The following is a 143,679-nucleotide window of genomic DNA, read 5'->3' as shown; positions in this document are numbered from 1 at the left end:
GAGGGGGGGTGTAAAGGGTCTGATGCAGGAGGTCCTTACAAAGGGCCGAAAAGATGACCATTACACGGGATTTCTAGACCCAGTCCTGCCTTTGCGCAAAGGTCAAGACCAACTTGGGGTTGTCAAGACATCGAACAGGGTCGCAGTGAATATCTGACAGGACTTGGCCTGGCAAATAAGCAGGCAACAACAGCAGGTGGGACCCCATAAAGCCCCGGAAAATCAGCTTGCGATAGCCTGGTCCGCGTGCATGGGTGTGCGCATGCGTGCGCCGGGGACGGGGAGAGCCGGCGTTCCTCGAAGAGACACTGTGGGTAAGTGGAGGGAGGGGAGGTGCAGGATGGAGGCTGCCAAGTTGGTGGGGCCAGCTCCTCACCCCATTCATTCACTCAACACATTGCAAGACCACTGAGCGCCAGGCCTTGCAAGTGGCGCCAAGAGAAGGTGAGCAAACAGAACAGATGTCGAGCCCCGTCTCTGTGGCATTTACCACCTCAGAAGCAGAGACGGACCATACATTCGGTAAATAAGAGGTACGTTAGCAGACGGCGGCCCGGGTCCTGGCCCCTGGCTGGCTGAAGGTGCCCAGGTCTACACCAAGTTACGTTTTAAAAAAAGCCGGGTTCCATTGTCATCGTGAGTTTTTGCCCCAAAGTGTGCACCTTTTTTTTTCCAAACTTCCCCTTAAAATATAAGCTATTATTTCATGTATTGTTCATAGAAATGAAGTGATGTTTTAATCCCCCTCCTTTTTTATTGTGGCAAAATATGCAGAACATAAAATCGACCATTTTAACCATTTTTATGTGTTCAGTTCAGTGGCAGTAAAAAAATACATCACACTGTTGGGCAACCATCACCTCCTTCCATCTCCAGTTTTTATCTTTCCACGCGGAAACCCTGTATCCATTCAGCAATTAAAGGCTAGCCATCCCCCTGCCCCAGGCACCCACCGCTCTGCTTCTCTGTGAATCCCACACTACCCTAGTCGAATTGCATGGTATTCATTCTTTTGTGTTGGGCTTATTTCTCTCAATATAAAGTCCTCAAGGCTCCATGGAGTGTCATGTGTCAGAATTCTGAAGTGTGTATTTTAAGGCTAAAATCTGAAGTCCTGGGGCAGTAGGGCCCTGAGTCAGACGCTCACAGGAAGGGTAAATGGCCGACATGTGACGGTATCGGGGAAGTGAGAGGGCTGTAGTGAAGAGCCGCTCTACAATCACAACCTGTCCCGGTCAGAGGGGCACTTGTCCCAGGCACTGCCTTTCAGGAAGTCTGTGGAGGATTTGTCCCCGGGCCCTTGAAAGCAGGACCCGGAGCCAGCCTGGGTGTGTCTTTGAGTCTCAAGGCCTATGAGCTGTCCTTCTGGAAGGGCTCGTGACCCAAGGGTTTCTTGAAGAACTTGAAGAGGCAAACACCATGGCCCGAAGCTTGCCCCAGAGAAGTCGGTGCTAAACCCAGAGAGATCTTGGCCCAGACAGCACTGAGCTCCAGGCGAAGCCATGCCAGCACCCAGTCCCGCCGGCAGACCCATGCACAGAGGCCCCCGAGTTAGCGTCAGCTTCCTCTCACTCTGTGTGAAGTGGGGTGAATGCACTCATGGTTGAGCCGGAGATAGTAGGTACCTTCGCCTCCAGACAGTGGAGAGGAACCAGGGGAGGGGAAAACGCACGGGGCTGTCCTCAGGAGGCCTGGGGAGAGTCCTGGCTCGGAGACAGTCGACCTCACCGGGCTCCAGGGGCGGGGCTGTACCTACTGGGTCCAGGTGTTGGACCACAGCCCTCTGATGCTTATGCTGTCAGATTTTAGAAAATCAGTAGGGGAGGCCACCACTTTCTTCCTCTGAGGTGGCCCCTGGCTTAGACCATTTAGAGGGTGGCAGTGATCGTGAACGCCATGCACTTAGCTGGCTTGAGTCCAGGTCCCTTTCCCAGGGACGAGAGGACTGTGGCGGTCATCATGAGGTGGGGAGCCCTTGCTGGTGTACTGTGCCCAGCCCCATCACCTTTACTCTTCCCAGCTACCCACGGAGGCACACGTGGCCGTTGTCCCCACGTGACAGGAAGGAGATTAGAGCTCAGGGAGGCTCAGTCACGTGACTGATGGCCAGCCGGCCCGGGACCGGAACCTGCTGTGTCTTGACTCCAGGGCTGAGCTCGCCGAGGCGTGGCTGGACGATGGATGAGCAGATTCGCGACCTGCGCGTCAGCTGCCACCAGGGCCATGGCCTGTGATCCGGAGGGACCTTAAAGTCCGGTCACGTGTCTCAACGGAGCTCTTCCCCAAATCCTCGGAGAGAGGCGGTCTGTCCAGAGAGCTCTGGGCCGATGGGCTGTCGGGTCTGAGCAGCAATCCCAGGGAGACTCAGGGGCCTTGGTTTCCTGTCCCAGCAGCCTTCCCACCAAGCTGCAGAGCTGGTGCCCGGGGGCTTCCGAGTCGCAGGAGAGGTGCTGCTCTCTTACTGCCCTTTCCCTTCTGAGCTGAAACTGTCCATAACCTACAGCTCCAGCAGGTGCTCCCTTCTCGGGGCAGTGCTGGGCTGTGGGGGCCCTTGCCAAGGGTGCCGGCTCATTCCCCAGAGCATTCTCTCCTCGACACCTGCACCCCGCGTGATGGCACCTAGCTTGTGCCTTCATTAAATGGTGAGAGAGAGGCAGGGAAGGAGGCTAAGATACCGTGTTCTTGGGGCCCCGGCATGGCCCACACTAGCCCAGCTCCACCCGCCCCGGGTAGTGGAGGGCTGGTTCCGAGATCAATAGCACTGCATTCCTGAAAGTATCAGCCTTTCTTCCTTTTTGCCTGATCTGTCCACTCCCGGAGACCGGCACCCGGTGGATTCTAATGACTAATCATTGGATTGAATCAACTCATCTGTCGTGGTGCCCCTCTCCCCTCCCACAACACCTCAGCATCCCTAAACTATCTCCTGGGACCACTCACACGGAGAGTCCCAAGAATTCCCACTTGAAAGCAAATGGTCCTCAGCAGGCTGGCGGGCACCTCCAGCAGAGGCAGGACACGGGGCCAGTGGTGCATTCAGTCTGGCTGAGACAGGGTGTGATTTGGACATCACTCTTGATTCATGGAAAAATAATCTACAAGAGCCCTTGGCTGGTCTCATACGGACTTTGCCTTGAGGGAATGACTTTGCGTTTCCAAAGGGACTTGGGAAAATTACCCCTGTAGTCCCCATTGGTGAAAAGTGACCCTTTAATGAAACAAGTTGTTTCAAAACAAGAGTGGTGGGTGTGTGTCTACATGTATGCGTGTTCTCAAAAGGAATCTGATCTCAACCCAGCCCTGACCTCAGCCACGTGTGGAAATTAACTGGCGTTGAGTATGGGCAGTAACCGCTGAAGGTGTGATTGGGAAACAACTACTAGAACTTGTTACCCACATTCCTCCTTTTTAATCCTACCAGAAAGCACTTTTGAAGGGCCTACATTGGCCACTATTGAAAGGGCAGTCTGTGGAGAGGAGGAATCCGAAGTCCCGGGTTCAAGTCCTCACTGAGCCTTTGTTTTTCATCTGTAAAATGGAGCCGATGACACCGGCCCTGTCTGGCCCACAAGAAGTTTGTGAGACCCAAGTGAGAAAATGTTATCTCGAAATCCTCTATAAGGCAACTCATTACCGTCAGTCACTTCATAAGTACGCTCTGTGCACCTGCCGTGTTGCTCGGCTCAGTGGCGGGCGGCAAGGGGGCTAGAACCAGTGTCTCATTATAACCTCTGGGGTCAACCTTCGCCCGGGCTGCCTCAGCGGCCCTCTGCTTCCACACCCCTCACCGGTCCAGAGAGAACCAAGCCCCATCTACCCCTGGCTGGTGAAACCACGACTCTCTTTGACATGACTTTCACTACCCCTCGCCAATTCTAGAAAGCAGTTTTATGCATCTCTTGTTCCTCTTTGCACCTCTGCTAAGCTTCCCCAAGAAGTGTTCCTTCCTGGATCAGGACACAGGACAGAGCTTGGTACCGCTCTTCCTTTGCCTGCGTCTGCACGGCATCATCAGAGGTAAGCCCCGCCCGAGGGACTGCCTCCTGGGAAGGCTGTTGGGGACCTGCCTCCCCCACCCCCACCCGCCCAGCAACTCCTGGGAAAGACCCAGTAGGCATTTTTAAAGGAATAGGCTGAGCGATGGCATTGTCACTTCCAAGTTGTGTGACTTTGGGAAAGTCACGTACCTGCCTGGTCTCAGTGTCCTTGTCTGTAAAGTGGGGTGTAGTCAGAGCTTCCGTGAAATACGGTAGTGGATGAAGGGCCCTGTGGATCCTGAAAGCCTGTGCAGCTGCCAAGGGCTGCTTGAGTGTCATCTAGCCATGGGCCCCGGCTCTTCGAGGAGCATCCCCTCCAGGTCAAGCGCTCGGCCGTTGGGGCGAAGCCTGTGTGGGTCTGTGCTCCAGACCTGGCTTCCTCAGCCTCGTGCGCTGGGCCTGGCAGAGGCCTTTGTGAGTTGGAAAGAGGAGAAAGCTACTGGGGAGTGTGTCTGGGGCTGCCCAGGTGGCCCCCCAGGGAGACCTTTGCAAATGAAAGGATATTGTCCAGATATAATGCGTAACTCTAAAACCCAGGGATAGTTGATGGACCCCAGGTAGTTTTGTCCAAGTTGCTTCTAGACATCCCAAAGACACCCACGATCAGACCCCAACCCACCCTTCTTGGGCCGGATTTCAGCCAGGGGGCTGTAAACACTTTGGGGGAAAGTGCTCGGTGCCGTCCCATTTGGGCTCCACGCACCTTATGATCCCTGGGGCCCTGGTTAGACCCTCCAATCCTCAACCCTCAGCTTCCTCCTTTTTCTCTCCATAAATTAGACTTCTGCCGGTCTGTGCTGAATACATCTATAAAAATGTTCTCTTTGTGTTTCTTCCAAGGCAAAAATCTGGAGGAGTTAAGGCACATTAATTTCTTCCCGGAGTCCTGGCTGATCCGGGTTACGGCCAACCATTACCACGCAGTGAGTGGCCAGCTCAGCAAGGAAACAATTACTGAAATTTATTGCTTTTCTGACTTGGCTTTTTCTGGAGATGTGTTTTGCATTTGAAACCTCTGGGCCTTTGAGGTTGGGAGGTTTCGGGGTCCTCCTCCAGGGCAGTGGGGAAAGCCAAGCCTGGCGGGCCAGAGGGGGAGGAGGCCAGGCTAGGAGGAACCCAGGTGCTGTGCGTATTGCACACTGTTGACCCGGAGCCTGAGATGGAGTCCGGGAGCACTGGCTGCACCGCCCTCCTGACCGAGCCCCCGAAACACATATGTGATGGGTGCTTGTTATTGGACATTTTTAAAATGCAGAGAAATTGAAAAAAAAGAAAAGACCTACCCTCAGACCCATCACCCAGAGACAACCACTGCTAAGACCTCATTGTGTTTTATTGGCTGCAAACTCCTCCACCAAGAGCATCTGCTATAAACAATGCTTCTTTGCCTTTCCTTTAGTGTAGACAATCTGTGGTGTTCCTAATTGGTAACGATTATAAATGACTGTATGATAAACATATTTGCATGTGACAGTTTATTTTACTATACTTAGAATTGTGTTCTTATAGGAGATTCTCAAGAATAGAAAATACTGGCCCAAAAAGGAACATTCATTTTTGTTCTTGATACATATTAAACATTTAGGACCAAATTACTCTTCCCCCAGTAATGAATGAGCTTGCTTCACTTTGTACATGCTCAGTGATGTAGGGCGTTTTTATTTCGGATCACTTTTGTTAATTGAGAAGTGAACAATGAAATCTCGTTTTTTAATATGCATTTCTTTTATCACTAGATTTACTATTTAATGAATATTTTTCCCATGTGGCATTTCTCCCTTTGTGAATTGTCTATGTGAACTGCAGTACTTCGTGTGTTTCTAATCGTGCATTTTTAGGGATGAAGTAGGGCAGTGTTTGAGTTCTGAGGATTTATGAGTCACTGGTTAAAATTCAATTCAGCCCAACAAATCCCTATTGTAATGTGCAAACCATAGTGCCCAGTGTCACTGCACAGCAGACAATGACTCCATGGAACCAAGCCTCTGTGGGACATAACTCACATCTATGCTCTAAGAGCAGAGTTGAGGCAGGAGACCGTCCTTGGGACTGGGGACACCTCAGGAAGTTCCCCCCCCTCCACCATTTCTGTTCTTCTGACCCAGCCCACCTCCTTCCTTTAGCCCCTTGCTGCCAGTGTCCTGAGCCTGCCATGTGGGATCATGCTTGTGACTTTATGGCCATCATCATTCTCTGCATTGTGATCAGGCTGTTTATGTACACATTTTATTTCCCCGGTGAGACTGCTCAGGCATGTTTCTCGTTCTCACCTTTGCATCCTCTCAAAGCACTGAGCATATAGTAGGCTTCAACAACTACTACAGCCTGGATTAGTGGCTGAGTGTGGGATCCAGAGACAGAACTCTTTTTCAAGCAGGTTTGGGGTTGTGGGATCAGCGAACCGATGTACAGATGGTGAGAGAGGTGTCCAGGTGAGCTTGTGTGCTTCTCTTTCAGCTGGAGAGCGGGGGCGACATGGCCCACGTGAAAGATTTTACCACCCAGGCTTTGAGATTCGGACTGCTCTTTAACCAGGTACAGGCCACTGGGCCCACGCAAGGGGAAGGACCGTCCCCTTCCACACTTGGTTAAGGACTTTTGTATAATTGCTTCTTACCTCTCTTAGCAAGGCCAGGGCAGACAAGGAAATTGTCGTGTCTCCTTCTGCATGTTCACCACATCCTAGGAAATGAAATTCACAAGACAGGGGCCTGGGACAGGCCATTCATTGACATGGTGTGCACATCCAAAATGTCTCCTTGAGGGGGACCAATTGTTCTAGTTTTCCAGGGATGGAGGAGTTTCCCTGGGACGCAGGGCTTTCTGTTCTAAAACCAAGAAAGGCTTGGGCAAACTGGGATGAACTGGTTGTTCTCGTCCCCACAAATGTCAAGACTTGCCAACTGCTCGATGAGAGATTCCACTCCAACCCTGTGTTTACCATTACAAGGGGGAACCTTTTATTTTTTTTTTTAAGATTTTATTTATTTATTTGACAGAGAGAGACACAGGAAGAGAGGGAGCACAAGCAGGGGGAGTGGGAGAGGGAGAAGCAGGCTTCCCGCCGAGCAGGGAGCCCCACGCGGGGCTCGATCCCGGGACCCTGGGATCATGACCTGAGCCGAAGGCAGACGCTTGACGACTGAGCCACCCAGGCGCCCGGCGAGGGGGAACCAGTTCTGGGTGGATGTTTTGATGGGTCCCCCAAATCCAAGCAGCAGGGGGTCAGGGAGCTTGGCTGCAAGGCTCAGTCACCAGGGGAGTATGCAGGGCCAGTGGCTGCATTCTTCTTGGGTTCCCTGAAAAGGCACAGTTCTCCAAGAAATTGCTGTTCTCCGACATATTTAAAAGCCACCCCAGTAGTGATCTCAAAAGAATTTGTGTTTCAGGGACGTGGGGCTCTGAATCTATCATCAGAGACTCCCCTCTGGGTCAGGCCTGGATGGGCTGGGTCTCCCCCCTTGCTCGCAGAGACCTGCCTAAGTAGACAGACCGCCGACCGCAGGGGTCAGGACACCTCACAATACCATGAGTATGGAGTGTCTTTTAGGCCCATCAAATTAGAGCAAATGCTTTGTTCCAAAGGTCCGCAGGCCCCCGAACATCTAAGAACATGCCTAACTCGTTCTTCTCCCCACTAGAGGATGCACAGAGCCGTTAATATGTCACTGAGTGCTAACCTGGGGGATTTGTGAAGTCACTACAATTTGGCTCTTCCTATTGCTGTTGTGTTTTAAATCAGCTGTCAAATTAGTCACTTTTGTTTTAGCTAGAATCTGTTTTACTGTGTCCTCTTGCCGTTGAACACTGAAGATTCTTTTCTCTGTCACTTTGTCGTTTATCCTTCCCAATTTAGGAGTATACAACTCATTCAGAAATGATTGCCATATATGGATTCTTCTTTGAGATAAAGGGGATCAAACATGATACTACCTCTTATAGTTTTTACATGCAGGTAAGGACAGAGCCCAGCAAAGCTGTGTCTCAGGTACAGAGTCAGTTCATACTAAATCAATAATAATTGATTAATCATTCGTTAATAATGAACATGGGACGTGTTGTAAGCCTGGTGCTAATCATGGTCATATAACGTGATGTCATTTGACTTGTACAACCTTGGGAGGTTGCTATCGTTGGCCTGTTTAACAGATGAAGATCTCCAAGTTGCATGTCTTCATGTTGGTATGGCCTCTATTGACAAAGCGGGGGTTAAATTCTAGACTCTGACTCTACACTTGGGGCTCAGTTCATCTTCAGTTTGTACGTGGTGGATGATCCTTTACCGATGGCCCCTCTTCAATGGAGGTAACACGTAGTGCCCACAAGGGAAGAGGGAATGGAATTGTTGAAAGAGGCAGAGTAGGGCCGTGGGCAGGACACTGGCGAAGTCAGGAGGGCAGATGGCTTCGCCTCGGTGCTCTTGCTAGACTTTTGGAAGAGCACTGTGTTTAAGAGCAGAGAGTTGAAGTCAGGCTGTGTGGTGAGCTGCGTGACCTTGGCAAGCCAATGAACCTCCTTCCCTACGTCCAGCGTCCTGAGCTTTAAGATGGAGAAGGTAATAGGACCTACCTCACTTGGCCGTGGGCAGTATTACCGGGGTAATTTGTGCAAAGGCCATAGAACGGGGCCTGACACAAAAAGCGCTCTGTGATGATGATGACGTTAACCATGACAACTATGACCAGGGACTGCTGTGTTCCACCTAGGATTTGCTTTATAAGTCTCTAAGACATTGAGCTCCTTGAGAAACCATATCCCATTCATCTTTTTCTTATCACCACTAATCGTAGTACCTGGCATGCAGGGGACGTATGTTTGTATCATGAGTGGATAAATGCATGAGTGAAGAAAATGAGAGTTTTAGCCCCAGCTTTGCCACCACCTCATTACGTGCCCTTGAGTGAGTCACATCTCTTCCTTGCGTCAGTTCTTGGTCTTCAGTGACTCAGGCACTTCCCTACATAATGGATTTTACTGGATGGAAGAGATGAATCCTATAACAACGCCCGTTGAAATGCTCATGCGAATACTATGTTGGTTTTTAAATTGGGGCCAAGCAATAATGAAGACCTTCCAGTTCAATGCAGCTTGACCTAAAACCATTTTTCTGGGTTCACCAAACACCAGTCTGTGAGCCAGTGGTTTTGTATGGTGAGGGCTCCGTAGCAAGCTGACTCAGCAGTAGCAGCTGTTAGGAAATTGGGCCCTGGGGGAATACCCTCTTGCTCTCTGCACACATCATACAGGAGAGTCAATGAACCAGGTGTTGCTATCTCTGGGTCACTCCGCTTTCAGTTCCACCTAAGGTGGATCACCCTCTTTGCAGAGAGTAAGGCACACTGACTCGGGGTTCCCGTCCTTGCTCGGTGAGCATGGCCCCGTTAGCCTGAGAGCGGAGCGCTTGGTGAAGTACGAGATCAGAGCCCAGACCCTGGTGGACGGCAAGTGGCAGGAGTTCAGGACCAACCGGATCACCCAGAAGTTTGGGTTCGTCAAGCCATCCTGCAAAAGCCATGTGAGTGTCTGTCTTTGACTTTTCTCCTTAATGTCCTTTGTGTTCTTTTTCTCCTCCACCCCTTGTTGGGGATCCTTGACCTTACATCTCCAGTGATCTCCAGGGGACCCTTGCTCACTTTTTAAAAGATAATCACAGCTCCACACCACGCTAGAGAGAGATCTTGAATGAAAAGCTGAGGACATTGAAAACTCTCACTATAACACCAGATCCATTTTATAAATGTCAAAGGGTACTGTACTGGAGGAGGGGAGATTTGGTGGAGTGTATCTGCCACTCCCACCCCCACTGTTGTCTGCACATCTCCTGGGATGCGCACCAAGATCCATGGCCTGGCCCACCTGCCTCAGTGGCCGCACCAGCATCCAGGTGGATCCCCTACCTGGCCTGGCTCCTGACAGGTGAAATCCAAAGATTGCCAGAGAGCCTGTTTGTAGTCCTAGAAGGAACCTGTGAGCTCCAGGACGTCCTGGGGCCTCCCTTGCTGCCGTGTAGGGAATGGGACTCAGCTTTAAGCCAGGGAGTCATTCCCAGGCCTGACTGCACATCAGAACACTTGGCCCTTTGCATGGTCTGCAGGCCTGAGCGCCACCCAGCTCCTGAGACCAGATACTCCGCGGTGGGGCCCAGGCGTCGGTGTTGTTTAAAGCTTCCCAAGCTATTCTCTGTGATGTCAGAAACCAGAATAGCAATTTCCCTTGTGGAGGTGGGCGCAGGGAGGCCAGGATATTGGCCGGGAGAGAATATGAAGAGGATTTCTGAGGTGCCTGAAACGTTCTTTATTATGGTCACCCAGGAAGACTCACTCAGGAAAATTCACCAAGCCGGACCCTTAAGAAGCGTGTACTTCATTGTATTTATGTTACATTTAAATTTTTTAGAGTTTGTTTTAAAGACCTTCCCTAGGTGGTTCCAATGTGCAGCCAGAGTTGGGAATGACCACCTTACACAACTGTGAAGGCCTCTCTCCCCTCCTCAAGAGGGCAAGTGTGTTTATCCTAAAAGCCCCATTTGCTTTGTTTTGTTTCATCTTTTAGGCCTTGAAAGTCCAAACTGTGGGCATCCCAATCTATGCAAGTTTTTCATTCATCTTCCCGATATCTTGACAATTTCCAGAAGAATCTACGGGACTTTTTTTCTTCCACCAATCTGCATAAAAGAAAATAAAATGACATTGAAGGGACTGCTCAAGCATTCAGCTGACTTTCCTAGTTGGCCATGGTCTTAGTAGAACTTTTGCTCACGGTCTCAGTCAGGTTGCTGTCACAGAGTACCACACACTGGGGGGCTTATAAGCAACAAATGTTTATCGCTCACAATTCTGGAGGCTGGGCGTCCAAGATCAAGATGCTGGCATATTCAGGGTAGGGTCTGGAGAGGACTCGCTTCCTGGTTCGTAGACGGCCATCTTCTCGCTCAGTCCTCACATGGTGGAAGGGACAAGGGGGCTCTCTGGGACCACTTTGTAAGGGTTAGAGTGGTGCCCTTGTGACCTAATCACCTCCCAAAGGCCCCACCTCCTAATACCATCACCTTTGGGGGTTAAGATTGAACACAGGAGCTCTGGGGAGACATTCAACCCAGAGCACCATATTTGTATCATTTGTGGATGGAAAATACCAGACCTGAGTTCCATTCGCCATCCTTGACCTCAGAGCACCCGTAGGCCAGCTCTAACTTGTTGCCTGTATAGGAGCATTGTAATGGGAGCATCAGCAATGACAACATACTCCAACTGGGAGCACCAAGTGCTCTCCTTTTCACGATGCATCTCTACCCGCTGCACAGGACACACCTGACCTCTGTCCCTCAGTTTTGGTGCAGCCAGAACAAGAAGCGGGAAGGGAAGGGAGCAGTTACAAGGTACAGAGTGACTTATTGATCATCCACCTTTTTAAATGGAGCTCAGTGGTTTGGAGGAAGTGAGTTAGAGAGGCTTTCTTCCCACTTTGTGCATGAGTTTTCTATTGCAGTGTAACAAAGTACCATAAATTCAGTGGCTTAAAACAACACACATTTATTAGTTCACAATTGTTATGGGTCAGGAGTCCAGGTAGCTTTGCTGGGTCCCCTGTTCAGGGTCTCCCAAGTTTACAGCCCAGGGGCAGCGGGGCTGTGTTCTCATCTGAAGGCATGACTGGGGAGAACCCACGTCCAAGCTCATGAGGTCGGCAGATTCATTTTCTTGCAGCTGCATAACTGAGGGCCTGGCTGCTTACTGGCTGTTGGGAGAAGGCCATCCAGGCCCCGGTGGCCCCCACAGTCCCCTGCCAGGCATCTCTCTCTATATAGACACTTTGAAGCATGGCTGTTTGTCCTTCAAGACCAGCAGGAGAGTCTCTCTTGTGCTAGTCTGCTAAGACAGAGTCTTGTATGATGTAAGGTAGCTTTGGGAGTGACATCCCATCACCTTAGCCATATTTTCTGGACTAGAAGTGAGTCACGTGTGCCACCCACACTCAAGGGAAGAGGATTATACAAGGGGTCATCTCAAGGTGTGTCCACCGCAGCGGGTTATCCAGTGTCTTTGGAAAAGTGATGGAGCATCCTTGATGCTGTGTATACGACAAGGTGGGTAAATTTAGTCTAGTGATCACCTTAGAATCAGACATGGGCCGAGGGAAACCCTTCCCAGCATAGGACCGATGCCCCGTGCAGGGTGACCTGGGAGGGAGAGAGGCTGGTGGGAAGATGGGAAGGCAGCCCAGTGGAAGATTTGGAAGAGAGGATCCAGTACATTCACTCCCACATGCATCCCCACTTCTCTTCTGCAAGTCCTATCCTGTCTCCCTCACCAGCTTGCTTCTGGCCAGGTCCAGCCCATGGGAAGAGGTAGCGGGGACTTGAAAGACAAGAGACTGGGAGAAGCCAGACATTTTCAGCAACAGCTGTGTCTCCTTCATGGCTTCTGCCTGGCAGCCTCATGCCATGGTCCCAATGCCACCAAAATGGCCCTGCTTCTGGGTCTGTGTCCCTTCACTCTGAGGGGCAGTGCAGGCTTCCTTCTGTTGCTGGTCTCGGGGTTTCCCCTTTCTCCTGTTTGCCTTCTTAGTTCTTCCTTCATCCCCATAATCAGTTCTCTGTATTGTGTTTATACTGTTTGAAATCCCTGGAGTCCCCCGTGCTTTCCAGACAAATCCTTGATATAAAGGGTTTTGATAACTTGGTCAGTGTGGCCCAGTGAGGGTAGAGTGTTGGAAAGCGCTGCCTCGATTATTCTTCCCATCCCTGCAGGGCTGGGGCAAGGGTGAGGCAAGGGAGGCACTCACCTTGCATCAAAATCCTCAGGAATTCAGATAAATAATATTTTTTACATATTTTATTTATTTATCTGAGAGAGAGAGAGAGAGCACAAGGAGGGGGAGCAGCTGAGGGAGAGGGAGAAGCAGGCTCCTAGCTGAGCAGGGGGCCCGATGTGGGGCTCGATCCCAGGACCCTGGGATCATGATCTGAGCTGAAGGAAGCCACCTAACTGAATGAGCCACCCAGGTGCCCCATGAGATAAATAATATTTTAATAAATAAAATAAAACCACTTAAAATCTATGATGCAGGTTGATGGATTACCATAAGGTGAACATGCACATATGACCAGCCCCCAGATCAAAAACGGAAAGAGCACGTTTCACACCCCAGCCACCCCCCCCCCGCCGGTCACCACCCCTCAAAAGTAAACACTATCCCAACTGTCACCATTAATTAGTTTGGCCATTTAGTTTGAATATTGAATAGACAGTATCCTACAGCTCTTGGTCTTCCATGCCTGCATCCTTATGTTCAACATCTTGTTTAAGAGATTCATTTATGTTTCCATAGGGAACTATGGTTTCTTTCCAAATACGCATGATAGTTTCATTTTTCATTTTTTAAAACACTAAATGTTGTTTCTAATAACGTTGGCTTGTCAAAGAAAAAAAATAAGACAACACAAAGAAGAAAAAAATGCCACTGGGACTCCCATCACTCAGAAGTCTGGCAGACAACCTCTTGGAATTCTTTTTAGGGGCACTTAGAGTTTTTTTGCCACTCAAAATGGGATGATGAGGCACATCTTCCTTAGAACCTGATTTTTTTTTTCCCCCTCAGGAATGAAACAGAATGGTTTCTTTAACAGAGGAGCATAGTATTTGGGGAAGAAGATGATGTTATTTGCCTCACCTCCAAACTAATTGTGCTAAGTCAGAAAAGTCACTTGTTGCTTACCCTCAGTGAACATTGCTTGTCTGAAAAAAGGACCTAAACCAGCGCCTCCGCCTCCCTCTCGGGACCGTGAGGCACCGGCCATGCGTGGGACAGGCCCTCTACGGGCCGCCGGCCGCCGTGCAGCCAGATGTGGGCATGATGTTACGGGCTCTAAACAAAGAGCAGCCTCGTGGCATTTTTCCACAGTCCTGTGGGATGGCGGAGAAGATAAGAACCAGAAACCTCCGAAAAGCAAGGCTGCAGTTGTCCAGGAGAGAAGAAGCTGTCTGGAGGCTCTGAGACAGGAATGATTGCCCACCTTCCAAGCGAAGCAACAGTTCTAGCTTAGCCCCGTGGAAGAGGCAAACTCATGATCCTGGGGTTGGCAGGAGTGGGAGAAACTTGCCACACAGCAGTGCCCAAAAAATGCCTCCCTGAGGTGAATAGTAAAGCTGTGAGGGGTCCAAAAGCCAAGGAAGTAGGAGGAAGGCAACCGCAAAGTGATCAGGTAAGGGTCTGAAGGGCAGGGCTGCATCTCCTGCCTCCAGAAGCAGCAACAGAAAAACAAGAGAGCAAGAGGAAGGAGCTCTTGAGGTGTTAGTGAGAGAGGCCCTTTGACGTCATTTCTACCTGCTCGTTGTACAGTGGGGGAAACTGAGGCCCGGCGAGCTGGAGTGACCGTTCTTGTTGGAAGACGCTTACTAAGCACCTCTGACCCATGAGGCACTTGACTCCCACCTTTTCAATGAATTCTTGTAGCCCTTCATGAATCAGGTGTATTTTCCACATCTGGTGGGAGTGGAAGCTGAGCCCCAGGGAGTAAGGCATTTATGGGTCCCCGGTTCCTCAGTGGGAGCTCAAACAGCTGGGAGCAGGCAGGTCTCCAGGTTCGCGGCTCTCGGATTGAATCCTCACCCGGATCCCCTGGGAGCTGGTGCAAGAGCAGGTGCCGGGGCCCCACCTGCGAGAGGCGGACGTTGTGGTCTAGGGCCCACCCCGCCCCCCCCCGCCCCCCCCCGCCCCCCCACCAGGGACCTGTGCTTTAACAGGCGTCCTGGAAGACCCTGATGTAGGACATCTGCCACTGCACCCGGAGACTCCAACCTGAAGATGTCGATCCCACCGCAGGGTCCCCCTCTGTACCACACCCACCCGACTGCCTTCTTTACCTGGCGGAAAAAAATCCAACACCACCACCAAAACTGTGAATCTATTTCACCGCACTGGCTGATTTTGTTTTTACAGCCACTTTTCCTGCAATAGGAAAGAGCAGAACCTTAGGGAGGCGCCCTCGCATGTGGGAACTGTTCGCCGTAAGCCAGAGCCCACCCCTTTCCACTAGGGGGCGAGGTCTGCCTCAAAAAAAACCAGGAACCAGACTTTTCGCGGCAGAAATTTGCAACCAAAAACTTTATCTTGCGGAGTCTTCCTCGCTTGGTAGTTGAAAGTGAACTTTCGTACATCCTGGGTGAGGCACTGGTCCTTTGAACGTCTGCAGTGCTCACATCATAACATCTCTGAACTTGGGAAGCGTGAGTCTTGAGACAAAAAAAATTCTTAAGATGATCTTACAAGCTCTTCTCTTTGTGAGAACTTCGTAGACTAGAGTTTTAAAACCTACAGTCACAATGGCCAAAGCAGGGACCATGAGTGCTGGTCAGCATAACCTGTTGTGTACCACACCCATGACCACCTCTCTTTGCATCTCTTAACGCCCGCCATCTGGCTCACCTCCCCAGACCCTCTCCTCCAGGAGGGGTGAACAGGACTCCCTCTGTGCACAGCAACTCCTTGAGGTCTTGAAATCAAACACAAGAGTTTGGGTACTAGCTCTGCCCTTTACTTGCTATGTAGTCTCAGGCAAGTCACCTGATCTCTCTGAGCCTCAGAGCCTAATCTAAATTTGGCAAGAAGTCTTGTGGTTTTGTTTGTTTGTTTGTTTGTTTAGGATTTTATTTATTTGTCAGAGAAAGAGCGCACAAGCAGGGGGAGCGGCAGGCAGAGGGAGAAGCAGGCTCCCCGCTGAGTGGAGAGCCCGATGTGGGGCTCCATCCCGGGACCTTGGGATCATGACCTGAGCCAAAGGCAGACCCTTAACTGGCTGAGCCACCCAGGTGTCCCAAGAAACCCTGTGGTTAAGTGTTAAATAAGTTGATGTGTGATTTATAAAGCACCTAACGCATAGCAGGAACTTAATACAATTTATTCCTGCTTTTCCCTCATGGCTTGGAGTCCTTTCATACTTGGTGAAGGTTAAGATGAACACTGTGTGGTCTTGGGCAAGTTTCTTTCCTTCTCCGGGCCCAATTTCCCTTATACAAAATGAAAGGTTAAACTAGGTGCTCTTGGTGGACCTTCCCAGCTGCAATCTTTGAGTCCTCTGATGCCATGAGTGGAGGAGAACGGAAATGGATGGCTGAGCCTGTGAAGCAGGAGAAGGAGCGTCTGGGGAAGAAATGAACTGTCTTACTTTTCCATAGGCTCATCGGAATGAGAAGGGATTAGAAAGAGTAAGCGGTGTTTTTTTCCTCTCTCCTCTTTAGACGGTTTTGCATCCTGGAGGCTGGTGTGTCTGTGAGACCAGAGAGGAGAGAGGAAGTTTTTGCTCTTGCAAGCCTAGGCTGGCAAGGGGAAGTGCTGGGGGCTGCTGGGGTTGGGGGGGGGGGGGGGGGGGGGGGGGGCAAGGCCCAAACTCCAACTGCCCACAGGCTGTTGGTGTAGGATGTGGTAGAGGCTGGTCCACAGACCCTGAGGCCTGAAGAGCTGGGGCAGGGAGGGCAGCCTCCCCTGAAGGAGGCAGAGAGGGAGAAACCTCTGTGCAGGAATCCTCGGGGGCAGCGCTGTCCACTGAACTTTCTGCAACGATGGAAATGTCCTGTATCCGCCCTGTCCAATATGGTAGCCACTCGCCATGTGTGGCCTCTGAGTACTTGAGTTGTGGCCAGTGGGACTGAGAAATTGAATTTTTACTTTTATTTCCTTTTAATGTATTTAAATTTAAATGGCTATAAGTGCAAGTAGGAGCGGAGTGACAGCAGGCCCAGCATGGAGCGAGGACCGGGTCCTTCCAGGTTCTGGAACCCCCTCCAGGTACGGAGGCTCTCAGTCTCTCCCCAGGGCCCCAAGAGTGTGGCATCCCTAGCCAGCTGTGCCTGAGGCTCAGCCCGAGGCCACCCCAAACATTGGCGGACTGCCGGGTGAAGGCCACCTCTCTGAGAGCAGAGAGAAGGCATGCTAGGAGAAAGAAGGTCCTAATGCCAGGACAGCAAACTCAGCTCTGTATGGTGGGATACATTGTTACCCCGCTTCTTCTACCAGCACTGATGGTTATTGAAATTTAAATACGTTAAAATGAAATAAAGTTAACAACTGAATTTCTTCATCGAATTTCAAGTGCTCAGTGGCCACACGTGGCTGGGAGCTAGCATATGGGGCTGAGTGGATAGAGGACAAAAGACATCCGTGGCCCTACTTCGTGACTTTGAATGAGTCATGTGCCCTTTGTACTTTCGTTCCCTGACTCATTCTTTCATTCCACAGACTTCTAGTGGCTGTTGCCTTGGGTTAGGGTTTCAAAGGTGAACAACACAGGCCCTACCCTTATGGAGCCTACAGAGTAGGAGAGACAGGTGTTGATGGATGCCTGAGAGCCCTGAGGAGAGGGAGCCCAGTTCTTTGAAAGAATAAAGCGGAGAAAGCTGACCGAGACCCCAGGCTGGGGAGTGGGGCCTAGGAAGGACCCTCCGCAGGGAGGTGACACAGGCTGAGAGCAGAAGTAGGAATGGAGTTAAAACAGTTTGGGCAGAGAAATCGGAGCAGAGACAGAGAGTAGATGAGTGGGTGCTGAGGGCTGGGGTGGAGGAGGAGACTGGGGGGTTGGGGCAACAGCTAAGGGGCACAGAATTTCTGTTCGGGACCATGAGAATGTTCTACTATGGACTGATGGTGTTGGTTGCACAGCTCTGAACATGCTAAAAATCACTAAACCCTGCACGTGACTGGGTGAATTGTGTGATACGTGATCTATCTCAATAAAGCCATGAAAAATGAAAAGAGGAGGAGTTGGGGGTTTGGGAAAAGCCTCCAGCCCCGATGACAACATGTGCAACCATGTCTAGAAGACACAGAAGAAGGCCAAGTGGCCAGAGCCAGCAGAATAAATAGAAGAAACGGCTGGAGCGGAGGGTGAGTCGGACCTCAGAGAGACCTGGAAGCCACAGGAGGGAGTTTGGTCTTTTTCCAGAGAGCAGCCAGGAGCACTGAAGAGTTCTTCAGCCAGGGCCTGACCCGATGAACTTGGCGTTGTGAAAAAAAAAAAAAAAATCTTTGGGTGATATATGGCAAAAGGAGTGGGGGGGGGGGGGGGGGGGCAGAGCAGGACGGAGCACACTTAAGAGGCTTTGGTGGTGACCCCAAGGGGAGGTGAGGGGGAGTGGGCAGGGGTGACAGCCGGGCAGAAAAGTGGAGCTCACCGCTGCTCTGTCCCAAGGGAACGACCATCCCTTCATTGCCCCGTATGAACGTCGACCGTGTGTCAGGCCCCTGGCACCACCCAGGGGTGTGACTATGGCCACTTGGGGGACAGAAAGCTCTGCTATCACATATTGTGCGCACGCGCACGCGCTTTTAGAAGGGGATCCGCAGGTGCATCAGTTTGTCTGAAAATAACTATCCCCAAAGGACCGCGGAGGGCGGCAGTATAAATTGGAACTGCCTTCCTGAAGACAATATGGCAATGTATTAGGAAAGGCCTAGGACGTAAACTGCTGTGGTAGATCATCACCATAGTGGCCCCAGGAAATCCCACCTCTCTGTCCGTGCCTCTTGGCCTTGCTGCTCTATCCATCGAGAGACAGTGTCTATTTCTCCACCCTCTTGGATCTGGGCTGGCCCCAGGGCTGGCTTTGGCCAATAGAATATGGCAGAAGGAACATTGTGTGTGTTCGGAAGTCTAGGCACAAGGGGCCTTGCAACTCCCACTCTTGCCCTGTGGTAGCCCTGAGACCAGGACATGTAGCAGTGCTGACCAGCCTGCTGGAGGCTCAGAGACCAAACGGAAGAGAACCGAGGGCCTTGGCCCACTGGCAGCACCAATTGCCAGACGTGTGGAACAAGGCCATCTAGAACCTTCCAGCCCAGGGACGCCTGGGTGGCTCAGTCGGTTAAGCGGCTGCCTTCGGCCGGGGTCATGATCCCAGGGTCCTGGGATCGAGCCCCGCATCGGGCTCCCTGCTCCGCGGGAAGCCTGCTTCTGCCTCTCTCTCCCTCTGCTTGTGCTCTCTCAGTCAAATAAATAAAATCTTAAAAACAAAACTAAACAAAAAACCTTCCAGCCCAGTGGGCTCTCCAATGAGTGACCCCAGAGGGGGATCACACTGCAAAGGATTTCTCCAGCCAATCCTCAGAATCACAAGAAATAATTGTTGTCTTAGCCACTAAGTTTTGGGGGCACTTTATCACCCCACAAAAGATACTGAACTACATACCCTTTTGATGAAACAAATCCACTTTAGGTATTTATACCAATAAAAACAAAATTAAAAAAAATAACCAACAATTTAGTTACAAAGGTTTTCCTTGAAGCATTGTTTATGATATAAAACATCAGCATGATCCTAGATTATCTGACAGCAGGGATTAGATAGAATATGGTACATATGTATCCTATACAATCATCAAAAAGCTACTCTCGAGGGGTGCATGGGTGGCTCAGTTGGTTAAGCATCCAACTCTTGATTTTGGCTCTCGTCATGATCTCGGTGTTGTGGGATCGAGCCCTACATCAGGCTCTGTGCTCAGCAGGGAGTCTGCTTAAGGATTCTCTCTCCCTCTTCCTCTGCCCCTCCCCGCTGCTCACGTGCTCTCTCTCAAATAAATAAATAAATCTTTTAAAAAAATTATTATTGAGGTATGCTAGTGGCAAGATTTCCAGAATCACTATTAATTAGAAAAACAAAACATTTTCTAAAAGTATCTATGATTCCATTAAAATATGCATATTTTACTTGTATTTTGAGATGAAATTGATGGATCCAAAGGCATGTGCAACTTCAATCTGATATTGTTAAAATGCTCTCTAAGGATGGATGTCACAATGTACTTCCCACCGGCAGGGATGAGCCTTTCTGCTTCTCTATGTCCCAGTCACATCCCCAGCCACCTGTTGACACATTTGAGAGGCCAGTCAGTCCACTCTCAGAGTCCATGTGAGTTAGAGCAAAGGTAGCTTTAACCTTGATTTCACTGAACAGGATTTCCTGGTTTCTTGGCCACCCAGAGACACCGTCCCTTGACCCATTTCTCACCCCAACAAAGGGGCCTGATTTACTCCTGAACTCCCATACAGAGAAGGAACGTTCAGGTGCATCATGAAAAGCCAGCAGGAAGCCAGGCGTCATGCCAGGGCAATGGGCCGGCGGCCGGCGGCCGGGGAGTCATGCGTCGACCCGGCACGCCAGAAAAGGCTCAGTGAGTCTCGAACACAGTGATTAACTTCTCTTTAATCTCTGCATCACTGAGCAGCACGGCCAGCTGCTTGGCTTCCCCAACAAGCCCTGCATGAGTCACTGATGTCTTACTGTGGACGTCCCACTGTGGCCTGCGCGCATTTCATTTCAGGCAGGTGTGACTGTTCCTTTATGTGCCCTTGAGATACCCAGGCAGTGAATAATGCTTGCTGTCCCCTCCGACACCAGCTCAATACTGAATCGACAATGCCTTATTTAAAACAAAATGATATTGCTCTAGAGTCTTTTTTCTGCTCCATTTCTTTTCTTTTTTCCTGGCTGTTGAATCAAGGCTGAAGGTCCCTAGGATGTGGGGCATCTCCTTAAATAATAGGAAGTTTATTGACTCATGGGTTAATTGAGAAAATCATTTACCAGACCATACGTGGGCATGCTGTGCTAGCACCCCTTGAACTGCCATCCAGGCTGGGACCCAGCTGTGGCCTGCTTAGCTCTTTCTTCTAATGTGGGTCACTCCTTGAACTAGGACAGTCTGCAGGTGTCCCTTTTGTGCTCAGACAGACACTCAACTCTTAGCCCTTGAAAGAAAGAAGTCGGAACAAAGGCCTGCTTTGTTGGGGCATGTTGGGGCATAGGAATTGGGGAGAGAAAAGCAGAACCTTTTTCATACTGTGGCTACCTTGTACTCCTCTGACTTTATTATATAATCTGTTACATTCAGTTAGAATCACGGAGACCTGGATTCCCCTCCCCTTCCCTACAGCTTTCTAGCTGTGTGATTTTCAGCAAATCACCTAACCTCTCTGAGCCTCTGTGTCTTGCCGCACAAAGCCACTGTGACCATGAAATGAGGTGAGGAATGGGGATGGGTGGGAGGCCGAATAATGATCCCTAGACACACCTATATCCCACGCCCCGGAAGCTGTGGATGTTCCCTTATGTGGCAAAAGGGTGTGAAGGCAGGTGTGATGAAGTTAAGGGTTTTGAGTTGGGGGGATTATCCTGGGTTCTCTGAGTGGGCCCAGGATAATCACAGGGGGCCTTACAAGAGGGAGGCAGTGGGTCAGAAAGGCAGACGGGTTGCGACTATACAGGCAGAGATTGGAGTCAAGTGACCACGTGCCACGGAATGCTAGTGGTCTCTGGAAGCTCCAGGAGGCAAGGGACAGATTGTCGTCCAGGGTCCCCGGAAGGAATTGGCCCCGCCAACAGCTTGACTCGAGCCCTGAGTGAGACTAGCCTCCTGGCTTCCAGAACTATAAGAGAAGAGACACGTGTTTTAGGCCACTTGGTTTGTGGTCATGTGTTAGAGCAGCCACGGGACACTAATACAGGGTGGCTTGTAAATCTAAAATCCTGCGCACGCGGACAGGGTCCTGCGCACGTGGACAGATTGGCTGTCAGGTAGCAGGAACCAGGTGAGGCCAAGCACAGAGGGTGTGCTTGATGAGCCAGCAAGGTGTCAGCCCGCAGGTGTCTCCTTGCAGGGAGGGGAAGTGCCTGCAGAGGCTCTGTGAGTAGCTGTGCGGCCCGAGTGATGTCTGCTGCTCAGCCTGCCGGGTCACCCAGATTTAAGCCCCAGTCCCGTGGCGGGGGGGACTCTGGACAGAGCCGAAGGAACTCTTTCCCAAGGGACTCTAACAGTGTCATGGGGGGAAACTGAGCTGCTTTGGGGTCCAGTGACAAGGCAGGACATGGAGGGAGTGGGGAGCACTTGAGCCCATTTCTACAGGCAGCACGGCATGGCTGTAGTCCAAGACGCCGCCTGGAATGTTCTGGCACCCAAGGCTGCATCTCAGGACCACGGGCCCACCTCAACCTTGACCTGGACGGTGGAGAAACACCACTCTTGGGACTTTGCAGGCAGCTGGTGTCACTAAGTGATTCAAGCCAAAGACCTCACTTTCCCCCTGAAACTCCCCCAAAGAAATAATACAGCGAGCCATTGTGGGGAATTGGGCGTTGGGAACCACTGGCATTGGGACTCATGTGTGAGGTGCCCACCCACCGATGAGGCCCTGGGACCCTCAGGCTCCTGGCAGGCCTGCCTGTGGGCACCCACCGAAGTTTCTCTCCAGGACAGCTGTTCCCCAGATAACCCGCTGACCTATTTCAGAGCGCCCCCTCCACTCCTTGCCCAGGTGTGACCACACCTCACAGTTGGGAACGTGGCGAATTCACTGGAACTCAAGCATGACTCTCCGGAAACTCCTCCTCTCTGTCATATGTATTCTGAGTCTACCTGGAGAGCCATCGGTGTGACAACCAGGCAGGATGCTGGCTGTCCCGGGGCTTCCCATGCTCTGGGTGTCTCGGAGTTTTGTTAGCCCAGCGGCACTGTCGTGGATGGCAAGGGCTCTGTGACTCGGTGGCTGGACCGACCAGTGGGATTCCTTCTGCCTGAGGATTCAGTCAACAGGTCCTGAGTGGATGGGCCTCGGGCCTCATCTATTGTGAGAGAACACTCACCTGCTTGGCTGTGCTCCTCGGCGGACCAGCCTGGGCACGCACCTCTACTCTCTCCTGACTTGCAATTCTACGTCTCCTCCCGCCCCACCATAGCCCACAATCTACACGGCAGGCCCAACAACCCCAAATAGAGTACAAATCAGACCAGATCATCCCGCCATTGCTTTAAAGCCCTCAATGCATCCCAAATAGGACTTGGAAATAGATTGAGCAACCAATATGCAAGGTGCCTGGTTAAATCTGAATTCCCGATAAACCATGCATAATTTTTTAAAATACAAGCCTGTCCCAAAACGAATCTGAAATTCACATTTAACTGGGCATGCCGTATTTTATGCGGCAACCCTAACTGAATATAACGAATTCAGTATATGTGCTGCCGAAGCGAGCACTGAATATAATGAATTCAATCTCGACTCTTCCCCTTGATGGACGGGATCCTGGGGACCCCACTTTTGCCTACTCGGGGACCTCATATTGTGCGCTCACTCTCTCCACATGCCCCATCACATTAGGCTTCCTGCCACTGCTTAAACACTTTCCCCACTCTGAGTCTTTGTACATTCTGTTCCTCTGCCTGGAACAGGGCTCCCCAGTTCCCCGCATAGATGGTCTCTGCTTATCACTCGAGTCTCAGCTCCCAGTTACCTCCTCGGGGGAGGGCTCCCCTGAACCCATCCAGGTGCTCTCTGCTGCCTGTTTTCTTCCTGCTGTACACCTAACTTCACTGCTCACTGGTCTGGAAAATCTCAGGAGCCAGCCAAGTAAAAAGGCACAGGAAGCCCATGAAGTGATTTTCCATCAGGATGGCCTGAGTGAGGGTCAGTGGAAAGCTCTGGAAGTGGACCTGGTTCTCCTGCCACCTTTCTGTTTACTCTCCTCTGAGGGTGCTGGAGAGACAGGGGTGGGAGAGTGAAGAAGAAGCAAGAACAGCTGCTCCTCTGGGGTCTTTCTCCTCCTACCTTCTCCCTCCTAGTTCATGGCATGACTAACCGATTGCATCTTTCTGCCCTCACCTCTGCACAGCCTGTGTTTCCTTCTTAAGCCTGGCTGCTCCTCTGGCCAAGTGTCAAGGAGCCTTTGGAAAGTTCTTCCTGGTCCCCCGGTGTTTAGGAAAATCTCCCAGAAGAGTCTTAGCCTTGTGATAAGCCTACCCCCCCACACACACACACCTTTTTCAGAGCAGGATGTCCTGAGTCATTCTAGAATTTCAAAATTTGTAGTACCGTGCGTGAGGGGGTTGGGGGGCTGGCCAGAGAAACTCTTTGTTTAAGCAGGGTCATCTCCTTCTGGAAGTCAACAGCCAGTCCTCAAAATCCTGAATGTTCTTGATCCCCGCATCTCTCCAAGGCCTTCAGAGGTAATGCTGGAACCAGGTGCATTTTTGTCCCCCATCCACCTCAGACTGACGCTTCTATAAAATACGATAAAAAAATGAATGACTAGAAAAACAAAGACTTACAAAACACAACCTCTGCCACTGTGCGTTTGTATGTTGCAACATCAAAATGCTATACACAACTTGTAAATGCTGACTCTCACTTTCTGCGCACATCCCAGGGAAGGTGGAGAATAAATGTGTGTGCGCTGTGCCAGGCCACGGAACACACTTGGAGTACGCAGTACAGATGAACCATCAGCTTGGCTAAGGTAAGAATGCTGAAAGTGTTCTTTATTCTTTTTTTTTTTTAAGATTTATGTATTTATTTATTTGTCAGAGCACAAGCCGCGGGGGGAGGGGCAGAGGGAGAGGGAGAAGCAGGCTCCCCGCCGAGCAGGGAGCCCGATGCGGGACTCGATCCCAGGACGCCGGGATCATGACCTGAGGCGAAGGCAGACGCTTCACCTACTGAGCAACCCAGGCGCCCCTTCTTTGTTCTTTAGTATATGAATCTACAGCCAGAGATTTTCTCAGTAGACAAAGGCAATAGGAAAGCAACCCTGATGGTTTATTATTCACTCAGGCCTGTTATAGGGGAAAAAGGACTTCCTCCAACAACTGGAGGATCCCCAAAGCCACCATCTCTCTGGCAGGAGACAGAGGTGGCTTCGTTTGGTTTGCTTGTCGAGGACTGACGAGAAAGGGGGGAAGCAGCCACTCACGCTTTGAGGGGAACTGGAGGTGGTTATGGTTCAGAGACTGTGAGGCTGGGCCCTGTCTGCTCTCCTGTCCTACAGGGAAACTGGCTCAAATCAAGGAGTCTTCAAGCCACATTTCCTCTACGATTCTGTTGGGATGAATGCTTCAAAGTCATGACCACTCTTATAAGAAGACCCAGTGGGTATAAACCTTAATTTACAAAATGGTTATTGGTCATTAGGATGGCTCAAGTGTTTACTCTGTGGTAGGCACAGTGTTAAGAGCTCTCAAGGGCTTATCCCCGTTACCCCACGAGGTTCTTTCCACTGTTATGATGGTCACTTTACAGATCAGGGATCAGGCTTGAAGGAGCCAGAGTGCCCTGCCCAGGAGGTACAGTTGGTGAATGACAGAGCTGACCGTCTGGTTTCAGGCACCTTTACCTGCTGCATCGTGTCACCTTCCAGATCCATTAAAGGGATTAATTATGACTTTTGGGGAAAAGACCCCCTGGCGCAGGGCTCCCCAGAGTCCAAGGTGACTTCTGTGCATGACACTGTGATGTTAGAACAAGGACGAAGTTACACAGATGACCTCATTTGGAGCCGTGGTTCTCAAGCTCTGGTGTGCCCATGCCAGATTCACCCAGAGGGCCGCTTGTAACACACTGCTGCGCTCCCACCCCAACAGTGGGACTCAAGGAATTAGAGATGAGAACGGAGAATTTACATCTCTAACAAGCGGCAGGTGATGCTGAGGCTCCTGGTTAGAGAGACATAGTCTCTGAATAGGGGATTTTCTCCCTGGGTCAGGGGGACTGGGGAGGTGGGAGGCCAATGACATCTCTGCTGTCCACTCCAGGGGCTTCCCACCACCCCTTTCTTCTTGAGGACTTGCAGTTTATTCCAAAGCACCAGATATTCTAATCAAGCCCAGTCCTAACTGAACTTGGGAGCATCGTGGCTCAAGAGCAGGTGGTCTTAGATGTTGGTGGGGATGGGGAGAAGGGGGAACCCTCCTACACTGTTGGCGGGAATGCGAGCTGGTGCAGCCACTGTGGAAAACAGTATGGAGGTTCCTCAAACAGTTGAAAATAGAGCTACCATATGATCCAGCAATTGCACTACTGGGTATTTACCCCAAAGATACAAATGTAGGGACCCGAAGGGGTACGTGCACCCCGATGTTTATAGCAGCAATGTGCACAATAGCCAAACTGTGGAAAGAGCCAAGATGTCCATCGACAGATGAATGGATAAAGAAGATGTGGTATATATACACAATGGAATATTATGCAGCCATCAAAAGGAATGAGATCTTGCCATTTGCAACGACGTGCATGGAACTGGAGGGTGTTATGCTGAGTGAAATAAGTCAATCAGAGAAAGACATGTATCCTATGACCTCACTGATATGAGGAATTCTTAATCTCAGGAAACAAACTGAGTGTTGCTGGAGTGATGAGGGGTGGGAGGGACGGGGTGGCTGGGTGATAGACATTGGGGAGGGTATGTGCTATGGTGAGCGCTGTGAATTGTGCAAGACTGTTGAATCACAGATCTGTACCTCTGAAACAAATAATGCAACATATGTTAAGAGAAAAGAAAAAGAAGAAGATAGCAGGAGGGGAAGAGTGAAGGGGAGTAAGTCGGAGGGGGAGACGAACCATGAGAGACGATGGACTCTGATAAACAAACTGAGGGTTCTGGAGGGGAGGGGGGTGGGGGGATGGGTTAGCCTGGTGATGGGTATTAAAGAGGGCACATTCTGCGTGGAGCACTGGGTGCTATGCACAAACAATGAATCATGGAACACTACATCAAGAACTAAGATGTAATGTATGGTGATTAACCATAACAATAAAAAATTTAAAAAAAAAGAGCACTTTCCAATAGAACTTTGAGTGATGATAGAAATGTTCATACAGACCACCCTGAATATGTGGCTACTGAGTACTTGAAATGAGGCTAGTGCAAATGGAGGAACTGAATTTTTAATTGTACATAGTTTTAATTAATTTAAGTTGAACCTGAAACAGTCACCCATGGCTACTAGCTAGCATGTCGAACAATGCAAATTTAAATATATTGCAAGTCTATTAAAGCATATTTAGATTACTGTAGTTCTTTTTGAAAAACATTGAGCCTTTAACTTTATATATGTTATTTCATAGGCCCAGGAACACCTCCTTATGGAAAAAATGATGATTCAGCCGGGCTTTACATAGTGTCATGTTTGAAGGTTGTTAAACAGTATTTAACTTGCATATTAGCTAACTACACACAACTGATACCAATTTAAGCATTTTACATTGACAACTATAATAAAGGATGTCTTTTTGGAACAATAAAAAAAAAAGAGCAGGTGGTCTTCTATCTTCTTAGACTATGGTGCCTAGCGCAGTGGCAGGTACACAGTAGGTGTTTGCTAAATGCCCGGGAAGATTCTTCCCAGTTGACAAATCCCGTGAATTCCAGTATGTTGCCTGGGTGGGAGGAAGAGTCCTCCCTCATCATCTTGCTTAAGTATCTTCAGGATAGGAGATGTACTGACCCAGCCCAGAAATGACAAGGGAAGGCCATCAGGAAATGAGATTCCAAATGGAAATGAAAGTTTTATGCCAGGAAATCGGGAAATCAACACCTCTTCAGCTCAGAGAGGCTATCAATGCACTGGAAGCAGTCAGTTCTGCATGGAGTGGGTGGGCACTGCGTTTTGTCCCACAACTAACTCGGGCTAGCCTGAAACGTGACCTGCTTTCGTGGGTTGGTACTAACTCGCGAGGCGGGTGGGCAGGACTATTATAAGATCATCTTGGGCTCAATCTCGCTTTCAGAGGTTCCACTCCCTGTCCCATCAAACATGAAAACTCAGCCCGTTCCACGTTAAAGAGAATTTTCCTATAAAATTCAAAAGGGCTCTTATAATTTTACCTTTGAAATTATTTGGCTATGCGAAGTATTTAATGTATAATACTTGCCTATAATTTCTTAGCAAATCATGTGTATCTGGAAACTTTTCGTGAAGTGAAAGAAATAGAGTCTGTTATTTTTCAATGTCATGAAATTCAAACTCTCAATTTCACAACTAAGTAAGTTGACAACACGTTACATTGTATGTGGACATTTGATTAAACATTTATTCATAACCATATTGCCGTTTTCTTATTTTAGAGCTAATAGATTTTTGCCCTGGTTTGAATCGTTTCCCAAGGCTCATAGGTCCAGATGCTGTCTTTTTAGCACCTGAAGTTTCAAATATGCCACCTCACCGGCTCTTGGAGGCTCTTCCCATCAGCAAACGAACCTGGGTGCCTCTCCCGCGATTATCTGCACAGCTCACTCATTCATTCACCTGCTCCAGGAGGCCAACCCTGACCACACCCTCCCCTCCTTGGCATCACTAATTCCTTTTACTTGGAGTGACTGTGTCATTTTCCATGTACCATATAATTTACTCATTCATTATGTCCATTGTTCATTTTCTGTCCCTCCCACACCACCCCTACCTACCCCACCTAGGTGGGACATAAACTTTGAAAGAATTAGAACTGGATCTTTGTTTTTGCACTGATAGATCCCCAGTACCTAGAAGAGTGACTGGCACTCAGTAAATACTTGTGGAATAAAAGTATGCAAGGGATGTCGCTGGAGGTCAAGATCCTAAGGAGGGGCTTTTTGTTTTAGGGCCTGAAGGCAGGTAGGGGACAGGACCTTCTTTTGCATAATAATGCCTAGGAGATCTGTTGGCCACAGCTTTACCTCCAGGGCTGGAAAGGTCTAAATGTTAGGTTTATCACCCCAAGTGTGGGTCTTTGTGAGGGCCCCTCTCCCCATCATGCCCTGCACCCCGGAATCCAATGGAGTGGAGAGTGACCCAAACCAGCTTTGGGGGCAGGACCAGGGAGAGGGAGGGAGGTTGAGAAGTCGAGACTTGGGAGAGGACTCAAGAGAACACAGGCGAGAGGACGGAGCCTCTGCTAGTCGGGGGTGGCGATCTGGACCCCAACCGAGGCCCTGTGCCTAGCGCAGAGGTCCAGAGGAGTTGCATGTGCTGGAAAATCCCTCACAAACCTGGCACCTGCGGATTTGATGGAACATGTCTTAGAACCCGAGGTCAAGGGCGGACTGAACACCTTCCAGGACCCCTTCTACGAGTTTGTGTGCCACAGTGACAGTCTGGCTGTGGACTGAATGGCTGTGGACTGACCCACCTGCCTCCTCCATCATGAGGTGCCCAGGGGCTGCCAGAACCGGTGACCCCAGACTGTGACAGGAGCTCTCCCATCCCCAGAGACTGCCGGGGGTTGCTGGTGGAGGCTGGTTCGGCCTGCAGAGAGTGAGGGATGGATGGACCTCCCCCGCAGGACAAGGCATTTCTTTTTCTTTTTCTTTTTTTTTAAAGATTTTATTTATTTATTCATGAGAGACAGAGGAGGAGAGAGGAGGGGGGGAGAGAGAGAGAGAGAGAAGCAGAGGGAGAAGCAGGCTCCCCGCCTAGCGGGGAGCCCGATGCGGGACTCGATCCCAAGACGCTGGGATCATGACCTGAGCCGAAGGCAGACGCTTAACCATCTGAGCCACCCAGGTGCCCCAGGACAAGGCATTTCTATGCATGCTCCTTGCTTGACTATTTCTATTACCAAGACCTATAAAAATGTCCAAAAGTAGGCGCCTGGGTGGCTCAGTCAGTGAAACGTCTGCCTTCGGCTCAGGTCATGATCTCAGGGTCCTGGAATCAAGTCCCACATCAGGCTCCTTGCTCAGCGGGGAGCCTGCCACTCCCCCTGCTTGTGCACCGCCCCCCCCCGTCTCTCTCAAATAAATACAATCTTTAAAAAAAAGTCCAAGAGTATGTACAGCATCTCATTTGATCAAGGAGGGACCTTGATGCTCCAACGTGCACCTCTCAGACAAGACGCCAGCATCATTTTCCCCACATCCCTCGAGGATTACAGAACAGAGCTTTGTGTTCTGCCCTGGGGTTCCACCGCTCAAGGGTTCTGAGGAGCCGTGCAAAGGGGAGTAGGCACTCAAACCTGTGAGTCAAAGTTAAAGGGGTAAGGGATTTTCAATCTGGGGAAGGGGGCCAACTTGGGCGAGTGCTTGTCAATACCAGATGGTTTTAGCACGTGAAAGGTGTTAGTTTTGAGAATCAACTGTCTTCCATTTCTACTCAGGACCCAGCAGGCTTCATGGAGTTTAAAGGCCAGTAAGAGGTCTCTGAGTTAGAGGCAGGAATATGCTTCCTTCTGTTGCTGATCAGCAGAGAATGCTGACAAACACTGGAAGTCATAGCAAAATGAGAATTTTTTTTTAAGATTTTATTTATTTATTTGACAGAGAGAGAGAGAGAGCAAGAGCACAAGCAGGGGAAATGGCAGGCAAAGAGAGAAAGAAGCAGGCTCCCTGCTGGGCAAGGAGCCTGATGCTGGACTCTATCCCTGGGACCCTGGGACGAAGACCCAAGCTGAAGGCAGACGCTTAACTGACTGAGCCATCCAGGTGCCCCTTATTTATTTTTTTGAAGATTTTATTTTTAAGTAATCTCTACACCCACCGTGGGACTTGAACTTGGAACCCCGAGGTTGAGAGTTGCATGCTCTACCAACTGAGGCAGCCAGGCGCTCCTGTTTTTTTTTTGTTTGTTTGTTTGTTTGTTTGTTTGTTTTTGCCTCACATAGTGTAGTCTGTGTACCAGAGATGCTGGCAACTCAGAAACCCCAATGGGTACAGACCAAAAAAGGCCCAAGAGAAGCCTGTGCTGTCTAGCCAAAGAGCCAGGTGAGGGGGCCAGCCTAGCAAAACAGAAACCTCTTGAAGAATGACCACCCACTTTAGCCGAACATCACAGAGAAAACTGCAGCCCCATCTCCACTTGAGCCCGCAAAGGCTAAGTGGAGAGCTCGACTTTCTCCACCACCTGACTGTAATGAGATGCTCTAACCCCTCACTCCCAGGGTTATCAGAACAGGCCAAGTGAGGGGCAGGCAGTCTGGGTGGCTCAGTCGTTAAGCATCTGCCTTTGGCTCAGGTCATGATCCCAGGGTCCTGGGATTGAGCCCCGCACCGGGCTCCCTGCTCTGTGGGAAACCTGCTTCTCCCTCTCCCACTCCCCCTGCTTGTGTTCCCTCTCTCACTGTCTCTCTCTATCAAATAAATAAATGAAATCTTAAAAACAAAACAAAAACAAAAAACAGGCCAAGTGGAAAGATGGGACCTGTAGTAACAAGCCTGTCTTCCCAATGTTGGTGCAGAACACCCAGGGAGCCTGGACTTGTCGGCCATCCAGAGATTACAAGACACCTCTAGCCCTGTCCTTGCTGGGGTGGTGTCAGAGGAGACAGAGTGGGGAGCTAAGACTTTTACTGCTGCTCACTCACCCCCTACTTCAGTGTCAGTAGAGGTAATGTGGGGAGCAAAACGAGCCTCTTTGCCCCTCACAGCCAGAGTGGTGTCAGCCGAGGCCTAGTGGAGAGCTAGAACTTCCAGGCCTGCCCGGCCATAACAGGAACACCTCCCGCTCTGGTGTCAGTGAGCCTGAGTTGAGAGCCTGGAATGGCGTCCCTACCCGGAAGTAACAAGGTGGCCTCTTGCCACCTGCCGGGGTGGTGCCGCAGATGACCTGCTAAAACACCAGATGGAAATGTGCTCCAGAATATCATAGTACACCCGAATGCCCAGGTTTTAAAAATCACTCGTCAACCTGAGAACCAGAAAATCTCACTTTGAGTGAATGAAGACAACCAACAGACACCAACGCTGAGATGACACAGATCTAGAATGATCTGACAAAGATTTTAGAGCGGCCACCATGCAAGGGCTACCATAGGCAATTATGAACATGCTTGAAACAAAGGAAAAATGGAAATGGTCAGTGAGAACATAGGAGGCTCAGCAAACACATTGAAGATTACAGAAGAGTCCAAGGGGAGTTTTAGACCTGAAAAATACAACAACCAAAGTTAAAGCTCAGTGGATGCTGGGACTGGACACATATATTGTATTGATGTTAGTTGGTCTTGATATTGTACTTGATCATGTGAGATGTACCCATTGGGGTAAACTGGGTGAAGGGTATCAGGGGCCTCCTTGAACTACCCTTGCAGCTCTCTAAGAACCTATAAGTATGTCAAAATAAGCATTTTGGGAAAAAAAGGTATGTAGAGCAACATATCATTTTACAAAAGTGTTTAGCTTTATCAATAGGAGAAGTATCTATGTAGGAAGGTGTCTGGAAGGATGTTCACCAAATTTTTGAGTGACTATTACTTGAAAGGTAGCATTTGGGAGTGATTTTCACTTTCTTCTTTATGTTCTATATATATATAGTGTGAGTTATTTTTAAAGTCTAAAAGAAATAAAAGGGTTCTGAAAAGACACATCCATTTGGCTTTGGCAATGGGTGATGGTGGTAGTGTGTATAGTGGCTCGCTGGATGGATGTGTGGTTCAGGACTTTAGCCCCAGAAAGAATACTTGCCCCCTTCCTTATGGTGACAGCCCCTCTGAAGAGCTCGATAGATAGCAGTTGCCTTTCTGATCACGTATCAGAGGCCTGGGCAATCACCCACCTCACTCACTCCTCTCCACCAAGCCCTTGAGAATGCTCTTAACTCAGTTCATTTCAAATTCCCACTTAAACCGGAAATTTCTAAATTTCATTTTAACTCCAAGTAGAAAACGAATCATAGAGATCATGTGTATTTATGGACTGGTGCATATTAAATATTCCAACCAGTAACAACAATGGTGATACAATAACATTTTTTTGAGTCTCTGGGTGCTAAAGAATGGTATCACCAACTCTTAACATACTCCTAGAAGGTCCCCTTTTATGTAAGTAATGCAGATAGCTGGAAACTAGATTCAATGACATTCTTTCCTAGCTTTGATGAGCAAGGGTTTATTTTGGTCTTTCCACTGGGGAGTTTGTGCACGCAGGATTATGATAGGAAAGAGAACTGGTGTGTGTGTTTCCATGAAGCTTAGTGCTCTCGTATGTCTATTAAAACAGACATGGTCGGTGTGCCTGGAAAGGCAAGGACTGGCTCTTCTACTTCCTAGGTGCATGAGCTCCAGTATCCTCAACTGTAGAATGGGAGAAACGCCAGACCGGGCTGTTGTCAGCTCTCAACGAGACAACATGCTTAGAACAGGGTCTACAACTGGATCTAAAACAGGGTCTGGCCCACATGATTGTTCCCTTTGGCCTGGGGATTGAGGGAGGTACAGGGAACTGAGCTCCCCCCACATACAGAAAAGGAGAGTAAGCCCAGAGGGACTGGGTGACCTGTCTAGAGACAGTCAACAAGTAGGAGACGGAGCTCGGCTCCCACCCCAGGTCTTCCAGTCTCTGCAGCCCCTAACTTTCCCAGCTTTTGTTTGACGTCACTGTTTACAGAGTGCTTTTACATTCCCTTCATAATTACCACAGGCCTGGGAGATGCATCACCTTGCCCCATTGTGCAAATGAGCAAAGTGTGTCTCAGAGAGGTTGAGTGCGATGCTGAAGACCGCAAGTGGGATTGAAAATCTATGGCTTTTTCATTGCCTTAAAGAAGTACTAAGAAGCCAGATGCCAAAAGGTCTTGAGTGGGTAATTAGGCAGTGGTAGGTAACCAGCCAGCTGGTTGACCTGACTGATTTTTGCAAGACGTTAAGGAGACTTTTAATTTAACTGCAAGTGGGTCTCGGCTTTGTACTGAGCCCTATAGAAAAGGGTGGGAAGTATTGAGAGACTTTGGGCTTTTTCATGCTCTGCTGTTTCACTCTCATACCCTGGGCAAGACTCTTTGCCTATCTGGGCCTCTTTATCTGTAAGTGGGTTGTCAGAGGCAAGCACCGCCTGGCTGCCTCCAAGCCTGGTTGTAAGAAAGAGGCCTGACTGTGAATGGTTCCTCAGTCAGGGGGCCTTCGCAGATGCATCTTTGTTCCTTGCCCCGCGGGTGATGCTGTGACTGACGGAGCTGTCTCCTCACCCACAGGCTCACGATCAGCAGGGTAGGGGCCATGCCCACACCTCTCTCCAAATCCCCTCTCTCTGGGATTCTAACCCACTCCTCTAGCTTGCCCATGCCAGTTGTATCTGCTCTAGTGAGGCAAACAGTGGTGCCTTTCCGAGGCAGGAGTTTGGGGAGTGCTGAGGATGCAGCCCCACACCAGGCTAGGAGAGCGCCTGGCCTGAGCTTTCACGCTGGCGGCTCAGAGTGGGGACTGTCCCTCATCCATGGAGTCCCAGATGCATTCATCCTTGTCACCAACGTAGTCCCAGATGTTCTTTCCGAGGAGCCAGCCGGATGCTGCTTCTCTCCAGGAACCTGGTTACCCTGGTTACGTGGCAGGGGCAACTGTTTGCTGCTAAGGGAGGGTCTTCAAAGTAACCAGTGCTTTACTCATACCCCCGAGGCCAGGGGGACAAGGTGGGCCTCTGGGCCAAAGGAGAACAGTCATTTACTACCATATCCCTTGTCATTCACTAGTGATTTGCTTACTCCACTCATTGTTCATTCACTCAGGCATTCATTTGATTTTATTTTTTTTATCAGTTTGGTCATTCACTCATTGATTCACTCATTTAATCAAACACTCATCTGTCCACCAAGGCACTCACCCACCCACCCACCCACCCACCCCTGTATTTGGTGGGTCAGGAATTAAATTAGCCAGGCAATCAACAGACACATATGTCCTCCCCCATCCAAACTACTGTCGTACTTTGGCAGGGCATTAGCACCCGGTGCCAGGCTACTATGTGCTGGGCACAGTGCCGATCTCTTAACATACTTGATCTTCACGTTAATCCCAGAGGCAGGAACTAAGCTCCCCACATACAGAAAAGGAGAGTAAGCCCAGAGGGACTGGGTGACCTGTCTAGAGACAGTCAACAAGTAGGAGACGGAGCTCGGCTCCCACCCCAGGTCTTCCAGTCTCTGCAGCCCCTAACTTTCCCAGCTTTTGTTTGACGTCACTGTTTACAGAGTGCTTTTACATTCCCTTCATAATTACCACAGGCCTGGGAGATGCATCACCTTGCCCCATTGTGCAAATGAGCAAAGTGTGTCTCAGAGAGGTTGAGTGCGATGCTGAAGACCGCAAGTGGCTAAGGACAGAATCTGAACTTGAGCTCAGGTTCTCTCACTGCAGAAGTTCTGTGCTTTCTACAGCATGTATGCTCTGAGAATTAGCCACACAGTGCAGCAAGTTCTGAGTGGCTCTGGCCACTGGGTATTTAGGAGAGAACCCTGGGTTCTGGGAAGGGAGCAAGAAACATGTGTTGGGGGGCAGAGAAGGAGTTCTGAAGGAGAAATAATCAAGCCAGGCCTTGAGAGATAAGGGAAAATGTCACCAGGTAGAGAGCACTTCAACGGGACAGAGGTACAGAAAGTCTGTCTAGGAGTTTGGCTAGAGAGTTTAGCTAGAGCGGAAAATTTGTGATAGGCAAAGGAAGGAGATGAGGCTGGAATATGGAAGGGGGGATGTCCTCCCTTCCAGAAAGTCCAGACTTTTCTAACCCACAACTCTGATTGTGCCCTCTCTTATTTGAAAGTCTTCAATGTCCCCTTTCCATTTCTCCCACGATCAAGCCTACACTTTGTGCCTGGCTTTCCAGCCCTTGCCCCCCATCACTCTGCCTGTGCCCCCACTCTAACCACCAACAGTCCTGCTCAGAGGGCATCCTACCTCTGACATGCCTGTGTGGGTGCTTGCTTGGATAGGCTAGCTTCTCCCAGCAATGACTCAGGGAGCAACTTTTGTTTTAAGGAACCGCATGGGCAGGCCCGCCACTCCCTGGCTGGCCTCCTGCATCCAAAACAAACAGTCTGGCGGGCAGCATGTGGGCACCAGAATGAAGTGGGGGAGGGCATTTCAGGATAACCAGGAGAGCTTCCAGAGAAAAGCCTGTTTGTTGTTAGAAAATAAAGATGATGAATCCTGGAATAGGGCTGGGGCGAGGGGGGCAGGTACCTTCTCCAATGGCCCAGTAAACACTATCATGAGAGCTACTATGGAGTACCTGCTGTGCACTGAGCCCCATCCTCACAATCTCTGAGCAGCAGAGGGATCACTTGGCCAATGAGGAAACTGAAGCTCAGGACACTTGAGTGGGTGGCATGAAGTTACCCAGCCAGCAAGCAGTAAATTTGAACTCAGATCTGTCTGGCACCAACAGCATCCCCTTGCTACAGCATCATGAGTCAAAAAGCTTAAATCACAGAGATGTGATCATATTGGTACTTGTGAAAGCAGCTTTTCTAACCAATGCTAATCATCTCTCTACAACAAAGAGCCCGAATTGATAAAGAGCTGTTGCTGCAGAGACTGAGCTTTCTGAGGAGTGCTATTGGTTTGCCCTATTGGATGCTGAACCATAGTGGTTGACACTTGGTTGGCTTATGTGAAAGACAAGAAAGAAATCAGAGAAAAGGAATCCTGCGGCAGGAAATACAATGAAAACTGCTGGCCTCCTCTGACCAGCTTCCTGGGCAGATCCAAGTACCCCACTGGAAAGGGGGCGGCAGCCAAGAGGGACCAGGGCCATGTGGCTGTGTTCAAGATGGTGCTCCAGGCCATGCCAGGACACGGCAGTCCCTAGTCTCTCATAGCTGGGCCCACCGATGCCCTGCCCAGGGGCTCCATTCTCCCAGGCGCCTGAGCCCATCTCCACAGGTGTTATGTGGGGCTCAGCATCTGGAGGTAAGCCTGGGGGCTTGGGATTAGGTCACCAGGAGTGAGTCCTGGGTAGCTGCACACCATGCTCATGCCCAGTCTGTTCCACTGACTTCCTGTCAGGCTGTCCTCCAGTCTCAAGGCCCTTTCTAGGGCTGGGAACTGCCTGCTTTCTGCTGCCCTCCCTTCCCAAAGCCCCCAGGCATACTTGCCCTTCCTGGAAGGGGACCCGCTTCCCAGAAAAAAGCCGCTGTTTCTTGACCCTCCTTTCTCTAGGGGCTGGGACTACAGAATTAATGAAGACATGGTCCCTGTCCTGAGGAAATCATGGTCTCCTGGTACAGGCACCCCTATAATTTAAAAATGGCAGTAGTGGGGTCAGAGAGGAGGGGAAGTCACTTCTCTCTGAAAGTCCAGAAAGATTTCAAGAGATGATGAGTTTTGACTGTGGTATTAAAGCTTGCCTCTCAGGGAAGGTGGGTTTTATTTGTGGGAAATTAGGGGGTGGGATAGGGTTAGAGGGAAAAGCCATTCTGGGCAGAGAAAGCAACATGAAAAAAGAAACAGAAGGGGAAATAATCAAAATGTCCATCAACAGGAGAATAAATTGTGCTTTATTCACAAGATGAAATATTACATAATGATAAAAAAAAGAACAGACCTATTACAGCACTCAAGGACATAGATAAATCTCACAGAGACAATGTTCAGCAAAAGAAGTCAGACGCCAAAGAGTACGTGTCATAGTGTGTAATTACAATTACATCAAGTTCAAGAAGGGGTCAAACTAATCTATGGTGATAGAAATCAGAATAGTGGTGATATCTGGCTGGCACAAGAAGACTTTTGGGGTGTTAGAAATGTATCTTGGGGCGCCTGGCTGGCTCAGTTTGTAAGGTGTACAACTCTTGATCTCGGGGTTGTGGGTTCAAGCCCCACATTGGATGTAGAGATTACTTAATAAAATCTTTTTAAAAAAATGAAATGTATCTTGATCTGAGTGGTGGTTACAGTTTATTGGGCTTTAAACTTAAGAGTTGTAGATTTTGCTATGTGTATTAGTCAGCTTGGGCTGCTATAACAAAGTACCACAGACTGAGTAGCTTAAATTAATTTTTTTATATTTAAAATTTTTAAGTATTTTTAATATTTTTAACTGTATTTCTCACAATTTTGGAGGCTGGGAAGTCCAGTTTTACTGACAAGGAAATGTGATTCAGTCCCTGGTGAGGGTTTTGCTGGATTGCAGATGGCTGCCTGCTCCCAGAGTCTTCACATTGCTGAGAGGAGTGGGGACAGTGAGCTCTGGTGTCTCTTCTTAAGGGGGCCATGAATCCTATTGGATCAGCCCCTCCCCCTCCTTATGACCTCCTTTAATTTTAATTACCTCCATAAAGGCCCTATCTCCAAATACAGTCACATTGAGGGTTGGGGCTTCAACCTATTAACTTGGTGGTGGTGGGGGGGCGGGGAACATAATTCGGTCCATAACACCGTATTTTAGTTATACCTCAAAACAAAACAAAAACAGAGAAAAAAATGATACCAATGTCAATTGCTCATTGCCAGAGATTCTAATTCAATTGGTCTGCCGGTGGGGTCTTGCCCCAAGAATTTTCTTAAAAGCATCCCAATGATCCTACTCTGCCCCAGGGCTTGAGACGGTAGACCCTCTATTATAAAGACCTCCTCTCTCCACCGTTCCAGGACTTGAACCTGGCAGGGGAAGCCAGCCTCCGGGCTTATGCTGGAATGCACAGACTGCAGTGCCGGATAAGGAAATCAGTGCAAAGCTCTCTTTTATCTGAAGGAAGTCGCGCATGAAGGACTGCTGCAGAGGTGGCTGTTGAGGTCTCCAGCCCCGGGGGCGGTCTGGCTCGTCCTGGGGCCACTGCGCAGGCTTCTCCGCGCCCCCCTCAGCGCGCACACCTGCACAGGCTGCTCTTGGCAGGGGCCCAGGCTTAGCATCTCTTTTCAGCCTCTCTGTAGCCCCGCTGAGGAGGCAGGAAAGCCGTGATTGGAATAAGCCGCGGTGGGACTAGGTGAATAATTGTGAATGGAATTCGTGCTGGAGACTGCTGCTTCTCACAGCTGCGGGTGGGGGGACCACCATGGGAATTCTGAGTATTGTTCAGAGCTGACTGCACCTTCCATTGTTGGGCTCTAATTACAGCTTTTGTTTCAGCATAAAGTACAGTTATTAAATGCTGGCCGGAACAAAGATGTGTTTACACGCCAGGGGGGGCGGTGAAGCCACGCTATTTTTAGAGCTGCCCCTGCTGTTAGTCTGTGATGGGGGAGGGGCTGGGGGGGGAACCTGCCAGCTTCTAGGTGAAAGCTAAATGTTTCTGAGGGAGGCGGACAGGATGGGAAATGATGAAGAAGCCATGGCCGTCCTGATCTAGTCTAAGTCAATTTATTTATATTTATTTACTTTTGTAGCGGGAAGGGGATGTGAGGTACACTTGGGAAAGCAAGCTGAAGTCCCCCTGTATTATTAGTCAAGGTTCTCCAGAGAAACAGACTAATTAGGACAAATAGAGATAGAGATAGAAAGATATAGATAGACAGAGAGCCGTAAAGATACAGATATATGAGAAAGGAGATTTATTATATGAATTGTCTCACGTGCCTATGGAGGCCGAGAAGTCCCATGATCTGGTCCCTGCAAGCTGGGGAGCCGGAACGGCTGGTGGTGTATTTCAGTTTGAGTCCAGCAGCACCGACGTCTGAGGGCAGAAGAAGATGGATGTCTCCTCAGCTCAGACAGCCATGAATTCACCTACCTCCGCCTTTTCTATTCAGGCCCTAAAAGGATTGGATGATGCCCACCCACACTGGGGAGGCAGATCTTCTTTACTCAGTCTACCGACTCAACTGTTAATCTCTACCAGAGACACTCTCACAGATACATGCAGAAATAATGTCTTAACCAGTTATCTAAGCATCAGTCAAGCTGCCACATATAATTAGCCATCACATCCCCCTTACACGGGCATCCTTGGTCCTTCTGAAGGAGCCCCTCATCCTTCCCCAGTACCATGTCCACACCATACTGCTCTCCAGCTGTACCAAACTCCCCAAGATCCTAGACCACGATGAGTACTTCCATCCCAGTCACCCTAGATATGTGTGAGGTTCACAGCAATCAAAGTAGTTCTAGAACCTACCCACTGCCCAGGTGAGAGATTCTAAATGTATCATCCATCTTGGTCAGGCAAGCTCGGGAACTGGACTAAACTGAGTAATACAGTCGTGGATATTGGTAGAGCCATTAATGTGTGCCAGACACCTCGCTAAGAGTACATATTTGCTAATATGTGTTATTTCATTTAAGACTCAGGATGAGCTGTAAAGTAGGAATTATTATCAACTACATTTTACAGATGAGGAAATGTTGAGGCTCGGAGAAATAAGGTAAGCTGGTCAGTGTAGATGGACTTCAGAGTCCTAGCTCCTTTCTAGCCTTTCCTGGGGTGGGACCCACAATGTCCATGAGGTTTATGGTGGAAGCTGTGACTTCTGCTTCTCTTCTTCTGGGGGTCAGAGCATGGCAGCCCTCCCAAACGCCTGAGGCATTGGTTCTTGCTGTTGAAGGCAAATATACTCTTCAGATAAACGACCAGATGGGTGAGAGAAACCAGTGGCCTTTAACTCAAGGAGGAGCTTGGCTAGAGTGTGACAGGTGAGTTGCAGGGGTCTGAGGAGGAATTCCCATAGGCTGAGGAGTAAAGTCCAAGAGGGACTCATTCCCAGATCCTCTCCCAGACCTGTCTGGAAGAAAGAGCCTTTTACCTTCTAGAATGTTCCTCTACTTAGCTACCCAGCTGTGGCCCTGGACAAGCACCTTGGCTTCAGAAAATCTTCCTTTTCATGTTTTCGTGCCACATTGGAGCAAGAGACCACATGTTTGGATGATAGCAGGCATTCTGTGCTCCACAACTTTAGGGTTTACCAGCATCCCAGACCTGCTACATGTGGTCAGGATAATTAAAGTATGAACTTACTGGGGTGTGTGATGGGGCTGGAACCTCATCAGACCCCAGAGATCACAGGGGGTGCTGAGGAATTTTAGGAGTCCTATGGAATAGGGGTCCTAAGGCAAGAATACCTGGTCCTGCTCCCTGAAAATCTTGGAGGCAATTATCTCCCCTGATCCCTTTTTTTTTCTTGTCAAGCCTGGAGTTGGGGTTGGTTGCTGACCTGTTCTGAAATCCTGTTCTCACACCGCTGTGAGCATGACTTGTGGACAAGTCTCTCATAGCTCCTCCCTGAAGGATTGCGCTCCAGCCTAGGGACACAAGAATGAGCTCCAGAAGGAGCATCCAGTCACCTGATCTGTATTCTGGGCAGGTCACTGAATCCCGCCCCACCCTGGGTAATTACTGAGACTCATCGTTCCTACCGCTTGGCTGAAGCCCAGTGCATGGGAAGGTCGGGAGGGCCAGCCTTCTGACTCCTTAACCGGAACAGCAACCCTATCAACTGCTGCGAGTTTCATTTTTTACACTAAAAAACAGGGAAGAGCTGTTTTTCACTCTCTGCCACCCAGTTTCTGGAAGGGACGCGACAGAAACAAAGCTGGGTTTGCAGAGTGTTTGGTTCAGGTTTAATTCTTGTTCTATCTTGGTTCTGATTTCTAGTGAGAACAGGGGTCTACTTCTGGAGTTACTTCTTCTGTTGACTTCTGATTCTGACTGTCCATGAAGCAGGCTGGTGGCCTTCATCATTGAACAAATATTTCTGTCCTAGGCACTGAAGATACAGCGATGAACAAAACAGATTAAAAAAACCTACAGGTTTCACTCTGGTGTGACAGGCAGAAAATAAACACAGAAGTAAGATATATAATGTGTAGGAAAGTGATCATTGTTAGGAGAAAAATATAAAGCAAGGAAGGAATGCCTGAAGTGTCCGTGAGGGGAGGTCAAAGATTTCAGAGGTGACACGTGTTCAGTAAATTTCTGTGTGATTTGGGGCCAGTCATGTGACTTGTCTACACTGCTCTACTTTGTGTTGTCAAAAGGGTTAATTCTATGTGGAGGATCCTGCATGTAAGCATATGGAAGGGACTCAATAAATATTTTCGAATGCAATATCAAAGTGCTTTACACACTCAAGGTGTGATGAGGAGGGGGAGAGTGATGTTTTAAAGGTAAATTGCAGATTCTTGAATTCAGATTCCTCCTTTTCTTCCGATGACAAGTAGCCATGGAATATTCCAGCATTCCTCAGTGCTGTCTGTGGGTCCTGAATGTTCTGGGTTTGTTCTCAGACTGTAATTTCAACAAGGGAATATTCCACATACTTCTTCTTTAAAAAAAAAAAACAAAAAAACAAAAACTAAGAGCACTGTTATGTAATAATTTTTCATCCAAAAAAAGGGTGGATGAAAAGGACAGAGAGCAGTATTATTATGGTTATTATTATTATCATCATTATTATTATTTTGGTCACTGCATTTATTGGCTGACCCTGAGCCTTCCATACAGAAGGGTGTTAACAGGTTCTGTTTATACTGCAACCTCAAAGGAGCCCTGGGATTACCTGGCTGTGTGTCTTTGGCCAATTTGAATCACTTTTCTGGCTCTCCTCATTATCTGTACATGTGGCTCTCAATATCAAACAACCTTTGGGGCTTGTTAGACCAAAAACACAAAGGAATAATTTAAAATCACTCAGTCAATAATGTCCTGCCCAGAGTGAATTAGAGGCTCTCTGCTTCAGAGGTCTGATCTCTGGGCTAGGGTTTCCAAATCAAATACATGCTAAATTGGAATTGGAATTTGAATTTCAGGTAAACAGGAGTTTTTGTTGGTTTAAGTATGTCCCAAATATCCCACTTAGAATCTTCTAGGATTCCAGAGCCGGAGACTCCTTCCAGACCCTCTAGTCAGGGAAGGCAAGCTCAAATGTCTAGAGGAATCAGAAAGGTGATATCTGGATTTTTATGTGAAATCTTACTATTCTTATTTATTTTAAAGATTTTATTTATTTATTTGAGAGAGAGAGAGAGAGAGAGAGAGCATGCTCAGGCAAACTCATGGCGGGGGGGGGGCGGGGAGGAAGGGAGAATCTGATTACTGCCCCTCCCCTCCCAGCTGAGAGGGGAGCACTACACAGGGCTCGATTCCAGGACCCTGAGATCATGACCGGAGGAGCTGAAGGCGGATGCTCAACTGACTGAGCCACCCAGTCACCCCGAAATCTTCCTATTTTTAAATGTTAGCCACACCGTTTAAAAAAAACCCTAAACCGACTGTTTGAACCAAAGGAAACAGTGCTCTGGCCAGTTTAGAAACTATCATCAGGCCAAACGCTTTCAACCATTATATGGATGAAGAAATGAAGCCTCAAGAAGATAAGTGTTAGCAAGGCTACACAGCAAGGTTTCCCAAAAGATAACAGAACCATCCTCCTGGAAATGTGGAAAATGAGCAGTCTGAAAGAGCCAGGACAGAAGCATTCCATGGAAGATGTATTCACCTCCAACGGCTTATGCGGACTCTGAGAACATTCTTTAAGTTCAGCACTTGAAATCACTGAGAGTCAAGAAAGGCAAAGTGTCACCCTCTGCCTGAGGTCACACAGGTATGTCTCCACAGGTAAGTGTAGGGCTGTTTTCCACTTCTCCTTTGATTCAGATGAGATCATATCTTTAGGATCCTAATAAAGACAAACTCCAAATCCAATTTTCTGCCTCATAACCAGAATGGAGTCAGGAGGCCAACCTGAGTGCCCAGACTTTGAGCCTAGTTCACAAATAAAGATAAGTAGTCAGGATTCTGCCATGTAACCGGGTCATGGCATTTACCTTGCGTTTTCTGTCTCAGCGGCTGTACAGCCTGTCCTACCACTGGACATTGACTTGTCTCCTCTACATCTTCACATAGGAAGGATGTTCTGAAAGGTGTTGATAAAGATTTTTCTTTTTTGAGAGAGAGAGAATGATAGGGAGCACGAGAGGGAGGAGGGTCAGAGGGAGAAGCAGACTCCCTGCTGAGCAGGGAGCCCGATGCGGGACTTGAACCCGGGACTCCAGGATCATGACCTGAGCTGAAGGCAGTCGCTTAACCAACTGAGCCACCCAGGAGCCCCATTGATAAAGATCCTGAAGGGTGAAGGGTGTGATCTAAAGCTGTCCGTGGGGAAGGGAAAGAAGGACACAGACGGAACAAATATTTATTGAGAGCCTAATGTGTGTCACGCACTGTGGAGGGTGTGGCATATAATTCTTTCCCAGCTCTTTGCATGTCTGAATAATTCTCATTTTTCAGGTTTCAGCTCAAATATCACTTCCTCAGAGAGCCTTCCCTGACCACCTTCTCTAGAGTACCCCTCCACCTCTTTAACTGGTGCCATTTCTCCATTGCATTAAAATCTAAAATTATCTTGCTTGCTTAAGGACTAGCTCTCCTCACAGATTGCAGGCTCCACGAAGGCAGGATGGTGTCTGTCTTGTTCTCAGATGTACACCTAGTGCCTATCACAGGCGCTGGCACATAGCAGGCGCTCAACAAATGTTAAATATTTATGAATGGTCATGAGAATACATATTTATGCTGCATATTTCCTGAAAGAATTTGAATTCATCCTTTTTTAAGATTCTCTAAGCCCCCTGTCCTATCAAGTAGGAGGCTGAGCTAATAGTTCTAGGGAGAAACGGTTATGAGCCAAGAGTTGGTGCGCAGAGCTGTAAAGCGTTTTCCTTCAGGTCACACAGCAGCCTGTGAATTTATGCTTCCTGGACCGATTATAGGACAGCCTGCAAACAAATTATCCGCAAGGGAAGGAAGCCTATTTTTAAAGATCCCTGGGCCGCGGAGCTCTAGGCGAAGACATCAGAGAACCCCGAGTTTCCCCCGCCAACTCCGAGCCAAGCCTCTCCGTCCTCGAAGACTACCAATCCCAGGAGGCACCGCAGCGCAGGGGCCCAGAGGTCCACGCGCAGCCCGCTCCGACGCGCCGAGGCCACCCCCTCTGGAACCAGGAAGACGCCCGAGGCCCGGCCCGCCACGCCGCCGGGACTCGCGCGGGTCCTGCCGGGACTTGTAGTCTCCGCGGGCTGGGAGTGCCGCTCCGGAATCTCGGCCGCCGTCTGGGGGCTGAGCCGGCGCGGGCACGCGTGCGCAGTGTGTGGACGGGCCGTCGTGGGCGCCGCTCCGGCAGTTCGGTGCCTGTGGGAGCCGGGGCCACGGCTGTGCGGGTGCTGCGGGCCGAGGGCCGACGTGAAGTGGGGCGTGAGGAGCGCGGTCGCACCGGGGCGGGGTGGGCGGGGCCGGGCTCCGGGAGCGCTGCTCCGGCTGAGGCGAACAGGGAGGCGACCGCGCGTCCGCCGAGGGGCCGGCGGGCGCTGGTGAGTGAGGGGCGGCGGGCGGCGCAGGGTCCCGGGCTCTCCCGCGGCTCCTCTCCGCGTGTGTCCGCCGCGCGCGGCTGCACCTGGGCGAGGCCGCGGCGCTGGCTCACCTGCGCGCGGGCTCCGGGGCGGCGGGAGGGGGCGGTGTCCTTTTCCCGCGACTCCTTTATTGTTTTCCTGACCTCAGCCCTCGGCGGCGTCCGGCGGGGGAGGGCAGGGAGGCCGGCGGCGGTCGCGGTCGCCGACGAGCGGGTCGGGGGCTCTGCTGGAAAGCACGGTCGCGCGCTGCTCCCGGGCGCCCTGCGCCGGCCAGCTGTCCGGGGATTCCCGGCGGGCGACGCCTGTCGGAGTGGCTAGCCTCCAGGGCTGTGCCCCCGGGGGCTCAGCTGCCTTGGGCATCGTTTTCTAATGGCTTAATGCGCTTTCACTTTAGGACTCGCCGAGTCAGTAATCGACTCCGCCCTGTGCCGTAGAATCATGCTTTATCTTCGCACCTTCATGGTGCAGATGACCAGGGCGAGAGTTGAAAGTGACTTGCCCAAGGTCACGCAGGTAGGACCAGGGCAGCGACCAGAAAGAATCCTGGTCCTTTGGCCTCGAGGCCAGCTGCCAGCCGCAGCGCCTTGGGGAGGTCCTGAGTGGTTTGTGGTTTATTTCAGATACTTTCTATTGACCCTCCTGGATAGATCATCAGAGGGGAAAGTGTTGTCAGAGTGAAAACGGTCTTGTTATTTATAGCGTTTATTGCCGTTGTTGAATTCTAGTCATGCTAAGCCCCGAAGCCGAGCATCTGCCCTGCGCCGGGCACTCGGTTGTTCAGTTTGGGGGCAGATCCAAGAGGAGGTTTAAGGAAGAAATATGCGCGCAGTTTGTGCCATTTTCCTCTCCCTTTTTCACCTTCCAGTCCTGTAATACTTGCTTTCTTATTTTACGATTGATTGTTGTCTGTTTCAGCAGGACTTTCTGAATGAAGGCAATGAAGTCATTGCCTTTGTGAATTAGTTTACTAACTAGAAAGTCTTATTTCCTGTGTGTTTAATGACTGGAACAAGTAGCGCGCTGTGAGGTTTATAACCATTGTCTTTTTATCTTAGAAATACTGATCAGTCTGCTTTATTACCCGCCCCCTCCCCCCGCAAGGACTCGGCTTACATACTTTCTGTGTGAGTTTAATGCCATTGAAACACTTTACAGGGAAATTTGGCTCAGCTTTCTATGAATCGGAGAACTTGCAGAAAATCATTTTGTAAAGCTCCATTTTTCTTCACAATGTGAAGGACTTGAAGAACTGTTATTTCAGAAATAATAAGATTCATTCTGACTAAAATGCCTGTTACTTTTCATATTTCTAATTTTCATATTAATACACTTGTGGCAAAAAAAATATTTCCCCAAATAGAGTTTGTTTAAATAGTCCTCATCTCGACCAAATCTTCCCAAGGAAAATTACATTTTAGAATATTTATATGTTTAAACAAGAATGAGCTTAGCAGAATTTGAGTTAATGGTTAATTTATTTTATAGTGCTATAAACCCTACGGAATATCCATTGATGGGTTTCTCTTGAAGAGAGAGCCATATCAAGGAATATCAAGGGATATAGCTTGAATTGGCTTTTTGTGGTAAGTAGTGGGTAACTTTTGTGACTTGAGAAGAAGTGATTTATATGAATTGAAACTGCTTCATATGGCACTTTATCTTGCTAATTAGTAGTTTTGTGGTTGCTTTGGGGAGGAGGGAAGTAGCAGGTTTGTATCTTTTTATTCTCCAGTTTTAGCAATGTAGCAAAATAGGAAAGAGAGGTGGTGTGTCAATTTGAGTTTGTCATAGACCAGGAGAGACAGTAAAACAGGATAAGTATACAATTGTTAGGAAACTGCTATGAGTTCATAAGCCGGAAGGACCTTTTTAGAAATGTTTAAGGACATTAAAATAGCATTGGGGTTTTTTCTTTAAAAAGCCGCTGTGGGCAGTCCCCCGTATTTGTTGTTAACGTATAGGATGAGACAATATTGAAGACTCCTGGGAAAATATTTAGGAAAGATGGAAACATTTTACATTTTTGTAGAGGCTTTTCCTCTAGAAATGTCTAATGCAGTTTGAAAAGAAAACAAAAAAGACTTAAGCCTCAAAGTTCGTATAGTCTTACTGCGAAACTTACTGTTATGTTGACTGTACGATAATTTGTAACCCTGAGTGAAATCTATGAAATAATTTATTAGCATAATTTAAGTTAGACTTTGATATTGAAATATTGCTGGATGTTAAATTGTTGTTCTTGTTTAAATAATTGTCATTTAAGAATGGAAGAGATCGTTTTCTGAATACAATATAGTAATTATTCAGATGTGACAACAGTTAACACTGTGCTTTTATGAGATCGAAAACTTCAAGTACTATAGTAGTAGTAACTGCCTCAGCTTTGAAGTGAAGTAATATACAAATACTACTTCTCCACATGCTTGAGCATTTTACTTTTGTTAATATTAAATTTTGATTTTACATTTTAAGATGATTTTCATATTTCTGACCTGCAATAATATAATAAAATGGTTTTGGTAGGAAAGAAATACTAAAACTGAGTTTGTTTTGACCGTTAGGTACACAGCATTTAGAAAGGTATTAACATGGTATCGAAAAGAGTTCTTAGGGCAGAAACTTCTGGTGGTTTTAGATGCTTGTCTGTAATGCTTAATTATTTTTAGAAACAAAAATATGGGATGTTTTTATTTAAAAATCAAAATTCCTGTTGATACTGTTATAGCAGTAGGACTCAGTTATGCTTAATGAGTAACATTAAACCATTGAACTCTGAGTAATATTTTTTCCTAGTAGCTGCTGTGTAATAAAGAATATGTGAGCTTGTAATTAATTCCTAGAAAATGTTTAAGCAAACATATTTGCTGTTTATTTTGATAAGACTTTTGATTAGCTGAATTGCTTTGATTCAGGGAAATAGTGTTTTGGGATTTTTTTTTTTTTAAGATTTTATTTATTTGCGAGAGAGAGAGAGCACAAGCAGGGGAAGTGGCAGGCAGAGGGAGAGGGAGAAGCAGGCTTCGCAATGAGCAGGGAGCCGGATGCGGGGCTCAACCCCAGGACCACCTGAAGGCAGACGCCTAACCGACTGAGCCACCCAGGTGCCCCGTGTTTTGGGGATTTTATATCAGAATTTGAATTGGAATGTCTTTTGACTGTAAAAGAAAATCAGTATCATTTGGGATATTTTTTTAGCATTTAAATAAGCCTTAGAGTCTTAAATATTTTTTCCTACATGAGAATCTTATTATTGTCAGTCTGATAGTTTTATTTTTCAAAAAGTTGTGGTTTTATGCTTTTACATAATCTAGCCTCTTATAGTTTAACCATTGAACTCTGTCTTCTGTGTTCAGTTTACCCTCTTCTTGAAGAAAAGACAATCTCAGGCACTTAGAACTAGAAGCAGTCTCAGAGGACTTCTAATGTAGCATCTTATCCAGTACAGTAAATCCCCCATGGGAATTTTCATGTCTGGTGTTTGCTCTCATTACTAAGGGCGGTGATGCTGTTCCATATACCATCAGGTTGTTGAGTAGTCTGAGCTTGGGGAATACAAACAGAAGACAGTTTTATTTTTCACCATTCACTGCTTTCAACTATGTTTTGTGGGGTCTTCCTTTTTCCCCTCTCTCCCCACCTCATCACATCATGGACAGATGATAGCTTTTCCATCATTTATAGCTATTAAAAGCGCCAGTCTGTCTCTTTCAGTTTAAACCTTCAATCTCCAATTTAAAGTTCTCCTCCCCTGCCCCAGTGTCAGGCCACTTATTACTTGAAATACTTGGAGTGGGGAGGAATTGTGGTATGCTCCCAGGATTCCTCTTTCTCTTTCCTCTTCTGGGATCTACTTCGTCAGGGACTTGTAAGAAGAAAAATGGAAAAAGACAAGTCTATCTTACCGGGTGCTGTTAAAGCCCTCTTTTGATTAGCAGTGGCAAACCATTGATGTCCACTGATAGGCGCCCACACTGGAATTTTTGGTGAGCTCTCAGAGACTTCTCACTGCACATAATTCCTGGATGTGAAATTTGCTGTGGGCCTACACGGCCACCTGCTTGTGCCTGACCTGTCAGTCGCACCGCCTGGTTCCTGGGGGTGAGGTGCTTGGGGGATCTTTTCTCTCTACAGCCAGATTTTCTGGTAACAGCAAGACAGCTCAAGTCTAGCTATCTCCTGCAGCTTCCATGTAACCCACTGGAAACTCACTTCCTTATGATGCCAAGTGGTATGCCAGCTGCATAAATCTGCCCCCTTTTTGTGCCCTTACATTTCTTAATTTTTTTTTGTCCCCCCCCCCCCCCTTGCTCAAATAAGTACAGACCAGCCACTCAGTCTGTTTCATGAGTAGGCATTGAACTAAAGACTGGAATGCTGGTCTCTCCTTATAGACACTTCTTGGTAAATGATTCTCTTAGAGGGCTCCTGCCACCGTTTTGGGGTGAATACCTCCTTCCTTCCCAAGTGTTCTCCCTGAAGACTTGGAAGACTTCGAATTTTTTCCCTCTCTTCTGTCAAATGCTTATATCAAATGATGGTAAAGTGTTGATTATGGTGCCAGAGCCCTGAGGGGGGTGTGTGTGAGGGAAGGGGTGTCAGTGCTGGGCTTCCCAAATGTTTGGTCCTTGAGGTCTGTAAATCCTCAACTTTGTGTTAGCAAATTTGGGACAACAAGGCTAGTTGGTTAACATATAATAGTGAAGCCCTGTGGGCCTAATGATGTCTAACTGTGCAGAATTTAATTTTTCCTTTTTTTGGTCTGTGATTTTTGTTTTGTGTTTGTTTTTTTGGCTTACTTCCTGGGTCCTCACTGATGAAGTATTAACTGTGACAATGTTAATTGGTGACTGTTTGTATGATCTAACTATACCTTAGACTGGAGGATACATTTGCGGGAAGGTTTTAATAATATAATTTTATCTATTCTTGCCTCATACTAGCTTTACTAAAAATAGAAATACAAATAGAAATATAGTGTTTGAACCTTTTTCCTTCCATTGGCTAAGCAAACCAGTCAGTTAAATCTGCTAAATGATTTCTTGTCTAACGAGGAAAAAGCAGCTTTCTATCTAGAAACTGAAATATTAATATTCATTGCAAAAACATGGATAGATCTAGAGGGTATAATGCTAAGTGAAATAAGTCAGTCTGGTAAAGACAAATACCGTATGATTTCACTCACATGGAATTGAAGATACAAAACAAATGAACGAAGAAAAAAGAGACAGAAAAAACCCCAGGCTCTTAACTACAGAGAACAAATTGGTGGTTGCTAGAGGGGAGGTGGATGAGGGATGGGTAAAGTAGGCAAAAGGCATCAAGAGTACATTTACTACAGTGAGCACTGAGTAATGTATAGAGCTGTTGAATCACCATATTGTACACCTGTAACTAATATAACACTATGTTAATTATAATTGAATAAAACAGTTGTGGAGGAAGAAAATATTTGTTACAATTATTATGGGCATCTTAATACTACATTCAACAAATAGTTATTGCGTGCCTTCCATGGATCAGGACTGTTTTAAGCATTGAAGAAACAATAGTAAATACAAAAAAAAAAAAAAATCACTGCTCTTGTGGAGCCTACACTCCAGTGTGGAGAAACAGACAAGAAATAGGTAAATACGTAAATGATACTGTTTGTTAGCAGCAAATGCTAAGGAGAATAAAGCAGGAAAGGCAGATAGGAAGTGGCAGTACAGTTCACATTTGCAATTTTAGATAGTGTCAAGTTGGGTGTCGTCGCTCTTTCTCTGAGAAAGTGATATTTGAGTTCAAAGGCCCTGAGTGGGGAGCTTGTCTGACATAGTACAGAGTCCAGTGGCCAGATGAGTGACCAAGGGGGGACTGGGATAGGGTGTGGGGTGTGTAGGTGAGGCCTTTATGTCTTTGTAAAGGCTTTAATTTTTACTTGAATGAGATGAGATCACATTGAAACAATGGTTCTTAACCTTGGCTGAACACTGGAATTATCTGGGGAGATTTAAAAATGTACTAATGTCTAGATCCCATCTTCAGAGTTTCTTTCTTCTTCTTTTTTTTTTAAGTTTTATTTATTTAAGTAATCTGTACATTCAATGTAGGGCTCAAACTTACAACCCTTGAGATCAGCAGTCACATGTGTTTCTGAGTGAGCCAGCCAGGCACCCCCCCCCCCATCTCCAGAGTTTCTGATTTAATTGGTCTGGGGGGGTGGTGTCCAGCCTTGGCATCAGGATTTTTAACAACTGCTAGGTAATTCTAATAAATAGCCAAAGTTGAAGAGTTTTGAGCAGAGTGACATTACCTGGTATTGAAGAGCCTGGGCTCCAGAGCTAGACTCCTCTGGTTTGAATCTGAATGTGCCACTTCCTAAACCTATGACCTTGGACAAGTTATTTTTAAAATTCCCTGTGCTTTGTTTTTTCATCTGTAAATTTGTTACAAGGATTAAATAAACTAATATTTAAATATTTGGAACAGTGCTTGGCCAGTAGTAGTATGTGTTTACTGAATAAACACTTGGATATATGTCTTAATGGGACCACTCTGCTCTGTTGAGAATAAAGTGAAGGGGGCAAGAGCAGAAGCAAGGAACAGTCGTCCAGCTGAGAGGTGATGGTGGCTTGGGCCAGAGTGGCTCCAAATGCGAGTGATGAGAAGTAGTGGGATTCTGGATGTATTTACAAGATGGAGCCAACAGGATTTGCTGAGAAAGAAGATTCATGCAAGTCTGACTCTTAAGATATTTTGCCTGACAGCTGGAAGAAGGGAGTGGTTATTTACTGAGAGGAGGAGGACTGAGACAGCAGGTTTCTAAGGGGAATATCTGATGCTGTTTTTTGAGTTTGAGATGTCTTCTGGATTAAGTAAGTAGATATGTAGATAGTTGTGTACATGAGTCTGCAGTTCAGCTGGATGTCCAGAGCTGGAGAGAGCTGTTGGAAACCATCTGTATGTAGACCTGTGTAGATAAGTGAGCTCACCAAGGAACTGCGTGTATACAGAGAAGAGGTCCATGGGCCACGTCCTGGGACACTAATAACGTTCAGAGGTCTGGGAGATGAAGTGTTTCTTAGAGTTTCTGGTGTGATCTAGAATGAAAAACAGTTGTAATTCTTTCCTTCTTTCTTTTTCTTTTTTTTTTTTTTAGAAAAACAGCTTTATTAAGATATAATTTGCTGATTTAAGGTGTACAATTGAGTGGTTTTTAGTATATTCACAGAATTGTGCAACTGTTACCACAATCAATTTTAGAATATTTTTATTACCCTAAAATGAAGTCTGCCCTCTCCCATCCCTAGGCAACTCCTTATTCCCTTCACCCCTTCTGTCCCTAGGCAAGTGTTAATCTACTTCTGTCTTTACGGATTTGCCCATATGGAGTTCATATCATTGGAATCATATAATATGTGATCTGTTTAGGAAGAGGTAGTATTCGTTAGTACCTAGCATCTAGAGTCATTAGATAATTAAGCATTTGGTAAAGGTGGGGGCTATAAGATCTCTCATTGTAAAGACACATTTTCCTCTTTGATATTAATAAGAAAATTGTGGGGTAGATATTTTGAGACTGTGAATATTCTGTTCTCTAACAACCTGTTATATATTGGTTTTAGTGTTCATTGAAGATCCTTACTTAAATCAGTGATAAGGTTGCAAAAGTGATGATTTTCTGTTACTATCATACTTTCAAAGAATGAGTTCATAATATCTCTAATTCAGATGTATTATGTAGAGTTTTGCCTTTTTTATTTATACATCTTTTCTGTTACCATGAAAATCTTGGTTCCTAATAACAAATAAATGTTGTATTACTTTATATTATATATGTTACATGGTATCACATTTTATATTCTATATTGTATATTCTATATATTAGTGTTACGGCAAGATAATCACAGCATTAATATGTTTACATTATCCTATAGTGCACATCAAATACTATCATATATATAAAGTATTTTCAGAATTATAATACCAAGTGAGGTTACTGGGTTATGGGATAAATGTATATGTGATTTTGTTAAATAGTGCCGTATTCACCTCAGTAGGGTTGCACCATTTTGCATTTTCATGAGCAGCGTAAAAGAGTCCCTGTTATCTAATAGCATCACCAATATAGAGTATTGGCAAGCTTTTGACTTTTTGCCAGTGAGATAGGTGAGACATGGTATCTCTCTGTAACGCAGCTTTTTTTCTGTTGTGAAGGGTTGTGAACGTCCACAAAAGCAGACAGAATTATATAACCATAGTACCCATCATGTAGCTCCAGCAACTGTCACTCCAGGCCATGCCTTCTTCATTCCCTCCCCCTAGATTATGCAGGTAATATTTTATGTCTGTATCAGTAAATACCTCTAACTGATAAGGATTCATTTTCTTGATGACATAACCACAATAACATTATCACACTGAAAATAAAGATCCATTTCCTTAATACCATTAGGCAGTATCCTAATATCTAGTTTTCTTAAATATGTTAGTGTTTTTTTAATTTAATTTATTTTAAAGATTTTATTTGAGAGAGAGTCGAGAAAGCACAAGCAGGGATGGGGAGCAACAGAGAGAGGAAAAGGGAGAAGCAGACTCCCCACAGAGCAGGGAGCCCGATGGGGGGGGCGGGGCTTGATCCCAGGACCCTGAGATCATGACCTGAGCCGAAGACAGATGCTCAACTGACTGAGCCACCCAAGTGCCCCTGTCAGGGTTTTTTTTTAAAAACAGGATTTATATAAGGTCCACATGTTGTGATTGTGTTTAAGTCTTTTATTATTTATTTTTTAAAGATTTATTTGAGAGAGAGAGAGAGCAAGTGCACCTGGGAGCAGGGAAAGGGGCAGAGGGAGAGAATTTCAGGCACACTCCCCCCCCCCCCCCCCCCCCCCCCCCCGAGGCTGACGTGGGGCTGGATATCAGGACCCTGAGATCACAACCTGAGCCAAAACCAAGAGTCGGTCACTCAACCGACTGAGTCATTCCAGGTGCCTCTTAGTTTTTTAATTTATAGGTTCTTCCTCCTGTTCCTTTCCCCCTGCTCCCTTGGAATTTATTTTTGAAGAAATCATGTTACTTGTCCTGAGAAATTTCTTATAGTTTGGATTTTGCTGTTTGAATCCCTGTGGTGTGGTTTAACATGTTTTCCCCCTGTTTTCTGTTTCCTATCAGTTGGTAGTTAGATCTAGAGGTTTGGTCAAATTCAAGCATTTTTTTTCAGAAGTGTTTCATGGATGCTGTCATGTTCTTAGGCACATGAAGTCTGGTTCTTTTTTATGGTGTCAGTGGCAATGCCTACTGTATCTCTTATTTTGAGATTTTTCTTATTATGAATGAAGTTGAGCATCTTTTTATATGTTTAAGGGCCATTTTTATATCTTTTTCTGCAGAATATCTGTTCATGCGTTTTCCCCATTTTTCTCTTGAACTTTCGATAATATTTCCCTTTTTTTTGCAAGCTCTTTAAATGTTATCATATTATAAGTTGTAAATATTTTCTACTGGTTTTGACTGCTTATCAGGTTTTTGCCATGCAAAAGCTTTTTAAAAAAAGTTCTGCATGGTCAATTTTATCAATGAATTTTTTATTGCTGCTGGATATTTTTTATTAACTTTTTAGAACTTTAAGTTACATACAATAAACTGTATCCATTTAAAGTTTACAGTTTGATGAGTTTTGACTATATTGTGGCATGTGGCTGTAGTTCCTTCACACAGTAGAATGGTATTTCATTGTATAGACAGATTACACTTTATTTATCCCTTTGTGTGTTGATGGACATTTGGGTTGTTTCTAGTTTGAGGCTATTAGAAATAAAACTATAAATATTTGTGAATTAGTCTTTGCATAAATATATGTTTTCATTTCGCTTGCATTAATACCTAGGATTGGAATGGGTGGGTCAGAGATTAGGTGTATTATTTTGGTTTTATTGCCAGAACTTTTCCCAGAGTGGTTGTATCATTTTACGTTCCCATCAACCGTACAGAAATTCTGGATGCACCACATCTTTGACAACATATCATATTGTCATTTTGCTTAATTTTAGCCATCTGGTGAGTGTGTATGGTATCTTTTTAAATTCAGGATTGTTGATGTATAATTTACATACAGTAAATTTTACTCATTTTAGGGCACAGTTCTGTAAGTTTTGACGTGCATATAATTGTGTAAGCTCCACCACAATCGAGATACACAACAGTTACACATCAAAAAACATTGTAGTCCTTTTCCTTATCCCAAGCCCTAGCAATTCCTTTTTTTTTTAAAGGTTTATTTATTAGAGAGAGAGTAGGGGGGAGGGGCAAAGGGAGAGAATTTCCAGCATACTCCCCACTGAGTGTGGAGGGAGCCCTGTGTGGGGCTCGATCTCACAACCCTGAGATTATGACCTGAGCCTAAACCAAGAGTTGGACATTTAACCGACTGAGCCACCCAGGTGCCCCTCAAGCCCTAGCAATTCTGATGGTTTTTTTTAAATCACTGTAGTTTGTTTTGTTTTGTTTTTTAACTGGCATGTAGTAAAGTTTACTCTGTGGTATACAGGCCTGAGTTTTGATGAATTCATTACGTAGTGGTGTATCCCACCACAATTAAGATGCAAAAGAGTTCATCACTACAAATATTACCCTTCAAAGCCAACCTCTGTCTTCACCTACTAATTTGTTCTCTGTCCCAATAGCCTTTTTGGTCTGGCTTTTTTCACTTAGCCAAATAGATTTGAGATTCATCCATGTTGTATGTATCAGTGGTTTGTTGCTTTATATTGCTAAGTAGTATTCCATTGTATTGGTTATACCACAGTTTATTCATTTATTGGTCAAAGGACATTTGGGTTGTTTCTGCTTTTTGCCAGTTAAAATAATGTTGCTGTAGACATGTACAGATTTTTGTGCAAACACATCTTTCAGTTCACAGTAGAATTGTTGGGTCATATTGTAATGGTATGTTTAACTTTATGAGAAACTGAAAACTGTTCTTCCAAGTTGCTGTACCATTTTGCATCCTACCAGCAGTGTATGAGAGGGAATTCACTTGTTTCACATTCTTGTCAGCATTTGATATTGTCAGGTTTTGTTGTTTTTTGGGTTGTTTTTGTTTTAGCCATTCTATTAGGTATGTTGTGGTATCTCATGGTTTTTATTTGCAATACTTTTCTGACTAATGATCATGAATGTCTTTTCATGTGCTCGTTTACTATTTGTATCTTCACTGACTTGTCTCTTCAGATTTTTTGGCCATTTTCCTGTTTGGTTGCCTCTCTTATTATTGAATTGTAATAATTTCTTGCCTGTTCTTGGGTATCAGTTATTTGATAGACATATATGTACTGAATATTTTTCTCATTCTGTGGCTTGTCTTTGGATTTCTTAACAGTGTCCTTCCAAAGAGCAGTTTTTAATTTTTTTAAGTCCAATATAACAACTACTATATGGCTCATGCTCTTTGTGTCTTAATTAAGAAATCTTTGTGTACTCCCAAGGTCATGAGCACTTTCTCCAATTTTTTTTAAGAAGCTTTATTTTTTTCTTTAAATTTTTTATTGTTATGTTAATCATCATACATTACATCATTAATTTTTGATGTAGTGTTCCATGATTCATTGTGCATAATACACAGTGCTCCATGCAGAACGTGCCCTCTTTAATACCCATCACCAGGCTAACCCATCCCCCCCAGTTGCTCATAATATATTCTTATAATTGTTTGTATGTCTTTGGTGTTGGTTGTGATCTCTCCTTTTTCATTCGTGGTTTTGTTGATTTGGGTCTTTTCTCTTTTCTTGATAAGTCTGGCCAGGGGTTTATCAATCTTGTTAATTCTTTCAAAGAACCAGCTCCTAGTTTCGTTGCTCTGTTCTACTGTTCTTTTGGTTTCTATTTCATTGATTTCTGCTCTGATCTTTATTATTTCTCTTCCCCTGCTGGGTTTAGGCTTTATTTGCTGTTTTTTTCTCTAGCTCCTTTAGGTGTAGGGTTAGGTTGTGTTTTTGAGACTTCCTTGTTTCTTGAGAAAGGCTTGTAATGCTATATACTTTCCTCTCAGGACTGCCTTTGCTGCATCCCAAAGATTTTGAACAGTTGTGTTTTCATTTTCATTGGTTTCCATGAATTTTTTAAATTCTTCTTTAATTTCCTGGTTGACCCATTCATTCTTTAGTAGGATGCTCTTGAGCCTCCATGTATTTGAGTTCTTTCCGACTTTCCTCTTGTGATTGAGTTCCAGTTTCAAAGCATTGTGGTCTGAAAATATGTAGGGAATAATTCCAGTCTTTTGGTACCGGTTGAGACCTGATTTGTGACCTAGGATGTGATCAATTCTGGAGAATGTTCCATGGGCACTAGAGAAGAATGTGTATTCCATTGCTTTGGGGTGGAATGTTCTGAATATGTCTGTGAAGTCCATTTGGTCCAGTGTGTCATTTAAAGTCTTTATTTCCTTGTTGATCTTTTGCTTAGATGATCTGTCCATTTCAGTGAGGGGGGTGTTAAAGTCCCCCACTATTATTGTATTGTCTGTGTTTCTTTGCTTTTGTTATTAATTGCCTTATATAATTGGCTGCTCCCATCTTAGGGGCATAGATATTTACAATTGTTAGATCTTCTTGTTGGCTAGACCCGTTAAGTAGGATATAGTGTCCCTCCTCATCTCTTATTACAGTCTTTAGTTTAAAATCTAATTTGTCTGTTATAAGGATAGCCACCCCAGCTTTCTTTTGGTGTCCATTAGCGTGGTAAATGGTTTTCCACCCCCTCACTTTCAATCTGGGGGTGTCTTTGGGTCTAAAATGAGTCTCTTGCAGACAGCATATTGATGGGTCTTGTTTTTTAATCCAATCTGATAGCCTGTGTCTTTTGATTGGGGCATTGAGCCCATTTACATTCAGGGTAACTATTGAACGATAGGAATTTAGTGCCATTGTATTGCCTGTAAGGTGACTGTTCCTGTATAGTCTGTGTTCCTTTCTGGTCTGTGCTGCTTTTAGGCTCTCTCTTTGCTTAGAGGACCCCTTTCAATATTTCTTGTAGGGCTGGTTTCATGTTTGCAAATTCCTTTAGTTTCTGTTTGTCCTGGAAGATTTTTATCTCTCCTTCTATTTTCAGTGACAGCTTATTAGCTGGGTATAGTATTCTTGGCTGCATATTTTTCTCGTTTAGTGCTCTGAATATATCATGCCAGTCTTTTCTGGCCTGCCAGGTCTCTGTGGAGAGGTCTGTTGCCATTCTAATGTTTCTACCATTATAGGTGACATATCTCTTCTCCCGAGCTGCTTTCAGGATTTTCTCTTTGTCTCTGAGACTCGTAAGTTTTACTATTAGATGTCGGGGTGTTGACCTATTTTTATTGATTTTGAGAGGGGTTCTCTGTGCCTCCTGGATTTTGATGCCTGTTTCCTTCCCCACATTAGGGAAGTTCCCTGCTGTAATTTGCTCCAATATACCTTCTGCCCCCCTCTCTCTTTCTTCTTCTTCTGGGATCCCAGTTATTCTAATGTTTCATCTTATCGTATCGCTTATCTCTCAAATTCTGCCCTTGTGATCCAGTAGTTGTGTATCTCTTTTTTTTCTCAGCTTCTTTATTTTCCATCATTTGGTCTTCTATATCGCTGATTCTCTCTTCTGCCTCATTTATCCTAGCAGTTAGTGCCCCCATTTTTTATTGCACCTCATTAATACCCTTTTTGATTTCAACTTGGTTAGATTTTAATTTTTATTTCTCCAGAAAGGGTGTCTCTAATAACTTCCATGCTTTTTTTAAGCCCAGCTAGTATCTTTAAAGTCATGATTCTGAACTCTAGGTCCGACATCGTACTAATGTCCGTATTGAGTAGGTCCCTGGCAGACGGTACTACCTCTTGTTCTTTTTGCTGAGGTGATTTGTTTCGTCTTGTCATTTTGTCCAGAGGAGAAGAGATGAATGAGAGAACAGAATGCTAACAGATTAACAACGTCCCCAGAAAATATACTCTAATCAAATCAGAAAAGACCTGAAACCAGGTAAAAGAAAGGGAAAGAAAGAAAAAAGAAAGAAAAAAAGAAAAAGATAAAAACAAAAACAGAACAGAACAAAAAAAACCAATATGATCAAATATGATCAGGCTTGTGCATAGATCAGTGCCACACAGTAGATTTTGGGTGTATTTTGGTCTGTTAGAAGAAAGTGCCTCCTAAAATTTTAAAGAAAGAAAGACTTATATATGTACAAAATAAGGGTTGATACAATGAAGGGATGGAATATGACTGTAAAGATGAAAATTATAAAAAATTTTAAAAAAGGAATTGACGTTTGAAAAAAGAAGAGGATTAAAATAAAGCAAAGAAAAAAAGGGAGAGAATGTGATCAGGCAGGAGACTAGAACAAAGCCATACACTAGAGATTTAGGGTATATTTTGATATGTTAGAAGAAACTGTATCTCAAAATTTTAAAGAGAGAACCAGGCATATATATATGCCCAAAATAAGGGTAACTACTATGAAGGGATAGAATATGACTCTAAAAATGAAAAATAAAAATGTTTTTTTTAAAAAGGATTGATAAGATGTTGGTTGAAAAAGGGAAAAAATTAGAAAAAAAACAGTTAAAAAAATTAACTTTGAAAGACTAATGAATCATGGTAAAAAAGCCATGAATTCTAGCTGGAGTTCTCCCGTTCTCATTGATTGGTAAACGTGGTCTTGGCTGGCTGTTCGTGCTGATCTTCTGGGGGAGGGGCCTGTTGCCGTGGTTCCCAAATGTCTTTGCTGGAATTGCCCCACCCTTGCCAGGTCAGGGCTAAGCAATCGGCTCGGGTTTCTCTCTGGAGCTTTTGTTTCCTGCAAGCTTTCCCTATAGCATTGGAGGAGGACGAGAGTGAAAATGGCAGCCTCCCAATCTCCACCCGGAGGAGCCGAGAACTTGGGGCCCCGCTCCTCAGTGCGCCCCCAGAGAAAAGCAGTCAGTCACTCCCGTGTCCCTGGTCTCTGGCCGCACTCCGTGCTTACCCGGCCTGTGACCGAGCGTTTCTGTCTCTGGCACCCGACCCTGTGTGGTCTCCAAACCCAGCAGATCCCTGCGGTGCGCTCCCGCGCCGCTCCTCCCGGGGGAGGAAGGTGAGTCTCCCCGGCTCTGCCGCTTGTTGGGTCCCTGCTGGAGGAGTAGTGGCGTGACTGTCACCGATCACAGTTTATGGCCACCCCGAGCTGAGGGCCCGCGCCTCGGCTCCGTCTCTGCAGCCGGCTTCCCCACTCCGATCCCTGGGAGCTCTGCCACACTCAGGCACCCCCGGTCTTTCTGTGACCCCGAGGGTCCTGAGACCACACTGTCCCGCGAGGGTCCCACCCCCCGCTTAGCCACTGCAGCGACGTCCCTCAGCGGAGCCGACTTCTAAAAGGTCCGATTTTGTGCTCCGCGGCTCTAGCACTTGCCAGAAGCGGCCGAGGGAGGCCCCCTCGCCCGCCGTCTATTCTCCCGAAGATCGCCTCGGATTCACTTCTCCGCACGTCCTGCCTTCCAGTAAGTGGTCGCTTCTCTGTTCAGAGAGTTGTTGCTACTCTCCTCTTCGATCTCCTGTTGAGTTCGTAGGTGTTCAGAATGGTTTGATCCCTATTCAGCTGAATTCCTGAGACCAGACGAAATCCAGGTCTCCTACTCCTCTGCCATCTTGCTCCGCCCTAAGAAGCTTTATTGTAACTTTTACATTAGGTCTGTGATTAATTTTGTTACATTTTTTCCCCCACATAAATACCTAATTGTTCTAGCACCATTTGTTGACTATCCTTTCCCTATGGAATTGCCTTGGCATCTTTGTTGAAAATCAATTGACAAATATGTAAGAATCTGTTCCTGGATGCTTCTGTGTTCCACTGATTATTGTATCTTTTTTTTTTTTTTTAAATCCTACACTGTATTTATTGCTGTAGCTTTTTTGTAAGTCTTAAATAGTGTAAGTCATCCTACTCTATTCTTTTGGGAAGTAGATGTGACTTTTCTTTCTTTCTTTTTTTAAATTTTATTTATTTATTTGACACAGAGAGAGAGAGCACAAATACGGGAAGCAGCAGCAGAGGGAGAGGGAGAAGCAGGCTCCCCGCTCAGCAGGGAGCCTGGTGTGGGGCTCGATCCCAGGACACTGGGATCATGACCTGGGCCTAAGGCAGCTACTTAGCGACTGGGCTACCTAGGCACCCCATTGATTTGGCTTTTCTAGGTCATGTGCATTTCAATATTTATTATAAAATACATACCATATTCTCAATTTTTATAAAATATTCTGCCAGACTTTTTATTGGGATTATTATATCAGTACTTTATTTTTTTCTGTATCTGCATAATATTCCATTGTGTTGGATAGATCATATGTTTAACTGTTCACCTGTTGACGAACATATGGGTTGTTTCCACTTCTTGGCTATTGTGAATAGTGCTGCTGTTAATATTTATGAGTATTTGTTTTCACTTCTTTTGGGTGTATATCTAGGACTGGAAATGCTGAGTTGTATGGTAATTTGTTCGGCTTTAGAAGAACTACTGAACTGTTTTACGTAGCTCTTGTACCGTTTTTTCTTTTTCTTTCTTTTTTTTTTTAAAGATTTTATTTATTTATTTGAGAGAGAGAATGAGAGATAGAAACCATGAGAGGGAAGAGGGTCAGAGGGAGAAGCAGACTCCCCGCTGAGCAGGGAGCCCGATGCGGGACTCGATCCCGGGACTCCAGGATCATGACCTGAGCCGAAGGCAGTCGCTTAACCAACTGAGCCACCCAGGCGCCCGCTCTTGTACCGTTTTACAATGGGAGGGGGTTCAGGTTTTCCACATCTTTGCTAACACTTGTTATTTTCCTTTCTTTTAATTATCACCATCCTAGTGGGTATAAAGTGGTATCTCACTGTGGTTTTGGTTTACATTTTCCCTAATTACCAATGATACTGAGCATCTTTTTGGGTTCTCTTTGGCCATTTGTGTATCTTCTTTGGGCAAAATGACTTTTCAAGTCCTTGCCTATTTTTTATTTGGATTGTTATTGAATTGTAAGAGCTATTTTTATATTCTGGATATTAGACCCTTGTCAGATTCGTAATTTGTGAATATTTACTCCCATTCTGTAGGTTCTCTCTTCATTTTCTTGATGTTCTTTGATGCAAAAAAGCTTTTAGTTTTGGGGCACCCTGGGTGGTGCAGTTGGTTAAGCATCTGACTGTTGGTTTCAGCTCGTGTTGTGATCTTGGGGTCCTGAGATTGAGCCCAACATTAGGCTCCAGCTCAGTGCAGAGTCTGCTTAAGTTTCTCTCTCCCCTTCCGTACCCTGCTTTGTACACTCTCTGTCTCTTAAAAAAAAAAAAAAAAAAAAACTTTTAGTTTTTATGAAGTCCAATTTAGCCTATTTTTTTGTTCATATTTTTATTGTCATATCTAACAATCCATTGCCAAATCCAAGGTCATGAATATCAGCCTCCATGTTTTCTTAAAGTATTATGGCTCTAGCTATCTTATATTCAGATTGTTAATCCATTTTGAGTTAATTTTCATATATAGTGTGAAGAAGGGTTCAGTTTCATTCTTTAGCATGTGGATATCCAGTTGTCCCAGCACCATAATTTGAAGAGGCCAAGTCTTCCCCATTGCATGATGTTTGGTACCTTTGTTGAAAATCAGTTGGCCATAGATGTATGGGTTTGTCTGGGGTCTCAGTATTATTCCTTTGGTGTGTGTCTATCCTCATGTCACCACTCAAGTGGGTAGTTTTTATTGTGGGATACAGGTATACCTGGAAGATATTGTGGGTTAGATTCCAGACTACCACAGTAAAGCAAGTATCACAATAAAGGAAGTCAAATGAATTTTTTGGTTTTTCAGTGCATATAAAAGTTACGTTCAAACTATACTGTAGTCAGTATTACATCTAAAGAAAAGAATGTACCTATCTTTTTTTTTAAAGATTTTATTAATTAATTAGTTAATTTATTTGACAGAGAGTGAGAGAGAGACAGTGAGAAAGGGAACACAAGCAGGAGGAGTGGGAGAGGGAGAAGCAGGCTTCCCGCTGAGCAGGGAGCCCAATGTGGAGCTCCATCCCAGGACCCTGGGACCATGACCTGAGCCAAAGGCAGACGCTTAACGACTGAGCCACCCAGGCGCCCCCAATGTACATATCTTAATTTAAAAACCCTTTCTTGCTAAGAAAATGCTAACCATCATTTGAGCTTTTAGCAAGTCATAGTCACTGATCACAGATCACCGTGACAAATATAATAATAATGAAAAGATTTGAAGTATTGTGAGACTTACCCCGACATGCCACACAGAGACACCAAGTGAACAGATGCTGTTGGAAAAATGGTGCCAGTAGACTTGGCTCCACGTAAGGTTTGCCACAAACCTTCAGTTTGTAAAAAACCACAGTATCTGTGAAGTGCAATAAAAGGAGATATGCCTATACATTATTATGGTATATTAATTTTTCAAGTTTTGATTACACTTAAGAAATTTTTAAAATGTTGGGTAAGTTCATTAAAGAAATTATCTCCTCTAAGTGCCAGATTTATAATAACACACATACATGACCTTAGTGGATAATTTTGTTTAAAAATTTTTGGCGTGTCTGATTTCTCTGGATGCATATAGAATAGTGATTTAAATATGCAGTATATCAGGATGTGTTCTAATTGAATTTCCACTGTGGGTGAAACAACCTTGAACCTTTAAATGAAGAAGTAGTTAATATATATATATTAACATATATAAATTCAGCCTGCCAAAAGATGTTGGAATAGGAACAGTCCGCAGATTTGCATCCATCAGGAAGGAGTCACATATCTACAGTTTCTAGAGAAAAAAATGGCTGGGAACTGCTTTTTACTCAAGTCATGGTTTTTAACTTTAATCAGTACAACAAAAATTTTAGCACTTTAAGAATCAGAATATGATATGCTTTTGAAGTCTCTTTTAATCTATAACTTCTCCCTTCCTCTTTTTTCCCCCATAATTATTTACTGAAGAAACTGGGCTGTTTGTCCTGCTGTTTCCCACAGTCTGGCTTTGGCTGATTGAACCCCTGTGGTGCAGTTTACTGTGTTCCTCTGCGTTCCTTATCGTCTGTAAAGTGGTGGTTTGACATAGGGAGATCTAGAGACTGGATCCGATTCAGATAAAAACTTTTTTGTTACATGCTTGCTTCATAGGTGATGTTTGTGTCTTCATCAGGAGGCACATAATACCTGCTTATCTCTCTTTCATGATGTTAATTAATTTTACTTTGATTCATTTTAGTTTTTGCGATTCGAAGAGTTTTAGAGAGAGAGTGTGGTGTAGATGTTAAGATACAAGGTCTAGAGCCCAAGAATCTGGGTTCATGTTTTGATTTATTTACTAGTTCTCTAATCTTAGAGAATCACTTTCCCTTATGAGCCTTAAGTCTCTTATCTGTGAAATGGGGATGGTGATTCCTATTCATGGCGGTCGTTTTGAGGGTTCAGTGAGAAAATGTGTGGAAAAGAACCTTGCACAGAGCCTAGCATATAGTTAGTGGCCAGTAAGTGTTAGCTACTGTTGTTCTGTGAATTTAAAAATATTCTGGAATAATCTGAAAGGTAGATTGTCTCAATTTATAAGTGAGGAAATTAAAGTTTGGATAGCTAATTTTTTGGCTCATCTGGGTGTGTTTAGGGAAAAAAGGAGGTCAGTTATTCAGCTGAGGTGAATGGCTCTCCTTTGTTCCAATCAGTGTGTATAGTTGTATTTAGTAACCACTCATAATCTTAATTTCAAAAATGGTTTTGCCCATGCTTTGTATGTATTCACATGTACATCACCACTTCATGTTGGGAAGTAGGCTCTTTGTTAAACAAATTGTATATGGCACATTTTATGTTTGAAGTCCACTGAGAAATACTTACTGTCAAATGTTTTTATTTTACAGTGTAATGTTCAGGCTTAGAAATGCCTTATGTGGATCGTCAGAATCGCATTTGTGGTTTTCTAGACATTGAGGAAAATGAAAACAGTGGGAAATTTCTTCGAAGGTACTTCATATTGGATACCAGAGAAGATAGTTTTGTATGGTACATGGATAATCCACAGGTTTGTAAAATCCAGCTGGTTAACCTTTTTTCAAAAGCACACAAGAATTTTAATTATTAAAATATTTAACATACTATATGGCTGTTAGGATTTGTTTTCCCAAAAAGTCTATGTTTAGATTTAATTCTACTGGCTGCATTCTTCCTGTCCTGCATGCTCAACTCCTGCTGTCTTACTTGAATTTCAGAAGATGAAACTAAGTTTATTCAATAAAAATTTGTGCATGTGTATATGTCCGTTCCCCCACCCCCACCCCCCAGGGGGAGAGAAATGCTGTCTCTGGTAAAAAATTCTGAAATCATTTAAATTTAAGATACTGTCTCTAGGATAGAGCTTGCTGTTTTTTTTTTTTTTTAAGATTTTATTTATTTATTAGAGAGAGAGAGAGAGAGAGCATGAGAGGGGGGAGGGTCAGAGGGAGAAGCAGACTCCCTGCCGAGCAGGGAGCCCGATGTGGGACTCGAGTCCGGGACTCCAGGATCATGACCTGAGCCGAAGGCAGTCGCTTAACCAACTGAGCCACCCAGGCGCCTGAGCTTGCTGTCTTTTGGTAAAGAAACTACTGAGCTAGTTGCCACGCTTGCACACACATGTAGTCCTTTCATCTTGTAGCAGCAGATTTGAGTGTCAGCTGTGTGATGCCATTCACGAATTGAAATGCACTTTGATTTTATTGTTGCCTTTCAAATCATTGGGGAAATGTCATAAATTAAAAATCAGAATCCCTGTTTTAAGATCTATGAAAAACCTTGGATTAGAGATCATTTGTCGAGTAGTTTTAAGTTTTCTCTCCCGGTGAATCTCTTCATTCACATTGGGATGGATGTTGCAAAGATGAGTCCCTACAAATGTCTAAGCTGATCCTGTCTAGTGGGTGAGGAACTTAGAGTCAAGGGAGGAGTGGGGACTGGTGGGAGGTTCATTCTGTTTCATGGAGAAGGAACTAGATCCCCTGACAACCGGTCTAGTATTCTTTACCACCCTGTACTTATTTCAGGTTAGACAAAATATTTATGTACTAATGCATTTATATTTGTTTATATGGAATTCAAGTTGTTAGGGACCTTAGTACAAATTCCACCTTCTCCTCAATGCAGGAAACCTGTCTGTCCCTGATCTTCACTTTAGCTGTTGCTTGAATTACACATTATGAAAAAGTACTTATGGTATTTGAGACGCTTTAATTATTATTTGCTCTGTGAGCCGAAATCTGTTTCCTTGTATCTGCTCCGCATTAATCCTACCCTGTCCTCTGATTCTCCATAAAGTAAGTTTAGTCCTTTATCCAGACACAGCCTTTGAAATTTTGGAGAATAATTTGTATTTTAATTGAGTGTAGTTATTTGAGTGCTGACTTTGAGACTTTTTCCCTAGAGACTGTCTTCTCTTTATCCTTACCCGTATAGAGCTTACTGACCCTTATCTCTGGGTGTAACCACCTTTCTTGGGTGGTAGTAGCCTGGCTGTGGACCTACAATGATTAATAACCTTAATTTACTTGGCCAGAGTCAGTGGGAGAAGGAACAGGTCAGCAGAAATCAAAAGTTCATGTTTATTTATTATTTTTTAATAGAAATCGGATTTCTCCTCTTTATGACCATTCTGGCCTGTGCTCTTCCTGGTTTCTCTCTCTTCACGAGACCTGGTGGACTGATACATATGGATTCTCCCGAATTGTATTTAAAGCTCCTTGGTCGTTTTTCTTCATAATAATAGATTCTCCCCTCAGAATTCCTTTTATCAGCACTTCCCACTTAGAGCTAGAAGAAGGTGAGCACAAAATGGACTCTCTTTATTACACTGAAGGAAACATGAATTTGGAATAGAGTTACGGTCTTCATGGAGGTAGTAGCATTGAAAATTGACCCAGAGGGTGGATACGATTTTGGCCAAGAGATGAAGTGGGTATTCCAGTGCTCAAAGAATAGCATGGACAAAGAAGTCCAAGCAAGGAAGGCTGTGGCCTGTGTGGAGACTAGGTCACTGTGGCTGTAGCAGGGAGGGTGGATATTAAAGTTTGTACTCAGCTAGATCTTTTTCTACATGAACTGTTTTTTTGTTGTTGTTTTAAGAGTTGCAATTTTTTTAAAAAAAGTTTATTATTTAAGTAGATTCAACACCCAGCGTGGGGCTTGAGCTCATGACCCTGAGATCAAGAGTCACTTGCTCTTCTGACTGAACCAGCCAGGTGCCCCAGCACAAACTCTTTAAAAGCCAGATTTCCATGGTGTAATTAGCACATTGGTTCTTCTGAATGTAGTACAGAATTTTAAATTTGTCTTTTTATTTGGTTCTTAATAATTTTAACTCTTCATTCTAACTGATAAGAACCTTTTACAATCTTGACTCTGCAGCCAGTGGATTAGCCATCAGTACACCAGCTTTGTGTTGTTTTTAAATCTATTAAGACTTATATTTCCTCATGAAAACTTTAGTAAAATGTCTTGCTAAGATTATTATGTTAGGTTGAACCACATGAAATTGCCAATATACCACCATTTTGATCGACTAAAAAATGGCAGTTTCATCTGCTTCAATCTAGTTGCTTATGTTACGGTGCTATAACACACTTATACTGATCATAATAACCCTGATAATGAAAAGAAAATCAGTTTGGCTCACCTGTCCTTAGGGAGCCATCTTCCTCCATTTTCCTTTCTTTACCACTAACCGTTGGTTTAAAAATCCATTCTAGTGTATTACTAGGCATCCATTTGGAGCTTTCTGTATTTTGTTGAGGATGTGGGTAGTGGTGGAGAATTAAATAATTGAATATCTGTACCAGGGAGTGACTTTGAAGAAACTTGAAAAAAATATTTTTGGCAAAAAGAGTGTAGGAACTCATAAAAACAAATGGCTCATTTTCTTTTTTATCTTAAAACGTCACTAGTTGATTATTTCTTGTTCACCGTCAGGGAACAGATTTTGAAACCTACTTTTTTGTAGTTGAACTTGGCAGTAATCATACTGATCCATAGGAACTAGGTATTTGGAATATTCTTTATCTCTTACCTACTTATATTTCCCTATACTGTGCCACTGTTTAATCTGTGACCCTTCATGTCATGTGGCCGTGACATAGTTCTCATTTCTCTTCCTCATACAAGGCTTAGAACTGTATTCAGTAGTTAAAATAATAAATTTTTGGAGGACTTAAGAGAACACTTTTGAATGGAATGGTAGCAGTGTTTGAAAAAAATCACTTTGATAGTAGTTAGGAGCTCTTGAAGACATTTTAACATTTCATTTCCTTATCCAAAACTAAAAACAGCAACAACAAAGCAACCTCTAAACGTAAAACATTTTATATAGGAACACAACCATTTAACAGTGTACCTTAAAAATTACAATTTTATTTTATATACAGTCATGGTTTATATTTAGAAGGTGGAACATAGTATATAGTTTAAAGCAAAACATAACGCAATTTATATGGGAGTGAAAATTTTGAAAAGACCTGTCCCTGTCAACAATAACCAGTTTATGTTTGGGAATCTTAAGTCTTTGAAATGTCTCGGCTTTCATATAATTAATTGTTTCCAGTAAGCTTATAGAGAGGTTCGAGAAACGTACCTCCTAATCATTCATAAAAACAAAGCCAAAGGTTTTCTTTTTAATGTACATTATTATAAAGTTAATTAAAAAGTTGATCTTGGTTAATCTACAGTGGAGGAAACTTTGAAAGTTAACATTGTTTTAATTTTACTTTTAAAATCTTCTACCAAAGTTTTCCTTATATTCTTTATTATTTTTTTCCAGACTCTTTTATCTGGTGTTCCTGCCTCTATCTTCCCCCTCTGTAACCCATCCAGTTTATTATATTACAGGATATATTAAAGTACAATTTTGATTGCCCACAATTTGAATGCTCACAAACCTTCGTTAGTGGTTCAAATTCTTAACAGTGTAAATTCCTTGCTACTTTTTAATTTAGGTTAGGTAAGTTAGGTTCTTAGTTCAAGTTCCCAAACAACCATTTTCTACTACAACCCTAAATGATCCTGTATCACAACCCTATGCTTATGGCTTTTAAAGAACAGTTTAGCCACAATGATAAAAATAGCCTTTTAGTTATAGAATGCATTATGGTGGAACACAATAGAGTTTGGTTTTGTTATCTACATTGTCAACTTGATTTGTAAATACTTGAACTGAAAAAGTTGATTTGTAAAATGTGATACTAAAAATCATTTCTTAACTTTTTCTAGTATGTTTAGAACATTATAAAATAAATTAATGTTGGATTTTAATTATATATTAATAATTTGTTTCTAGAACTTACCTTCTGGGTCATCACGTGTGGGAGCCATTAAACTTACCTACATTTCAAAGGTAGTTTTTCTATATTGTTTGACATTCATGCATGAATTAAAATTCCTTGGAATGAGAGTGTGAATAAAAGGAGCAGTTTCCTTTCTGTGTCATTTAGTGATGATGTTCAGGTTCATATCATGCTGAAAATAGTACCTGGTCACTACGTGTAGGAAGAAGTTCTTTGATAAAATTTAGGAAGAATATGGGGTTAACTTGTAAGATGTGGCAAATTGTAAAAGTTAACATTAACTTTTATGATTGGGACATCAGAAGGACTAAGATCGGAAAAGATTTTTTCTAAGTCTGTATTTATTTAAACTTTCTAACTTTTAATCCCATTACCTTTGACTTTTTGTTTCCTTATGTTTTATTTTGAAGAAAACCATCTTCATGATCAAACAATGGGTTTTCCCTCATTTCACCTTGTTTCTACTAATTTCTGTTTTCTTATTTGTTGATATTTCTGGAATTTTTGCAGTATTTTTCTTTTCAAAAATTTAGGTTCGGTATTTTCAGGTATTTTTCCCCCCTTTATTTTATTGGTGTTTTGGGAACTGAGATAGAGATGTTGAAGAGCCAGACCTGTGGGGTTTTTATACAAATGTTTGTAGAGGCTTAAGTTATGAGATATGAAAAGTAGCATTAAGTCATATGTGTGTGCATACTATTACGCATATATTGGAATTTGTTAGCAAAGGTCCTTAGGAGAAAACTGGTTTACAAGTGTATGCACCTCTGTTTAAAGGACAGTTTTGTAGATGAAGTACTTTGTTCTCAGTATTGTTCTCATTGACAACAACAAAAAGAATCAGCCCTTACACAACAAAGATTACATATTTAAAGGGCAACATTTTATTATTATTTATTTAATTAAAACCGTATTATTTAATTTGCAAAAGACAAATATTGTTTAAGTATACCTCAAATATTCCTGTAAATTAAGACATTTAATAAATGCTTTAGGGTAGCTTGCATCTTAAATTCTATAGCAATTATTATTAGGAAGCATAGAATTCCACTGTAAAACTGTAGACCCCTTGTCTTCTTGCTTGCTTACAGTAAATGTATACTGTAATGTAAATATGCTGCTAGACATTTTTGACTCTCAGTGCAATGATGAGGAATAGGCAGTTGAGGGAGAGGTTGCCCGTATGCTTATATCTTTTCAGTCATTTGTAACCTGGTCTTTTTAAAAATGGGAGCTCTTTTTAAAAATAAAGTATTAACTAAGCAAGTGGGCCTGACTGGCCATCTGCTTCCCAACTCCTATGCTCCTCTTTTAAAATATAACTTTCTCTGTGCACTTCTGCTGCCTTTCATCTCTGTCCCACAGCTTTCTGAAGTTTGAATTGTACAGTTTGTACTCTACTTTAGACATGCCACTTTTTTTCCAGAATTTATTCCTGGAACAAATTCCAGTGTGACTCAGAGCTGTGAATTTGTAGTTGGGATCAGTCAGGAACCCCAGACTTAGAATTCTTTTTGAAGGTACAAAACAGATGCTACAATGATATGTTCTAACACTGGGTAGCAGGGTGGTAATAGTCATGAATGGGCTTCCAAGAGCGCTACTTTATTTAAAGGGGTAACAGCAACCAGGTGCAGCTAGTTGTTTCAGAAGGTGAAACATTCTGAAACGTTGGCACATTTAGCAAAGTGACCCCATTATCCCAAGGTATTCTCATATATAAGAGGATCCAGTGCCATTTTGGTTTCCTCATTGAAGATCAATGCCTTCTGCATTTTTGGACTTGATTAAATACACAATCTCCCCTTTGCCCACATCATTTTCTCTTAAGGTTCACAGCTAATTTGGAAATACGCAATTTGGGAAGAATTCATAGTTTCTGTAGAGTATTCTGAAGGTATTTTGAAAATTATGTTAAACTAAAATTTCTTCTATGTGTTACATAAAAACTTAATGGTTTGCTTTCAATATCTTCACATTTCCTTTGAATAAATACAAGTTTATTCAAAAAGAACATGGAAGTATTATTTGTTTCAAACATCTTACAGTTGGGAGCCATATTCTGTGTTTAATTTGCAGTTCTTTTTCAGTAGTCTTTAAAGTTTAATTTTAGATCTGTGTGCTAAATGCATGTTATTGGGAAATCATACATGTGGATATTCATGCAGCATTTAAAATTGGTTATAGCAGCATATGAAGAAGTGAGTGACTCATTTCTTTTTTGTTAGGTTAGCGATGCAACTAAGCTAAGGCCAAAGGCTGAATTCTGTTTTGGTAAGTAGCCATATTTTATATGTTTGTTAATTTAAGTTTGGCTAATATAATTACATTATACTGTAAAAGAAAACAGTTCCTGAAAACTACACAACACAAACCTATGGATTAATGGATTATTCTAAGGGAAATTCCCTTGAAACCACCATCCAGGTGAAGAAATAAGACTCCCCTACCCCTGAAGCCTCTTTCCTGTGTCCATCCCACTCATAGCCACCTCCCTCTGCTCGGATGTAGACATTATCTACCATGTATAGTGATTACCACCAGTGAGATTTCCAGCAATTTTTAACTTTCTACCTTGTATTATTTTATAATAAATGTATAAATAATGGAAAGGATTTGGTTTTCAGCTTGTGGGTAGTGAGAAGTTTACAGTTTGGGGGTAGTTGAGGCCGTCTGACCCACTTGTTCAGCAAACACCTCGTGAATGTCTAGTATGTGCACACACTGCTTGGCCCTGGGGCTGCAAGAGTAATAAGAGGCAGTCGTTGCCCTTAAGCGCCTCACAGGCTGCTGTCTCACAGACATAGTAGCTGAAAACATCATTGCATTTATTATAGTCAATAGATAAAGGAGTGTACATTCTATTAAAGAAGCACAGAGGAAGAGCTTCAGACCCTCACTGGGGATTTGGGGAAGCCACACTGGGTGAGGAGACACTGGAGTCAGGGGCCAGCTACCCTTGATCATTGTCTGCCTTTGGGAAGAGGGGAGGGGGTGGGATCACAGGGGCAGAGGCGTCCCGGGGAGAAGAGCACCGTGTGCCCGGGCCGCTGAACACTCCTGGAAGCTGCTGCGAACGAACAGCGACAGACCAGAAAGGAAAAGGGCCGGTGGGAGTTCGGGTATGACATGTTGACAAGTGGGGTGTGTGTGTGTGTACAGGAGCTGAGAAATTAGCATCTAGAAAGCTGACATAAGGTGAAGGAAGTTTTTTGCGTGGATAGTTTTGATGCAGGTAGATTAGTTCAGTGGCTCCCGAACTATCCTTACCTAAAGGCTTGCATATGGGTGGTGGCAGTGGGGGAGAGAGGAAGGACAGACAACATTAGCAGGAAACGTGAAGGGACTCGGTGACTGAACATGTGGGAAGAGAGAGGTTTCCGGTAGGTTCGCTTCCAGTAAAGAAATGAGAAGTCAAGGAGAGCTGGATTGGGTAAAATGTTCAGTAAGGAGTTTGATGTGGTGGGGAAACATCCAAATGGAAGTGTTGTGGTGACAGTAATCGAGGACTACATGGAGTCTGAAGATCCGGAATGGAGAAATTTAGAACCTGTGAAGGTAGTGGGTGGTAGTTGAAGCTGGGAGAATTGATGTGCCCCCAGTATGTTAGTGGACCCTCGTCATGGAAAGGACAAAATTCAGAGTGGCCAACTGGCGTGCTTTACGTGAAAGTAAGAAACTTCTTGAGGTAGAATTGATGTTAAAGTTCCTTGTTCTCTTTTGCTTGTAAAGCGCAAGTTTCTTCTCTAGGCATTGTGTTAGGGATAACATCTGATGGCAGTCATGTACATCCAGTAAGAGAACAGGATATGAGCAGGATGTGAGGTAGTTGTTTAGAGAATCCTCTATAAGGCTTTTATCACCACTAAGAGACTAAAAAAATTTATGTATTTATTACAAATTTATAATTTTGGTGACTAAATAGGAAAATGCCTCAGAGCCTTGTGAATGAAAAGCTAGTGGGCGCAAGTCAAGTAACAGAGAACTTTGTGTTTTAGAATGTGTACGGCATGTACTCTTGACAGGTCTTTAATGTAAATCTCAAACCTATGGTTTGAAGGAATAGCACTATATAGTAATAGATGTGACATTCAGTTACTGGAGTATTTAGAATGGGTGATATTACTTGGAATCAAAGATTAAGAGTTTTGGTTTCCCAGTAGTTTATTAGTAGAAATTAGATAGAAAAGAGATTCGTGAAATGCTTGTGCCTTCAGAGAGGGAGGCAGAGGCTCCTAAAATGGAACCATAACTTCCATTCAGGATGGCAACATAAAGAACTGTTCTGCCATTATTTCATCTCAGATTGCTCAAAAACAAGTGTGAGAACAAGAAACACTCAAATCATCTTTGAGGACCCTGGCAGATACCTGTAACCCGCAGTGTATACAGATGGGAAGTGCACAGAGGAATGTAAAATGACTTAGCAGAGTCGCAGCAGAGGCCAATGAAGAGCTGGCCTGTCAGGGTCCTGCCTCCCACTCCAAGTCCAGATAGAGCTAGGTTCTGGGTACTGTTTGGGGATGCAACAAGAGGAGGGACTGAAAACAGGGACTACATTTGGATGTCTGTGTTGGGGACAGCCTCTGGTCCCTGCTTCCATCCGGCTTAGGCAGCTGCCTGTCCACAATCCCAGCAAGAAATGGCATGTGTAGTATCTTTAGAAATAGAATCAGTGAGGGGTGCCTGGCTGGCTCTGTTGGAGGAGCACGTGACTCTTGATCTTGGGGTCATGAGTTCGAGTCCCATGATGGGTATAGAGTTTACTTAAATAAAAGCTTAAAAAAAAAAAAAAGAAATAGAGTCAGTGAGGCTCGGTGCTTGGGGAGAAGGGGAGGGATGAGGCATGAAACTGAAAATAGGAGGACTAAATGAAAATCTGCACATTGAATGTACCCTTTTCCTGTGTCCAGTCCCGGAGCACTGGGCAGCCATGTGTAGTGGGATGAGAGTCTGCATACCCAAGAGAAGAGAGCCATAGGTGCTGCCGTCTGGGTGTTTCTACTGGAGGAGTTTGCTGTGTAGTGAGGTCCAGCAGTTAGCAGCCCTACAAATCTTCAGGAGAGCTTCCAATCAGTTTTTTAATACCTTGTTTTTAAATATGAATAGACAGCCCAAGATTACATGACATTTGAGGAGAGAGAACTGTCAAATAGGAAAAGGGACACAAGACAATGGAAAACTCAGAAGAAAAAAGTCAAAATCTAAAAGTAGAACAGAGAAAAAGATGAGAGGAGAGAAATGAGAAAATTAGAGGTTCTTCTAAGAAAGTCCACCATTTGACTAAAAAGAGAGGACAGGGAGACTGACAAAGAAGTCATGTGGAAAGGGTCGCATAACCATGTGGTCCGTAACCACATTCGAACCATAACCTAGGTTGCTCCTAGGTTGTGAGATACTTGTTTGCAGTCAGGCTCATGTTTGCGCTTGCCCTTTACCCATCCGATACGTTCACTCTGATGGTAAAGATTTAAAATGAAATAAAGAGGTACTCAAGTGAAAAGGTAGTAGGAACACAAGCCTCTGGGATGGAGTCATCATACACTGTGAAACCTCTGATTTAAAAGCATGGCAACTTACAGGTTTTGTATAGTTTTGTTTTATTCCAATGTTTTTTTCTTTCTCTGTCCCCGCCTCCCTCCCAACATTGTTAATATGCCACTTCTCAGTAATTTGCTTTACATTTTCCACAATGCTTTCTTACTTGGAAATCTCCAGATGATGATGAAGATGATGATCTCTGTTTTGTCCCAAGTACTGTCCTAGGTTCTTTACATCTCTCACCTCCACCCCTCAAGGAACAAATGGGTTGCATCCATTTCGTTGATGAAGAAAATGGGGCTCAGAGAGATTACATGGGTTTTGCAGGATGACATTGTTAGTTAAGTGCATGAGCTGGTCAGGTCTGAGTGACGCCAGGCTCTGATTTTTTTCCCTCCCATCATATCATTATGCTTCTTTCTGCCATGCACTGTATACAATAATATAGCACCTAAATTTTTATTTGGACTGCAGGGTGTGTTAAGAATCTTTTTGAGGGGCGCTTGGGTGGCTCAGTCATTAGGCGGCTGCCTTCGGCTCAGGTCATGATCCCAGGGTCCTGGGATCAAGCCCCGCATTGGGCTCCCTGCTCCTCGGGGAGCCTGCTTCTCCCTCTCCCACTCCCCCTGCTGTTGTTCCCTCTCTCGCTGTGTCTCTCTCTGTCAAATAAATAAATAAATCATTTAAAAAAAATCTTTTTGAGAGGCATATTTGCCTCCTTTCCCTTAAAAGAAGTCCTTATATGAATGTTATTCACTCAAAAATAGACATATTAAGCGCTTGCTTTGTAGCAGGTATAGTGTAGTACCAAGTGCTTAGATTTTCAGGCTCTTCGGATGATCCCGGCAGATACCCAGAACAGCATTGAGGGAAGAAGCCATTGGGGGGTGGGGGAAGCTCGGCCTCAGCCTGAGTTGGAACAAGATTGTGAAGGGGTGCTTTGCCAATTGTTAGAAATTAAAAATAAAAGCAGTGTGTTAACATATATCCTCCTGTGCTACTCATTTACCTTAATTTATGCAGTGGCATTTATAATTTCTCCAGTCTCTAGTAAGATATAAAATAACTGATTTACAGTGTTTTAAATTTCTTTAGTTTCCAGACTAGTTGTCATACAGCACTTCCCAAGGAACTACTTGACTTCCTTGCTCAGATCCTCATCTCAGTTCAAGGAAGCTCTGGTTTAGTGTCTTGGTCTCAGTTCCAATTTCAAAGTCCTGTGCATTTGAGAAAAAACTTTTTTTCCTTGAGGGTTTTCATTTCCCGCTTTCCTTAGTCATATTCAACTGAATGCAAGTATGTCATTTGATATTCTGTTGGAGACTTTGGAAGTTATTTTTATAGTTCAAAATTGCAACAGTGTAGCTATTCAGGTGCATTAGCTCCTAGAATGATATTTATGTTTTTAAAAGTAAATGCTCATGAAGTATAATTACTAAGCTTTGATTCAAGAGTTGACTGTGGTAGTTTGTACACAACTGTGTATGCTGGTATGCTTTGCTTTATACAAGTAGAAAGTCACTAAACAGGTATATATCAGTTAAATTGCACAAAAAGTTCCAAATATAATAAGATTTTAGATATAAAGACGTAAAGGACATAGTGCTGAAAATATCACGGTGTTGATTTTTATAATTTTGGTTGGGGAGATTTTCTAAATATGTGAAAGCTCAAGTCATTACAGGAAAAAGAGAAGATTGATAGAATATTTCTGTTTGATAAAAGATACCATGAGCAAAGTGAAAAGACAAATGACAGATGGGGAATAAAACAGAAGTGATTAATATAAAAGTTCTCCAAGTCAATACAAAATAAATGAACACTCAGGAGAAATATGAGTAAAGAAAATAAAGCTCACAAAACAAATTCTAAAGGCCAAGAAACATATAAAACTAATTTGTCTCAGTAATCAAAGAAATTCACATTTAAACAAGATATGATTATTCACCAATTAGGTAGTCAGAGATTGCTGTATCTGTTGGGGTCCAGTCAGGAAAACACTCTGCATTAGGTATTTCAAACCCTGGGGTATTTGTTACAGGGAATTGGTTACCCATTTGTGGGAAGGCTGAAAGAGCACAAAGGGAATGCTGAAGAAACCCAGAAATTAGAAACTGTATAAAGCTGCTATCACCCACATGGCTGGAGAGACGAAAGGGGAGAGGTGGTATCACCAGAACCTAGGACTTTGGAAGGGGGCCAGGATGAAGCTAGTGAGGGGTGTCTGAGGAGCCCGTAAGGCTTGGGTAGAGAGCGGCAGAAGCGCCTGGACCAGTAACTAGCTAGCGTGTGTTGCTACTGGTGGAGGGAGGGCAGCGGTAGCAGGAACCTACAAGGAGGTGTCCTCTCCCCCCACCTCTCTCACACCTAATCTCCCATCAGTACCTCCCATTAGCAGCTGGCAAGGGGTCCTAGGAAATGTTGTTTGCGGACCCCAGCTCCAATATCAGAGTCTCAGGGCTGAAGACAAGGTCCCTGACTAGCATCGGTGTTAATCAGGACTGGTGTGGGGTACTGTTTGCATACACTGTTGTTAAGAATGTAAATGGGTTCCACCTTTTGGGAAGACAAATTGCCAATATCTATAAAAGTTTTAAAGGTGAATTCCCTTTGTCCCAACACATCTGTATTAAGAAATTTATCCTATAGAACTGGTAACCCAAGTATGGAAAGATATATGTACATGATGTTTCATTGGGATAATTTATATGATTTCAAAAATTGGAAATCGCCTAAATGTCCATCATTAGGGGATTGGCTAAATATATTGTGGTATTTCCATTTCGTGAAAAACACGGCCATTAAAAATAAGAGTTTTACCTAAGTTATTGAGTGATAAAAGCATTATTACATATGATCTTTTCAAATCCGAGAGAGTGACAGTATTGAACCTAGCATGGTTTTTCAGAAGGTAGCTGCAAACATAAATTTAGATGTAACAAGTGCAAAATTTCATGTGTTGTAGTTTATGTTTTCTCTCAACAGTTATGAATGCAGGGATGAGGAAATATTTCCTACAAGCTAATGATCAGCAGGACCTAGTAGAATGGGTAAATGTGTTGAACAAAGCTATAAAAATTACAGTAAGTATTTGTATTTTTTTTTAAATTTTTAATGTCTGGAAATAATCTTTACATTTTGAAAATATACCTGCTGAGTGTCTCCAGTTTATCAGCGGGTTGCCTATTCCAAGTTTGTTTAAAAGGCAGATGTTTATGATGTGAATACATTTCCTTGTACAAGGTGACTATCAGCAACCCATGCATACATGCCTTTTGAAACCATTATGTACCTAATAAGATATATATTAGTGTAGATTTTAATCACTGCATACAGTAATGTTTCTAGGGTAAAAATGCATGTTGAGGATGTTTTTTCTTCCTGAGTAGGATAAGGGGCTTCCTGCCACTGACCCAGCTACTGGGCGTCGGCCTTCCTGTCTTCCAGGCCATGGCAGGGATTGCTGTGGGATAGGGTAGAGTTTGAAGAGAGGAGCAGGAAGGGGGGGTGAACCCGTGGGAATCGGCACAGGGATATGGAGTGGGTCTGTCGAGCTGTGGCGGCCAGAGGGTCCTGCCCACACATGGTCCCGGGAGTCTGTATCAGGCTCTAAAACCTGCCTGGCCCCCTCTTCCTCCTTGAACTCCAGGCTGGCTGGCCTTGCACGCCTTTTCTGTGCCCCAGCTTCCTGCTTGCCACCTGCATTTCTCCTTTTGGTTTTCTGATGAACAGAAATATGTATTGATTATCTGCAGTGTGCCAGGCCTTGCCCTGCAGGTTTTACCCAAATTATCTGGAAAAGTGAGCTTAGAAGGACTGAGTAACTTTTACTGGTTTCACAGCTGGTAAGAGGTGGAGCCGTGAGCCAAACCCAGCCCGTTTGACTCTGGAGCCCGACCCTGAAGCGCAGTGCCTTACTGCTTCCCGAAAAAAAGAGCCCTTTCCTCCTTTTTTATTCCTAAAGCAAAAACCAGACTTTTCTGAGCACATTTACTCGTGATGATAGGCAAGTTAGAGAGGATCTGTGCCGTGATCCTACTTCTTGCTCGTTTCCTCCTTACACACTTGTAGAGAAGAGGATCTGGAAGGAGTTCCTGTGTGAGGTTTGTGTAAATTGAAGTGTGTTTTTACTAAAGTGCAGTTATTTACTGACCCTAAACGACTCAGCCCTGGAAAGACATATGCTCTGAAAGTTAGCATATGTTAGTTACTTGATAGTTTCCATCTGAAATGAATGATTCCATATTTATATCACAACACAATAAAGAGTTAATATAACTAAAGCTGTTCTCAGAGTGAAGTCAGAGTTTTTGTCTTGCACCAGCACAGCTTGTTACCACATGACAGAAAACACCCACGCAGTGCCTCTGATCTGTACGTGAAGCAGAAGTTATTTTAGGTTTGTGCAGTTTCAGGAAAGCAATTTTTTGAGCTGATTCACAAGGACATATTTTTAAAAGGTCTTAAAATTGTTTTTAACTCAATCTATATATTTTTAATGTGAAATTTTCTTTAGAAAGCCAGTATCTAGTAACTTTACTGAATTGATTCATTTATTACAATTTAAAATAGTAAGTAGCACTGGTTTCTTAGTGCTTTAAGAGAAAAAGTAGTGAATAGTCTCAGGCTTTTTGCCATTTGGAGGCTTCTTGAATTGCTGTATATACTTTATTAATGGTGTGAAACCATCTTTTACAGATGAAACTGTTAAACTTATTCAAATGCAAGAGAAACTCAGGTTGGGTAATGTTCCAAAGTATAAAGACTTTTGAATATGCGCTTTTGTGGTTTTACAGCTTTATTTTACATGTTGAAGTTTTTATAGCTTTTAAGCTAAATCAGTTGATATTCATGCTCTTATAATTCATGTTTTTTGTAATTCACATTTAGAAGATAGGAATACATAAAAGATATAGAAATCCTTAGCTAGTCAACAAAGTGAATATAGTGATATTAAAGTGAATTAAAGTGAATATAGAATTGATAGCATTTGCTAAAGATCCATCTTAAATAAACAATTAACTTATAGGATAGCAGTGAGAGAATTTTGCATGCTTACATAAGGTACATTTAATTTTTTTCTCTAAAAAGTCTTGCCAGAGGGCGCCTGAGTGGCTCAGTCTGTCAAGCATCTGACTCTTGGTTTTGGCTCAGGTCTTGGTCTCAGGGTCCTGAGATCGAGCCCTGTGTCAGGCTCAGTGGGGAGTCGCCTGAGATTCTCTGCCTCTGCCCCTCCCTCTGCTCACACACACACTCTCAAATAAAGAAATAATCTTTATTTAAAGAGTCTTGCCAATTTTAATGTCATATGCATAAATACACATGTAAATGTATTAGGGTGTGGAATCTCTAATTTGTCTTGCTTTCCTATGGAAATTGCCAATGATTTACATGTAGATGTCTTTGGAAAATTAAAGTTTACATTTTAGTATATGTGTAGTTTATGTTTCTATGAAATCGCTCCAAATGACATTTTGGTCAACTATGTAGTTTAGTGGTCTGCTGAGTACAATGTGCTATATAAACTTAAAACTTTTAAAAATTCCTAATTAGGTTTTGGAAGAATGTGGTTTCAGAATAGGGGTGGTTAGGGGGTAGTGGCAAGGGAGTGGTGATTATTAAGCTACTTCCTAATTATAGTACCTGTCATCTTAATGGACTGTCCTTTGACACCCTGGTCTGTGGCTTTCCTTACTTTCCTAATATCTGTGTGAATGTTTATTGGTGGCTGCCATTTAAAAAACTTTTCCCCCTTATTTGAAAAGAGAGCGAGTCAGTAGTGGAGGAACCAGCCCTGAAGGGAGTATCAGTGACTAGAGTTGGGAAAATCACATTTTAATGTATACTTTCAACTAACTATTCATTTATAGTAATAACAGTATAAATAGGGTGGTCTTTGGTCCCTTATTGATTGAGGAATGTCCAAGATGTATATGGTGTATTCCTAAGCAGAAATCCACTATTTTAAAAAATAGTGCCTTATCCCCACTACAGATTTTAATTTAAAAATTAATATTAGATTTTAATCTAGAAATCAGTGTTTTTGAAATTGTGGCCAAAATTCTACAATTTTTTTTTTTTAATTGGCAGTGGGGACAAGTAGAGTCAGCTGAATATGGGACTTTGGTCCTAAGAAAATGGTAAATCTGCCACAGGTGCCAGGCCTTCTCCTTTATGGCTGTGTTCTTCAGCTGGCAGGTCATGGGTAGAGCCCTCAGAAGGCTCCTGGGAACTCAGTAGTTTATGCTTGAACATTTTAGGTTTTAGTGTGTGAGCCCCGTCCTTTTTCTCCGACCTGTTCATCTCGTCATTCTCTGACGACCTTTTCTTTTTCTACTGTTAGGATCACAAGCAAACACCTAAAAATACATGCAGATTTCTCACAGAAAGAGCTACAGTACAGACAGAAAGCCCGGGAGAGGGGCAAAGCCAGGGGCAGTGAGCGCAAGCATGTCCAGTGTCTTTGACACTTGCTGTCTGCCTGGCCAGGTCATTTTTCTGATTCTCATTCAATAGTTGGCTGGTTTTGTTGTTTTTTTGTCCTGAGATTATGTTTATTTTAATGGCTGAATTTAGACTAATATTCAGAATTTTTAAGAGTATTATTTGTAGGTAGTTTGCTTAGATTTTTCTTGTTTTGGGAGAATGTTTACAGTTTATTTTTTTAATTGATATGAAATGTTTAATATATTAGTTTCAGGTGTACAACATATTGATTCAAAAGTTGCACATATTACTCAGTGCTCACCACACAGTTAATTTTTATTGTAAAGTACAGTTCTAAGTTAATTATTGAGCTCTAGCATTGGAATTATGCCATACTTAGCATTTTATTTTATTATCAGGACAAATTAGTAGTGGGCTTAACAGCATAGAGAAGGATTTTTAACATACCATCATTTCTGGAAGAAAAATAGAAAAATCAGTATAAACTTCAATGTATTTTTAGGCTGGTATTTAAGGTTTTTCTTAGGAAATGTCCATATATATAACTAAACACTCAACTTCTTAAAAGAAGGACTAACTTCGTATGGTCACCTCCTAGCACATTTCACCTAATACAGTTGAAATGTGAGTTGAGCTCTCTGGTTTAAAATTCTTCTAATGCTGTGTTCTGTTCTTAATGGGATGACTTGGCCCCATTTTGTCTGTCATAATTGAAATACATGATGCTATTCATTCAGAACATTAGTAGGCTTCCTTAGATTGTTTCTGGGTGTGTAGTATCCTTTGTAGCCCCTTCACTGTCATGTCATTATGTGAATCTTGTCGAGTAAAATTCTAGCCATATCTGTTGCCTTTAAAAAGCTCCAAAATGTGCAGCCTCTTAGAAGACTCCTGGAGGCATTCCCTGGCAGGGTTCATTTCTCTTCCTGTTTCCCTCACTTTTGTTCCTGCCAGTGACCTACCTTGTGTAAGTATGGCCTTAGGCCTGGGGAGAAAGTCTTGTGGGGAAGCATCTCCAGGAGGGAGACGTAGGGGGGAGAGAGGAGTTGTGGAAGTCACCCAAGAGACAAGTTGTATATATCCATAAATTATGTGGATTAAGATCAGCTTAGACACATATAGAGCATGTTTGTCCAATATTTCGTAAAACCTTGTCTGCAGACACCACTGTCCACCTGCTTTTCCCCAGACCTGGTGGGAGAGCACAGGCCTGGCAGCAGTGTTTCTCAGGCTGGTTTATGAAGCACCCACCTCAGAAGCCTCTGGAGTTCCTGCTGAAAGTGCAGCCTTGTCCACACCACCGTGGCTTGACCGAGTCAGAATTTCTGGGTGTGCAGCCTGGGAATCAAGGTTTTAATAAATTTCCTAGCTGGTACTTCATGAATGTTAAAGCTTGAGAAACCACACTGCTTTGCCATCATATTAATAAATGGTTTGGGTCTTTGACTGCAATGTGAATAGTGTCCCCTGGAGCTGTGCCAGTGCCCTGTTACAGGGATTAACTGTAGGGCAGGCAGGTTATTTAATTTTAAATGTTTTTACATCACAACTATGGTGCTTATTGGCAGTAGTTGTCATAATGTTTCTGAAACACTGTAAGATCTTCAGATGCCCTTTAAATCAGTGGAGAGAGATTAACTATCATGCTCAACATCATATCAGTGCCGAGCATATTTTATTACATTTTATTCATAGCCAAAAAAATCTATAATTCAAAGATAGACAGTCTCTTGATAGAAATATTGCTTCGCCAAGTACCTTGTTTCCAGATTAGGCCACATAAGAAAAGCTAAAATGTATGTGAAACATTTATGATGCCTTTGATTCTTTGATTCCCCTTTAGTGAGGTACTTGTGATTTATCATTAATACAAGTATTGGAATTTCTTTTAAAAATTTCCAATAAGCTTTAAGTTATTTTGAACATTTTGACTCCCAGTTTATGTTTAGTATCTTATTCTTTTTTTCCTACTGATTTTGGATTCATCCACTGAGTCAGTCTTTCAACATTTATTGAATACTTACTATGTTTTCAGTAGTAGACTGTTCTGACACCAGTAAAGATGGATTTGCCATGATCCCTGTCCTCAGGGGTGCTGCAGAATCCTGGGCAGCAATGGAGGATGGGGAGAGATAACATCATAGTGCTATAATCCAGTGTCAAATTCTCTAATAAACAGGAAGTATAGTATAGTGGTTGAGTGTGGAAGAGAGTTACACGAACTTAAATAGAACACAGTACAGTCAGGATCTAAATCTACATTTCTTCATGCCCCTGAGCCTCTGTTTTCTCATTACAAGAGTGGAGATACCACCCTACGCATGGGGTTGATCAGAGGATTAAGTGGGAGAAGGTATGAAGTAGTACCTGCCCAAGTAAACACTTAGTAAATGGTGGCTGTATTGTAAAGTATCACTGAAACAGAAAGAGTGTGAGAACTTAAAGGGGTACACAGACATTATACGTAATTTTTGTGTCTGTCAGTTATATATAAGTAGACGATTAGGTGGATATTCTGTGATAAAAGAGGGTCTCCTAAATAATGCTGGTTGCAAAATGATTCATTTACGTATTATTTTAGGTACCAAAGCAGTCAGACTCACAGCCTCATTCTGATAACCTAAGTCGCCAGAGTGAATGTGGGAAGAAGCAAGTGTCTTACAGAACTGACATTGTTGGGGGCGTGCCCATCATTACCCCAACTCAGGTAATACATTGGTTATTCTACTGCGTGATGGTTTACCTACTGTGTAATGATTTCTGTGTTATAAAATAGAACATCTTTACTGAATTAATACAGTAGTTAATTAATTTTAAAAACTTCCTATTAGTTTCTTATTTCAAAATAAGAACACACACACAAAAGTGTGTGTTTATTATGAAACATTTGGAAATCAAAGATACACAACACTTAACACTTTTCACGTTTTCTCTGAGCCTTTCTTCTTTATACTTTGTCCCCAGAAATGGAGATACTTTGTAAACAGCTTTTTTCACTTATATCTTAAACATTTTCCAAGTCATTAAAAATTAATCTACATCATTTTTAATGACTAGTCATTTTGCCATGAATTTACCATAGTTTACAAGTCCTCTGTTGTTGGACAGAGTTCCTTTTCCTTTTGTAAACAGTATGAGTAGGAAAAACCCACTCTTCCTCCCCCACACTACCACACACATATGCTGCTGACGTCAGAGGTGTGGGGTTCTGCGACACTGGCTGGGTGTCCTACAGTTTAAGTCAATTCTGACAGCCCAGCTGGATCCCACAGGTTAAGGGTTCAGTCCTCCAAGACTGCCCCTACATCCTTTCAGATGCCAGTTGAAAGTCCAGGTTGTTACCTCTGCTTCTGACTGATGGGCTCTATGGAGGTTCCCATGACTTCATCCTCAGATTTGATTAATTTCTCGAGTGGCTCCCAGAACAGAAGAAAACAGTTTATTTGCTATTTACTGGTTATAAAAGGATATAATGAAGGACGCACATGAACATCCAGAAGGGCGTGAAGGTTCTGTGCCCTCTCTGGGACTCTCCCAGCACCTCCCAAGTGTTCACCAACCCAGAAGCTCTCTGAACCCTGTACTTTTGGATTCTTATAGAGGCTTCATCATATAGGCATGATCAACTGTTTCCAGCCCCTCTCCTCTCTCTGGAGAATGGCAGGTGGGTCTGAAAGTCCCAAGCTTCTAGTCATGACTTGGTCTTTCTGGTGACCCGCCTGCACCCAGGATCCCACCCAGAGTCACTGAATTAGAACAAGAGATGCCCCTAGTGCTTATCATTTAGGAATTTACAAGGGCCTTAGGAGCTTTGTGCCTGGAACCGGGACAGAGACCAATAGGTATATATTTTCCATTATCCATAAATGCTGTGATGAGATTCTTGTAGCATAAACTTTAGAGACATGGAGAATAGTTTTTTAAAGGATAAAGTCCTAGAATAAAATGCCAAATCAAAGAATGCAACTATGTGTAATTTTTTAAACATGTTTTTCTGCAACCTCACCTAGGTGAGCCACACAGAGAACTGGAGTTTTGATTCCGTTCTATCACAAAAGTGCTAATCTGCTAAGTCATATCTTATTTGGGTGTTACGAAAAATATAAATTTATAAAAAAATTTTGAATGAAATTAAAACTTTTGACTAAGCTTAAATTTCTCGTGTTGCTATTGAGTAAATTAGTTTGTAATGCAAATTGAATTACCAGCTATTGAGAAACTGTGGGTCTTGAGGTAATGGATTCCTGTTGCCAGTGTTGGGCACTTTCCTTGTCTGTGTGACTGTTTGGACTGAGAGGACTTTGGCACTTTATTAATCTTTTAAATCGTTTTATGCACCATATTTTTCAGGTCTTCTGTCAGAGAAGGGTGATAGTGGAGAATCTTAACACATTAATTAACTAATTAGTGCTTTCTGGATTCTAAATGAAGGGTATATTAATGAAAAAAAAATCCACGCTCTAGTGGGAGCTTACGTTTTTCACCAGAGTTGGATAAAAATATAAGCTAGTAGTGTGTGTGTGTGTGTGTGTGTGTGTGTGTGTGTACGTTTTTCACCAGAGTTGGATAAAAATATAAGCTAGTAGTGTGTGTGTGTGTGTGTGTGTGTGTATACTTTATAAAAAAGTAATGATTTAACCTGTAAGACTTCTGGTTAAGTTAGAACTAGACTAAGCTGCTCTCACCTGTCTTACGTCTTGTGCTGATATAAGCAGTAAGACAACTTGTCTGTAGTTGTATTAAGATAGTAGTTTGTATCTCTGGCTGTTTTAATTTTATACAGAATTAAGATTTCGTTGTGTTTTAATTTTGGTGTAGATTATTCAGTAGGTTCTAAGATTCCATAGCAGCTGCCATACTAAAAAGATCCCAAAGAATTTTTTTTACTTTGTCATTTTGTAATGTAGCTTTTTAAATTTATAAAGAGGTATTTACTCATTATAAAAACATTTAATTGCTATATTATCAAGAAAATGACAAATCTCATTTGCTTGATTAATTTATTCAGTTACTATTGGGTTAGTAGCAGTTAGTGCTGGGATTACAGAATTTAAGTACATAATTCATGCTGTTGACCTGTCTAAATGTATAACAGGTTGAAAATTCCTCAAGATAAAACTTGAGTATTAGTTTTTCTCTTGAAATTTAGGAGTTCTTCAAAATACATGTTTGGTTGATTTGTGGGATTCTAGATTATAATATGTTGCATGTTATAAATAATCAGAAGCCAGTGCTTTGGGGACCATGAAAACATGAGTGTAGTTACATTTTTTTAAAAGCACTGGATTTGGCAGGTAAAAAAACAAAACAAAAAAAGCAAACCTTGCAGAACTTTTAGATTCTAAGAGCAAGGAGAAAATCTGCTGGCAAAGAGTTTTTAGACTTGACATCAAAACCATAGTCCATAAAAGGAAAAATTGATAAATTGGACCTCATCAAAATTGAAAATGTTAAGAGGATGAAAGGAGAAGCTACACACTAAGAGGAAATATTTGCAAACCACATTTCAACAAGGCACTTGTATCTAGAACATATAAGGAACTATCAAAACTCAGCAGTGAAAAAATAATCCAATTAGGAAATGGGCAGAATTCATGAACAGAGATTTCACCAAAAGATAAAAGATACACATGTGGCAGAGAGGCTCTAGAAAGGCTGCTCACTGTCATTAGTAAGTAGGGAAATGCAAATTAAGACTGCAGTGAGATATTACCGCACACCTCTCAGAATGACTCAGATAATAACACAAATGCTGACTGCTGACAAGGATGAAGAGAAACTGCATCACTCGTACATTGCTGGTGGGAATGTACAAGTATGGCCACTCTGAAAAACAATATGGCAGTTTTTTATTAAATTAAACTTGTGATTATTATACAATCCAGCATATATACTCCTAGGCATTGCTCTCAGAGAAATGGAGACTTAGCTTACATAAATCTGTACACGAATGTTCATAGCACCTTTATTCCTAATGGTCCAAAATGGGGAACAACTCAAATGCCCTTTAATAGGCAAAGGGTTAAACAGCCCATGGTATGTCCAGACCATGAGTGCTACTCAGCAGGTGGAAGGAACAGACTAGTGATACAGGGAGCCGCCTGGATGAGCCTCCCGAGAATGATGCTGATCTCCTAAGGTCACGTACTATAGGATCCATTTATATTGCATCGCCTGAATATCAGAATAATCAAGATGGAGAACAAATTAGGGGTTTCCAGGGGTTTGGGCATAGGGACTCTAAAGAGTGGCCCAAGGGAGCCTTATAATGATGAACGCTTCTGTATGTTGTTGTGGTGGTGGTTTTACACAAAGCTGTATGTGACAGAATTGCATAGAATGATCCAGACACAGAGACAAATGAGTGCGTGTAAAACTGGTGAAATCTGGATAAGGCTTGTGGGATGTTCCAATGTCAGTTTTGATAATGTAGTGTAGTTACAGTTTCCCTGTTGGGGGAACTGGTTGAAGGGTACATAGGACCTTCTGTACATTTTTTTTTTTTTACAACTTTCTGTATTAGTGAATATATAATTATTTCAAAATCAAAAGTTCACCCCCTTCGCCCTCTACCCCCCCAAAAACTGGGGGCAGAACAAGAGAAATGGAAATCTATGGTTTTATCATTGATGTGAGTGTTATGATTAAGTATCTCAAATTATTTAGGAAACTCTTCAAAATTTGTGTTCCTAACTGAACTAAGATTTTTTTTATTAGAATAACACAGGAAGTACAACTGTGCTTTGAAGCTAAACAAGCAGGAAAAGAATTTCTTTATTTGCTTCATTTTAGAAAGAAGAAGTAAATGAATGTGGTGAAAGTATTGACAGAAATAATTTGAAACGGTCACAAAGCCATCTCCCCTACTTTACTCCTAAAGCACCCCCAGACAGTGCAGTCATCAAAGCTGGATATTGTGTAAAGCAAGGAGCAGTGGTGAGTACTGTAACAGGGTACGTACTGTGATAATGACGGATGCATCCCTGCTAGCACTCTCAACATTCCAGTCATTGGCTTTGTTTTTTGAAAGACCCAAAATGAGAGACCAGTGTGCTGAGGAGTCAGGAGGTAGAATAGGGGTGACTCTGTGTTCATAACTCAGTGCTGTTATTTTATTGTTCTGTGAGTGGCTGGATAAGCTAATGCTTATTACCACTGACCTTTAACTTTACATGAGCTTTCCTAACAGTTTATCCCGGAAGGCTTTCCTATTGATTTTTCCTCCCTTGGGAGTGGGTCAGAGAAAGAGAGCTCTAGCTGGCAGGGAGTTGTCAGGAAAAGAGGGGGCAGGGGTGTGGGGTCGGGGAAGGCTCACTCCATTTGGTGTTGGGCTGACCTCAGTTGAATTCTCTGTGACCTTGAGCTTATTTAACCTCTCAGTCTCTCAGTTTCTTTTTAGGAAAATTAGGTTATAAAACCTACCATCTGGAGTTTTTTTTTTTTTTTTTGAAAGATGTAAATTAAGATAGTATTAGCACAGCACCTGGTCCTTAGGAAGAGCTGTTAAAGGGTTAGCCAGATCCTCTCATCCAACCAGACCCATGGTGGGACATTGTAGGAAGAGCAAGTAAATTCACCAGTATTTCTGAGGTTCCAAAGTACTTTTCCAAAGTTTGTCACTCTGTATGTGAGCCAAATCGTTAGAATTTCATGAGAAAATAAACTTTAAAGTTTGAAAATTAAAAAAAAAATTCTCTGAGTAAAGAAATACTTCAGACTCTACTGGCAGTTCTCTTTGACTTCACATCGCTTTCTGGCAACTCATTAGCTTAGGTCAGCCATGGAAAAGTTCTTGCCTTTTAACCTTTAAGCTGAGGGAAATGAAGGGGAAGGCTGAGAGTCTCATGGTAGCAGGCCTACGGGTAAAGTCAGAAGTCTCATCAGGCAGTGACTCACTTGTGTTAATTAGGGCTTTTAGGGAGACATTTCTTTCTTTTTGTTTTACTCCCAAGTCCAAATAACAACCTTAGAGATACTGGAGTGCTTTCACGAAAACTATTTCAGGGACAAAAAGTATTTGTACAAAGTAGGTTCACCTTACTAAATATTTGACGCTTTACTACCAAGTATAAAGTACCTGAAGAAAGATTCTTTCGTTTTACAGATCTTACAGAACTTAATGTGGTTTAATAACATTTCCTGTGCTTGCTCTTGAACTCTTGATGGCATTTACTTTGTGGTGTTGGGGATGGGGAACTGCTTCTTTTTTTTTTTTTACTTTTAGAGTATTAAAAATATGAAACCATATTATAAATTACAGGATACAAGCTGAAAGCCAGCCACCAAAGTTGACTTAGGAGTTCAAGGCCTGAGTAGCAAAAGAGATGAAGTTTCATGTATCTCCTCATCAAGGGAGGGTAGTAAGGTTTTTCAGTGCTTGACATTTCTGATTGTGGGCTCATATCAGAATAATTAAGCGGTTGTTAGCATTTGACATTCTTAGAAACAGAAGTCTTATGTCTGTGTTCTTCTCTGGTAGATGAAAAACTGGAAGAGAAGATATTTTCAATTGGATGAAAACACAATTGGCTACTTCAAATCTGAACTGGTATGTTGCTCTGTCATAAATGTTGCCTTAAAATGTTTGAGAAGAGTGTTAACACTGTGGTGATTTTAAGAGAGTGTGTGTGTGTGTGTGTGTGTGTAGTTTCTTGTCCTGTTTTCTATTTTTAAAATAATTCTGGTTTTGAGAGGTACATACAGTTCAGTTTATTTGGTTGTGATGTTTTAATGGTAATTTTGTAAATACATCTTAAATAAAAAGATCGTATCTTCAGAGCCATTTCACCTTGAAAGAATTAAAAATATTGGAACTCCTTAGTCTACAGATTTCCTCTAAAGGGGGGCGGGAGGAGATTGTAAGAAGAGTTAAGTCTGTAAAAGTCAACATTTTAACTCTGTATTTCTACTTTTTTTTCTCTGCTCGCTCTTGATATTTTTTTTCCTGTTTCAGATTGACTTTTTAAGTTTCCTCATATAAGACCTTTTTATCCTATCTGAAGGTAGAACCAAAGATTGAGATTCTCTCTTTTACTTGTTTGAATAACATCCTTATTTAAAATATTCTTCTCACGCCTGAGTTCTGCAACAGATTGTTCGATAATTTGGATGCTTTTTTAAACCTTACATTTCTATCCTGGCTCTTCCTGTTTTATGGGACCTTTGAATGGGGATCATATACTTTATTTGAATGAAGGCACTAAAACAGCACTATCCGGTAGAACTTTCTACACTGATGGAAATGGTCTGTATCCACATTGGCCAGGTTTACTGGCTACATGTGGCTGATAAATGCTTAAAAGACGACTACCGTGACAGAGGAGCCTGACTTTATTTAATTCTAAAATTAATACTGGTTGTTTTTAATATGTTTTTAATTTAAATACACATAGCTAGTGGTACTGTATTGGACAGGAGAGTACTAGAGAAAATAGAAAGGAATATATTTTTTTAATTTTTTATTGTTATGTTAATCACCATATATTACATCATTAGTTTTTGATGCAGTGTTCCATGATTCATTGTTTGTTCATAACACCCAGTGCTCCATGCAGAACGTGCCCTCCTCAATACCCATCACCAGGCTAACCAATCCCCCTACCCCCCTCCCCTCTAGAACCCTCAGTTTGTTTTTCAGAGTCCATCATCTCTCATGGTTCGTCTCCCCCTCTGACATACTCCCCTTTTCTTCCTCTCCTGTTATCTTCTTCTTTTTCTTTTTTCTTAAAATATGTTGCGTTATTTGTTTCAGAAGTACAGATCTGTGATTCAACAGTCTTGCACAATTCACAGCGCTCACCGTAGCACATACCCTCCCCAATGTCTATCACCCAGCCACCCCATCCCTCCCACCCCCAACCACTCCAGTAACACTCAGTTTGTTTCCTGAGATTAAGAATTCCTCATATCAGTGAGGTCATGTGATACATGTCTTTCTCTGATGGACTTATTTCACTCAGCATAACACCCTCCAGTTCCATCCACGTTGTTGCAAATGGCAAGATCTCATTCCTTTTGATGGCTGCATAATATTCCATTGTGTATATATACCACATCTTCTTTATCCATTCATCTGTCGATGGGCATCTTGGCTCTTTCCACAGTTTGGCTATTGTGGACATTGCTGCTATAAACATTGGGGTACACGTACCCCTTCGGGTCCCTACATTTGTATCTTTGTGGTAAATACCCAGTAGTGCAATTGCTGGATCGAACGGTAGCTCTAATTTCAACTGTTTGGGGAACCTCCATACTGTTTTCCAGAGTGGTTGCACCAGCTTGCATTCCCACCAACAGTGTAGGAGGGTTCCCCTAGGAAAGGAATATTTTGAGGTTCATCTTAGGTGTCTGTTCTTCTGGGAAGCTTTCCAGACTCTAGATTAAGTGCCTTCTCCTTACCGAGGTGCCCAATGCCCATGTCTATCATAATACCTCCTGCCGTGTTTTGTAATTATATGCATACTTGTCTTTACCAGTTACTTATGTGAGCTTTTTGAGAGCAAAGATCTCTTTTATACCCTTTTTATGAACACAGCACCTGGTACTTGGTAGATAATTAATAAGTGTTTTTGAATGAATGAAAATTGGCCTAGCATAGCAAGACTAGCCATTTTAACATGGGTATTTAGCCTTGCTCAGACATCAGATTGTAAGAGCCTCAACTGGAAATTGTAGTTACTTGTCTCAGAAGGCTACACGTGGTTAGTAGGTTGATTCATTGTTTTTAATTAATGGCAGTACTCTTGGGAAGAGGTAACGAGACAAGAACTATTATGGAAACATTTACTAAATTTTGAAAACCTGCATGTAGCCATGATGCTATAAAATTTGAGATGAAAGAATACTGAACAGATGAGGGAGGGAAGTGATGCCATGCATACGCAGGAATGTGTTAAGCATTTATAATGAACACAGATAAGGCTGGAATCTGTAAATATATTTATAATTATTTACCTTAATCAGTAACTAAGGTGTGCATTTCCCCCACATTTAAGGTTTCTGAAATCTCGGGGTGTGTTCGAGTTGCTGCGGGGAGGGGGTGGTCGGGCAGCAGCTGTGCGGCAGTTGGCATTGCTCGCGTGCGCACAGCCCCTTGGGTAAGGTCTGCAAAACACCAGCACCAGATCCTGCAGAGAGGGTGCTGGCAGCTCTGAAGAAAATCTCAGGGATACAGTGGGGCGTTCTTAAGAAATGCTGCATCCCCAGTGCTCTTAAAGACACAGAGAATGGTATGGAGTGAGAAACGTAGACATTGATGGCTCTGAGTCAAAAACTGATTCAGAAGAGCTGAAATCTGAATGTGAAGTTTTAAAAAATCTTAGCCAGTTAATTTTGCTTACTTACCTACATAGGCTCAAGAATGATAGATGATAAAAATTGATGCTTAGCGTGTATAGGGGCTCTTTATAAAACCTTTTGACCATCTAAAAGTTTAAACAAAAAATAGTGTTCTGAACCCCTATCTATTCTTCACACAGATTTTATAATTATCAACACATGGCTAGTTTTGTTTCTTAGATACCACCACCCACTCTCCCTTCATATTTTGAAGTAAATCCTAGACATACTATTTTCTCTGTAATTATTTTAGTATGTATTTTTAAAAGATGAGGCGTTAAAACTTTTTTAGTAGGTGTGAAGGATTTAAGTGCACAACTGAAAAACTGGAGAAAATATTTGTAATATATATCAGAGAGAAAACATTAATATCCCTAAAGAATCTTAAAAATTGAGCGGGTCCTTCCTTACTCTCTGCCCTCTTTTCCTCCCATCAGTCCCAAACAGTTCAGACCTACAGTTTCTAGCTGAGGCAGATCCATGTAGGTGTTCATGTGGTGGGCCAGGGGCAGAAGGAGCCCCAGTAGCCTGGTGTGGGCAGTCAGAGCCCAAGAAGGATGAGGAGGCCATCCTCTTGGGGGGTTAGCCCAACATGGAAGAGGGAGAAGAGCACATCCACACTGGGAAGAGGGTGGTGGCAGAGATGGGAGAATGTTGACATATGTACTTATTAATAAAATAAGGAAATCTATTAAAAGCCAAGTTTCTGTCAAAAAAGGGAATAATAAATATGGAAAAGGGGAAAACTTTTATATTAGATTGGAATTGATGTGAACATTTAACATATACAGATAGATGTAGAATTAAAAATGTATTCATGTGCTTACATATATATGCATCTAATATACTTTGTACCTCTGTGCAACTGAAAAAAAAAAACCCACCATTTTCCACTGAAAGAAACCTAGGCTCGTGGAGAAATGGCAAGATTCCAAAGCTTGAGACAGGAGAAATGATCAGAACCTAAGCCTGGGATGTCTTGAAAACAAGTGCTCATAGAATGCTAGGGACATGTCAGAAGGACCCAGAATCCAACTTGAAAACATTCCACCTTACCATATTGGGGGCATTTTGAGTATCAAAAAAAGTAATGATGGTAACAGATTATTGCCCTTTGAATAAAGTAGGAATCCATGAACCCACATAGATATAAATGAGTGAATGCATAAGTGTACATACGTATGGATGATGAGGAACCAGAGATCACAAAGCTTCAGAGTCCCTATCTACAAAATACACCTTAAGTACAAAAAGGGAAATAGCAGCTTTACAGTGATAGAATTACTGCTGTCAGACACCACTCTAATCAGGTGATCAGATGATTGGAGTGGACTTTAGCAGTGGTGAGATGAATTGAAATTATTTACCACCTGACAGGGTAGCTTGAGAAAGTTGTTGCCCCATTTCTGTGATGTTCCTGCCAAAGATGCCTAACCTGAATCTAATCTTCAGGGAGGATCAGACATACCCACATCAGGGAGGTTCTCCAGAGTAACTGCCCTGGAGCCTTCAGTAGAGTCAAGTCTGTGGGAGTCCAGAAAGATATGATGAGTTAAATGCAGTCTGTGATTCTGAGCTGAATTCTTTTGTTTTAGTAAAGGACATTTGGGGGACACTCCCCTGATTTCAATGGTCGTCTTGTGATAAGAGGATGTCTTTGTGGGAAATACTCTCTAAATTGAAGGGCAGTGGGGGCCAGGTCAGCTACTCACTCTGAAATGGTTTGGGAAAGTCAGGCCTTTGTGCTGTGTTTTCAGCCTTTGTCTAAGTTTGTGGTTGGCTCAAAGTTTACAGAGAGAGAAAACCAATGGGGAAAATATCTGGTAGAAAAAGGAGTAAAAGACATGAATAGACAGTTCATTTACAAAGAAATTTAAATGGCCTTTAAACATATATAAGATATTCAGCATCACTTGTAATTAGAGAAGCACAAGTTAAAACCTCACAGAAGTACTACTTCTCATCTATCATGAGAAAGCCATGGTTGAGTGAAGAGATGGGCTGTCCTCTCCCCTCAAAACAAGTATAAATGCTATTCTCTAACAAAAGGAATGTGGAACCTTGGAGAGATGGCACATTCCAGAGGTGGGGCAGGGATAGGACGAGCTGAGCCCGGAAGAGCTAGTTGTGACACAAAATAAGGAAATGGCTCAGAGAATGATGGGGACATGACAAAAGGACGCATACCCAGCTTGCAGGGGCTCCCAGTGCCCAAAACTCATACAGTTTGAGCACCTAACTAAACAATGATAGTAATGGATTACAACCCAGAGAATCAAAGAAGTAAATGGAAGGAAAAGCATTTCCTTAGAGCAAAATTCCAGCTAATATATGTAGATGAATTGATGGGGTTAGGGAAAATAAAATCATCATTCGGCAGCTACTACAGTAGTGGTTTCAGGCAAGAATCCTCCAAGTTTGATAAAACTAATGGGCAAAACAATGAAGGGAAACTGGGTATTCCATAGGCTCCAAGTATCTTCCCACAAGATAATAACGACAAAGGAGAAGAGGGTAACTTTCTAGTTACTGGTGAACATGACAGTAAGACACGAGGGTTAACGGCCTCATAATGGGACACACCACTCTCATGAACTACCTGAGAATGATGGGATGAGAAGAATAAGCTTATCTGTGGTTTCCCACCAAAACTGTACAGCTTGAATCCAAGCATGGTTAACGTCAGACAAGCCCAAATCAAGTGACATACAAAATAACTGGCCTGGACTCTGGAAAACTCTAAAGGTTGTGAAAGAGAAAAAAAGACAGCAGAACTCTTCCACGATCAAGGACACGAAGAGACATGACCGCTAAGTACAAGGTCTGATTCAAATTGAACCCTGGAGCAGAAAAGCCATAGTTTTCCTGTTTCTGTCAAGGATACTGCTGGGCAGTTAATGAGCTCTGAAGATGGTCTGTAGATTAGATAACAGTATTGCAGCAGCATGGAGTTTCTGGTTCTCGTAATTGTACCGGGGTTATATAAGAGAACGCTCTTGTTTTAGGAAGTACGCACTAAAGTATTTAGTAGTAAAGTGCATCCTGTCTATGACTTGCCTTCGGACATTTCAGGAAAGGTATATACACACACACCATTGTCGCATATATGAACACAAACAGAATGGTGTAGCAAACGTAAAATTTTAACATCTTGGAAAACAGGGTACAATGTATACAGAAATTCTTTATACTATTTTTGTAAGCCTCTTATAGTCTAAAATTATTTTAATTTTTTTTCTAAGATTTTATTTATTTATTTGACAGAGAGTGAGAGCAGGAACACAAGCAGGGGGAGTGGGAGAGGGAGAAGCAGGCTTCCCACTGAGCAGGGAGCCCGATGCGGGGCTCGATCCCAGGACCCTTTTACAGACTTAATTCTTCTTACAATCTCCTCCCGCCCCCCTTTAGAGGAAATCATGACCTGAGCCGAAGGCAGACGCTAATGACTGAGCCACCCAGGCACCCTAAAATTATTTTAGAATGAACTATTTTGTAAAACTTAAAGATCTGTGATTTTTTTTTTAAAGTGTCTGGCATGGTTTAGTTTTTTCTTAGTGCTGCATCAAATAATGGTATGTCTTAATCTTATGGTGTGATATTCAGTGAAATACGGCATATAGTATCTCATGGAATGCATAGTATAAATATGATATTAGGAACTAGTTGTGTCTTGTATCTAGTTTGTAATTTTAAATGAGGTACTTAATGTGTGAGGCTTAGTTTCCTCAGGTGAATAGTAGTGCATACATTGTGGGGTTGTGGAAAGTTTACATGAAGTAATATGTTTAAAAACTAGCAAGATGCCCTGGCACTTAGTAAATGTTCAATAAACTGTGCTTGTTAAAATAATGTATTCATATAAAAGTGATATTCTTTAAATGAGAAATGTAATTCAAAGAAGCTGAGTATTTGCTACTCTGGTCTAGTATCTGAGCTATTCTGATGTTGGATGGTTCAGGAAGGTAGATTTAGGTTTTAGATGTGCTTCAAGAGAGAAGCACAGTTTTCATACAGATCTCCAAGTAAGACAACTAAATCTTAAAAAGGATTTTAAGAATATACCTCATGTATCTGTTGCTTTTTTGCCAGGAAAAAGAACCCCTCCGTGTAATACCACTTAAAGAGGTTCATAAAGTCCAGGAATGTAAGCAGAGGTAAGCACCAGCTCTCTTAGTGCCTGGCACAACTCAGTGATACTCAGAAGTGCCTTAGTTTGATTGATGTGTACAGATGATATTTTTCTGTGTTATTTCTAGTGTTATTTTTAACTCTTCATAGTTGGGATATGCTCAAACTTACAAAATCCTCAGATTAAAGTATTGAGATATTTTTTGTTTCATTTGAAAACTAAAAGTTTAAGAAGCAATCCCTAAGCTTATTAATGGGAAGGAAAAATTTTAATATTAACTTCTATCATATTGACAGATTGATGTATTATTAATTTTAGTATTTGGAAGTTGCTACAGAATAGGGCTTCATAAGAAAATGTGTTAACTGTGCCAGTGTTTCTTTGAGCAGACTGATTTATTAGCAGTTGAAAACTTTGAATTTTAAACTTTTTATGAATCTTTTTTAAAATGTATATAACTATATGAAATATATAAAATTTAGTACAAGAATAAATTGAAAAATATGCTAATTTGGTTTTGCTAGATTACACCAGTATTTTATCTCTATTTATTTTCTTGTTGACATATATTTGGTGTTAGATAAACAAGTGAAAGAAACACTATCCAACAACTGCTACTTACGTGCAATTGGACGTTTGTTTTTGTTGACAGTGACATAATGATGAGGGACAATCTCTTTGAAATTGTAACATCGTCTCGAACTTTCTATGTGCAGGTGAGATACTTCTTTGGAGATTATAGATCCTCCTACCAAGAGATTAATAATTTTAGAGGTGAAATAAATATAAACTTGTTGCTTATGTGAATAAGAAAAGAAAAACATGACAACTGTAATTCGCAACTTTAAAAAATGTTATATATAAAATTATTGGTAGGTCATATGTTCAGCAAATAGGGGTACTCCTTGTTCTGAATTGGCAGAATAGAATTAAGTAGTAATTTGTGGGAAGGGAAATGCTGTTTTAACTTAGATGCTAACTTTCAATTTGGATTATTTTTGCACATATTTTAGAATTTTGATTGTATCATTTTTGGTAATTTTAGAAACGGGGTCTAAAATACCCATAATAAAAATAGACAGTAGATCACACTGGTGGTAGATAGGCATCATGTATTTAAGTTTAAAATACACTTTTTACTTACACAGCAAATTAGAGTGAAAGGTTTTTTTTTTTAAGAACGTTTTTGTTTTATGAAAGTTGCATATGATTATTGCATAAAATTTGGAAAATATAGAAAAATAGGAAGAAAAGGGTATAAAACATACTAAATCCCACATTCAGGAAACCATTCTTATTTTAGTGCCTTTTTAAAGGCATATATTTTTATAACAAGTGGGGTCATATGAAGTACACAGTGATATATTCTGTTGAATATATTATAGTCTTTTTTTCCCACATCATTAAAAATTCTGTAAAAACTTTTACAACTGCACCATACTCTATTGTATGAATGCTCCGCAGTTAAACTGTTTCTCTGCTCCTCTGTAACTGATCATTCACATAGTTTTTGTACATTTACTATGATAAACAATGTGGTGAATATTTTTGTGCTTAAGTTTGCCTGGATTTCTTCTTTAGGTTAAGTTTCTAGATCAGGAATAACTATCAGAGCATAAACCTTTTTAAACCCCCTTTTTTGCCAAATTTATTTCTAGATTTGTGCTTTACCTTTGCCTGCTTTGAGTTTTTCCTTTAAAAGTCCTTGTTATAATCATTGGTTCGAAAGAACATGACGTAACTTAAAATCTTTGAACACAAGTAAGGGGCACTATCTCTACACCCCTCTTAGGTCCTGTTTAATTGGATTTAAAGTCATAGTAAAGTTTTAAATTCACATTGGAAGGCAAGGTCCTATCAAGGAATAATGATACTTTGGAATATGACTACCAGTATTTCTTTCCGTATTTAGTTGGTACTAGAAAAGATTTCTAGAAAAATAATATATAAAATGATGTCAAAATGTTTTTTAACTACACAATTACATAAATACTCTTGTAATAGATTCAGACAATATAGCAGTAGATAGAGCAAAGTGAGGTTTGACTTTGACTTCTCCCTCTCATTTTCTCTCCATAAGTATTGATATTGACACTTTTTGGTGTGTCTGGTCTTAAATTATCAGGTCTCCAACTTTTGTCTCTGTAATAACTTACCTGCAAAACCTGGCTTTAAAAAAGTGATTTCTAAAATTTTCTGGAAACCATTGCCTTGGAATGATTTTGTTGTTGACCCTGTAATTTACCAAAATGAATACACTGAATCTGTAGACATAGGAGCTGATTTTGAGGACAAACTGACTGAATGAGTCCTTTCTCTCCCTTAGGCTGATAGTCCTGAGGAGATGCACAGTTGGATTAAAGCGGTCTCTGGTGCCATTGTAGCACAGCGGGGGCCTGGCCGATCAGCATCTTCTGTATGTTTCCTGTTCTCTGGGGTGATACTCCCTAGGGCCCCCCCATCCTGTCGAGTTCTTTTCTTTCCTCTCCCCCTAATCCTTCTGGTTTCTCTCTGTATTGAGATTTATTTGCATGTTGACTTTCGTACCAATTGGACTTGCAAAAAAATAATGCATTTCTAATTTAATGCTTCCTTGTAGTGTTATGTATACGTAACTTTCTGTGCATTGTATTGTCTTAAATGCACAAGCAGGGCAACTAAAGAATGAACGTTTCCTTGCTTTGTTTTAGGAGTTCTTACTTGTCACTAGGTCTAGATTTGTTACAACTGGACAGATTCTTAGTATGGGAAGTGGCCTAATCCTGTAAAGCACCTGAGGTTGTAGCATTACAGAGTTTGCTGAAAGCCTCAGTTTCCTCTTTACTCCCTCTAATTTCAATTAAGGATTTTTTGACTTACTAGTGCCCTAAGACCTTGAGCAGCTGGACTTTGATTTAATACGATTTCCTGTTCTCAGCCACTATTTTCCATTGCATGTTCTCATTTTCATTTTCTTGTAGGGTGATTTAAAAATGCGCTGTTTTTCACTATCATAATTGTCTTTGTGGTACTATGATAATAAAATTGAAATGTTAAACATTTTCAGAAATAACAAGAAAAATGTTTTTAATTTATCATGTTCAAGAACATCATAGGAATAAGATTTGGCTTTAGAATACCTTGGTCACTGGTCTCTCATCCAAAAATACAAATTATACTGAGGAATAGAAAAAAAATTTTTTTAAAGATTTTATTTATTTGTTAAAGAGAGAGAGCACAAGCGGGGGCGGTACGGCAGGCATAGGGAGAAGCAAGCTCCCCACTGAGCAAGGAACCCGATGTGGGACTTGATCCCAGGACCCCCGGGATCATGACCTGAGCCAAAGGTAGATGCTTAACCAACTGAGCCACCCAGGCATCCCGAGGAAAAAAAAAATTAAGTGTCTGGAAATGTAGCACTTCTGTCTGCAGAATGTAGTTTAACATGTAGCGTGAAAGCCTTTATTACCTTCTACAGATTTGTTGTTAATGCCAGATATTCTGCACTTTTAGTATTTTTCTGGTATAATTCTGTCTTTTCATAGTTTCCTGGTAGTGATAACTAAGATAAGTAAATACAAATCCATGTTTCTCACTTCTTAAATTACTCTCCTTATATCCTTTTTGGAATATCTTAGAAGTCACTTTCATAGGTATTAATTTTGTAACTGTGTTTTATGTGACCTTTTCAGCAGCTAAGTATGAGACTCTCTGCAAAAACAGTGTCTGTTGGGAAGAGGAAAAATTGGAGAAGGGCACTTGTGTTTTGTGCTTTGTGGTGGGGGCAAAGTGGACTCTCTAGCTGTAACTGTCAGCAGAACTTTCTCTTTTCCTCCCTCTCCCCAGTATAGGTTAACTCTAATCTTAGCTTTGCACTGTGTTCCAGATGCGGCAGGCCAGAAGGCTGTCGAATCCTTGTATACAGAGGTATACATCAAGAACTGGTGAATGCAGCACGTATGTGGGCTCTCACGCAAACGTGCCTTCTTACTAGAGGGCCCGGACTCACTCACTACTTACAACTGATCATAGAAAGTTGAGTTAACCAGACTGCCTTTTGCAGTTACCGTAACTGACTGTCAACACTAACGCAAACTATTTCACTACAGTCATCCGGTTGGATATGTATATTTAAACAACAATGAAAAAGATAAATCATGAAAAAAACTGGAACCTTACTAATTGAAAAAGTCACATTAAGCTGTCTTCTAAATTAATTTACTGAATTGCCACAAGTTTCAACTTCTATATTTTATGTATTTTGAAATTTTTTATACTACACCACTTAACTGCACCCTTGTTCTAATAATATATGCAGACTCATGCATGCATATACATTGGATAAACCCTACATTACTGTAGATTGCATGGCATTTTAAATCTCAGGTGAAATGTAGCCAGCTCCTGGGAATCTGTAGTGTTTTGTCAGTTTGTAGCTACTTTGTTTTCAAAGCCACCAGTATCATACGTCAGCGCAGCAGGACAGGAACTGTATGGCAGTGCATTTGGAATGGTCATATTAAGGATATCTTTATTTAGAAGCAAATTGAAATTAAGATTCACAGCTGATAGTTATTTCACCACAGTTTTAATAAATGATTAAATACGTACCCTTTGCTACCTTTAAAATCTTTAACCATATGAGTGTATGACATATTCCAAACTAAATAAATGCAATGAAAGGAACAGTGAAAAGACTGTGCTATTATTGGTTGCAGCGAAATTCAGGGATGAGAAACGAAGTTTGTCAGACTGCCAGACAAAATCGTAGGTTTGAAAAACAGTGAGTTCCACTTATTAAAGAAATATGGCCTTTCCTTTTTATAGTCTGCATTTTTATTTTTTTATCTTCCTACAATATGTGGGAGGATTCCTATGTTGATTGAGAAGATTCTCTTTATTAAATAGAATGGCAGAGCCAGTGGGCCCCCTTTCAAACACAGTTCGGTTGCAGTGGGAGCACTGCATTCCAGGGGAGGCTGACTGAGTCTTCAAGTGGCAAAGCTTTGGTGACAGAACTGGTTTCTTAGTGGAAATGGTTGTTGACTGTCATGGCTTTAACCTCACTCCTAAAAATGCATTGCTTTGGGAAAGAACTTGCACATGTATGCTGCATGGCTCATGCTTCTGCTCTGCGCGCGTGTGGGTGTGCGTGTGCGCGTGTGCGTGTTGTTTGTTTTTCAGAGAAGAAAGTCTCACACTGAGTTACTAACTTTGTCGTTCGTGTTTGACCGCGTCTGACCAGCACTCCTCTTTGCAGGAGCATTCCAGCTGGCCTTCCGAACCCAAACCCGCGCTCCGCTCTGCCAGTGCAGCAGCCGCCGCCTCACATTCCACAGCCTCTCACAGCAACTCTTTGGTCTCAAGCTTTACCATGGAGAAGCGAGGATTTTACGAATCTCTTGCCAAGGTCAAGCCAGGGAACTTCAAGGTCCAGACTGTCTCTCCAAGAGAACCCGCTTCCAAAGTGACTGAACAAGCTCTGCTAAAACCTCAAAGTAAAAATGGCCCTCAGGAGAAAGAGTGTGACCCAGTGGACTTGGATGACGCGAGCCTTCCGGTCAGCGATGTGTGAGACGGAAGCGCGTGGAGCCTCACCTGCCTCCTCAGCCCTTCTAGCCAAAGATGGTAGGGGATGAAACGGTTTTTAATACATATATTATACTGCCTCTTTGATGTACTCTTTATAAGCTGGTAAACCAAGAATCCAGGGAGTGGCCAAACTAAATGTAATGTCTTTAAAAAAAAGCAAAACACACAAAAAAGACAAAAGAACGCAAGAAAAAAACCGAAGTGTTTCAGTATCAAACTGTCTGAAGCTCTGTGTGCTCTCTTTTGGGTGATGAAAATGTGTGTGGTATTTATCCCTAGTGAATCTGACAATTTAAATGTTTAACAACTTAGAACATTAAAAATGCTTATTAATTATTTTGGTTGTTTTTAAAATGCTACTTAGAGTTCCTATTAGAGGTTTGGTATTTACATATTCTTACTGGTTAATATTATTGAATGAGATATTGTTTGACTAAGATATCTAAAATCATGATGTCTGTGGTGCTGTAAAATTTATACTATGATGTGGACAATTTGGAAATGATAACCATCTTTGATGCTCTGGATCTCAAGGTGAGTGGCAGGTGTTGCATAGAGGATATCACTGGACCTGTTAGGGTTGTAGGCTGCACGGGGTGGAAATTAGAACTCACACAACTGTGTCTTGGATGTGGATTTGAAAAAACTTAGGACTTGCAGCATGAAACAGTGAAAATGATTTGGTATGAAGTTTCTGGGAGATCTGATTTTCATATCGAGGTTTTATAAATAGTTCATATTTCTATATTTGGATCAATGAAAGACCCCAAGTTTATATGTAAAGACATACTGCCCTTAGCCGTATGATTGCAGCCTCCCCTTTTTGTCACTGATTAACCTCTATTCAAGCACCTGTGTCTTCTCATCTTGTTGGAGAATATTGTCGGACTAATGTTCTCAAAAGTCCTACATGATCGGTTTTGAACATTGGGATAAAATTAATTTTCAGTAGCATAGTTTAATGTGCTAAATAAGATAGCTTCTCGTGGTCAAGATGCCAGAATGCTTTTATTCTCCTACCTGTGTAATGTAGACGTTGTAAAACACAAATTTGAGTATACATTTAATCATGGGGATATCGTAAATGTCAGCACCGTTCTAAAAACCCTTAGTTTCAAGTGTTGCGTAATAGATCAGTTTGAAGTACCATTTTTAATGGTTGAGTTTTAAACATTTGCTTTAAGAAAATAGTCTTGAATTTCACATGCTGCTATTTTTACGATATTTTGCCATCTTACTGTACTGTTTTGTTTTGAGTTCATATGTGTCACTGTTTCTCCTTTGTGTTTTCTAAGATGACGTCTTGTTTGAGAGAGAAGTGGGAGAGATTTCCTCTGCAGTGGTGGGGTCCAGAGGTTACTATCTGTTATAGTGGAATTATCATGGAATCAGTTTAAAAATCCAAATGCATAAAGTGCACCACTCAATTTTTTTATTCATAAGCTAATAACTTTGAAAAGCTATATTTCAGTTTTTTTTCTTTTTTGCAGCTACTTTGGAAAATGGTAGAATGGAAGGGTTTGAAGTAGATACCACGTTTTCTGCTGATATATCCATTATAATGGCTCTTTTGAAAGTTACTTTTTCATGAATGCACCTAAGAAATCTTGTATAGACAGTTTGCAATATTCAGGAGCCTCATGCTTTTTTCTTTGGTACAGCTTCTACATTTGCATGTTCATTTTAGCATATTTTGGTATTGGTAATTTGATATATTTCATAGTGGCAAAATACTAGCTCTATTTTGGGACTTTTTATAGAACTACCCTTGTATTCAGTAGCATAGGAAAATGTTCTTGTGATTATCAGGGTCTCCTAATATTTATCTCAATACTTTTATAATTCTATGAAAATTATTTAATTATTTTAAAACTTATACTTTTCTTGTAAATATGTCACATCTGAATTGTCAAAAATTTACTTTGAATACCTTAATATTTGCTGCATTTTTCCCCCTGTATATATAATATGTCTTCTTTCAGAATGGGAATGTACGTGTGCTTCCCAATGTTTACTTTTACGTCTGTTATCTTTATAATGTCAAATTGGTTGAACACTGTAATGACTTGAGAATAAACTCAAAATTCTAACTTCTCATTTGGCTTGGTTCTGCTCTGGTGTGAACAAGTAATAGAACTAGTACAAAATACGGGTAGTTGACTGGAGTTTATATATTTAAGGACAGACTAATTGGTAACCTTTGAAAGGCATAGTTTGATACAAAATTGCACAAGGAAAGATGATTGGTTTTGGAAAAAAGGGCTTGCTTATTTTGCTTCACTAAAACAAAAGAAAAACATGTCCTCAAAAGCACTATGACATATGTTGGCTTCAGACCATACTTTGATTTGTCCAGGCTGCTTTTGCCGTGCTTGGTTATTGGTTAGACTGGACATGGCATGAGCAAGGCTGGGTGCAGAGGGCATTTTCATTCCCAGATGGGCCGTTGACATGTGCTTATCAGTGTTAGAGGCTGTTCTTTTTCAGACCCACTGAAGGTAACAGAGTCCATGTCTGCTATATAGCCAGCATCTAATAATGATGGAATTGGATAAAGGCTATCTTAGCAATCTTTATTAACTGGTGAAACTTAATTTTCTTTCCCTGAAAAGTATTTTAAATGTTTTTATTTTTTAAAAACCCAAAATGAGAACGTTCCAAACTTTGTTGCTTTCACAAAAAAAGAGACCCCTTTCTCAGCTTTTTTTTTTTTTTTTCCTTCTAGCTGCATTTCGGGAATTTTCTTTGAGTGGCTCTTGTACCTTTATCAAAACGTAACAGTAGGTGAGGCAGGATATACTTGTACTAAAAAGTGCAGTGACATAACAGCTTAATACCAGATTTGGTAAGAATTTTCCTTGTCTTTCTACGGGTTTGACAGTCTACATCAGACCTGATGAAAATACACTTAGATGGGTTTGTATTTTCCATTTGCAACCTTATCTGTGTTACCCATACCCAAAATTATTTGTATATTTTTATTTTTTAATGATTTATGAAAATTATATTTTTTCAAACCTCACATAGGACTTACTGAAAATATTACTGAATTGGTGTTAGCATTTACAATTTTGATTGATAAAATTAGTATTCTATTTTCCGGACATTTTAAAGCGAGTAGTGCCTTCCTATGGTTCAGTGATGTAACAGTGCCACCTTCTGGTCATGTCATTGCTAAATTTAAAGTAATTTGTAGTCTAGTTCACTTTATTTCACCTCATCATAGAAATTAGGGAGATATGTAATTGCATAGGATAGTTTTGAAATTAATACAAAATTTAAGTCAACATTTGCAAATGACTTCTTTAAACTATTTGGAGAGAATTACAGATTCACATGTAGTTGTAAAAGTTCTTGTATATCCTTTATTTAGCTTTTCCCAGTGATAATATACTGAAAATCTGCAGTAAAATATTATCATCAGGATATTGACACAAATACAGTCAAGATACAAAACAATTGCATCATCACAAGGACCTCCTTTATAGCCACACCTGCATCTCATTTTACAGGTTTGGAAATAAACTTAGTAATATTAGGTTTAAGATCCAATTCTTTTGGGACCCCTGGGTGGCTCCCGGAGTCCTGGGATGAGCCTCGAGTCGGGCTCCCTGCTCCTTGCAGGAAGCCTGCCACTCCCCCTGCTTGTGTGCGCTTGCGCTCTCTCTCTCTTTCTGTCAAATAAATAAAATCTTTTAAAAAAAGAAAGACCACAACTATTTTGATATCAAAGTTTGGACTCTCAACTATTATGGTATTAACTGCCTTGGTAGAAGTCTCAAAAACTATTCTTTGTTTGTATTGTCCTATCTCCTGGTTATTAAATGAGTTTAATTTTCATTCAATCTATTTTTAACATTTTTCAGAACCATAGTATTTCAAATGATAGAAATTTTAAAATAATAATTTCTTTATATATTGATTTAAATTTAACACTTGAGAATAGTATGTAAGTATCCTGATCATAACCTCCCTGAGAGATTTTAAGCCCAGACATTAGACATTGTATAAATTTAATAAGATTACCAGAATAAGGACTGTAAAATAAAATCGTTTCAGGATGCCAAATTCTTGCATTGGAAATAGTTGGAGGGACTGGTTCTAATCACCTGTAGGGTGGGAAGCTTTTGACCTTGTAACGTAAGATCTGGGGTGAACTCGGTGTCTCCAGCGTATGATATGCACTGCCCAGGAGACCTAAGAACATGCTGATGTCCACAAGGAATCCGTGGAGAGAAAAATAAAGTGCGGTATGTAATAAAGTCACGTGTGGAAGACCACAGCAGCATGGAAATCCACACGTGCAGAGACCGACGTGGCCAGTGAGTGACGCAGTGGGTGACAGAAGCATTGTGCTGGAGGGGCCTCCAAAAGGTCCCAGAAGAGAAGAAGGTACTTATGAGTAAAAACGATGTGACATGACAGTACATTTGCAGATGTTGATTTGGGATTTGAAGGGCCCAAACTGGTGCTAAAATGTAAATATTCTCCTAAATGTTGTTACCTCTTTCTCCCTCCCAAACTGTGATCCTTGTATCGGCCACACTGGTTTTCTTCCGCATGTGTATGGGGGTGTGTGGGGGGGCGCAGAGGAGGGAGTGGATGGGAAATGTGAGGAACTTTCCATGATTTAGAAAGTTGCCACATCAAAGCCCAATTTTGCCTGGCCGTGGTACCTTCATCATGTGAGAATCTACCCCTGTGGAATCTTACCCACTGTTTCCAAATAGGGGCCGTTGGTCCCAGTGATACGTGTTCCTTTGTGACTTGGACATACATCACATTCATTGTCGTGATTCGTGTTCCCGCTCGTGTTGTCCTCCTGTGCTCTGGCCTGGCTGAAAAAGACAGGATTGTCGCTCTGCAGAGTTGGTGCTTTCCCTGGGCTCCCCTCTGAACCTCTTTTGGGAGGGTGTATCTGACAACTTCCCCATTTCCTCTATGAAAATGGGTGTGCCCGGGTTTTCTGTCTTATCTAGAATCAGTTCTGAGAAATTATATTCCTCGACAATTACACATTCTAAGTTTCCAAATGTATTTGCATGGAGTTGAGCAAAGTATATAGTGCAAGAGCTCACTTTGTCTTCAACTCAAAATGTACGAACAACTGTGAAGACTTCGTTTGTATCGCAAAGGGCGCTGTGTTTGACCTGGCACCACAGTGATTACAAACAAACATGGACACCAAAATAAAGTCATATTCAGGTCGTCTGTATCAATTTTATGAGCCTTTTTTTTTTTTTAAGATTGATTTATTTGAGAGAGAGAAAGTGCATGAGTGTGGAGGGAGGGCAGAAGGAGAGAGAGAATCGTAAGCAAAGTCCCCATGCCCAGCGTGGAGCCGGACATGGGGCTCGATCTGAACACCCCTGAGATCTTGACCTGAGCCAAAGTCGAGCCCCACACTTAACCAACTGAGCCACCTGAGCGCCCCCTTATGAGTTTTTTTCTTTTAATTAAGTTAAAATTCAAGTGTGAAATGTAAAATTTCTCATAAAGCACCTGTGATCCCTGGAAAACAAGTCTGAGTTCTCCGTTTGCAAAACACTCGTATGAACAGTATTTAAACTGTTAATTTCTTAACAGTTTAATCTCACAGCCCTCCCACCTTCTCACACAGGGCTTCTTGTATACCCCACGTTCCAGTTCAACTGAACCATTCTTTGTTTGCTGGTTTCCCCACCTCTCTGCCATAATTCTCGCTGCCCTTTACAGAAGGTCGCTGTCCTGGTCATCTTTGCTTTGTAATTCCATCCATCCTTAAGTTCTCGCTAAGATGAAACTTTCTCCTTGAGGCGCTGGAATTGCTTTCTCAGCTTTCCCACAACATAAGCCGTGATGACCCCAAAATACCCGATTCCCTCTCCCTCCCCATGCCAACATCCAACTCAGTTAATTGGAGCTAGAATTCAATGGAAGCTTCTGCACGCAAACTCTGGTCTCGCGAAAGAGCTTTTCTCTCTCCCCTGGAGTCCTTTTAAAAACCAATGACTTCAAAATTTGGAAGAGGTTCGAAAGTGGAAACAGCCCAAATCTAGCTCTTGGTTGATTCGATTGGCCCAAGAGAGCCGTCCATGAGACAGGAAGCGGGATTCAGACCCGCCACTAGGAAGGGCCGCTCAGGGAAAGGCCGTCATGCGCACGGAGGCTTGGGCAGCGGCTTGCAGCTGCTGGAGGGACGCAGGCCCCTTTACACCCATGCACGTTCCGTTTTACATTTAATTTGACACAGCCCAGACAAAATAACGTAAAAAGCACCTGACATTCCCATACCTCATTTTGTTCTGGACGTGCCTTCGTGTTTATTTACATGTGTTTATTTACATGTTTGGGACCATGTGATACAAGCTTTTCTGTACCAGTGAATATGGATCAACACCATTATGTCTAGAGGTTTAAACCTTTAGTATTGTGTATCCCAATGGAACACTCTCTACCCATTCCTTTACTGGACCTTTTGATTATTTCCAACTTTTTGCCATTCTAACAACGCTGCAAGCTGGGTCTTTGCCTCGAGGGGTGGTGCCTCCCAACACTCGGCGTCGCAGGTCTCCCAGGCATGGGTATTTCACACCACGGTCCTGCCAGTCTTCTAGGAAGGACATGTGTCATTTCTGCTCCCGCAGCTAGTGTGTGAGACCGCCTGTTTCCTCCTGTCCTGGACGCTGCTGGATTCCGTCATTTCTGGCAGCCAGATTGGAAAGGAGGATCTTGTTGTGATTTCAATTTATGCTTTAAAAACTACGAAGTCCAGGTTTTTTTAATGTTAATTGGCCATTTCTATTTGTCCTTTTTTGTGGACTGTCCGTGTTTGTCCTTATCTATGTTTCTTATTGCTGCTTGAATTTTTCTTGTTTCTAAGAACTGTATGTGTACGAACTATTAATCTTTGTCCTCTACTCGTCTTCTGTATTTAAGTGTTATCCTTGTTTATCACTTGTCTCATTTAGATGTTTCTGTTTATGGGTGTCTTTTTTTCTTTATGGATTTTGCCTTTGTTGTCATGCTTAGAAAGTAATTTTCCACACAAATACTAATATGTATACTTATAATATCCCCCAGTACATTTATTGTAACTTTTTACTCCTATAAGTCAATTACAACTGGAATTAAATTTGGCAAATAGTAACAAGTAAAAATCTACTATGCTCCGCCACCCGACCCTGATGTGCAAGTTCAGCAGTTTCTCTGTGCTATTAGTTTAAAAAATCGATTTCTTCCCACTGATTTGATCTATCACCTCCCAAAGGCTCCCCCTCCTGGTACCATCACCTTGGAGGTTAGGTTCAACACATTAATTTGAGGGGGGACCCGAACCCTCAGGCTTTAGCACTCAGGCAGTATTGTTCACATTGGAGTCCATTTCTGAGCTTTCTATGCTACGAATATTTCTCTGCCAGTATCATACCATATTAGTATTCGTAGTTTATAATACATTTTAATAGCAAGGGCATGGTTTTCTGTTCTGTTTCTGAACCCTCGAATCCTTATTTTTGAGTTCCCAAAAAATCCCACTTTTTAAAAATGGTAATTACACTGAATTTATAATGTTGTCAGTGTGCTTGTTCCTGTAAAAGCCGGATGAAACCCTTGGAGTCTGGCTGTATTTGGTGGCTCTGCGGACAGGTGATTCTCCTAACTAGGGATCCTCCTGGTAGCGTTTGCATTTGGGGGAGGAAGATTTGCGGGGAGGAGGCTGTGTGCATGAAGCCAGAGGAAGTGTGGGTGGGTGCTCTGAATACAGCGAAGGCTGTGGACAAAACCTGCATTTTGGAGCTGGGAGGGACATGAAGGACCAGGGAGGAAGGGTGGGCACAGACAAGGGCATTCTTCCCGTTTCTGTGGAATCTGGTGTGGGCACAGGCTAGGGGGCTGACAGCTCTGCCATACCATTGGTCCCTCCAAATAGGTGGTGGTCCTGGGACTGGTTTGTAAGTCAATTGCTGAACTTGGGGGAATTTTGCAAGCTTGCTGTTACACACAGACATCTTTTATTTTTAGTGTCAGAGGCAGAATTTAGTGATTCATCAGTTGCATACAACACTCAGTGCTCATTACTTCAAGTGCCCTCCTTAATGCCCATCACCCAGTTACTCCACCTCCCCTCCAGCCACCCTCAGTTTGTTTCCTATAGTTAAGAGTCCCTTATGGTTTGCCTCCCTCTCTGTTTTCATCTTATTTTCGTTTTTCCTCTCTTCCCCTGTGTTCGTCTGTTTTGTTTCTTAAATTCCACATATGAGTGAAACCATATGATAATTGTCTTTCTCTGACTTATTTTGCTTAGCATCATACCCTCTAGTTCCATTCATGTCATTGCAAAGGGCAAGATTTCATTCTTTTGGAGGCCGAGTAGTATTCCATTGTATATATATATATATATATATATATATATATATATATACCACCTCTTCTTTATGTATTCATCTTTTGATTGGACATCTGGGCTCTTTCCACAGTTTGGCTATTGCTGCTATAAGCATTGAGGTGCAGGTGCCCCTTCGGATCACTACGTTTATATCCTTTGGGGTAAATATCTTAGTACTGCAATTGCTGGGTCATAGGGTAGCTCTACTTTTAACTCTTTGAGGAACCTCAGCCTCCATACTGTTTTCCAGAGTGGCTGCACCAGCTTGCATTCCCATCAACAGTGTAGGCGGGTTCCCCTTTCTCCGCATCCTCGCCAACACCTGTCGTTCCCACACACAGCCATTAGTAAGATTAGACTATCTAAATTCACAATGAAGTAAGTTACATTAGACAGAAGGGTAATAAATACAACTGCTTGTGTCCTAGTTACTTTACTGCACATTATCATTACCTATGCTCCTGAGGTTATGTGTATGTACTCTGCCTGGAAGGCCGAAACACGACACAGCGCCGTGTTCTGTGGCGCTCCTCCCAGCTCTGAATTCAGCGACGCCACGTTGGTAGCTGGCCCCAGTGGGAGTGTTTATCCTGGAAATTGGCAAATGCTACAAATGACGGCTTGATTTATTCTTGTGTTGATCGTCTAGACGAGGGGTTGGCACCTCTTCCCGTAAAGGGCAAGATAGTAGATGTTTCCGGCTTTGCGGGCAGGAGGCTTCTGTCACAACTACTAATTCTGCCGTTGTAGAAGGAAAGCAGCCGTGGACAATACACAAACGAGTAGGGCTGATTCCAATATAACTCTATTTGTGGATACCGCAAGTTGAATTTCATATGATTTTCTTGTGTCGTGAAATATGATTCTTTTGATTTTTTTTCAGCCACTCAAAAATGTAAAAAACATGTTGAGTTTGCAGGTTGTACAAAAACAGGAGATGGACTGATTTGGCCTGCAAGCCAAGTTTGCTAACCCCTGGTCCATAATTAAGAAAGGATTCTGTGAAAATCAGTTGTCTATATGGAATTCACAGTAAAGAGTATTGTATATTTTATTAGTATTGGTAAATCCTATGCTACATATCTCTCATATCAATAAAATTTATAATAAACTTTTTTTCCCCCCAGAGAACTGGTTGTTAATATTGAATTGGCCTGAACTTCTAGCACCCTTGCTTTGGTGTAGATAGTAATAGGATTGTCTCTGGTGTTTTATTATTATTTATGATGCTGGCTGTTGACTTGAGATAGTCTATTTTATATTTTATTTTATTTTATTTTATTCTATTCTATTTTTTAGAGAGAGAGAGAGAGCACGAGTGGGGGGGGCAGAGGGAGAAGGAGAGAGAATCTCAAGCAGGCATCCTGAGGCTCCCATGACCCTGAGATCATGAACGGAGCCGAAATCAAGAGTTGGAGGCTTAACCAACTGAGCCACCCAGGTGCCCCGAGATATTCTTTATCATATTAAAGAAGTTCCTTCTTTTTTTAGCTCACCAAAAAATAGTCAGGAATGGATATGGAATTTCATTACATACTTCTTGGGATTTGGGATGATATGAAAAATTATATTAATACAATTCTGAATAACATAGCATTCTTTCGTTCTTCTCCCACTCTTTAATACAACGCAGATTGATTTGCAATTTGCTTATGTTCAGTAGCTCCATACCTGTACCCATTTAGAATATTGACTTGTATATTTTTGGGGGGGGAGAAGGAATGCTCTCTGTTATGTTTTAATATTGGCATGTGTCTGCTTTGTAAAGTGAATTGGGAGGTTGGTTTTTCATCTTTTTTCCCATGTTCTCTCTCAGTTTAAAGAACACAAAACTGTTCACTTAAAGTTTCAAGGAATTCAACCGTGAAATCTGTTGGCCTCAAGAATTTTTTCAGAGGTGATTTTTATTTGTTTGTTTTGACAAATACTGCTTTTTCTCCATAGATACTGGTTTAAGTTTTTTATTTTGTTAATATTATTAATTTATGACTGCTTTATTTTTATTTTTTTATGTTTATTGCATTTTTAAAAACGATTTTAAGTAACCTCTATACCCAGCATGGGGGCTCGAACTCACAACCCCAAGATCAAGAGTCACACATTCCACTGACTGAGCCAGCCAGGCACCCCTAATTTATGATTCCTGAGAAAATTACTATTCCATCCCTGTTTATACTGTTTCTCTACAATCTAGTCTCACAACATTTAAAACATCAGATTGTTTACTCATTGGGTAAAAACCTTTGATACTTTTCCATTGTTCTTAAAACAATAGCTATATTCCAGGGTCTAGTCCTGGCTCCCACCTTCCTCCTACCTTGGGTTTGGAGTCAGTGTTATAGGAGGCATCTCATCCTGCTGCCTAGAGTCCTGGGGTGGGTGACGGGGGGGGGGGGGAGTTCCCCGGGAAGAAGAGCTAGCAGATGCATGCTGACAACTGGATTTCATTCCAATTCTGAAAACAGTTTCATTTCAGCCTTAAAGAAGCCTTAATTGTCCTGGGATTTTTGCTGACATAATAGAGCTTGGCTCATGACTGATTCTTGTCCTTAGGCTTAAAGGTAGAACAGGCATTAATAAATGTTACAAAATGTCTTTGGTGTGCTCAGCCAGCATTTTTCCCATCAGAAGAAATACTGTGCTTGATTAAATCCAATCATTTTCCAAGGGCTTCCTAGGGACAAGAAATTTTGCGGAACTCTGAAGTGTAAGAAACAGGTGAGGTAGACACACAGAAGTTACCTCTATTACATGACGGACTAAAGACTATCTGACAGAATATACCGGGTTTTGCTGCAGTAACAAAAATCTCAGAGGTTTGTAAACCCTACAGGCTGATTGATCAGTTATGCTCTCTGTCCATCATGGCTTGCCTATAATTCTGTTCTTCATTTTTACCCTGAGGCACAAGTGAATGGGGCAACCTCTATCTGGAAAATGGTGGTCTTAGAAGAGGGAAGAGTTATGCTTGCCAGCCATGTAACCTCTCCTAAAACTAAAGTGACACATGCCATTAAAGCACACATTTCACTGGTCAGAGAAAATGACATGGTCAAGCCTGACATCAAAAGGGCAGGGAAGTATGAGGTTGAACCATGTAAGATTGCCATTTTATTAAGTCAAAAATGACCAAACAGCAATTTTATATGGTTCAACCTACTATAATCCTCCTGTGGGGGGGCAATGGATATTTGAATCTACGCCATAGAGGTACCAGCAAAATTGCAAAATACCTATAGAAGAAAGGATTGTCTTTTTAATTCAGAGGAGGATATACAAAAAATTAAAATTCAAAAATCCTGTATTTCACTTGAGTTAGACACATACAACCAATCCCTCCATGTCTCAGTAAATTAATCTAAAATATGCTGAGCTCTTGCAATGTGCCAGGCTCTGCAAGAGAGGCTAGGATAGAGCAGTGAGAGAGGCCCCTGTCCCCAGGGAGCTGACATTCTAGTTCCTGCCCCAGTGCCTAGTGCCTGGTGCTGGTGATTTATAGATAGGAGGTGGGGGGATGGGGAGGTCGTGGCAGCTTGTGGTCTTCCTCTAAGCTCACATGTTGACCAAATTCATTTTCACGCGGCTGTAGAACTTGCGGTTGCTTAAATTACTGATTAGAGACCTTAATTACGTCTGCAAAATCCCTCTGTCTCCAGCATTTAATACAACCTAATCACAGCATCCTATCCATAGTCCTACCCACATTCGAGGGGAGGGGATTTTACAAGGCGTGTATACCAGGCAGGGGAAAGTTTGGAGGTGGTCCTAGAATTCTGGCTGCCTTGGGATTGTTAAACTTTTTTATTTTAGCCATTCTTGTGGGCATGTGTCATTGTTTTAATCAGTGTTTTCCTGACATCATTGGCCATTGGTAGATCTTCTTTTATGAAGTCTTTGGCTCAGATTTTTTTTCTATTTGTGCTGTTATTGTTGAGTTGTATATTCTGAATATGAGTCCTTGTTTAGAGACAGGTGCTGTAAGTATCTTCTCCCAGTTGATGATTTTTCATTTTTGATGAGCAGAAATTCTTTATTTTGATTAAGTCATATTTATCAATTTTTTCAATAGTGATTTCTGTGTCCTGTTTATGAAATCTCTGCCTACCCCAGGATCATAAAGATATTTCCCTATCTGGAAATTTTCTCCTGAACTCTGCATTATTTTTAATTTTCAAATTTAGGTCTATGATCCACTTTGAATTAATTTTTATGTTTGATATGGGACCTATGTTCATTTTGCCCCCATATGAATAGCTAATTAATTCAGCGCCATTGATTGAAAAGACCCTACTTAATTGCAATTATGCCTTTGTGAAATTAGGTTACTGCTTGATGTCTGAGTCTGATTTGGGCTCCCACCTGTTCCAGGGACCTATATGTTTATCTTTATGCCAGTATCCCACTGTCCTGATTATTTAAAAATTATATTGTGATATCTGAACACCATCTTGACCTATATAGCGTTCACACAGCTATTTCCTTGTGCCAGGGAGCAGGGCACCGGCCACTAGGAATGTGGGCACAGAAACTGGGAAATAGGAAGAGAATGAATAAACCACGTCCAGAGACAGACAGAGCTTTGCAGAAGATGTCAAAAGGGTGTATGAATGTCTTCGTGGATTAAAAAGCATGGAAAAGCATCCTTGCTTTCAAATGACAGAAAATACAGATTTGGAACAATCTATAAATTCTTTGGATTTATTCAGTACTAAGCACTTGGTGCACACTCAACTATGCAACCGGGTATGTAGAAGGCAGTCACGAGTGGAGTCTACAAAGAATTGGGAGTAGATGCTGAGCTCAGCAGCAGGACAGGGTGGGTTTGAAGGGCCTGAAGGACAGGAATGGCCATGGGTAGGAGCATGGTGCAGCGTTGGGGGATCCTCAGACGGGAAGCCCCTGCTGCAGGGAGGGCATGCCTAGGAGCCTGGCTCCCACTGATGGAAAAGGCTTTGGCTTTCTTACGTTTTCTTCACTTTTAATCGTCTATCTCTCCCAGCCTTACTGGTTAGTACAGAAAATATCATCCGTCACCCTTCACCCCGCCACCCAGAATTAACCTCAGGCTTTGTTCTGCCCATGTTTGTGTCTGGCCATCAGTTTCTGAACAACCAGGAGCAAAGAACAGGCACAGTTTTATATCCTGCATGTCTTGCTTAAGTGTATTAGCATCCTCCGGGGTCGTTACTGGGCTTCCTCTGGAATCTCAGACTAGGGAAGTTGGGCCATTAGTGAGGATTTCCTGAATCCCCTTTGAATGATCACAGTGGTTGGGCTTGGTTTTCCTGCTGTTGAGGGGCTGGGTTATTTTTCCCTCCCCTCTCTCAAACTGCAGGTCTTTGTGAGGGGAAGGCCTGTGCAACTTTCAGGCCCGATTTCTGAAGTGGTGACTCGTGCTTAAAGGAGTAGTGAAGTCACTGAATGACCAGGTGCCAGGCATGGGGCTAGGCTTGAGCACCCAGAAACTGCCTACAAGAAGTGGAGTCCATTGGGAAAGAGGGACACAAGTCTCTACCATGCGAGGTGACAGGGCTTTAAGAAAGGATGGAGAGGCGCCAGTGGAAAAGTACCTCGGCCATGATTCACTGGGGTAATGCTCTGTGGGTGCCACGCCGTCCAGAATTGCTGACAGCTGACGGCTGGAGGACACATCAAAAATAGAATCAAGTTTGGGCGAAATGGGTGAGGGGGATTCAGAGGTACCAAAGTGGGGGAGAAAAAGGAATCAATTTAAGGGAAGAAAGTACATGAAAATCAAGATAAAATATCTGACTTCAGTGCTGTACCTGGCGTCTGTTGCAAGCATCGGTCTAACCCAACAACCTAAGCCCCACGGGGCTGGCACTGGCGGGCACCATGGGCCGGTCAGGCGCCCCGTTCTAGACGGCTCCCAGCCTGTGGGGGGCAGGGCAGTGGGGTGGCCCATCTGAACACAGCCTGGCTGATTCTAATACAGGCTGTGGAGTAGACAAATAGAATTCCCAGAGCCACGGAATTTTGGATATACTCTGGCTGTGGAAGAACAGGATGGTTTAGACAGGTATTCCCATGGTGTCAACACATAGAAATTACCCGTCTGTGGTTCTCAGCCTGACTGCTCACTGGAGTCTCTGGGGGGCGGGGGACTCTGAAAACTCGTCATCAGGGATGCTCCATCACACCCCCTAGAGCGTTTTTAAAACATTCTATTGAGGTACAATTCAAATCCCAGACAGTGCACTGTTTAAAAAGGTATGATTCAGGGCGCCTGGGTGGCTCAGTTGGTTAAGCGACTGCCTTCGGCTCAGGCCATGATCCTGGAGTCCCGGGATCGAGTCCCACATCGAGTCCCACATCGGGCTCCCTGCTCGGCGGGGAGTCTGCTTCTCCCTCTGACCCTCTTCCCTCTCGTGCTCTCTATCTCTCATTCTCTCTCTCTCAAATAAATAAATAATTGAAATCTTTAAAAAAAAAAAGGGTACGATTCAGTGGGTTTTAGTATGTACAGAGATGTGCAACCATCACCACAATTTTAAAACATTCCAATCACGTCGAAAGGAATCCCCTCCCCTTTAGCAATTACCTGTCTATCCCACCATCCTCTCTGCAGCCCTAAGCAACCACTAGCCTATGTTCTGTCTCTGTGGATTTCCCTGTGGTGGGCGTTTCATGTGAACGGAATCATACAATATGTGGTCTTTTGTGGCTGGCTTCTTCCATTTAGCGTCCTGTCTTCAAGGTTCATCGATTTTGTCCCGGGCATCAGTATTTCGATCTTTTCTATGGCTGAGAAATATTCCTTCGCAGGGATATGGCACATTGACTGGACATCTGGGTGATTTCCACCCTTCGGCTATTACGAATAATGCTGCTGTGAGCATTCGCGGGCAAGTTTGTGCGTGGACACGCGCTTCTGTTTCTCGTGGGTTGTACACGGGGAGTGCCCGTGCTGGGCCACACGGTGACTCTTTGGTGATCTGAGGAACAGCCAGACTGGTTTTCAAAGCGGCTGCACCGTTTTCCATTCCCATCAGCAGGGTAAGAGGGTTCCCATTTCTCGACACTTTTTTGCCATCTCACGTTATCATCTGATTTTTAAATTTTTTTATTTGATTTAAAATCAATGAATTAACATATCATGTATTATTAGTTCCAGAGGTAGCGTTTAGTGATTCATCAGATGCATATAACACCCAGCGCTCAGTCCATCACATGCCCTCCTTAATGCCCATCCCCCAGTCACCCCATCCTCCCGCCTGACTTTTTATACAAGCGTCCCAGGGGGTGTGAATCAAAACCTCACTGAGCATTTGATTTGTTGATGACTAATGATGTTGAGCATCTTTTTCATGTGCTTACTGGTGCCTCCAGAGTTTTTGATTCAATGTATTTATTTTCAAAAAAGTTTTTTATTTTGAAATAATTTTCGGTTTAGAGAAAAGTTGTAAAAATAGTATAAAACTCTCATTTACCCTGACCTCAGCTTCCCCACAGGTCAACCACACTCGCTCATTCTCCAACCCTGAACGATTTAAGAGTGAGTTGCAGACATGAAGGCCCTTTACCTCTAAATGCTTCTGTGTGTATTTTCTTTAAAAAACAAAAATAAAAACCAACTTTCTCTTATGCAACTACAGTCAATCATCAAAATCAGAAAATCAACACTGGCTCACTACTATTATTTACTGAATTTAATCAAGGTTTGCCAAATTCCAGGGGGTCAGTGTTTTGAGAAAGCTCCACGGGGATTCTAATGGACACCAGGGGTCTGTCACCTCCTCCTGTAGAGGAGGACCATAGAAAGGAGAATGCCCTCCCCGAGGTCACCAGCCATTTAGGGCAGAGTTTTCAGGGTGCCCAACCCCTGAGGCATCTTTGTATGACTAAGGAAAAGATGCCTCTCCTGGAGCTGAACAAGATGGGCAATTGGCTTGGCGAGGGGACAGTACCTTTGTCATTGTATCATGCCTCTGCGCCCTAGCCCGAGACAGTCTCTCTCCAGGACCGAATAGAGCTGAGGAGGGGGAGGGGAGAGGCACGCCTCCAGAGGGCCTGGGACTGTCAGTCTGTTCTGCTCAGTGGGACACGTGCCCTTCATGTCTGCCCTTGGAGAGTCTGCGCTTGATACTGGGTGGGAAGGAGAGGAGCCGGTTATAGGCCGAGGGGCAAACTGTTTCGTTGTCGTACTCCATGATCCCAGCTGCGAAAATCCAGACTCATCTCCTGCTAGAACCTGCCTCCAGACACACCCCCATCCCTCAGACCAGTTTTTGCCCTGATCCTGGTGGTCTTTCCAACCCACAAATCTGACCACATCCCTTTCCTGATTAAAACCGCTAGGTGAAGCCAGAGTTCCTCCATATTCAGTAAATGGGAACAATGGCTGTCTCTGTTCTGCCTTTCCCTCCCGCTGGCCTCTAACTTCTGCTCGCTGTTAAGACTTGCTCTGGGTCTCTCTGCAGAAGCCCCTCTGAGGCTGGTTATCTGGTCCCCTAAATGAAGCCATGCTTCTGCCCCCATAATGGCACCCAGCGCGTGTATATGCAGGTGTGCCAGCAGGGCAGGAACGGGAGGCAGACAAGGAATAGGAGGGGGAACACAGAGTCTTTGTTACCCAAAGTGGGGTCTTCCAGGCCAACGGCATCAACATCATCTGAAAGTTACTAGAAATGCAAATCCTCAGGCCCCCCCCCAGACCTACTGAATCAGAAACTCGGGGTGGCTCTCAGCCTTCTGCGCTTCAGCCACCCTCTAGGTGCCGAGACACGCTCAGGTTTGAGAACCACCGGCCTCACAGCTAGAATCAGGGTGAATGCAGCCCTTCTCTGGGTCAAGGAATTCATGGTAGATATTCTCTATAGCTGGTAAGTCAAGAATATCGACAAATATTTCCAGTGCACCTAGGATGCACCGGACAAAGGAAACAGGAAGATGCACTGGGTGGGAGAATGTGGGTGGGTGGGGGAAACCCAAAGGCCACCTGGGCGGCCCCCTCCAGCTACTGGGTTGGGTTTGGGGTTACAAGGACGGAAGCAGAGACCTCGGCCCTCAGCGACTTCTGGCCAAGGCTTTTAGAGTAGCCACTAGGAAAGGGGCACCGTCTTTATATTTTCATAGTTTTCACATTTCTCATGGTCCTATTAGTACAGGGATTAAACAAAGATAAACATTTGGCTGCATAGGTAACAATGTATATGTAAAACAACAGTGCAAGTTTGTAGAGAAAGAATCTGGGCCTTCGAGGTCAAGTTGGTTTAAAATGTTGACCTCCAAGCACCTCCGAGATCCTCCTGATAAATAAACTCGGTAAATGCTTTTTCATACTTATAGAACTTGGGCCTTTTGTGTGTTTTTTAGTGCCTGTATAACTGGATGATGAAATAACTCAAAGCTTGAACACCCTTCTCCGTTTTTTAAAATTTCTTTTTACAAGCACGTTTAAAATCCTGGCTCATAATTTCTTTGATTCGAACTCAAATGTTCCTGCCTAAAAGGCAGCATGTTCTATACATGGCCTTGGTCAGCTTTTTAGGCTGCTCCCGAGTAACAGAAAATTGACAGGCTGTCATTCATCACACTTTGGTGGCTGCCTGTGGTTCTATTTGAACTTGTGTCTGTCTGATCAAGTCGGTCAAGGAGAGTGGAAAAATTTGGTCATGTGGCATGCACTTTTAATTTTCTAGAGCAAATATGTTGGAAAGAACCGATTAATGCAAACACAGACCGTTGGCTTTCTGCAATTGATTTAGGGGACAGATTAGTCTGAATTAATGAAAGATCTGAATTGTAGATCTTGAAGGCTTGACAGGAAACATGAAATGGGAGCCAGGCCAGGATGCGTTCCCACGGGTCCTCCTTTAATTAAGGGACATGAACATTTTGTGATTTGATATTAGAAATGCTAATATTTCCAAAGTGTCTCTGAAGTTCCGCAAAACATTTCAAGCATCCTCGCCATTTGCAGTATTTTTGGATGAGGGGATTGCATCGAAGAGGTCATGTGGAAATGAACGAATAATCTGTTACCAAGCTATTGGAATCTCTTCACTTCTTATCCTATTAGGTTACATTAGCTGCATCTTCAGTTTAACTCAAAGTGCTTCTAAACCTAAAATCTAATAATGTAGCTCTGTTTAAAAATGTCTGTTGCTGAATCCACCCTGCAGCAAGGTGATTCGACCCAAACACATCTCCTTCTAAAGCCCAGTGGGGCTCTGTGTCAGCACCAGGGTAAAGCCCAGATTCCTCAGGAAGACAGCGGGAGCCCTATACAACCCGGCGCTCCCCTCCAGCTGCCTCTGCTGCCCACGGGGACCCCTCTCCTGCCACCAACCACACTGGACAGCTGGAAGGTTCCCCAACTGAGTGGAGTCATAAGGTCGACCCCCACCTGCGTGCCACCCGCTCTTGTCCGCTGGTGCCCATCCCTCAAGATGCAGCTCAGTTGGCACCCTTAGAGTCCCAGCTGCCCCGTCTTGGGACAGAGCTCCTTCTGGTCACCCTACGCTCGTATGCTTATCCCTCTCTCCATTGTGATAGGCACTCGTTTCACGCAGCTAACGAGGTGCACTCGTGTGGTTACACTTAATTGAACTAAAATGAAACACAAATAAAAATTCAGTTTCTGAGCTGCCCTGGCCGCATTTCTAATGCTCAGTGGTTAGTTACACGTAGTGGCTTCCATCTTGGACAGGCAGAGACCATTTCCATCGTTGCAGAAAATTTCTAGACTTTGAGCTCCTCGGGGGCAGGGGCTCTGTTACTTAATGCCGTATCTCAGTGTCTAGCAGAGGGTCCAGCATACGGCAGAGGCTCGAGCAGTTTCTCTCGAACTAAACCAAGCTGAACTGACACGGGACTGTCTTCAGAGACGCAGGAGCAGGGTGTGCCTTTTGTCAAACAAGGTCATGACTTTCTGACGGGAGTTAATAGGAGTGGGCCTGATTCTCCGAGGGAAGGGAATCGAAACTGGCTCAGAAGTCACCTTTTACTGGGGCAGCCTGTCCCCACCCAAGGTTCTGTTATTATGGAGAGGGTGGGAATGGGCGCGAGGGGCAACTGGGGGGATGGATGTCTGCCACCCTGGAAGCAGAGGACAATCTGGCTTGAAGGGCAGTTTGGGTGACATCATGGAGCATTCTGGATGTCAGGTTAAGAAGTCTGGACTTCCTTTTTCTGAGATTGTCAGCCCCTGAACCTTACTGAGTAGGGCAATTATAAGATTGTAGGAAGTGTCAAAATTATTACTCTAGCTCCTTAGGTTTTAAGTCCTGTGGATTAGGAAAGGCAATGTGAGTCCCCAGCCATTCTGGGTCCTTCTTGCTTTTGGGGGGATAGAGGCCCCGAGTGGGAGATCTTTCTCTTTGGGGGCAGCAAAGACACGGTTACTCTGCGCCAGCTCAGAAACCTCATTTTCTAACAGAGGCTTTGTCAGCCGTGCTGTTTTCTTGTTTATCATTCACGAATAGGCTTGACTTTGTCCAAACTTAAAGTTTAAATGCTGCAAATTTGGGCTGCAGAGAAAACAGCAGGGAGCTCACCCTTGTGGTTTCGGAACTACCCCCTTTTCTCTGGAAAAATCTTCTCTAGGAATCTGTGCCAAGACCTGGTGAGAAATGAGTTTTCATGATGTATCAGAAATATGCATCTCGTAAGAAACTGTCTTTATAAACGGCAATAGAGGGGGAAGAAAGGAAAGGAAGAGTAGCCTTTTCAGACCCGAAGCATTACTTCTAGAAATGGAAATGTGACGATTAAAGAACGAACAATCAATGGTGGGCTCTTGATGCCAGGTTTCAATTGAATTATTCTGTGTCCTTCCACGGAGGCCCTCACGTGGACACAGGCCGGCACACACACAACACCCTCCTGAGCGGACCGTTCAGGATCTCCCTAATCTTTCCGGTGGGACTTAAAGTTCTCCATCTCTGAGTCGAAGGTCTTGGGGGGCGAGGGTGGGGGGCCCTCCGATGAGCTGGTGTTAACGTAAGAGCAGGGGGGGTGAGCTGCAGTCAAGCCTGGGAGATGATGTGACGTGATCATGGTCTTTCTAAAACCTTGGGCACTGTGAATTCTGCTTGTCAGTCTTCCCTTCCTCCCTCTGCTGACTCCTTGATGCCACCACCAGCATGGGGGTCCAGTGGCGGGGTGGTGCCAGTTTCCTTTCCTGGCAGAAGAACCACCCGGCCTCCATGGCTTGCATTTCCTGATCATTGCCATTGTGAACATCCCTTCCGGGTTGTGAACCATCACCGGAGTGGTTTTGTGGCCACAAACACCCTTTTCAGTCACTAGATGCGCAGTCACCACCATGTTCCTGGTGAACGTGCCCGAGGTTCTTAAACAACTTATCAAAAGTCACAGAATGAAGGGCCAGAAGCAGGATTTTTGACTCCCAAGCCCATCAGATGACATGGCTCCTGGCAGTTTCACTAGGTCACACTAACTCACCCTGGAGAGGAGGAAGGGCATTTCAGGAGGAGCAAGAGCATGAGCAAAGCATAAAGGCTTTAGACAGGAGAAGGTGTGTACCAGAAAATGCAAGGTTTTCAGCACTGGGGGAGTAAAATGTGTGTGGTGAGGAGACGGGGTGGAGAATGGAGTGAGGGGGAGGGCGTGAGGCGGACTCGGTGAAACCATCAGGGGCTTGTCCTCTGTTAGGGAAAAAAGCCAGGAGGTGCACCCAGCATGCAGTTTTATTTTTAATCTGCTATTTTACTCCCGCAGCTTGGCTGGAGGGTGGAGGATGGGGTCCTGGCTGCATCACTCTTAACTTGTAGTGTGACCCTGGTGGAGTCACTTATCCTTTTGGGCCCTCAGTTTTCTCATCTGTAAAATAAGAGTACTGGACAAAAAGTTTTCACCAATTTATTCGCTACCACAGGCCCGGCTTATTTTATCCGCCCACTGGACTGCAGTAGAGAGACTCGTTATTGGCAGGTCAACTTTGTTAATTACTTCCCTCACCCAGAGGCATCCGCCCTTTTGGGGTAATCACAGCTCGCCAGGCACTCAGCACCCTCAGTCAGCGGAGCTATGCCCTCTCCAGTATCCAGGGCTGACTGAATTCTGGGTCAAGGTCTCCCTTTCCACAAGGACGAGGTTCTGGCTTCAGGAAACCCCAACGTCTTTCTGGAACTCCCCCCTGCTGAACCTCCTGTTTCCCAACTCTTGGTCCCAGGCACCCTTCTGGACTCTGGACGCTAGCATGGCTCACATTTGGGAGGTGCTTTGGGCAAGGGTGGTTATAAATATTTGGAGTTTACTTTTTAAAACTATTTTTATTGGAAAAATATCGTGTGCACAAGGGAACTATCCAAATACAAAAAAAAAAAAAAAATAGTGCAAAATCCCTAAGCCTTCCGCGCACCCTCCCACACCCACTCCACCCCAAGGTCGGCATTCCCAGCCCACCCGCCCTTGGGCGTCTCTGCCTGGGCAGGGCGTGTGTGAACCCGTCTCCTCCTGGGTCCTCAGGCGTAAGCTTTGTCCATCCTCTCAGCCTTGGCCTGGAGGCCTCCGCCCGCCGTCCGCGGGCCCGGCGCCACCAGGGCACGGAGACCCACCTCCGGAGTCGCCCCTGCCCCTCCAGGTGATGCCTTTGACTTGTTATCTGTCCCAAAGGATGCACCGAAGACTCTCAAGTGGAAGATCAAAGATGAACTCTTTTATTTAATAACAACGTTTTCGGATAATCATACGTGGTGAAAAATTCAGGCGGTACAAAGCCCCTCTCTCACCCAGGACTCCCACCCTCCCCCCTCCGTCCCCCGCGCGTCACCAGCTCCTGGCGTCTCGCTCCGGAGCTATTCTGTGCGTGTACAAGCACGCATCCCACCCACAACAACTTTTTAAAGGAATCTGACACGAATGATTATATTCTAATTACTTCTGCTCTTTGCTTTTGTCATGTAACCGTGGGTCTGGGTGTTGGCTTTCCGCCAGTCCCGCGGGCGCCACCTCTTTGTACGGCGGCACGGGGACCACATTCACGGTCGCGCGTGCCGGACACGGGGGTCAACGCCAGAGAGGTGCCCGTCCCCCTCCTCTGGAGCGCGTGACGGGAGCCAGCGGTGCCACCGCCGCCCGGGGTCCGGGCAGCGGCCCCTCCCGCTGCTGGGGCGGGTCCCCAGCTAGGCAACTTGGGGAATTTTCTCGGGCCCGCACGCGCGGGGCCGCTGCAGGTTCCCCTTCGCAGAGTCTTTTAGTTTTTGGCTCGCAAGGGGCGTGAGAGAGCCCGCGAAGGGCGGAGAGCAGGGGCGCGTAGACCGGGAGACCGGGCCCCGCGAGAGGGCGGACCCGCGCGCCGCGCCGCCCCGCCCGCGCCCCACCAGCCGCGCCGTGCCCGGGCGCGCCCGCCCTGCCCCCGCCGCGGGCTGTCCCCTCTCCAGCCGCCCGCCCGCCATCCGGCCGGCCCAACCCCCCCCCCCGGCACCAGCCCCCCCCACCCCCCCCAGCCGCCGTGCCCGTCCCCAAGGCGGCTCGTCACCGCCGCGAGGCCAATGGGCTGGGCCGCGCGGCCGCGCGCACTCGCACCCGCTCCCCCTAGTCCCTCCCGCGCTCTCCCCGGCGCAGCTCTCGGGTCCTCGCCCAGCCCGCCGCCGCCGGAGCCGCCATGCAGCCCCCGCGCTCCTCGTGCCTCCCGCTGCTGCTGCTGCTCCTCGCGGCGCCCGCCCAGGCGCAGCCGTCCCGGGCCGGTGCCGCCGCCGGGTGCCCGGAGCGCTGCGAGCCCGCGCGCTGCCTGCCGCCGCCGGGACATTGCGAAGGCGGCCGCGTCCGCGATGCGTGCGGCTGCTGCGAGGTGTGCGGCGCGCCCGAGGGGGCGGCGTGCGGCCTGCAGGAGGGCCCGTGCGGCGAGGGGCTGCAGTGCGTCGTGCCCTTCGGGGTGCCAGCCTCGGCCACGGTGCGGCGGCGCGCGCAGGCCGGCCTCTGCGTGTGCGCCAGCAGCGAGCCGGTGTGCGGCAGCGACGCCAACACCTACGCCAACCTGTGCCAGCTGCGCGCCGCCAGCCGCCGCTCCGAGAGGCTGCACCAGCCGCCGGTCATCGTCCTGCAGCGCGGCGCCTGCGGCCAAGGTACCCGCGCGCGCGCGCGCCCCGAGCTCCCGGGTCTCGCCATCCCGGCCCCGACCGGTCCCCGCGGGCCGGCCGGGCGAGCCGAGGGGCGGCGAGGTGTTCAGGGCTCCCGCTCTCTGGGAAAGGCGGGCACCGGCCCCCGGGGAGCAGCATTCCGCGGGCCCCCTCGGAACCCAGCTTTGCGCCCAGCCCGGGGCCGGTTCCGCGCCTTTCCCAGAGACTCCGGGGCAGGAGTGTGCGTATAGACTGAGAGCGACTGGGAAAAGGGCCTTGTGCCGGGGGCGTTGGGACCACAAGGACTCGTTTCTGTCGCTCTGCCGTCCCTCTGCTTCTCCGCGTTCTCCCCTCCGCCCTCCCCGCCCCTTCGGAGTTAACCGAGCGGGCATTTTCTTACGGATCCTGTCCGCGAAAACTTTGCTGCGGAACTTTGTGTTGAAAGGAACGGGGCTGCCGGCCGGCTCCGCGGCTCCCGCGATGATCCCGCGGGGCAGGCGCCCGGTGAGCAGCGCAGACCCCGCAGCGCCGTCGCCGCCGGCCTGCTGCCCGTGTTTTGAGCCAATCCTACAAAAATGAAAGTGGTTTTTTTTGGAATAAGCCGAACGGGACTTTGGATGGCGGAATCGGAGGCAGAGGGTGGGAGGCGGGTTAGAGATGGAGACCTGAAGCCCTTCTCCTTCCTTTCGCGTGTTTTCGGTATCAACAGGACCCCTCGGGGGGGGGGCGGGGAGGAACGGCGGTGGGGAGGGGGCGAAGGATGGAGAAATTGTCTCTCTCGCGGGCCGCCTTCCAGAGGGATGCTTCTGGTCTCCAGTCAGGGAGACCCTGTGGAAAAACAGTACGGAGTTCAGCTGCGGCCGATCCCGCGGTGTCGGGCCCGGCCAGCCGCGCTTGGCAGTGCTCGGGGGCGGCCGCCTCCTGCCCCGGGCAGTGCATGGAGGGGGAGAGGGGGACCCAGCGCCAGGAGCTGGTCTAGATTTTCTTTGTCGGAATAGGGTCCAGCATGACCAACTAGGGCCTGGCACAGGTTGGCTCACACGGAGAGCAAGGTGCCAGAGCTGTGTAGGAGAAACTGGAGAATTCCAGCAACTCAGGAGCAGGGAGCCTGGCCTCTGCCCGTAGGGAGGAGCCTAGCTAGGGGGTGCAGGAGACTTCTCTTGGAGAGAAATGACCCAGTGGGGACTGAGGTATGGGTGTGACAACGCACAGGTTTGGGAGTGCGCTCGGTGCCCCAGCCCTGGGGGCCAGGCGTGTTACCGGTGGGACTTTGCTCGGCTTCACAGCCTCCTGAGGAGGGGGCATGTGCTGTCATCCCCCTTTCACCGATGGGGGAACTGAGGTTCAGTTACTTGCCCAAGGCCACTTAGCTGGAATTTGAGCCCAGACGGCCTTCCTCCCAGCCAGCCCGGTGCCCAACCCCAAGGCTGAGGAAGAGAGGTCAGGCAGGGTGAAGGAAGTTTCCAGAGGGCCGGGGACAGCCTGGGCAAAGCCCGAGACTTGCTCGGGAGCTGGCGAATAGATTGGTGTGGCTGGGGACATTTGGGGAGGGCAGCGAGAGTGACCCAGGCTGGTGGCGCAGAGTCCCTGGCCCGAAGAGGCCAGCTCTGCTGTGTACTCGGAGGTACTCGGGCCAGGGCAGCTTCAGGAAATCCCAGGGTGGGACTCAGCTAGCGGCCGAGCGCACGGCGCGCCAGGTGTGGCGGTAGGGCCACCGCATGTGGTGCGGTGATGGTGCGGCGAGGTGATGACATGAAGAAAGCATATTGCATATTTTTTGTCAAAAACAGCTGTTGCTCTGTGTCGCCTCGCTGCTTTGGGTCCTGAGGAGCTGGCACCGTCTGAGCACCTAGTTTATTGCCCACGAGGTGGAGTCACTTAGTGAGCTTCAGACTTGGCAGAGACATTCATAGTCGCCTTGGGACAGAAACAGGTCCTTGCCCATCGGCCATCGGGCCCACAGCAGGCTGCCAGAGAGCCAGCAAGGGGACAGCCACAGGAGGATGAGGGTGGCAGCCTCGAGAGGAGAGAGAGACAGAGGGGGCAAGGCTGTCCTCACCCTTTTCCTCTCTCTGCAAATATTTACTGAGGGCTGCAGGGGGTCAGACACCGTGTGTTTCCGTGTCTGCCTGGCACCCAGGCGGCACCTGATCGGTATGTGGGTAGATGATGAATGAACGCATCAAGAAACCAGAGACATGGAGCCATCCAGACTTCCCTTCATGGGAGGCTTTGCTTTTGTACCGCCGCCCCCCCCCCCCATCTCGCACTCCACCCTTGACTTCCCAGAGGTACCTCTGAGGACCGGAGCCTGGGAGCCAAGACTTCATTCGGTCGAAGCCCTGCCCATGAGCAGGTCACTTGACGTCATTGTTAAATGAGGTGAATTGGCTGCTTGCTCTGGCGGAGGGGATTGGCAGGGATGCTGTTTGCGCTGGGCTGGACACCGGAGGCCTGAAGTTGGAGTGAGCCATGCAAGCATGTGGGGAAGGAGCTCCCGAGACAGGAGTGGGCTCCATGATTTCCAAGATCCTAGGGAGGGTTTGCCCGGAGCAGAGAGCGAGGGGAAGGGATCAGGAAATGGCCGCAGACCAGAGGCCCTGGGCAGGTGAGCGGCTCTTTGCAGTCATGGAACTTTGGATGGCGGAATGTGTCACCATTTAAAAGAAAGCCCTTGGGGGCGCCTGGGTGGCTTGGTCAGTTGAGTGTCTGACTTCGGCTCAGGTCATGATCTCAGGGTCCTGGGATCCAGCCCTACTCAGCGGAGAGTCTGCTTCTCCCTTTCCTTCTGCCCCTCCCCACCACTCAGGCGCTCTCTCTTCTCAAATAAATAAATAAAATCTTAAAAAAAAAATAAAAGAAAGCACTTTTATCTGTACACTGTTTAATGAAGACTTCAGACAACGTCTCCTAAAAAACAGTTCTGGAAATGAAGGCAAATCCTCTATCTCAGAAATCAGTGCTGCTGTCAGGGTTTGGATGGGAAAGGGTCCAATTATACTAGAGAACAAAGATCTCTCCTCTTGCACCATTAGCGGTTTGGATTAGTTTAAAGCAAAAACTCTCTACGGTCAGGAAATTATAACAAAGAAAGGAATTGCAATTAATATAACAGTATAATAATAAAGGCCAACATATGTTTAGTGCTTATTCTGTGCCAGGCATATGTTAACTCATTTGACCCTCCTAGAATCGTATGAGGGTTGTTCTGGAATCTCCCACAGCTGGGAGACACAGTCACAGAGAAATTCCTTGTCCAGGACTTGAACCCATGCCTCTGGTCCAGGGCCCATTCGCAGTCACCACGCTGCGCTGTTGACAGAGAAACTAAGATTATACGCCAACTTCAGCTAAGCCGCAGCTAATAGCTGGAATAAACAGTGCTCCAGATGGCCATGGCCTTGAGATGAAATGTAGGACACCTCCCAGCTCTCAGTCCGTGGGCACGGGAGGTGGAGGACATGGTTGCCCCCGGTTGCCATCAGGGCAGCTCTTGCAGCAGAAAAGCAAAAGGAGCAGAAGGGGCTGGAGTAAAGATGTTTCCGAACCGGAGCCCCAGGCCCCAAACGGCTCTTGGGGAGAGAAAGGCCCCTCTGGATTCCCAGATGTTGCAAAAGACGGGTCAGGATGTGTAGCGCTGCAGACCTCTGCCAGAAAATGGACAAGAGTCCAGGAAAGAGGCTGAAAAAGACTTCCCAAAGCAGCAGGCTCCTCCATTTCTGCTCCTAGTACCCCCGACAGGACAGCCCCCCCGACCCCACCCGAAACACAGCCCAGACAAGCCTGGAGCTCTCCCCATCCTGGTCCTGGTACCCCTGCCCCCCAGGCCTGAGCAGGGAGGGCCTCTGGTGTGCATTCCTGGTGAAGGACCACTGGCTTAGAAGAAAAACTGTCTTTGCCACAGTTTATGAGGCTTTACGCTCTCTGGCTGGCTATTTGCTTTTATTCTCTGTCAGTTTTGCTAAAGAGTTAAAATATTAAGGTTTCATAAAATTAGTAAGTTAAGAGTATCGAAAGCCAAGCATCTGAGTAACTTCATTCCATCCAGAAGAGCTGTAAATAGGTTGCATTAGAGCTTAAAATAACTGCATTCAGTAAGCGATTACGGTGGGGACCATGAGCTAACTGTGGTCAGACGTCCGACAGCCTCCGACTGCAAGGCTGGATTCTCAGTCCATTTGGGGTTGTGTGATCCTGGATACCGTTTCATGCCTTGGATTGAGAAATCAGACTTTCCATGAGCTTATATTTCAAGTGAATAAATAGCTCTGGTGAGGCTTAGTTTGAAGAAGAAATCAAGTTTGGCTAGTGGTTGAGGGTTCCTTGGAAGGCCAGCTGGAGTGGAGGGACCAGCAGGCTGGTGACCAAGTGACCGGCCCCCAACCTCTCAGAGCCTCAGCAATGAGGGGATTGGGCCAGATGATCTCTGAGGTCCCTTCCTGCTGGAATGGTCCGCGATTCTTGTAAGAAAACTAGTCTGAAAAATTGTGGTCACTGCATCCCTATTTTAAAGGCTGGGCTGAGTTATTTCTTTTCTTAGGTTATTGATGGATAAAGCCCGGGTTGACATTGGCCCATCTTGAGCCTGGTTCCTGAGTACTTTCAGCTTTTGCTGGCTGTGGAAAATCCCTGGGTGACTGCTGTGGTGACATGCCCACCCCCCAAGACAGGAGTTCCAGCGGACCTGGTGGAGCTGCTTGCTGCTTCGCAGGGGCTCTGAGGCTGGGCTGCATGGGTCCCTGGAGTGAGATCCCTCCTGAGTCATTTCGTCTTTCCTTCCCACCTTCTCTGCCATAAAAAAGAGAAAGAGAGAGCAAGAGAAAGAAAGAAAGGAAGGAAGGAAAGAAGGAAGAAAATAAAAAGGAAGGAGGGAAGGAAGGTAGGAAGAAAGAAAGGAGGGAGGGGAGAAGAAAAGAAAGAAAAAGAAAATTAGTATTAGCAGAGAAACTGGGGAGTGTCGCTATTCCAGATGCTTTTGGCAAGGCTCCCAGAAGTGGTAGGGAAGATGGTGTGATCCATGCTGCTGGGTGACGTGTGTCTAGAGCCACTGACGAACCCCGCCAGTACAACACGGCCCAGGACAGAGATGAGTGGCAGTGGAGAGGCATGTCCCTCGCTGCGGCCAGGGCCCAGAGTTTAGCTCTTGGAATTAGTGACATGAGTTCTAAGTATATTCAGAGCATTTATGGAATGCCTACTGTGTACTCAAAAGGCCCGGATGTAGGGAGTCAAAGGGAGTAAGGCCAGGCAGCCCACGGTCTTTCAGGAGCTCGTAGTAGGTCACATAATACCTGGCTGAAGGAGTTAGATCACCACTTTCTAAATGTGGGACTTCTTGGGTGTGACTTAATCTCCATAAGCCTCCATTTCCCCATTTCTCTAGTGAAATCATAATAAAAACACGAGGCCTTGCATGCATGTGTCCTGGGGTTGCTGGAGGGTGGAAAAACCTACTTATATGAAGAAGCGCTTGGAGTGTAAGGGATGCATTACTCGAACCCAATCAGTATTAGTCACCATCACAGTACCTGCCATCAGCACTGAGGCATCTCACAAGGAGTCAGCTCGGTGGGGGAAATGCTATAATGATCGTGTCTTCCTGGGGATAAGGTGGGTCGGTGGGTTAGAGAAGGCTTTGCTGAGAAGGAAGTTTAGGTAAGGGACGTGTGTCCTGCGGGCTGACTTGGAAATTGCCAATAAATATGTTTAGAGAGCTTCTCCAGGCAGAGGGACTCAGACACCACCTTGCTCGTCACCCTCTGAACCCCCTGGTCCTTGCTGAGATACATCGTTTGACAAGTGTGTGACTTCTCTAGAACAAAGAGCTGGAACACCTGGGATTTAGCAGATGCCATCTGGTTCACCCTCCCTGGGGTTTGTGATGCTCTAGAGATAGCAGTGGCTAGCCCTGAAGCCCCAAGACCTTCTTGAATAATCCTTGGTTTGCTTTCCATGTTTTAGAAACTCCTCCCGTGGAAATAATTGTCACATCTTAAGGGGGGAAAAAGTTTGGGAGCCTGCGGGTACACCCTATGATTTGAGATTCCCAGGACAAATTGTCAAGTAAGCGCATTTCAGAAACAGTCCTCCACAGCATCATGTGACAGCAGCTGGTCCCTCACCAGGGGCTGAGCCCGTCCCCTTGGGCGCATGATGATTTCGGAGGGCATGTTGTTGTGGCTGGAATTTTTGATAATTTCAAACTTGAATATATCCTGTCTAAGTGAGTCAGAGCCTTGTGCAAGATTTTCAAGCCTCAGGAAACCTCTTTTTCTTGAGTTGTGCAATCAGATCTTGAGAAGAGGACAGTAGGCCTGCGTGTGTGTGTGTGTGTGTGTGTGTGTGTGTGTGTGTGTGTGTGTGTGAGTGATGAGCTGTTTTGTTTTGTTTTTTCCCCTCAGGGTCTGGCAAGATTTGCAGTAGAGTTCCCTTCCACACAGTTTCGGGTGAGATTTCCCCGGCTCATCTAGCGTTTGAATCATCTCACTCCCCATGGCTAGGAGAACCTTGTCTTCGGTGCCACTATTCCAAGTGGCAGTCACTGCTTGGTGGGGATGGATGGACACAGGGAGTTCTGCCCGGCGGGGATGCCCAGGCAGGTGGCGGCCATATGGATGTAGAGAAGAGAAGACTGAGCATCTAGCGGGCACATCTGCTTTTCTCTGGCAGAGTGAGCTAGCCGGGGGCTCTGGTGTGTGGGGGGGGGCAGTATTCTCCAGGACGGCCAGGTGGTGGGGAACAGTGTGGGCATAACAATGACCCAAAGAGCTACGGCCAGTGGGTGTTCTCTGGGAGGGGGTGCTGTGCTGCCTGAGGTAGGGGCCTGCCCAGGTGACCGCCCACAGTTGGGGTGCATGCTGGACGCACCCAGGGAGGGGGCGGCACTGTCCTTGCTCCCTGGCTGACTGGCAGTCCGCTCGCAAGCAATGGATTGTAATCGTCCAAGGCTAGCCAATAGGGATGGAGCAGAGCTGGGCTGGGGACCCAGGTCTGCTGTACTCCCAAATCACGGCTTGAGACTTCTCTGTCCCAACTGTTATTTAGAAGCGTGTTACTTAATCTCCAAATAGCTGGGGGGTTTCCAGCTATCTTTCTGTTACTGATTTCTAGTTCAGTTCCATTGTGGCCTGAGAACATACTTTGTATGATTTGTGTTCTTTTAAGTTTGTTAGGGTGTGTGTTGTGTTCTGGAATGTGGTCTGCCTTGGTGAGTGTTCCATGTGAACAGCCGAATATTCTGCTGTTGTTGGGTGGAGTGTTTTATAAATGCCAGTCAGGTCTGGCAGATTGATAATGTTGCTCAGGTCAACTCTGGCCCCACTGATTTTCTGCCTCCTCAGTCTGTCAGTTCCCGAAAGAGGGGCGTTGAAGTCTCCTGAGTCTGTTCTGAAATCCTGAGCTGCTGTCTCCTCTGTGACGTGCTGGTGTCCTAGGAAACATGTGTTCTAGCCCCCCTTGGACCTTTTGGGTGAGTGACTAACTCCCTTCAGCCTTGGTTTCCGTATCCACGACAGGGGGATAAGGGTGCTGCCTCGGAAACCTCGGGGGGACACTGTGGGGGTCAGGCTGAGAAGGCACTTGTCACCTGGGAGTCCTGGAACATCGAAGCTGCAAGGAGTTAGGACCTCTAATTGGCAATTCTAGACTCTTCGGGACTCCTGATAGAACCATCACCAAGCAATGGAGCCAGAAGGATGGAAAAAGTCATATGCTTCCTGGGTGTCAAGACACAGGTCTCAGGGTGCCTGGGTGGCTCAGTCTGTGAAGCGTCTGCCTTCGGCTCAGGTCATTATCTCAGGGTCCTGGGATCCAACCCCACATCAGGGCTCTCTGCTCAATAGGGAGCCTACTTCTCTCCCTCTGCCCTGGTTCATGCATGCATGCTCTCTCTCCCCCCCACCCAATCTCAGTCTCTCAAATAAATAAATAATTAAAAAAAAAAAAAGACACGGGTCTCCTCAGGGCATGTTCCCTTGTCCCACTGAGACACCATAGCTCTTGGCCAAGGTCACTGAATTGTTTGCAAGCACTGATCCTCTGTTTCAGGGAAGCCAAAGGCAGAGTCCTCTACCATCAGCTCCAAGGGAAGAACAGTTTGGTTCAAAACACCAGCACCCCAATATCATGTAGAGCGCACCGCCATCTCTTATGCCTGCAGGGAACCCGTGCCCTGCATTCTGAGATCCTCAGGCTGAGTTCCTGTCGAGCATTTGCTGGTCAAGGGATGGTCTGAGTTGAAGTTCCTTAGGTCCCAGCCTGAAATTTCTTCACCAGTTTGACATTTTGGGCTCTGAAAAATATAGCCCAATATGGTTCAGCCCTCATTGGAAAAACCCAGTAGGAGAAGTCTGATAAGAGAAAGTACAGGAGGAAGGGCAAGAATTTGAGACCATCTAGAAAGGACCCACGTACGCTGATTCTTTTCTGCATGTGGGGTTGTGTAGTACTCTCATACACAGCCCGTTCCCTTGGGATATCCATCACTGGCCAGCAGATCATCCCTCATCCTCTGAAAAATATCACTGCATTTCCACAACCTACCTCTGACTACGGCAACTCCCCATCTGCTTGTTTTCGGGGGTCCTGTGGAACAGGGACAACTCCTTCCCTGCGGAGACACCGGAGGTTGTCCATACTCACCAACAGACTTGTGGAGAGGACCGAATCCCAGAACCTGAAACCTGAGTTTGGAAGGTCCTTGCAGGTCCTGTTGCCCAACCCTTCACTTTACAGATGGGGAAACTGAGTCACCCAAAGGGAGCATGCCTCTCATAAGCTGCCCCACTCATCAGTGGGGGGCCAATGTAGACTCTGTGCTGAGGCCCAAGGAACAGCCCTTGAGGCCTTCCCACCTCAGCCACACCTTCCTGCTGGAGCTGATGGGTGTTTGGGAGGGGACAGGGTCCATCCAGATGATTTTTCTATGAGTCTGAGAAACGGTGGGTACTTTTTGCTTAGTCTCCCAAAATGATGCTAAAGAAAACACCCCCTGCCCCAAGCAGTCTCCTTTGGTTGGAAGATGACCCAAAAGCTATCCCTGTAATGACCAATTTTTCCTCTCAAGAGTCCTAAGCACATATTATTAATGCCCTTTAACTGTAATTACAGTGCCCTTGCTGAAGGGAAAAACAAAACGAAACAAAACAAAAACGGTACAAATATCATGGTGGACATGCCAGATAAGTCAGGGCTGAGATGCTTCCGTGCCTTTTAAGCTGTGGTTAGATTTTCTTTGAGATGAATATAACCCAGCTTCCCTTCTCTTGGCATAAAGGCTCTTTTTGATTTCTTTTACCATACTGTGTAGACATCTTGGGAGACGCATTCATACTTTTGAGGACATATTTTACTGTATCAGTTTTTTAAAGTTATAAATAGAGTTGAATTACATCAGAAAGAAAGAAAAACAGAAAAAGAGCCTCTGCAGCTTCATCGTCTCTGTCCTAAGCATCACCAGCATCTGGTTGACCAGTCCTCCCTTTGTGTCCGTTTGAAGCTGTGGTTGCTGTTGGGAGCAATACGGAAACGAACATTTTCATGCTCATCATTATTTCTGTATCTGGGGTTATTCCCTTGGGTAGATATTAAGAAGTACGACGACTGGATGAAATGATAGGGATTTTGTATGCCCCTTGGTGTATGTTGCCAAGGTGTTTTCCAAGAGGATTATACCCGTATTTGTTGCCATCAGCTATACAGTTGTCAGCCTCTTAAGTCACTGACAGGGGAGGCAAGCTAAAAGAAGTTCCCCCAAAAGAAATCCTTCAAGATAAATAGAATAGGAAGGTGCCACACGAGTCATCCTGCTCAGTGAGTTAATTACCCTGGTTGATCTTTTAAGTTCTTTTTATTCTCAGGTGGATGCTTTTTTTTTTTTTTTGAGATTTTATTTATTTATTTGAGAGAAAAGAGAGAACGAGCTGTGGAGAGGGGCAGAGAGAGACGGAGAGAGAAGCGGACTCCCTAGTGTTGTCACTGAGGAGCCAGGACCGGCCAGGGGATGTGAAGGTCCGAGGTCACAAGCCAGACTATGACGGGGAACATGAGTCTCTGGCCACGCAGCCCAGGCCTCTCCACACTGAGCCTCCCGGATGCCAAGGCTGCCCAGGATGCAGGAGGAGACCAGAATGTTTTTGTTTGTTTTGAAAAGTGAAGAACATGTTTATTCAAATGTTTCATACACACGAACAGAAATATAACATGAACCACGCAGATAAAATCCAGCTTTCTAGTAGCCACGTTAAAAGAGTAAAAAGGAACAAGTGACATTTTTTTTCTTTTTTTATTGCAGGTCTATTGAGACATAATTCACATACCATAAAATTCACCCTCTTAAAGTGTACGGTTCACAGTTTCCCTGTATTCGTAGAGGGGTGCAACTATCACCACAATCTAACTCTAGAACATTTTCATCACTCCCCAGAGAAACCCAGTACCCGTTAGCACGCACCCCATACTTCCCCTCTGCCCAGCCCTGGGCAACCACTAATATGCTTTCTATCCCTATGGATTTGCCTGTTCTGGACATTTCATATTAATGGAACCACACAATGTGTGGTTTTTGGTGACGGGTTTGTTTCCCTTAGCGTCATGTTTTCAGGGTTCAATCCTGTTGTAGCATTCCTGAGCATTCCATTTTATGACCGCATCATATTCTGTTGTGTGGATATAGGAAGGCCAGGCTTTCTGTTTTATCTGCTCTTCTTTTTTTTTTTAATATTTTATTTTATTATTTATTTGAGAGAAAGAGAATGAGAGATAAGAGAGCACGAGAGGGAAGAGGGTCAGAGGGAGAAGCAGACTCCCCGCTGAGCAGGGAGCCCAATGCGGGACTCGATCCCGGGACTCCAGGACCATGAGCTGAGCCGAAGGCAGTTGCTTAACCAACTGAGCCACCCAGGCGCCCATTATCTGCTCTTCTTGACGGGGGATCCTAATCCCAGCCAGGAAGGTCACTTTGAAAGTCTGAACTGGTGAGGCGGCACTGGCTCATTCTATCAGAAGAAACCTGAGCACGGGACACAGGAAGCCAGCACTGCAAACAGGAATATTCTATATGGATGAGAATTATATGCTGAAAGGAAAAGATCAGGAAATGCACTTTTCAGGTTTATTAGATCATATACCTTTTTCGGGAGCTGGAAAGGATGTCGGAAATTGTGTCGCCTAGCCTCTCATCATCTTACTGATGAGGTAACTTGAGGCCCAGAGAGAGGAAGTGGCTGGTCTGGGGTCTCAGGGCCCACTTTTCACTTCTTACTCGAGCCAAAGATTCCTTCTGGCTTCTGTCAGTTTGACAAGTTACCCTCATTCTCCTCCTCGGATCTGGAGGATCGTGCTCATCACGAATGGGCATGGGGCGCTTTCAGGAGGAACTGTCCCCTTCCTGGATGGAGGGCCTTCGTTTTCTGGTCACACCCCTCCCTGTACCTTCCTGTTCCCCACCCCAAACTCCAGATCCACCTCCCCCCCCCACCAAGGGGCTGTGGGAGGGGGCCCAGGACAGCTGAGGAGGGTGTCCCTCAGGCCCCTTGAGCAGCTCAGCCATCTCCTCCCAGCCTGCTGCTTGCGGAGCCTGAACCTTGCCGGCCACTCCAGACATAACAACTATGAGCAGTCAGAGCAGGAAGAGAACCCAAATGAGAAATCTGGGAAGGTCAATACCGGAGCCAGATGCTTATCAAGGGGAACGTTAATAGTGTTTTTGTGATCTGAGCAGTCAGCCATTTCCCTGATGGTAATAAAAGACACATCATGCGGGCATTCAGGAGACTTCGGGAAAAAGAAGAATTGTGGGGGGGAGTTGATTGGAAACTTTTTCTTAATACATACAGTAGGTCAGGAAAGACTGTCAAATGCAACAATGCTGACCAAACCCAAGCATTCACCATGGTGTGCAAGGAAGGACCTTTCTTTTTGGGGGGAGGGGGTTGGGCCATGAGACTGCAAAGTGATTAGCAATGACAGGCACCATTAAACATAGACACATTGTTCTGGAAAAGGCACCTTATAATACCAGCAGCGTTGAAGCTGAGCCACGCTTGTGACTGACAGAATTTGTAGGGGTTTGTAGCCAACTGGCCAGGTGCTCCCGAGAGCCTGTTGGGGATCGGGAGAGACCGTCTCAGACTTGCTTGGGTCAGAGTCAGGGTTTGCGCTCCTTCACTTCACTTGCCCTGGTCTTTTCCAGCACCAGCTGCTGCATCCGTGGGCCAGCTTCCACAGACGGCTCGGGGCTCAGGGCACCATGGACATGGGAGACGGACTGGCAGCCTGAGGTCTGGCGTCAGGCGAGCTTTTCCCACTTTCAGCCGTCTGGGAGACTGCTCCGGAAAGAGAGGGGCTGCCAGCGCTTGGAAGTGCCAGTGTGGGCTGGAAACCGAGGCCAGGCTCCTGGGCTCCGCCTCCTCTTCCTCCTTTATTCAGGATGAGGCGAGAAATAGGTCACCCGGAGCCCTCCTGCGTTTTATTTCTTTATTTCTGTACAGAAGACAGTATGGGAGTCCCTCGTTCGATTTCGAACCTTAAAAAAGTAACAGTTGCTACTTGTCAATTCAGTTTATTTTAACAAGAAGAGGTCCAAGAGCCTTTGGCCTTGGGAAGTCTGACTCCCAAACTGTGTCTTCTGTTTCGTTCTTCCTTTGATTTGCAGCCGGGTGTTCCTGATGATGCACAGGATTTTCAGGTTTATTTTAGACCTCAGCTTGCGGCCTTCGCCACAGCCAAGTGATGCCCGTCTCTCCCTCCTGTGCCTTTTCCCTGCAAGGTTCAGAGACACCTCATTGCACGGGGGGCCCCGGGCGCCCTGGAATTTGCAGCCACAGCACTGATTAGAATGGGGGTCTGGGTTCCTGGAATGTGCAAAGTCTCGCTTCTGTTTCTGCTGCCTCCACGCCCCAGACCAGTGCGGGGCCAGCCTCTGGGTTGGAGCCGTGGCTGACAAGTGTCCTTGGAATGGAATCGAGTGGGACAGACAGAATGCAGTCACTCAAACTGAAAGCATGGAGAAAATGAGTCTTGCGGGGCATCTTTGCTGCTTTCACTGGGTTCTGCTTCTCCCTGCCCCCAACAGGCAACCACTCTTGCAAACGGGAGGCCCCATCCCCTTTGCACTTCATGACTCATTACCCATTAGGAACCTGTTTAAATTGATTTCTCTGCTGACCCTCAGGGAGAAAGTCGTGAAAGTTCATTGTAAGAGGAGGAAGCATTCTGTTTCTCCGCTGCCGTCTAGTTCCTGTTATGCAGCCTGCCTGCCTCTCTTTCTCCCCTCTTGGCTGATCCTCCTTCTTCCCGCGCCCCCCCCTCCCACCTCGTCCCTCTCACAGTCATTCTCGAATTCATCATGCAACCTCACAAAGAGAGCTTTTCTTAGTGAAAAATCATCCCCCTTGCCCTCCCTGAATGTGGACCAGCACCCCTCCCAGCTGCATGGTGTCAGGTTAGTTAACCGCCTGCTTCCTGGTCCCGTCTCCACGTGCCTACACAAGTGGGACAGGTGTCCCGCTCCCGCTTCAGGGGCCTGTGCCCGGCAGAGTTATGGAGCCCAGTTCCAATTCTGACATCAAAAGACCTGATGTGACAAGCAGCGTGGCGGGGGCCCGTCATTGAGCGAAAGCCCGGTATTCTTGCCATCCTAGCGACGGGCCATGGCAGGTGCTCCCTATCGGTTGGCCTTGGTCTGCAGCCCTCCCATTCTCTGCTCTGTTTTGTCTCTCTGCTGTTGCACCCCCCCACCCGCAGCCCATCAGCGGTGTGGGGACCTTGGGCTCAGGGCAGTGCCGTGCTGGGGAGGTAGGAGGAGCATAGGAGGGCCAAGCTTTGGATTCAGCTCTGACTGCGTTTGCCACTCCCCCCGCACCCCCCGCCCGGGTCCTTCGGCTTCTCTATGAGGGTGCCAGACTGAGCAAAACAGAGCGGGTAGGAGAGCGGGTAGGAGAGCGGGTAGGAGAGCGGGTGATGTGCCAGGGGTGTAATTTCCTCCTGGAAGTCCCCTCTGGATTTGGGCCCAGATTTATTTACCCACCAAGTAGCCTGTTGGTAGTTATTTTTAATCTGGCCATGCTAGGGACAGGGAAATGTTCAGATGTGCCCCTTGGGCCATCAGAAGATGAAAAAGGGGACAGTCTCCAGCACGCACCCCCACGGCAGTACATTCTGGGGTGTCAGCGGATTGTTGGCCTGAACTAAGGCTGGTACTTGGAGGATGGAGCTCCAGAGGCAGGACCTCGTGGGGGGGGTGGCTCATGCTTGGGGTGCGGGGGCCGCGGGCGGGTGGCTGATGACAGCTGAGGAGTACGTCCCAGACCCCTTAATCAACTGAGCCCTTCCGAAGGACTAAATATTTCATGACACCCCACTCGGGACCTGCTGTGGTTTTTCTTGATTTACAATTCCTGAGCCGGTGGGAGCCTGGCTGGCTGTGCCTTTGCTTTGAAGGGACTTGTGCCCGGGCCCGTGTGACAGAAGGAAAAGAAGGGCTGGAATGGGAGCGCGAGGGGGCCGGGGCACGCGGAGGAAGGCGAACTGTCCCCGGCCGCCCTCCCACGGTCCCTTGGCCAGCAGGCCCTAGCTGACTCTGGCCTTTTTGGCTGAGTGTCTTCCTTGGTATTTCTCGTCCTCTCCCTGCATCCTGCCAATGGTTGGGACTGGGCTGTGCTATGATTTGTAGGTTTGCAAGGACCAATACCTTTAGGGGCACTTACAGTTGCAGCGATTAGGTGAAACATCACAAGTGAGGTCTTCCCTTTCTCCTCAAGAGCCGGGAGGGGGAGGGGGAAAGTGGAAGCCACCCGATCTCGAGCCTCCTTATTTTAAAGTTCAGGAACCTTCAGCCCAAGGGGCTTGCCTGAGGTCTCATGCCCACCCCCCATGTGTGAGCGCCTGCACCTTGGACCGTGGAAGGGGGGTGCCTCCCGGCATGTGGGGTGCCCATCAGCCCCTGAAGACTGCCTGTGAATCTGGCTCGGCCAGATTCAGCATCTCAGTCAGCTCCTGAGCAACAGGTGCTGCCTCTCAGTACTTCGTCTGCACTTGGGGCCTTAAATCAAACGAAATTGGGAATGCAGGTGTGCAGCCTGTGTGGTCCATGCTCAGAAGGACCTCATACCTGGGTTAATGCTCTGCTGTCCTCCTCTTGGACTTCTTAATACTTTTGGAACAAGGAGCCCCTGCATTTTTGTTTTGCACAGGGCCCTACAAATCATCTATCCGTCCTGAATGTGGGACAGTGCATTAAAATGCCAGTGATTTGATCAATCTGCTCTTGCAACTGATTTGAATTTTGGGAACATGCTGTTCCCTGTGAATAAAGGGGGATTCATTTCTTTTCCCTCGAATACACTGTGTTCTGTTTTCCAAATTAGCTCTACTTCTCGATTCTGTTGAGAAATTGGAAGGCGCGATTGTTCTTGTTGGAAGCCAAGGTTGGATTGTGAATCCTGAGTTCTGGCCCTGAGCTCTCAGGCACGGAAGTGGGAAGCATTTTCCTACAACCATGGGGGCTGCAGGGGGCTGGAGGCTGAGTGAAGGACCTGGAAGGGAGGCTACAACTGCAGAGCAGAGGGGCTAGCCTCCCACCTGTGCCACCTGCCAGCGCCGAGGACATGAGTCACATGTTCCACTTCTCTGCTTTACTTCCCTGATCCTTCATTTTTCCATCTTTCTGTAAGCTGGGCATAAGATCCACCTTATAGGCTTGCAGGAATAATTAGAGGTAATTTTTACTGAGTGCCTAGCATTGGGCTTGACACATAGTAGATGCTCAATAAGTGAGTACGGTTATGGTGTTATTATTTGGTTGCCAGTATTGCGGATTGGGTGGGGTTTGACTAGCTGTCCGGGAGGAGAATAAGGATTCCAGGCAGGAAGACAAACAGTGTGAGCGTAAGGAGGTAGGGTGGCGCGTGGTGTTTTTGGAGGCCGGTGAGAAGTTTGCAGCAGTGGAGAGTGTACATCAAGAAGTCCTGGGATAGTGAGTTGGGGAATCAGAGCCTCCTCTGGAGGAGGGAGCTGTGTGCAGGAGATGGGGGAGACCAGCGTGGGGGTCCTGCAGTAAGTTTATGCACCCCCAGGTGGTAGCTATCATTGCGGGGGAGACACCTGAAAATGGGCCACGTGTGCCCGAACTAGAAAGCAGAAATGGGATTCTGAGAAGCCTTAGAAGTGTGGGAGGAGGCACTTGGAGGCCTTGAAATGTACCTGGGCGGTGGCACACCTGGTGAGAGGTGGGAGGTGATCATGGCCTTGAGCGCAGGCTTTGTGTGCCTCCTCTCCCTTAGGACTCGCAACCGCCTGGAGGAGGTGATATTATCTTCATGTTGCAGAATGGGAGAGTGAGGCTCAGACAGGGCCACTGCCTGAAGTAACAGCTGTGAAGCAGCAGAATCAGCACTTGAGGCCAAGTCTGGCTCGGGAGTCATCCTGGCACTAGTGGGAGCCTTGGGACCTTTCCCAGCCTTGCTGACCCTGCTAGGAATCCACTGGGGTTGGAGCTCAGCATGGCATTCCATCCATCCCTGACACTCCAAGCGTCGGATGGGGAGAGGGTGGGCAGGTCTGCTTGGAGAAGGCACAGTGGAGCCAAGAACAGGGGCAGGGTGTCCAGGATCCATTGCTAGGATTCCTGGAGCCAGGTCTGAGGCAGCCCCCCTGCTGCAGCCCTGGGGCTCTCTTGCGACTGCCAGGGAGGGCCTGGAGGGCTCCCTGGGTCCTTCTAAAGCAGATGCCTTCCATGCTGGTCATGTTGTCTGGTGGGTGACTGAGAGTCCTGGCGGCTGAGGCAGCGCATCCTGTAGGTGTAGCTCAGAGGTCCCCCCACCCCTACCCCTGACATTGCGAGCCAGTCATGAGCTCCAGAGGGCCTGGGAGCTGGGAATATGCGGGACTCAGGCCTGCTACTTGGGTAGGGTTGGCACTCCTGCCTCCCTGCTGGCGGGTCTGGGTTTTATGGGGTCTGAAACTCGTACAAGTCAGAGGACCCTCTTTAAGAAAAAGAATTCAAAATTATAAATATAACATTAGGCATGGACATGATCTTTATTTAGATTGAAAAAGCAAACCACCACAAATTACAAGTTTTTTTAAAATGAGAAAATACTACAGACTCCAAAAACCCAGAAAAATGTCATGATGTTGTCATTAACTGCCAAATACACCTTCACCTTTAAAATACCTTCCCTCTCCTGTATATTTTTTGGCTATAGACTCTTTGATCACCTTTTCATATGACAGTGAGTTTGTAATGTTTCCTATGGAGAGAATAGAATGACTTATTATTATTGTTGTTAATTTAGTCTTTCCTCTGGCATATTTCTCCACCACTGTATACTTCCAGGCCAGGTCACCATACCCTATAAAACCTCTGGCTTGCACTAGGGAGCCAGCAGGATGGAAGAATAAGAGTGTCCCTGGAAACCAAGTCTGTTCCGGGATAGAAAGGCAGAAGTGACTTCAAAGCACATGAAAATTCAAGCAAAATGATTCTACAGTTTGACTTTTTAGCCACATCCCCGAATGCTCCAGCCACTCTGATAGGACAGGAGATGTGTGGCCGAGGTAAGGAGACAGTGGCCTCAACCAACTGCAGTTTAAATATTTTTATAAATATTTTTGTTGTTATTTGTTAACTATTTTCCAAAAAGCGTCTGACAACTGAATACTTTGCTAGGGCCCCTCGCGGGGCCAATGTTTACCTTCACCCTTCACTGTAAATCCACTTTTGCTCTGAATTACTGCAACTGTGTTGGGATTCAAGATCCTCTGCTGGAGAGAGCCCAAGAGGCATCAGACAAGAGGTGCCCAGATTTTCATGGTTTATGACACCCTTCGTGTCTCAGTAATTTTTTCATGGTACCCCCTGGGCCAAAACAAATACCTAATGGTTCTATTCATCAAGTAATTAGGTCCCAACAACTGAGTGAGTGTTTGTGCCTTTACAGTATAATAGTCACTTGAAAAGAAAATATAGGAAAAATAGTATTTTAATTTTGTTATTCAATAACCACCCCTATTTATGAATGGACTAGGTGTACTGCTGGGTGCCATATAGCCTGTTGGAACCAAATTGGACACTGCCACCCCCATTTCCAAGTTCAATGTTGATTTTTGT

At 44.8% G+C, this 143,679-nt stretch overlaps 3 protein-coding genes across 11 annotated transcripts in view; all 3 read left to right on the top strand.

Annotated features, from left to right (window-relative positions):
• Window positions 1–10,736, top strand: part of BTBD16 (BTB domain containing 16) — a 41,842-nt gene extending 31,106 nt beyond the window's left edge. For both annotated transcript variants that reach the window (XM_025880333.2, XM_025880331.2), the window contains exons 11-16: window positions 3,926–4,017; window positions 4,878–4,960; window positions 6,495–6,572; window positions 7,894–7,992; window positions 9,364–9,552; window positions 10,590–10,736. In XM_025880333.2, the coding sequence (XP_025736118.1) occupies window positions 3,926–4,017; window positions 4,878–4,960; window positions 6,495–6,572; window positions 7,894–7,992; window positions 9,364–9,552; window positions 10,590–10,658 (610 nt within the window). In that variant the 3' untranslated portion in view covers window positions 10,659–10,736. The remainder of the gene's footprint in view (window positions 1–3,925; window positions 4,018–4,877; window positions 4,961–6,494; window positions 6,573–7,893; window positions 7,993–9,363; window positions 9,553–10,589) is intronic.
• Window positions 10,737–44,566: 33,830 nt separating this feature from the next.
• On the top strand, window positions 44,567–104,255 carry PLEKHA1 (pleckstrin homology domain containing A1). Of its 7 annotated transcripts, none has more exons than XM_025880327.2 (13): window positions 44,616–44,773; window positions 64,691–64,851; window positions 69,127–69,183; window positions 71,362–71,407; window positions 77,660–77,757; window positions 83,703–83,828; window positions 87,914–88,057; window positions 89,601–89,669; window positions 96,548–96,612; window positions 97,240–97,303; window positions 98,914–99,003; window positions 100,453–100,493; window positions 101,827–104,255. In XM_025880327.2, the coding sequence occupies exons 2-13, from the start codon at window positions 64,711–64,713 to the stop codon at window positions 102,035–102,037; spliced, it is 1,152 nt and encodes a 383-aa protein (XP_025736112.1). In that variant the 5' UTR covers window positions 44,616–44,773; window positions 64,691–64,710; the 3' UTR covers window positions 102,038–104,255. The 7 variants fall into 7 exon arrangements, with proteins under 7 accessions (XP_073760166.1, XP_025736112.1, XP_025736111.1 ...); XM_025880326.2 differs by having other exon boundaries at window positions 100,453–100,523; XM_073904064.1 differs by lacking the exon at window positions 100,453–100,493 and adding an exon at window positions 46,298–46,395 and having other exon boundaries at window positions 44,645–44,773.
• Window positions 104,256–125,048: 20,793 nt separating this feature from the next.
• HTRA1 (HtrA serine peptidase 1) overlaps window positions 125,049–143,679 on the top strand; it is a 52,788-nt gene continuing 34,157 nt past the window's right edge. The window contains exon 1 of one of the 2 annotated variants that reach the window (XM_073904063.1): window positions 125,049–125,576. In XM_073904063.1, the coding sequence (XP_073760164.1) occupies window positions 125,117–125,576 (460 nt within the window). In that variant the 5' untranslated portion in view covers window positions 125,049–125,116. The remainder of the gene's footprint in view (window positions 125,577–143,679) is intronic. The other variant, XM_025880290.2, reaches the window with a different exon arrangement.

Source organism: Callorhinus ursinus, unplaced genomic scaffold (genome assembly GCF_003265705.2).
Source record: "Callorhinus ursinus isolate GAN/ISIS: 27379988/994484 unplaced genomic scaffold, GSC_fseal_2.0 scaffold20, whole genome shotgun sequence".
NCBI lineage: Eukaryota > Metazoa > Chordata > Mammalia > Carnivora > Otariidae > Callorhinus > Callorhinus ursinus.
The sequence above is the reverse complement of the archived record's forward strand: the minus strand, read 5'-3'. Positions and strand labels throughout refer to the sequence as shown.

Excerpts from the sequence above, each read along its gene's own strand:
- PLEKHA1 (XM_073904065.1), top strand. The coding sequence starts at position 64,711 with ATGCCTTATGTGGATCGTCAGAATCGCATTTGTGGTTTTCTAGACATT. Across the intron at positions 71,408-77,659 it reads AAAGGCTGAATTCTGTTTTG|TTATGAATGCAGGGATGAGG; the intron begins GTAAGTAGCCAT and ends TTCTCTCAACAG. Across the intron at positions 83,829-87,913 it reads CCATCATTACCCCAACTCAG|AAAGAAGAAGTAAATGAATG; the intron begins GTAATACATTGG and ends GCTTCATTTTAG.